Raw genomic sequence first — 144,179 nt, 5'->3', positions numbered from 1 at the left:
GTGAGCCACTGGGCCTGGCCACACAACACTTTTATGTGGTGTATACTTTTATTTCTGTTTCACAGATGAGGAAATAAATCCTTAGGGAAACTACATATCTCTGGTCAATTATCATGCAAACAATAAGAAGTTAAACTCAGGATGGCATTATATATTAAATAGTTCTTTATATTAGATCTCTTTTTCTCAATCTTTCATTATCACTTTTTTAGCCATAAAAGCGGCACTTCTCCCTTATGAGTCTAGGTATAAATATTCAAATGTAACATCACCTTGCGCTTAATGACACCTTCCCATTCTACTATCCTTTTTTTATCCTGGCACAAATCATGCTGAATTGGTGTCTAGATTAGGGTAGAGAATAGAATGGGGCTCACTGAAAATTCAGAACCTCCCCCCACTCCAAAACGTTATTTTATATCACAAGAAAGCTTTTTGCCAAAGTCTGCTATCATTCTCCATTATGAAGCTTTTGAAGTTTGGTTAACTAACTGGAGGTTCCTTTTTATAGGAAATAGAGGTCTCCACACCTGATCTCATACTTAAAACTGTGGATCGTCCAGTGAAGAAGAAAACATCTCAGAGCCAATATTATTAAATAGGATAACAACTCTGGCTCTGTCCCATTGCAGTGATGTTGAATGAGGAGCCACTACAGAATCCAAGATGATAATACCCATGAATCCCATCATAAAGAACAAGCACCCTCCAGCATGCCAGGGACCATATGCCAAAAGCCTGAGAATGTTCTAGAGCATTCAGTCTGGTTCTGCTTGTCCTGGCTAAGCTTTATTTGGTTCATGGTTTGGATCTGGGATTTTACCACTCCAGTTCAATAGCAAAGTCCTTGGGCTCCTTTTCATTTTACATGTTTGGAGTATTCAATTAGTCCACAGTTTCCCCACAAGAAATGACTCCATAATTCCTGAGGCAAAAGGCAAATCTTTATCCATTTTTGTAATGATTTTTCAAATGGAAAACTTCACCTCAAGGTCTTAAAGCTAGCTCAGGACTGTGAACTAAAATAAAATCTTAAGGCTCACCCCCCACAGCTGACTGAATGGACCCCCTCTTGGCCAAGGGAATATCCTAAAACTAAATTGCCTGTCTAGAGGAGGGAGGTCAGACATGCCTCATCATGCCCCCCTCCCTTCTTGGGGACATCCTTTGTAACCCATTAACAGGACTAAGGGTATGCAACACAAACCTGCAGGTCCTCAATTTACACAACAAATATGTGTGTCAGGTGGCTTGTCTCTGATTAAAAGACCTCCTTATCTTAAAACATTCCAAGCCTTTAGACAAAGCTTCATGTCTTTAAGCAATTACAAGGCAAAGAATGTTTAAACCCACCTATAACCTGTAAGCCCCCACTTCGAGATGGCCCACCTTTTCGGGACAAGCCAATGTATGCCTTCCACGTATTGATTTATGACTTCACCTGTAATCCCTATCTCCCTGAAATGTATAAAACCAAACTGTAACCCAACCACAGCAAGTTCACTTGCTCAAGGCTTCTTGGGTGTGGCTCTGTGTCATGGTCCTCAAATTTGGCTCAGAATCAATCTCTTTAAAATTATTTTACAGAGTTTGGCTTTTTTTCCAGTAACAGGATTCATATCAGGAGCCCTCATCCCCTACCACACTAGGTTCTTTACAGGTAGCATCCATAAGCAGTACCAACGACAACAATGCGGGCCAGTAACCATCACCTCAGGAATGAAGGTCTCAGACCAGCAGCCCAACACTTCCAAGATGATGATCTTTGCCAAGGAGACAAACACATCCCAAATGATTATCTCAGCACAATTGGTAGTCTTAGCCTTGGCAATGACACCCTAGAATGTCCTGCAGCCACAATTCCATGCAACACCCTGCCAAATAAAGATTCTCATCTCCTCTGTGCTCCCAAACACAACATATGGCTCTTCCATCCCACCTGTAAACCCACTTGGACCCCCTATAATTTCCCCAACTGTTCATTATTCTCTCTCAACTCCTGTCTTTCCGTGCTCCCCCACCATCTTTCAATATATGCAGGTCTTTGTTCCCTACCTAGCTGATGCCAATGCCACCATAATTACTGTGGGCTGCTTTCATGAAGATTCAATCCATCCTACTTATATATGTCTCTGTGATTTCATATCCTTTCTTACACAATGTTAAGGGTACCTTACTGGGAACTAAATCTTATTGGCAGGCCTTTACCTGCCTAGACCACATCTAAGCCCTGATGAATGACACTATGGAGAGATCTATCATTGCTTATTACCTATTCTGATGCATCAAGGAACTCCTGGCAGGTCATTTAGATTTGGTCTTGACCCACTCCTTTCCATATTCATTCACTGCCCTTTGGATGCAAGTTATTGTCCTATAGATTAGCTGACACTCCTACAAGTGCCACACCACTTACTTTCTCCTCTTCGGTACCCAAAACCTGAATTGGGAACTCCACTTCCACTATTCCTACACAAACGCCTAAAACTCCACCCTCTACTATGAACCTGGCCATGATAACTGTCCCTATAATCACACCCACATCACTTTCTATTATGGTTCCCATAACTGCACTAGCTATGATATTATCTTGTCCAATACCTCTTACTTTGTTCATCACTATTCCCCAGTCACAATCCTTACTTTCTACTTTGTTCAACCTGCTAGACGATATCTACGTAACAACACATCACCTCAGAGTTAAACCAACAATGCTGCACCTCCTACCCAGTGCCCCAGCATGGGCAACCATTTATACAATTAATTCCTACCACCTTGGAGGTGTTTGATATTCCATATTGACTACTCATCATCCTCCCTGTTCACCCTCTGGCCCCTGAATTTCCTCCCAGCATTCCCTTGACCTCATTAATTTTCCCTACATGGACCCCACACCTCTCCTGACTTCGCCACCAATCAATATTATATACAGCCATGTCCTTCCATTGAAACTATTTGGCCCTCACATGTCTGCACTGAGATAAATTTACCCACTAGAAATTTCACCTTCCAATCCTCCCTGGGCTACTGATTCTCCTGTGGCACCGCTCCTGCTCAGCAGAGTCCACATTCTACTCCTCCATCGTACCTCTTTTGCCCCATGCAAACTGACCTTTGTTTTATACATATTTAGTACTCAGGTCACCCTATATCCAATTAGAAAATCCATCTCTGTCTTGGTTCAGGCTATTCTAACAGAATACCATAGACTGGGTGGCTTAAGCAATAAAAATTTATTTCTCACAGTTCTGAGGCTAGAAAGTCTGAGGTCAGGTTTCTAGCATCATCAGGTTCTGGTGAGGGCCCTCTTCCTGGTTTGCAGATAGCTATCTTCTTGCTATGTCCTCACATTGCAAAGAGAAGAGCGAGAAAGCAAACTCTCTCATGTCTCTTCTTATAAAGACATTAATCCCACCATGAAGGCTCCACTCTCATTACCTAATTACCTCCCAAAGGCCTCATCTCCAAATATAATCCTGTTGGGGGTTATGGTTTCAACATATGAATTGGGGGGGGCATAAATATGCAGTCTTACAGTAGCCTCTCTCATTTAGCCTTCCCACAGAAAGAAGCATCAAGCTATCTTTTTACCTATCATATTGGGCCTCATCACAATCTTTGGTATAACAGGCACAAATTTAGGTATTTCCAATTCTGTAACACAGACTCAATTCATGTAGGCCACCCAGACAATGTCACAACTCCTGGTAGACCATATACACTAAGCAGCTCAAGCCTTAGGAGACCTTAATGTGGCACAAAGCTCTCCAGCTACTGTGGTAGCTGACAAAAGATTAGCATTTGACTACCTACTGCCATCTCAAACTAAAGTTTGTGCCTTAAAGGGGACTTCCTGCTGCTTGTAGGTCAATAATACTGGAACAGTTTCCAAAATCTCCAAAATATTTAAACAAATAGAACAAATCAAAATAATCAATAATATTACAAGAGGACTCTAAGAGATTCTCCAGACCCTGGTTTATTTCTTCTCCTGGTTATCTCCTCCTGCTTGCAGTGACTGGCTCTGCACTATCTTTAAGGGAGGTGTAGTAATTGCTGGTCAAATTATTTGGAATTGGCTTTGCAAATTTGGTCTCTCTCAGACCTAGGATAAGTATATTTGCAGGAAAACTGGGAGGTAGCTATGCTAACTCAAACCAAGGAATAACTGTGAAGACCATGGGGGAAAAACTTGTATCCCCACTGATATTTGACTGAATGTGAGCAACCTCTAAGCCACATTCCTACCATGTCTGTTGCCTCCTTTAGGATCCTGATAAGGGTCCCTCCCCCTACACACATACCCCACAAGCTCATGCACGCTCTTGATTCCTCTTTTAAAATTTATGCTGGCAGCTGCCTCTGGAATTCCATTTTATAAAATGCCTGTGTACTTGCTAGTCTTTTAGTGTGTTTTCTCTCCCTCTCTCTCTCTCTCTCTCTCTCTCTCTCCCCTTTTAGGGTCTCTCCCACAGTCTTATCCTTCTAGATGCTTGCCTTGGAATTTCCCAGCCTGTGTGAGTAATACACCTTTCTTTGGTCATACCAAAGGATTACTGTCATGAATTTCTATATTTGAACCTAATACATGCAGTGAAGGAGCTTTTCAATGTCCCAGTAGAGTTGCTATTAATATAACAATTCACCCTTCATGACAACCAAAGCAATTTGGATAGGCCATTCTTCCTTCAACTGATCTGAATGTGCCTAGGTGAGCGGGTACATATGTTCAGCTGAATCCTGCTTCTACCTACTGTTTTCAGGATCCCTTCTATGCCATTCAATGTGACAATTCCAAAAACAGAGTCCACCACAATTCCATGTGCACACCCATTTAAACAATAGGGGCAGAAGATGAAGAAAGGAAGATAGGAACCCTGACACATAATGACTAAATATATATAATCTGGAAAATCTGTCTTTTTGGAGGGGAAAACCAAATAAGGGGAAAAATCTGTCTTTTTTGAGAGAAAAGCCAAAACTGTGGAAAGCCTTTCTTCTTATTTAAGCAAATTCATTCAATACATATGTACTAAATACCTACTAGATTCCAGGAGTTGTACTAGATGTTGGAGATAGAAAGATGAATAAGAGGGCACAGTCCCTGCCCTCTGGGAGCTCACAAACTGATGATGTAGGCAAACAAATAATCAGGCTCACAGCACATGTAAAAAGCATGATGATGAGGGTATTCCAGGATAAAAGGAGTTATCCCAGATGGGTAACTAGCTAAATACAGGGGTTACAGTGAGGCTTCACAAAGAAGTTACTTCCAAACTGGGTGTTTAAGGATGACAAAGACGGAGCCAGCTTGAGGGTATTATAGACATAATATTTCAGAATTCAAAAGAGACCAACACATGTGATGTCAGAAAGACATGGGAAAATATAATCTATTCAAAGGTCAGCAAGTGATTGGATATAGCTGAAACATAGGGCACACATAGGCAAGAAGCTAAAGAAGGGAATGTCAGGGGTCAAATCATGAAGGAACTTCCTTGGGTGGTATTCTAAGGGGTATGAGTCTTATTCTTTGGTCAATGGGAAGCAACTGAAGAGTTTTGTATTGGAGATAGATAATTTTGGCAGCAGTGCTGAGGGCAATTTAAGTAGGAGAGGGGAAAGGAAAGTTAAGAGAATTTAGCAGTAATCTATAACTTTACCGATAGAACAATAGCTAAAATTAGGGAACTGACAATAGGAATAGAAGGGAGAGAACAAATTCAAGTGATAATTAGGAGGTAGGACTTGGCAGCTGAGTGGATGAAGGGGAATGATAAGAAGTAATAAAAAATTACTCCCAAATTTGTGAATTGGCCCCTGTGGCTGGTATTAATATTTGTTAAGATAGAAAACACAAAAGGAAAAAGGGAAACATATTTGGGGGACGGAAAGAAAAGGAGAAAGGGAAAGACTTTTGTTTTGTATGCACAGAGTTTGATGTGCCTGCAGAATGTCTTAGAGGCAACGGAGTGTGTGGGTCTACAGCTCAGGAGCAAGATAATGGGATTTAGATCTGTGAATCATCAGTGTATAGGTGATTGTTAAAGCTAAGGACCTGGATGAGCTCATATGGTGAGTGTCTATAAAGTGACATGAGAATAAGCCAAAAACAAAGTCCATCACAAGAAAGGCTAATAATCAGGGGGCAGTTAGAGAAGAAGAAACCTGTAAAGGAGGTTGGGAATCACTAGCCACATTGGAAGAGAATTACAAGAATATAGTGTCACAGATTCAAGGGTAGTAAGCATCAATTGATGAGTTCAAATAATATAAAGACTGGGAAGTATCCGCTAGAGTTAGCCATGGTAAGAGCCATTTTACTGGAGGGATGGGGGCTGTAGTCTGCGGTAGGTTGAAGAAGGAATTGGAGGTGAAAAAAATGCAGGTAACTACAAGAAACAATTCTTAAAAAAAAATTTGATCTTGAAAGTAATGATCAAAGAGTCTCCATCTTGTTTATTGACTGCAGTTAAAAATCCAGTAGATAGTTAAATGTCAAAGATCCAGGAAGGAGAGGGGATAATTTATATCCTATGACTTCAGCAAGGGCCTGAAGTCATAGGAGGGGAGAGGAGTTCCAAAGAGGAGATTACAGTGGAGTTTTCCACCAGTGGACAGGGTTCAGAGGAAGGAAATTACTTTGGGTATAAAAATATGAAGGACTGGAAGAACTAACATCATTGGCAGAGATGACAGATGTGGAGGATTTAGTTTTGAAAGGGAAGGTCTCCCATTCCACTGAACTTGTAGGGAAGATTGTAGGAATAAATGCAGATACAAATATGGTTGTGAGGGTGGGAGAAGAAAGTTCAGGGAATCCCATGTTCTGGTCTCTGTTTTCTCTGTAAAGTAGGAGATGGGGTTATTTGACAAAAGCAGAGGACTCAAGGACAGTGGTGAATGTCTAAAGTAACTACTGGGATAAAGAGGAGAAAGGGGAGAAAGAGCCATAGAAGCATTATATCATTATTACATAGCAATCTAATTGCAAAGTACTAATATTATCCCCACTTTTTTCACATGTGGAAACTGAGAGGTCAGCTTGCCCAAGGCTACACAGCCAAGTGGAACTATTAAATGGTAGAACCAGAAATCCCTTGTAGGTATCCAGGTTGCAGCTCCAAAATCACTGTGTCTCTTTTTAACTGCCTTTAATGGGAACTGCAAAAACACAGCAGCATAACATAGTGCAACGTAGTGTTACAGCGTAGCGTAACATAGTGTTCTTAGTGTCCTTCCTACTTATAACTTTTTGTTAAGAAGAATATTAACAAAAACATACAATTTTAGTGCTAAAATAGATGTCAAAATCTTTTTGTCACTTATAAGACAAGGAAAGTGAGGTTACTAGAAGAAAAATGACTAGCTCAGTAACATATAGCTCATTAGTGGCAGAACTGAGAATCTAATCCATGTCTTTATGACTGCAAAATCTCACTACCACCCACAGAGTATTTCCTTCATTGGCCTACCACAGTGTTCACAAGTCCACCAATAGTAACGTTTTTTTTTTGAAATGAGGTTTTGTGTTAAGCTGTCTTCATCACTCATTTGCACAATGAAAAGTTCTGTTATAAAATTTATTAGCTAAGCCGTTAGTTGGTGGGACACAGGACAAGTAATTTTTGATGAGAAGGAAGAAGGAAGGAAAGATTTATAACTGGAGAAAGGCAGACCAGGGCAGACACCAGAGTGTGTACTTCAAAAGTAAGGGGACAGAAGGACAGTGAACAATTGGAGAAATGAAGTCTAAAGAGGTACTAGAGGGGTGCTAATAAAGGGAAGTAGTGGTGAGTGAGGAAAACAAACCTCACCCACCTTTAGTATTTGAAAGCAATTTGAAAAGCAATTTGAAAGCACTATTTCAAAGTGTTTTCTGTAAAACACTTACTACAAATCCTGCTGCCAGTAGGCATTTAATAAAAGGTAGATCTGTTTGTATTTCTTTTTCTTCTATCTTTCTATTCTTGAAAATACTGTGAGATGTATATTGGGTCAGGTGGTGGTGTTAGTTTTAACAGCAGGCTCTGTGGTGTGGCATAAAGAGCATGTACTTTGGAGCCAACTGGACAGGACTTGAGTCTTATCTTGATCATTTATTAGTTGGCATGAGAAGGTGAAAACAGGATTCCATCCCAAGAAAAATATTTGAGGTTTTTTTCCTGAGTTTCATGTTTTCCCTGCAAATATTCTAGGGAAGAGGTTGGGGTGTTCCTGAGAGCTCCCAACATGCTATTTACAAATTCTGATCAAGTCTTTATAGGAAAGAGGGGTGAAGGAGTGCAGGAAATTTCACCCCAAAATAAGACTCCTTGGCATAAAGAGGACTTTAAATTAAAGGCCCTTAGAAATCAACAGGCACTGGAAGGAGCTTTCTCCCCATCTCCATAAAGACCTGGGGGAGACATCAAGAAGAACGATTGTCTCTTTCCCCTCCTTGTTATCTCATTCAAAATAATGGCCTGTCTCTCAGGTTAATTTAATTTCCAAAGAAAATCATTTACAAATCAATCTCTGTTCCCTTGCATCCATTCATTTTCCCAAGTATCATTTCGTCCTCCCTAGTAATCATTTATTGCCCCTCGACAGAATTACCTATATTCCCCATCTCCACCCTGCCCTCTGAAATGAGGGTATGTAAGTATTCTGGTCTCATTGAGATATTGAGAAATCACTCTATGATTCTCCCCATGGGCACAGTAACAGTAAACTTTGTATATATTTTCTTTTATTAATCTTTATCATGAGTTGATTTGTCAGCGAACCTTCTGAGGACAAAGGAGAAGTTTTTCTTTCACCCCAATAGGGGCCAGGCTTTCTGGGGTACAGATTTGTATTTTCATCTTCTCAGTGCCCTCTTGAAAGTGCTTTCTTTTAGCTCCTTATACAACATTCTCTCAAAGAAATGAATCTTCTCATATCAACTTACATATTTGGCCAGAAATGCAGGTTCACAGGCCAATATAAACACGCGATGCAACAGAGGAAAATGAAAGAGAAGCCATGAGTGCTGCATTTTACAATTCAAAACTGATGATGGCTGATGCCTCATATTTTTTAACCAAAAAAGCACCACTGTTTTACATTATACCTAGAAAATGAAAAGGTCTCCTATGGGATTGGTAAGGGGAGAAGAAACCTTTCCAAGCCCTTAAAATCAAGCAGGACCTCTCTTTAAGGAAATCAAAAGCAGAAGATGCCACCCAAATGCCAGATAAACTGCAAATTTTAAAAGGACATAGGATGGTTTGCTATTTTCTCTAGTACCACATCTGGTTGCCTGGTGTAGCTGTTTAGAGGACTGTGGTGAACAGGCTCATTGGTAAAGAGAATCGTGTTCAATTACTGATGCTACTCTGGGTATAGGAAGGAAGAGTGGCAACATGTGTGCCATATATTTGTTGTCTCTGGGGTAGACACTTACAAGTGACTATCTGGGACTCTTGATCATCACCTATATGTAATCATCCATCATCCTCTGGTATAATCTGAGACCTCTTCAAACTGTGGAGGTAAGAGAAGACTTCAGAATTTTTGCATCTATATTCATAAGGATGAAGCTGAAGCCCATTCTTCTAAGTGAAGTATCACAAGAATGGAAAAACAAACAACACATGTACTCACCATTAAATTGGTACTAATCGATCAACACATAGGCACATACGGAAGTAACATTCATTCTGGTGCAGGGCAGGCAGGAACGGGGAAGAGAGGATGGGTAAATTCACACCTAAGGGGTGCGTTGTGCACTGTCTGAGGGATGGGCACACTTGTAGCTGTGACTCTGGTGGTACAAAGGCAATTTATGTAACCAAAGCGTTTGTACCCTGGTAATATTCTGAAATTAAAAAAAAAGAGAGAAGACTTCAGGAACAATGCTCGGGATGCATAGCATGGAAAAGTTTGTATCAACAAGTGCTGCTTCTGCAGGCACTTCTAACATAATTTCACAACATTGAGGAGTCATACATTTTGTCTATTATAATTGATTTAGTGCAGATGCGTCTTTGAGCATATCTGAGCATCATCATGATATCAAGCACTCATTTTAATTGTAGGAATGTCCTCAAAGAATTTGGAGAGCAGAGGATATGTAATAACATTTTGAATAACAAAATGGTCCTTCCTAGCTAAGATACAGGGTATGTGAAGAATAAAAAAAGAGATAAAGCTGACATACCAGGGTGAGGAGTCTTCATGTAACCCACTATGTAGCAGGGAAATATGGAATGTCTGAGTGATATGATCAGCATCATGGTTTAAAAAATAAATTGTTATAATAATAATAGTTGACTTGATTAAACATACTTTGTACTACTTTATATGAGTGTGGGGGGGCTGTTTATTTAGGGTGGCGAGCTCACAGAAACCCTAAGAGGTAACTGTTACTAACATCTCATTTTTTTTATAGGTGAGAAAATGGAAGCACAGAGAGGTTAAGTATTTTGTTCACTGTCACATGAGGAGTAAGTAACAGAGCCAAGATTCAAGTCTATAGGCAGTACAGCTCAATAGCCTGTGTTCTTAATTCTGGCTGATTCTCAATTCTGAGTACATATTAAAGTTACCTGGAGAGCTTTTAAAATATATTCTTATGTGAGCTCTACCAAAGTTAATTAAAACAAAATCTCTTGTAGTTTTAAAAGCATCTGTCAAGTTCTGATGCAAGAGGTTTGAGAATCACCTAATTACACTCTGTTGAAAATGAACAAAATGAATTAGCATTTTTTTTTGTCATTGTTTAAAGGAGAATAAAGTAGAATCTCCAGAATGTGCAGAGACCCAGGAATGACCACAGTTAGACTTTTGGTAAACATTCTATACATATATAGAGAGATGAGAGTTAAAATATTTAATAACTGGGACAAGGCAGACAGCAAACAATCAGAACAGACACTCTCATCATAAACAATGAGTATAGTGTTCTCTTTCCAGTGTGTACTGATTGAATTTTTAAAATTACACACACACACATATATACACACACAGAGTAGATAGTTTTCCATGTCGACAAAGAAATCTACATTATCCTTTTTAATAGTTGCATCATTTTTCATTGTATGGAGTTAGCATTCTTTATTTAACCAGTTTCCTGGTTATATACAATTTTTATTTTGTTTTTCTTTTTGGTTTTTTTTCTTTCTTATTTTTTTAAGACACGGGGGGTTGGAGAGGGGTGCTCAGTTGCCTTGTTTGTTTTTGTTGAGACAGAGTAAGCCCTGGGTAGAGTGCAGTGGCATCATTGTAGCTCACTGCAACCTCCAACTCCTAGGTTCTAAGTGAATCTTCTACCTTGGCATCCCAGGTAGCTGGAACTACAGGCATGGGCTGCAACAACTGGCTGGGTTTTTTTCCCCTTTCTTTTTGGTAGAGACAGGGTCTGGTCTCAGCAGCTCAGGCTGGTCTCGACCTGCTGACCTCAAGCAATCATCTGCCTCGGCCTTCCAGAGTGCTGGGATTACAGGTGTGAGCCACTGCGTTCGGCCCAATTTTTTAATTAGAATTGGACTCAGCAGCTCTCTAGATTTGCTGTACACATTGTTTGATGGGACCAATCTACCTAAGTTACCAAAAAGTAACAGGGGAGTAGACATTAGTTCCAACACAACAGAAATATTTTCACTTTGTAGAGGGAAATCAGGATCTTTCTTCACATTCTTTCTAGCTGCTGTAGGCCAGCCCTGAAACTGACATTCATCTTGCAGAAAATATGTGAATCCTCTGGCTGAGGCAGCTTGCTTCAGGACAGGTCTCCTTAGGAAGGGAATAATATATTTGCTGTTTGGCTCACCCTACCTACTTTGGCTTCTATAGACTTCCTAACTACACTTGAACTTCTGACTACACCCTTTTTCTTGTCTTTCCGTATTTCCGTCTCTCTTGAATTTCTACAGCTTCTATACCCATGCTTGTCTCCAGCGTCAATGGAAAAGAAGCCAAACTCCGTAAAATAATTTTAAAGAGATTTATTCTGAGCCAAATTTGAGTATTATGACCCAGAGCCACACTCAAGAAGCCTTGAGAAAGTGGACTCGGTGTCGCTGGGTTATAATTTGGTTTTATACATTTCAGGGAGACAGGGATTACAGGTGAAGTCATAAATCGATATGTGGAATGCATACATTGGTTTGGCCCGAAAAGGTGAGCCATCTTGAAGCGGGGGTGGGGGGGGGCTTACAGGTTATAGGTGGGTTTAAAGATTCTTTGACTTGTAATTGGTTAAAGACATAAAGCTTTCTCTAAAGGCTTGGAATGTTTTAAGATAAGGAGGTCTCTTTATCAGAGACAAACCACTGGACATATATTTGTTGTGTAAATTGAGGACCTGCAAGTTTGTGTTGCATACCCTTAGGCCTGTTAATGGGTTACAAAGGATGTCTCCAAGAAGGGAGGGGGGCATGATGAGGCATGCCTTACCTCCAACCTCATGGCAGGCAATTTAGTTTTAGGCTATCCCCTTGGCCAAGAGGGGGTCTATTCACTCAGCTGGTGCAGGGGAGCCTTAAGATTTTAGTTTAGTTCACACCAGATTTTCCCTATTGCATACATCTAACAGCCCTATGTCTCCTTCTCGCAGGCATGGTTTCTGATTTGAGCTTTGTCTTTGAGGGAGCTCAGGAAATTACACCCCAAAATATGACTCCTTGGTATAAAGAGTACTTTGAATTAAAGGCCTTTACAGATCAATAGGCATTGGAAGGGGTTTTCCCCTCTATCTATATAAACCAGACAGACCTATCAAAAGAACACTCTGACTTCCCTTCCCTTCCCTCTTATCTCAATGTATTAATATTATAGGAAAGAATATTAAGAATGCAACCAGACTTGGCCCAAATCATTTTAAATACAATACCTGTTTCTCAGGTTACTTGAAATTTACAAAAAGAACCATTCGCAAGTCAATCTGTTTTTCCCCATCCATTCATTCTCCCAAGTATATATTGATTCTCTCTAGTAACCATTTATTGCCCCTAAACAGAATTTCCTATATTCCTTGTGAACTAAAATAAAATTTTAAGGTTCACCCCCTGCCCCCACCGGCTGACTGAATGGATCCCCTGCTGGCCAAAGGAATATCCCAAAACTAAATTGCCTGCCAGGAGGACAGAGGTCAGACATGCCTCATCATGCCCCTCCCCTTCTTCGGGACATCCTTTGTAACTCATTAACAGGCCTAAGGGTATACAAGACAAACCTACAGGTCCTCAATACACACAACAAATCTATGTCCAGTGGCTTACCTCTGATAAACAGCTCCTCTGTTAAAACATTCCAAGCCTTTAGACAAAGATTCTTGTCTTTAGCCAATTAATTACAAGCCAAAGAATCTTTAAACTCACCTGTAACCTGTAAGCCCCCGCTTTAAGATGGCCCACCTTTTCGGGCCAAACCAAGGTATGCCTCCCACATATTGATTTATGACTTCACCTGTAACCTCTGTCTCCCTGAAATGTATAAAACCAAACTGTAACCCAACCACAGCGAGTCCATTTGCTCAAGGCTTCTTGGGCGTGGCTCTGGGTCATGGTCTTCAAATTTGGCTCAGAGTAAATCTCTTTAAAATTATTTCAGAGTTTGGCTTTTTTTTCCATTGACAAGATTGGAGCCCAGATGTGGGGCTCAGAGAAGATTCAGGACTGCCGAAGGAGTAGCCCGAACTCAGCACCAGGTACCAGTATGGCTCTTTTGGGCCCTCCAACTCCGAGCTTCTCCTTGGGTGGAACTGGTAAGTCCTCCTGAGCTCTGGACCTCCCATTTTTGGTTGATGGTCTTGGTTTACTCTGAGCTGGTTCTTTTCCTAGGCATTGCTGTTTGGGATCCTAACTTAGATTTGGAGGTGCATTCTAAAGGGTCTTCTCCATTGTCTTTTTATCCTAAAATTAATCTCAATTGGATTTTCTGTGCATTTTTGAAAGAGGAAACTGAACCATCTTGTTTGTAGATAAATGAGAGACTGAGTTCCTCAGCTCCGAAGAGAAGGGCATCTTACTCCTCCCAGCCTTGGCAGCCCTGGGTGACTGGGGTCCTGAGTGGGAGTTGCCTGGGGTGATTCCTTGAGGCATGAGAGGCCCTATAGGGAACCCCCCAACCAATTATTAAAAGAAGGCTCATCCAGGAAACACATATAAGAGCTGATCACTCAGCATTTTGAGCCCTCTGGGAGATACCAGACCCCCAAGAGTGAAACTGAGACACAAGAGGGTGGGATCGACTCAGTAGTGAAACACTGAGGAGCCCCACCCACGATCAGCAAACTCTGATTCACAACACCAAACCCTATATTACAGTTAGGTTGCTTCTTTTAAAGAAAAATGGGGAAAACTTTAAAAATGAGGAAAGACAAGGAGAATGACCCCCATTGGGTACCCCAGTTGGTTTGTGGCACCTCTACTTGCAAGTATTTTTGTAAATGAAAAGATTCAAAGGCATGCCACATTTTTCTAGGGCTCCAGCTGGTTATAGCTAATTCTTGTGCACAAGTTTTTATGAAAGGGCCAATTACATCAAGGAAAATTCAGAGCTCAAATGGTCAACCTACCACTATAGAGTTAAAATGTCTCAAGCTATTTTCTCTTCTTTTCTGGCTACTCTAAAACCTGCTAACTCTTTCTATTGATGTTAAAAATAACTCATTGTTTATGGTATTTACAATTGAAAGGCTACCTGGGGATATTGCAGCCAGTTCTAGCAAAAATGCAAACACTGAAAACTCATTTTGACCTGAAGGAAAAAAAAAGGATAAAGGATTTAAAAAAAAAAAAAAAAAAAAAAAACTCAAACTGCCATGGAAACTGCTTTACCCAAAACTTTGATCCACAGGCCTAATTAGGTTACCTATCAGGACAACCAAAGTTTTCCATGTGAACAAGTTCCAGTTTCTTCAGAGGAAATTTGGATCCAGCTGTCTTTTACAGACTAGTGAGTTTGTGTTACCATCTCATGGCTAGAGTTCTACGGTAAAATCTATTAGAACTTTGTGTGCATGCATGTGTGTGAGAGAGCGTATATGTTTAGGTATGTTCTGTGTCTGCCCATGTATTACATGTTTGTGTTTACATGGTTCCAGACTGGCTTAAAAATAAGGGAGCACTCATAAATTAAACCCAAATGGTTCACATCAATTTAGTAATCTTTGGTAAATAGGCTGGGTTATTGTTAAAAAATAAAAGGGTATTATTAGTAAAGTAATAGTAAAGATGTTTTCAAATTGTCAGCATACATTTGTTTTTGCCTGGGTTTTACTAGACATTTTTATGTTATTGAGGTATCAAGATTTGACATAAAGGTTGTAAGGTTTTTTTGGATTGGCCGGTGCCAGAGAAAGAAAGTCGAGCAGAGTTGAAAGGGATAAGTAAAGAGGCTTTATTGGAGTATTCCTGAGTGAGGATAATGGATCCCGATAGTGGGGCCCAGGCAAGATTTTCGGGTCCTGGAAGAGAGAGAGAGACTGAAAAAGTCACCCCGCCCAGAAGTCTGAGTGGGTTTATATATGGTTTTGGGGCTGGGGGATGGGGGTTTCTTCGGAGGGAAGATTTCAGTGCAAAGAGTGAGGAATTCCTTTGTTGCAGTTTTAGGGCAGATATTGAGGAATAGGAGGGACTTCTTATTTTTTTCATTAAGGAAGGGAGGGGTGCCTGCCACCAGCTTTACAAAGGTAATAAAAATATAAACTCAGCCAAAGACAAAATAATGTGTGATATTTGATAAGTGAAGTAAATTTAATATTTGGTCTAATGATAATCACTAAATCTGAGTTACTATCAAAAATACCTATGTGTTTAAGGTAAAAATGCAAATGTGCCTAAGTGTCAGCCAATTAGAATAAATAAAACACCAAGTAGAGCACAAAAAACCAAACTTATGGTCAAAGATTTATGAAAATATTTTGGCTTTGGCCTTTTAACCCTAACTGCAGATATAGATTACTTCCACTGATTCAATGTCTGTAGAGAGGTACACAAAAGGTGTTTCTAACTCACTATCATCTAATATTAACAGTACTGTTAGGGATTCAAAGTTGTCCTAGAAGTTGTAGTTAGAAGACCTTAAATTGGAAGCTTCAGTTTTCCCTTGATCTTGTCCATTTCTGGCCCACTCTTTACAAGGTAGCTGGTTATGTGTACATTATGTTGTTATAACAAAGTTTGTGCCTAGGGAAAAAGTTTCTAAATTATTAATTTTTGTGTAGTAATTTATTTTAAGATAAAAAGTAAATGATGAGTTAAAACCCAAAGAGAATCTCAAAACAGTCTCTTTATAAAGATTGCATGTACTCAAGTTTATACTCCCTCCAAAAAAATTTTGTTTTGGGACTATTTAGATTGTTTTTTAAAACAGCTTAATCTTGATCCTCATGTAAAAAGCATGTCACCACTTTGTATCATTGTTTGAGGTGCTAAGGGTTGGTGTTGAAGCTTTTTTTTTTTCCTCAGTCTACAGTCAGGTGGTCTTATTTGATGGGATTCAGAAAACTAACTTAAAATGAAGGCTTCAGAAGCAAAAATTTTCTGACCTTGCCTTTTCTGCCTGCCTCTTGTACCAATTCTTTTCTGAAAGCTAGCCATAAAACCTAAAATTATTCTATGTAAAATGGCCATAAAGTAATTATCTGACCCACTTTGTTTTACTGTAACCCCATACCAGAAAGGGCTTTACCCTGCACCCATAAGGGAGCAATGCATACTCAGAGAGGCCAAGCGGAATCTAAAAATAAAAGCCTTGCTGGTTCTGCTACTCAGCCTGTTAGAATTAGCTCACACCCTTTTGTCCAATCATATTTCCACTGGACTGTCCATACTTTAAACATAAAATGGACAATTTCCCCTGCATCTTTGAGTGTTAATTCTGAAGGCAGCCGTGTATAAGTTTTAATTCTTTCTCCTATTAATCTTCATGTCAGTAAATTTTCAGCAGGTTTTTATGGGAGCAATGGCCTTTGCTCCCAAACTTTGGGGGCCAGAGACACTTTGATCCCTATGATGTCAATAAATTTTGTTTTGGGATGTGATATTTTGGAAGGATCTAATTAACTAATACCTTTAAACAGGATATTCTAAAATGTCTACTATGTTTATAAAATTTAAAAGTGATGTTATATTTCTTTAAAATAATAAGTCTTATTGAAATACTTATTTGCTTTTCTTGATAAGATTTATGAGTTTAAAAGTATAAAACCGATAGCTAAAGCTATATTTTAATCCCTGTTCTGTGTTACATTTCTAATTTATAGGGTATAAAAGGTTAACAGAAAAGTAACTTAAACTAATAGCTGGAATCTAAGTGAACTGCTAAGACAAATAAATAAATAAGATAAATTAGATAAACAAATGAAATAAATGCAAATGAAATTTTCATATAATTTAAAATCTTAAAGTCATTATGTTAAGTTAAAAAAATCAGAAAATGGAATCAAAGATGGTGGAGTGGTGGTGACGGCCTGAATCTGCGCTCCCGGGGAGGAAGGCATCGATCCGGACCTGCCACAACGCTAGAAGACCGCTCCCACACAGGAACAGCGGTGTGAATCCACGGAGAATCAGCGTGGGACAAACAGAGCGAGTGAGGTCTGAGGTGAATGAAAATTAGGAACGCGGGACAGACACTAGCCAGCAGAGTGCGGGTCAGATACACCCGCCCCCAGCCGGGGTGGGTGCAGCCTCTCGGGAAAGCGGCTTGCCCTCCGCTCCCAATTGAATAGAGCCCTGACCCAGGCCAGCGCAGAATCACTGAGGGATACGTGGCGCATTGCAGACAAGAGGCTTTTTTGCGAAATTACCTTAGAACCTGGGGGATCTCAGCTGAGACAGCGCTTGTTGAGGAGGGACGGATCTGCACCAGGGCGGAAAAACACAAAAGATTCCCGGACAGCAAATAGCGTTGTACCCCGTGCTGCCTTTTTCGGCAGTTCTCCAGCCGGTCACCCCCGGTGCGTGTCCTTGCTTGCCAGCCCCTGGGCAGTGGCGGTCTCTGCCTGCCGGGGAGCTGGTCCCCTCCAGCCCCGGAGCTCGGCAGGCGCCATCTTGAAAGCGAAGGCAAAACCGCTCGGGAGCCAAAAAGTGCCCAGCGGCTCTTTCTGCCCGTGCTGCCTTTTTCGGCGGTTCTCCAGCTGGTCACCCCCGGTGCGTGTCCTTGCTTGCCAGCCCCTGGGCAGTGGCGCACTCTGCCTGCCGGGGAGCCGGTCTCCTCCAGCCCCGGAGCTCTGCAGGCTCCATCTTGAAAGCGAGGGCGAAACCGCTCGGGAGCCATAAAGTGCCGAGCGGCTCTCTCTGCCCGGCGCCCTCCGCTGGTCTCTGAACCAATGCCAGGAGTGCGGGATATGCCGGGGCCGCGCTCGGGGTGAAGGGGCAGAACTGCGCTAAAGCATAAAAAAAAAAAAACAAGAAGAATAGGCTCGCCAAACTGTATATTTTATTCTTGGTAAATTTCTTCTGGGTTTTGTTTGTTTGTGTTTGTGTTTGTGTTTGTTTTTGTTTTTTTTGGTTTTGTTGTTTTTTTTTTTTTTCTTTTCTTTTCTTTTCTTTTTCTTTTTTTTTTCCTGCGGCTCACGAGCCGGACAGCCTTGGCGGGCACCTTTGCCCTCTGGGCCTCTGGCTGCCGCGCCTTTTTGAGCGCGGAAGTTGGATCCCCACAACCCTCGGAGCTGTGCGGGCACGCAGACGCCATCTTGAAATCCACTGCGAAACCGCCCGGGACCCAGCCGGGCGGGCGTGAAGGGGCGGAGCTGTGCTAAGGCATAAAACAAACAAACAAACAAAAAAACATTGAGTCCCTGAATTATATACTTCAGATTTGTGTATCTTTCTGCCTTGGGGTGTGGTGAGGTGCTATGTAGTTTGTTTTTGTTCATTTTTGTTGGCGTTTTTGGTGTTTTTTGGTTTGGCTTTTTGCGTTTCTTTTCTTTTTTTTTTTCTTTCTTTTTCTTCTTTTTTTTTTCTTTTCTCTTTCGTTTTCTCCTCTTTCTTTTCTTTCTTTCCTTTTTTCTTTTTTTTTTTCTTTCTCCTCTCTTTTCGCCTTCTAACTGGGGACCCACGGTGAGCTTCGGAACAGGCCAGGTCCCTGGCTCTGGTACATACCGGATCCTGAGCAGTCACCCCCAGGGCCGGCGATCTGCGGGCACGCAATCGCCATTCTAGGGCCCACAGCCAAGTCACTGCGGAGCAATAGGGTACCAAGAGGCTCCCTGGACGGCCCTCTCCCCTGGTCCACGGACCTTATATAGGGTCCCCGCCCAAGTGTAAACACTGAATATTTCTCCAGAAGCGAGAGTGTGGAACCTGATCCCTGGGGACATTGGGCCAAGACAGACTTTTGCCTGTGGGAGCTACAGCAACTGGGGCGCTGAGCAAGCGAGGTCACCGTCCTCTACCCATAGCTAGTATCTTGCCTGCAGATAGAGTCAGAAACCTCCCCTATAGAGGAAGAACCAAAGGGAAACAAACAAACAAACAAACAAACAGAATTTCGGTCTACTATTAGTGTGGACCCTGCCTGCCTTCTGAAAGACCAAAACACAGTGTCCTAACTCACCAAAGCGGTCTTGGATCACTCCAATCCTCTAGGATTGGACCCATCAGAAGCAGTCCCCCAACGGAAACAGAAAAATCTCTAAACAATACACAACAGTCTCCCCCTCTTGCCAAAAGAAGCAACATACCTAGACTGTTTCACAGCCTAAGAATAGAGCACAAAGAGTCCTGTTAACCAGACTAAATCTATAAGTAAAGATCCAGCGATAAATCTAGATGGGAAGGGCCCAGCGAAAAAACACGGAGAGCACAAAGAATCAAATGGAAAGCTCATCCCCAAAGAGAAATACCAGCTCCCAACCATTTGACACAAACCAGACTCAAAACACCAACACGTCACAGGAAGAATTCCAATTATGGATTATAATCAAGTTGAATAATATACAAGAATCAATGGATAAACAACACAAGGAAAACACAAAAAAAATACAGGATTTGGAGGAAAAATTCACTAAAGAAATTGAAATATTGAAGAAAAACCAAACTGAACTCCTAGAAGTGAAGAATTCACTCAGAGAGCTACAAAACACTGTGGAAAGTCTCAAGAGCAGGGTAGATCAAACAGAGGAAAGAATCTTAGAAATTGAAGATAACTTCTTCCAACTAAATAAATCAGTCACAGAGATAGATCGAAAAAGTAACAGAAATGATCTGAGTCTTCAAGAAATGTGGGATTATGTGAAGAAACCTAACTTGAGAGTTATTGGCATTCCTGAGGGTGAAGAAGATAATAAGCAAGGGTTGGACAAGCTATTTGAAGACATAATCGAGGAAAATTTTCCAGGCCTTGCCAATACTCTAGACATACAGATTCAAGAAGCTCAAAGGACCCCTGGGAGATTCATAGCAAATAGGAAAACACCATGCCACGTAGTCATGAGGCTGACCAAAATATCCACTAAGGAGTCACTTCTCCGAGCTGTAAGGAGAAAGAAACAAGTAACTTACAAAGGAAAACCCATCAGAATTACGCCAGATTTCTCAGCTGAAACCTTACAAGCAAGAAGAGGTTGGGGCCCCATTTTCACGCTTCTGAAACAGAATAATGCCCAGCCTAGAATCTTGTACCCAGCTAAGCTAAGTTTTCTATACGAAGGAGAAATCAAGACATTCTCAGATAAACAAAGGTTGAGGGAATTCACCAAGACAAGACCAGCCCTCCAAGAAGTACTCAAAAGAGAATTACACACGGATTAGCACAAGAAAGATCCACGAATGTAAAACTACTCAAGAGCTAAAGATCAAATTCCAGATACCACAATGGCCCAGGAGAGAAAACATCACAATGAAGTTCTACCCAACAAGCTGAACAAAAAACTGTCTCACTTATCAGTTTTCTCAATAAATGTGAATGGCTTGAACTCCCCGCTCAAGAGACATAGACTGGCCCAATGGATAAAAAAAATACAATCCAAGTATCTGCTGTCTTCAAGAAACTCACCTAACCTGCAAAGATGCATTTAGACTGAAAATAAAAGGATGGAAATCGATATTTCAAGCAAATGGTAACCAAAAGAAAGCTGGTGTGGCAATCTTAATTTCCAATAACTTAGCTTTCAAACCAACAAAAATAATAAAAGACAAAGATGGCTACTACATACTGATTAAAGGCACAACTCATCAAGAAGCCATGACTATACTCAATATATATGCACCCAACCTAGGTGCACCTAGATTCATAAAGCAAACCCTACTAGATCTCAACCAAATGATAGATAACAATACTGTAATAGCTGGAGACTTTAACACCCCACTGACAGTACAGGACAGATCCTCTAAACAGAAAATAAACAAAGACATAATGGACCTAAATAGAATGCTAGAACAAATGGGCATGGCTGACATCTATAGGACATTCTACCCAAAGTCCACAGAATATACATTCTTCTCATCAGCTCACGGGACATTCTCTAAGATTGACCATGTCCTAGGACACAAATCATGTCTTAAAAAATTCAAAAAAATAGAAATTATACCATGCATCTTCTCAGATCACAGCGGAATAAAAGTAACAATGATCACAAACAGAAACCCTCACTCTTACTCAAAGTCATGGAAGCTAAATAACCTTCTCCTGAATAATTATTCTATAAAAGAAGAAATCAAGATGGAAATCAAAAATTTCTTTGAATTAAATGACAATGGAGATACAACTTATCAAAATCTATGGGACACAGCTAAAGCAGTCCTGAGAGGAAAATTCATATCCATAAATGCCTATATCAAAAAGACAGAAATCATGCAAATAGACAACCTAACGAATAGACTCAAAGAGCTGGAGAAAGAAGAACAGAACGATCCCAAACCCAGCAGAAGGCGAGAAATTACTAAGATCAAATCAGAACTAAATGAAAAGGACAACAAAGAAACTATAAGGGAAATTAATAAAACAAAAAGTTGGTTCTTCGAAAAGATAAACAAAATAGACACACCCCTGGCTAGACTAACCAAGAACACAAAAGTAAAATCTCTAATAACCTCCATTAGGAACATGAAAGGAGAAATCACAACCGATGCTACAGAGATACAAGATATCATCTATGAATTCTAGAAAAAACTTTATGCACACAAACTGGAGAACGTGGAGGAAATGGACAAATTTTTAGAAACACATAGCCTTCCCAGGCTCAACCAGGAAGAAATAGAGTACCTGAACAGACCAATATCAAGAACTGAAATCGAAACAGCAATAAAAAACCTTCCCAAAAAGAAAAGCCCTGGTCCAGATGGGTTCACACCTGAATTTTACCATACATACAAAGAAGAACTGGTGCCCATCCTACATAAACTATTCTCCAATATTGAGAAGGATGGAATTCTCCCCAACACGTTCTACCAAGCCAATATAACATTGATACCAAAACCTGGAAAGGACACAACAAAAATAGAGAACTACAGACCAATTTCCCTCATGAATATAGATGCAAAAATTTTCAATAAAATACTAGCAAATCGAATCCAAGTACTTATCAAAAAATAATCCACCACGACCAAGTGGGCTTCATCCCCGAGATGCAGGGGTGGTTCAACATACGTAAATCTATAAATGTAATTCACCACATAAATAGAAGCAAAAACAAAAACCATATGATACTCTCATTAGATGCAGAAAAAGCATTTGACAAAATTCAACACCCTTTTATGATAAAAACGCTTAACAAAATAGGCATTGATGGAACCTACCTAAAAATGATACAAGCCATATATGACAAACCCACAGCCAACATCATACTGAATGGGGAAAAACTGAAAGCACTCCCACTTAGAACTGGAACCAGACAGGGCTGCCCATTGTCTCCATTACTTTTCAACATAGTATTGGAAGTCCTTGCGAGAGCTATCAGGTAAGAGAGCAGAATCAAGGGAGTCCAAATAGGGAAGGAAGAGATCAAACTCTCACTTTTTGCTGATGATATGATGTTATATCTGGAAAACCCCCAGGATTCAACCATGAGACTCCTGGAATTGATTAACGAATACAGCAAAGTCTCAGGCTACAAAATTAATATACACAAATCAGAGGCATTTATATATGCCAATAACAGTCAATCGGAAAACCAAATTAAAGACTCAATACCCTTCAAAATAGCAACAAAGAAAATAAAATATCTAGGTATATATCTAACTAAAGAGGTAAAGGACCTCTATAAGGAAAACTATGAAACACTGAGAAAAGAAATAGCAGAACTTGAAAATAGATGGAAAAATATACCATGCTCGTGGATCGGAAGAATCAACATTGTTAAAATGTCTATACTACCCAAAGTGATCTACAGATTCAATGCAATCCCTATTAAATTACCAACATCATTCTTTACAGACATAGAGAAAATAATTATACACTTTGTATGGAATCAAAGAAGACCCCGTATAGCAAAAGCAATTTTAAGCAACAAAAACAAAATGGGAGGTATTAATTTGCCAGACCTCAAACAATATTACAAGGCCGTGGTTCTTAAAACAGCCTGGTATTGGCACAAGTTCATGGACACAGACCAGTGGAACACAACAGAAAATCCAAATATAGAACCATCCTCATATAGTCACCTAATTTTTGACAAAGCGGGAAAGAATATACTCTGGGGACAAGAATCCCTATTCAATAAATGGTGCTGGGAGAATTGGTTAGCCACTTGTAGAAGACTGAAACAGGACCCACAGCTTTCACCTCTCACAAAAATCAAATCACGGTGAATAACAGACTTAAACCTTAGGCGTGATACAATCAGAATTCTAGAAGAAAATGTAGGAAAGACTCTTACAGACATTGGCCTAGGCAAAGAATTTATGAAGAAGACCCCCAAGGCAATCACAGCAGCAACAAAAATAAATGAATGGGACCTGATTAAATTAAAAAGCTTCTGCACAGCCAAAGAAACAGTCACGAGAATAAACAGACCATCTACAGAATGGGAAAAAATTTTTGCATACTACACATCAGATAAAGGACTGATAACAAGAATCTATTTAGAACTCAGGAAAATCAGCAAGAAAAAATCAAGCAACCCTATCAAAAAGTGGGCAAAGGACATGAATAGAAATTTTTCAAAAGAAGATATAAAAATGGCTAACAATCATATGAAAAAGTGTTCAACATCTCTAATCATCAGAGAAATGCAAATCAAAACCACAATGAGATATCACTTAACCCCAGTGAGAATGGCCTTTATCAAAAAAACCCAAAACAACACATGTTGGCGTGGATGTGGAGAGACAGAAACACTCATACACTGCTGGTGGGACTGCAAACTAGTGCAACCCCTGTGGAAAGCATTATGGAGGTATCTTAAACAGATTCAAGTAGACCTGACATTTGACCCAGCAATCCCATTACTGGGCATGTACCCAAAGGAAAAAAGGTCATTCTGTAACAAAGACACATGTACCCGAATGTTTATAGCAGCACAATTCACAATTGCAAAGATGTGGAAACAACCCAAATGCCCATCAATACATGATTGGATTAGTAAACTGTGGTATATGTATACCATGGAATATTACTCAGCTATAAGGAATGATGAAGATACGACATCTCTATGGTTCTCCTGGAGAGAGTTGGAACCCATTATATTAAGTGAAGTATCCCAAGAATGGAAAAACAAGCATCACATGTACTCACCAGAAAATTGGTTTCCCTGATCATCACCTAAATACAAATCTGGGAACGACACCAATTGGACATCAGACTGAGGTGGGGGGTGGGGGAGGGGATGGGGGTATGTCTACACAATGAGTGCATTGCGCACCGTTTGGGGAGTGGTAACACTTGAAGGTGCTGACTCGAGAAAGGGGGAGTGGGGAAAAAAATATGAAACTGTTGTTTTTAACTTGCACTGTTCACTTAATAATTTATCATGAATATTTCCCATATTATTTCATATCATTGTACAAGAAATAATGTATACATTATGAGGACATACTGTATCTAACAAGATATACTGTTAGACTCTTTGATTCTGTAAAATTAAATTGTTATTAATGATAAAAAAATAATAAAAAAATAAATTGGCTCTTCAAAAAAAAAAAACATTCTATCAGACCTAAAAAAAAAAAAAATCAGAAAATGTGTGGGTCATTTATAAGGTGAAATACTAGAACATTAGTTCTTAAACATAAGTTTAAGCTTATACCTTAATATCTTATTTTTATATTTAGGAATGCTAATAAAATTGGTAACTAACAGTTCAGAGTTATTTTAACTTCCTAGGTTTTTCTAAAAGTTGACATTATGATTAGTATATGTAATTGAAACTTCTGGATGAAAGGGAAATAATTCTATATAAAAATTTTTAATAAAAATGTTATAAGACATAAGTATTAATTTTATTAAAAGATAATTTTGTCTAACTTATTGGTTTTTAAAACTACTTTAAAATTCAATATGTAAATGATCATTAAAAATTAAATGGATATAAAAGTTAAAGGTTATAAAAGGCTTATGAAAGTCTTACTGTGAAATTGGTTAAAATTAGATGCATTTGTTTATAAGATTTTATTAAAATTAACTTTATCATTAATACACTAATACAATGAAATTTGGTTTTCTCTTTTGAACTAGATTTTCATATGACATTAATAGAAATAAATAACAAAAGATTTTTATTCTCCTTTTAATAAACTGCAAAAAGGAAGGGAAGGAAAGAAAGACACAGATTCAGCCTCCTTATTAACTTCTACTTCAGTCTGTCTATTAGGTCTTATGCTTGTTTGAAAAACTGAGTCTCCTCTCTCAAAAAATAAGATTTTTGTGTTTTCTTAAAAAAAATTGAAATATCAGTTTGGCTATAATTTTATAATAACCTGCAATCTTGCTTCATGATGACAAGTGTCTTATGATGAACAATTCATGACTTCCTGCTTTTTAAACTTTCACTAAAATTTAAAGTTACTAAAAATAAGAATTCTAGTCAAGGCATGTGATTCTACATATATGGTGTACCAAAGAATAAGATGTTTTTAATAAGAAATTATAAAAGAAATAGAATATATTCTTATTAAAATATATATAACTTTGTCTAATTTAGAGGTTATTTAAAGGTTGAATCAAAATAATTTTAGAAAGAAAATAAAAACAAAATTCTACTTGTGAGTAAGAGAAAGATGTAAAAAGGCAATGAATAGAAATATATTTTTGGTAAGAAAGGTTAAACAGAAAGAATAATGTAAAGAAAGAATCTTTCATGGAATTTTTTGTCCCAAAATGACTCGTTATTTAGGAAAAGAGAATGTTAGGACAAAACAGTTTTTAGACATGTTTTGTAGATAAGTGTATGGTACATGCAGGTTGGGATGAAGTTTATAAAGGGCAACTTTATTAAAGAGTTTTATATGTGGTCCAGTTGGCTATAAAAAAATTTTTTTGGCTAAAACAAAGATTTCTGTTAATATTTACTTTTAACGAAATGACAGGATATACTCATTTTGATTCCATAACATGTTTCCTTTTTAATTTAAAAAATATCACACTACAGAAGATTTTTCTTTAATTTTGGTAACTAACTTAAAAGAAACAAAGATTTTATGATTTATCAGATAATCCCTGCTCCCTCTTTATTAGGTTTTGACTGACTAGAAAAACTAACTTTAAAAGGGTTAAGATTTGTACCCATATAACTTTATCACCTTTAGAATCTTTCGATGACTATCTCTCTTGGTCAAATAAATGACCTTTATTTTATAGTGGTTTGTGATTGTATATGAACAAAAGTTTTAAGCCTTTGGTATTTGATAACTTTTCCAAAACTTAAATTCTAAATCCAGCCTTTTGACCTTAAACTAGCTTTTTATGTATTAGGGCCACTGAAAGTCTAAAACAGACATTAAATTTATTTAGTATGTCAAAACCATACAGGGAACATGGTCAAATATGAAATGGCATTTAACTTTCTTTGGAGTATACTTGTATAAGTATGTTATTAATATATGTTCCAGTATTGTAAAACATTGACATGTCTTGGTGTGTGTTAGTAATAATTATGGTTATTATGTAAATTTCTGTGTGCCACAAAAATAACCAATTTGGTTTATTAATTGTCTCTAACTATGGCTAGTCCAAGTTCTATCATCTTTAGAAAATTATTATTTTAATTTAATTCATCTCAGAAAGTGGTTCTTTCTGGCTAAGTCCAAAGTTGGCTTCTTCAAGTAAAGTCATAAAAAGGACTCACAAATCCACTTGAATGCTGGTTTTTTAGTTAGAAAACTGATAGACCATGGATATAGCTAACTCAACCTCATGAGACCTAACTAAATTTTCACAAAAAAACTCTTTATTTAAACATTACTAATTTTGTTTTATTTTCCAGAGTCCTGACAAATTTTAAGTAAATAGCAAGTTTACCTGATCTCTGGGACCTAGAACCTTGAAATCTGCCAAAGCCCTGTTCAAATATCATGGAAGAGGGGGCATGTGAGATTGTAAGGGCCCATTCAGAGGGATGGAATTAGTTTAGACCCTCCAGATCAAGGAGGGCACACAGAAGCCTAAAGCAATACTAACTAAAATACTTTGTCTTTTCAGACCACATGCTACAAAGATCCATCCCAATCATAAATGTTTTTCTTCCTTCCTACAGACTTAGAACTTCCTGAGTATAAGTTTTCTCAGTTATGGATTTATACAAAAGGAAATATAATGAGTAAGTTATCAGCCACCTTAGTATAAATTACTAAAAAGACTAAAATATTATGAAACAATAAAAGTCTCTAAATTCCCTTAGCTTAAATATTAATGATGCTTAATATTTGCTATAAGTCTACCACTAAGCCCAAGAATATAGTAGCTCAACATTTATAGGTAGATTAGTTTTGTAGCCTTGCATTTGACATTTTAGATTTTACTCTTATGTCTCCTAGAAGATTTTCAAATATTCATGAATGCCTGTCTACCTCCAGTCCTGTTTGACCTAAAATATTTAATTGGCTGTAAGCCCCCTTTCAGCTCTTCAGTTCTCTTGGCCACAAGGGTACCACCCTGGCAATGGATGGGACAAAATGAAAGTTTGGTCATAGATGCTGCCTCTGACATATCTTGGCCAAAAGGGGGGAAATGTGAACTACAATAAAATTTTAAGGCTCACCCCCCCCACACACACTGGCTGACTGAATGGACCCCCTCGTGGCCAAAGGAATATCCCAAAACTAAATTGCCTGCCAGGAGGAGGGAGGTCAGACATGCCTCATTATGCCCCTCCCCTTCTTGGAGACATCCTTTGTAACCCATCAACAGGCCTAAGGGTATGCAAGACAAACATACAGGTCCTCAATTTACACGACAAATCTATGTCCAGTGGCTTGTCTCTGATTAACAGACCTCCTGATCTTAAAACATTCCAAGCCTTTAGACAAAGCTTAATGTCTTTAACCAATTACAAGTCAAAGAATGTTTAAGCCGACCTATAACCTGTAAGCCCCTGCTTCCAGATGGCCCACCTTTTCAGGCCAAACCAATGTATGCCTCCCATGTATTGATTCACCTGTAACCCCTGTTTCCCTGAAATGTATAAAACCAAACTAATCCAACCACAGCGAGTCCACTTACTGAAGGCTTCTTGGGCGTGGCTCCAGATCATGGTCCTCAAATTAGGCTCAGAGTAAATATCTTTAAAATTATTTCACAGAGGCTGGGCATGGTGGCTCACACCTGTAATCCTAGCACTCTGGGAGGCTGAGCAGGGAGGATCGCTCGAGGTCAGGAGTTTGATACCAGCCTGAGCAAGAGTGAGACCCAGTCTCTACTAAAAAATAGAAATTATCTGGACAGCTAAAAATATATATAGAAAAAATTAGCCGGGCATGGTGGCACATGCCTGTAGTCCCAGCTACTTGGGAGGCTGAGGCAGGAGGATTGCTTGAGTCTAGGAGTCTGAGGTTGCTGTGAGCTGGGCTGACGCCATGGCACTCTAGCCCAGGCAACAGAGTGAGACTCTGTCTCAAAAAAAAAAAAATTATTTCACAGAGTTTGGCTTTTTTTCCATTGACATCCTTCTCCTCCTCCTCCTCTCCCCTCTAAAATGAAGGTATATAAATTTCTGGATCCCATCGGAATATTGGGCAATCACTCTGTGATTCTCCTCATGCATAGATAAACCTCTTTCTTTTATTAATCTGTCTTATTGTGACTTGCTCTTTCAGTGAATCTTCCAGGGAGGCAAAGGGGAAGTTTCCCCTCACCCTTACACCCTGACCTTTGATTTGGGGGGTGATTTCAGCTTCCCAGCTGTTTTATAGCCTAGATAGTGAAAGGGACAGCCTTGAAAAAATAACAGGAAAATATCTAATCCCACCATTTCCCCAGTAAGGGTTAAAGATCAATCCTATGTGTTCTCTCACTAGCAGGCACCCTGCAGGAGTTCTGTTTTGCACAACTTCTGAAAAGACCTGAATGGATGGAAAAGAGATGTAAATCTTTCTCTTCATAATTGTTTTTTGAGAATCTGCATTTACAGAGTTTCTGAGTAAACATCAGAAGAAGGAACTACAGCCTCAACCATATCTGGAGGACAGTTATATCTCCTGTGATAATCCCTTCTCCAAGGGAAGGCAGCAAACCAAATCTTGGACTTTGGCATCCTTGCAGTTTTTGTTATCTACCTGCTGCCCCTTTGGTTATCAACTGACAGCCATCACTATTTTTTTTCTCTTCCGTCCCCCTTAAAAGCAGCAAGTCATTTGGCCTTGCTGCTGGCACCCCCTTCTCTTTCTTTGGGATGCCACACCAGCTCCCTGCTCTCTTCTCCTCCCCTTTCACTCTCTCACTCTCTTCTAAGAAGTGTCAACAGAAAAAAGCCAAACTCTGTAAAATAATTTTAAAGAGATTTATTCTGAGCCAAATTTGAGTATGATGACCCAGAGCCATACCCAAGAAGCCTTGAGCAAGTTGACTCACTGTGGCTGAGTTACAGTTTGGTTTTATACATTTCAGGGAGACAGGGGTTACAGGCAAAGTCATAAATCAATACGTGGAAGGCATACATTGGTTTGGCCTGAAAAGGTGGGCCATCTGGAAGCAGGGGCTTACAGGTTATAGGTGGGTTTAAAGATTCTTTGGCTTATAATTGGTTAAAGGCAGGAAGCTTTGTCTAAAGGCTTAGAATGTTTTAAGATCAGGAGGTCTATTAATCAGAGACAAACCACTGGACATAGATTTGTTGTGTAAATTGAGGACCTGCAGGTTTGTCTTGCATACCCTTAGGCCTGCTAATGGGTTACAAAGGATGTCTCCAAGAAGGGAGCGGGGCATGATGAGGCATGTCTGACCTCCTTCCTCCTGGCAGGCAATTTAGTTTTGGGATAGTCCTTTGGCCATGAGGGGGTCCATTTAGTCAGCCAGTGTGGGCGTGAACCTTAAAATTTCATTTTAGTTCACAGAAGGATAAAATAAACTTTTATACTTTTATGTCTTAATCTCTGTGTGAGAAATCTTTTTCCACCTGTGCCATGAGCACGTACAGTGGCTTTCCACTCTAACAGCATATTCCATGGCCCGAACTCTTAACATCTAACCCATTCTTTACCCTGTCTCAAACCTATATATCTGTAGTATTGCCGAAATAAAGATCCTACCAACACAAAGAGAGCATTCTCCATAAAATGTAGAAAAAACAGTATTGTATTATTGAATGTGCATATATGCAGTCTGAATGAGACTACAAAGTCAGAGCAATTCCATACACATGTATATAGACAAGTTTGTAGCCAGCACATAGTGCATGTCCTTTAGGTTTTATGGTATCTTTGTTTCCCCCTTAAGAGGACTTAACAGTACAATTTGTGTATAATTTTTTTTCATATAACTCATCTTAAATACATTTGCAAATTGAGATAGAAATAGCTATTTGTTTTAGTTAATTGTCTTCAGGTTAAGGAATAATAAAACCTCTCATATCTTCTTTAATCAAATGCTTACAGCCTGAGACAGACTCTTGGATTAAGCTTCCAAGGTGCCAGGGAGGACAGCCCTGTGTGTTTACATTTCAAAAGGGATGAAATCCAGGCCCTTGAAGAGAGTTATTTACATTCCAAAAGGTTAAAGTAAGGATTCTTAGTTAATTGGGTTTCCCTAAGAAAACCTCTTAGAGGGGGAGGGGAAATAGTCTATTTGCTTTATATAAACAGACACTCATTACTGTAGCTCCGGTTATGTCATTGACAACAGTGGGGTTTTAGACCCCCGAAGCGGTTATGGGAACTGCCTAAAATGCAGCAGCAAAATTACCCACAGAGCCAAAAAGACTCAGGAAACCTTATTCATCTTCCTGGACTGATCTTAGTTCACTGAGCACTAGTAAACTATAGGATTGCTCCTAAGTTCTCTACCAGCATCTTGGGGCCCCCCAAAACTTAGAAGCTGTCTATTTTCCACCAGTATCGGAGAATCAGTTCATGCTCCTAAGGCATAAAGGCTGGTGGCCAAACATTTGAAACTGGTTAATGTTTAAGGAAGAGGAAAGCAGTAAATTTACTCATTACGGTGCTGTTCAGCCTTCTGTCAACTTGGATCATTTCTTTGTTTCAGACAAGTCACTTCAGTGAGTTTTTCCTTTCCTAAGTACATTTGTATCAAGACCATTTGTCAGAAGAGGTCCATGTATCAGTGGACCATGCAGAATGTTATGGTTGGAATTCCAGACATATTCTTCCCATCTGTTAGCCTTCATTTTAAGTTAAATACAACATTTCCTTGTTACTTAAGTGCTGGATGTAAGGCTGGTGGCAGGTACCCCTCCCTTCCCTAATGAAAAAAGAAGTCCCTTCTATCCCTCAATACCCACTCCAAAGCTGAAACAAAGAAATTCCTCGCTCCTCAAACGGACATCTCCTGGCTGAAGAAGCTCCCATCCCCCAGTCCTAAGAACCTATATAAACTCACTCAGACTTCTAGGCGGGGTGGCTTCTCTAGTTCCACTCGTGGGACTGTGAGGCTCGCCCGGGTCCCTCTCTCAGACCCCTTACCCCCACCCGGGAGCACTCCAATAAAGCCTCTTTACTTATCCTTTCAACTCTGCTCGTCTTTCTTTCTCTGGCACCGGCTACTTCAAAGAAACCTTACACCGGATCTCACAGATCACTAGCATTTATGATTTCTGATCTCTAATCTTACTATCTTCAAATCTCAAAGTTCTTAATGAACTTTCTGCCTGCTTGATGTATTTGAAGAATACTGCACACTTAGAACATTAATACAGATCTTGCTCAAATTTCTTGTGAGAGACGTGTAGTTTTAAGCTCTGGAAGTTAATCAATTTTTAAAAAGGCAATTACCAAGGTTTCCAAAATAACCTAGCTGAGTGGTTGTTATTTATAGATTAACAAACACACTTTATGAAGATCATACCAAACAGGTTCCAACTTTGAGAAGAGAGGGCTCATTCCTCTAGTTTGCTCATTAGAACTAGAGTAAGGGCTGAAGTCTCTTCTGATGCACAGGTATGATTTAAGGGCCCAGGCAAGTGATAAGTTGGAGCCTCTCCAGGAGCTTCAAAACTAATAGAAGGAAAACAGGAAGGTAGGACACAAGGCTCAAAGGAAGGAGGAAGGAGCCAGAGAATGAGAAAGAAGGCAGGAGAAAGGGAAATGTTGGTTTTTCACCTTTGAGGAATTAGCAAATATCTCCAATATGGAATGCATGGGTGGAGGCTGGAGACAAAGAGAAAAAAAACCCATAAATGGTCTTAACACATAGAAGCCAAACTAAAACCACTTACCATGTATATATTTACATGTACACATATTGATAAGGAAGACCCTCATCAACCTAATGCTAACCTATTACCTGGTTTCTGCAATCATGCTTACCTACTGCATCGGCCACCTGAGACCACCCCCCCTCAGACTACCTCAACCTAATAAAAGTTGAAGAAAAACAGTAGCTGGGGCTCAGAATTTGGTGGCAAGTCCCCTCTGAGCCCCCCGGTGAATAAATCTTTATTCTCCAACCCTCTGTGTGCCATTTGGTTTGTCCTCGGAACCACCTGCTGTAACACCTGCTGTAACAATATAAAGGAGTTCAGAAATCAAACTGATGCTAATTTAATTAAGATTTAGGATGAACTAGAAAAGTTGGCATATTAATGAGGATAAATCAAAATAAGAAGAAAGGCAACTGATGACATCATAGATTATCACTGATTGAAGGAACCAATAATAATTTAGTTCAATTCTCTCTTATAAATGAGGAAACTGAGGTCTCAAATGAAGATATTTGACAAAACTCAGACAAATCTGGCCTTTTAAACTCTTAGAATGTGCATGCCTTTTTTTTTAAGACTAGTCAAGTGCAGTAGTGAGAAGGGGGGAAAGTAATAGAACAAGAAGTTCAATCTGTAATTGAGTGTGAACAATTAAGTGAGATAACTCACTACTTTTGGACCAGCCTGTGCATGCCTTTTACTATTTTTTTTTTTTTTTTTGGAGACAGAGTCTCACTGTGCTGCCTGGGCTAGAGTGCCAGGGCGTCAGCTTAGCTCACAGCAACCTCAAACTCCCAGGCTCAAGTGATCCTGCCTCAGCCTCCCGATTAGCTGGGACTAAAGGCACACACCATCACTCCCGACTAATTTTTTCTATTTTTAGTAGAGGTGAGCGTCTTGCTCTTGCTCAGTCTGGTCTTGAACTCCTGACCTCACGCAATCCTCCCTTCTCAGCCTACCAGAGTGCTAGGATTACAGGTGTGAGCCATGGCGCCCGGCCAGGCCATGCCCTTTAAAGGTTGTCAAATTTTTTTCTGCTCATTTTTTACATGTGACTATTTTTTTTTTGAGACAGGGTTTTGCTTTGTTGCCCTGGCTAGAGTGCAGTGGCATCATCATAGCTCACTGCAACCTCAAACTACTGGGCTCAAGCGGTCCTCCTGGCTCAGCCTCCTGAATAGTTAGGACTACAGGCCCATGCCACTACACCTGGCTAATTATTCTATTTTTTGTAGACACTGGGTCTTGCTTTTGCTTAGGCTTTCTCATCTCAATCTCCTGGCCTCAACCAATCCTCCCCGCTCTGCCTCCCAAAGTGCTAGGATTACAGGCATGAGCCACCATGCCTGACCTGATTTTAATAAAAATATCTATTTGATGGTTTATAAAGACTAGAAGTTCATGTGATAAAGAAGACCCCCATCTATTACCTGGCACATCAGCCACCTGAGACCCCACCCCTCGGAAGACCCTCATCAACATAATACTAACCTATTACCTGGCACATCAACTAACCTATTACCTGGTGCATCAGCCACCTGAGGCCCCACCCCTCGGACCACCCCAACCTAATAAAAGTGGGAAAAATCGGGTAGACGGAGCTCAGAATTTGGTTGCAAGATTCCTCTGAGTCCTCCAGTGAATAAACCCTGATTCTTGGACTCTGTGTGCCACTTGGTTTGTCCTGGGAACCACCGCTGTAACACTTGCTGTAACACATGGTTATGAATCTAGAAGAATTAAAGCAGAGATTAATGATCTTTAATATCGAAGGAAATGCCCACTTTGTAGCTCAGACTGAGGGACTTAGTCATGCTGTCATTAATTAATGACGTATTTAAAGTGAAGGAACATGAACTAAAGCTAACATATCAATTTCTTAGCCATAGAAGCTGTAAGAGAAACAAGAAAAGAATTGAAAAACCACTAAATGTTTGTTCTATTTAATTTGTTTTTTGATTTTGGAAGAAAAAAGGAAGTCTGGCCTCTTTTTGAAAAGTAATGAGAGCAGGTTGTAAAATGAATATCCAGGGCCAAGAGTGGAGAGGAAGGGCTGGCTGCATTGCAGATGTAAGACATGTTGTCCCAGGGGCTCTGTAAAGGTATGGGTAAGGACAGAGCTGCAGAGATTCTTCTCTGTAGCTCCTATAGTGCCTCCCACATGAGAAATGTCCAATAAGTATTTTTTGGAATGTGTAACCTTTGATTCTATAAAAAATGTTCTTATACAGGCAGATATAAAAAGAGGAAGCTCTGAGTAAAAGACCAAAGTTGGCCAGGGTTAGAAAAGTTGAGAGCCATCCCTCCTAGGTAGGAAAGGCAAAGCAGTCGTAACCCAAAGTAAAGTATATAATGCCAAGAAGAAAATAGAACATTTATCTTAAAAAATAGGGAAATGAGAATGGAAAAGGCCAAAAGAGTGGAGACAGGAAAAAGAACATGAGAGGAGCCTAAGAATTTACATTTCCTACAGTGAACATGTATTATCTTTTAACTGAAGAAAAAAAAAATCACCATTTGAAATTTTATTTTGAAGAAATAATCCATGTATGTAGTTAAAACAAATCAAATAGCACAAAGGACATATAGGGAAAAGCAATTCCCTATCCGAACTCTGAAACCCAAGTCAACGGAAAAGATCTCAAACTCTGTAAAATAATTTAAAGAGGTTTATTCTGAGCTGAACATGTGTGTGCAACCATGGCCCAGAGAGCCACCGTCAAGAAGTCTTGAGCAAGTGGTCCCACCGTGGTCAGGTTACAGTTTGGTTTTATACATTTAGAGAGACAGTAATTACAGGTAAAATCATAAATCAGTACATGGAAGGTGTGAACTAGAATAAAATACTAAGGCTCCCCCGCCTACCGTCTGACTGAATGGACCCCCTCTTGGCCAAGGGGATAGCCTAAAACTAAATTGCCTGCCATGAGGTTGGAGGTCAGGCATGCCTCATCATGTCCCCCTCCCTTCTTGGAGGCATCCTTTGTAACCCATTAACAGGCCTAAGGGTATGCAACACAAACCTGCAGGTCCTCAATTTACACAACAAATACATGTCCAGTGGCTTGTCTATGATAAATAGACCTCCTGATCTTAAAACATTCCAAGCCTTTAGACAAAGCTTCATGTCTTTAACCAATTACAAGTCAAAGAATCTTTAAACCCACCTATAAGCTCCCCACCCCGTCTTCCAGATGGCCCAACCTTTTCTGGCCAAACCAATGTATGCCTTCCACGTATTGATTTATGATTTTACCTGTAACCCCTGTCTCCCTGACATGTGTAAAACCAAATTGTAACCCAGCCACAGCGAGTCCACTTGCTCAAGTCTTCTTGGGCATGGATCCGGGTCATGGTCCTCAAATTTGGCTCAGAATAATCTCTTTAAAATTATTTTACAGAGTTTGGCTTCTTTCCCATTGACAAAGGTATACATTGGTTTGGCCTGAAAAGGCAGGACATCTTGAGGGGGGAGGTTTACAGTTTGTAGGTGGGTTTAAAGATTCTTTGATTTGTAATTGGTTAAAGAAATAGAGCTTTGTCTAAAGGCTTGGAATGTTTTAAGTTAAGGATGTCTGTTAATCAGAGACGAGCCATGGGATACTTACTGAAACTCAAGTGATATGTTAAGTAAATTGATGGCCTGCAGGTGTGATTTAAGCTTTGTCTTGCATGGCCTTAGGCCTGTTAATTATTTAGTATCTTATTTTTACAAAGAATGACTCCAAAAGGGAGGAGGCATAACTAGACGTGTCTGACTTCCCTTTTCCTCATGACCAGCAACTCAGCTTTAAGGTTTTTCTCAGGTCCCGTGGGCCAAGTGAGTGTATATTCAATCAGCCAGGGGAGGGTCAAGATTTTATTTTGACTCACACCCAGTTCTCCCAGTTTACCTCCCCATAGGTAACCACTGTAATAAAAATGTCTAGGGAACTTCACCCCAAAATATGGCTCCCTGGTATAATGAATATTTTGAATTAAAGACCCTTAGAGATCAACAGATGCTGGAAGAAACTTTTCCCTTATTTGCATGAAGACTGGACCCACCAAAGAGAACAATTGTTTTCCTTCCTCTCATTGTTGTCTCATTACATTGCAGAAAAGACAACCAAGGAATGTAACCACATCTGAATGAACCCTTTCACAAGATATCTATATCTCAAGTTCATTCAATTTCCAAAAAGGACTATTTACAAGTTAATTTCTGTCCCCCACATCACACATTTATTCTCCCTAGAAATCATTTATTGCCCCTGGACAGAATTCCTATATTCCCTATCTCCCTCCTCCCCTTTTTTATATATGAAGAAAGCTATATAAGTATCTGGACCCCATTAGGTTATTCATGTAATCACTCTGTGATTCTCCCCAGAATGTTAATAAATTTGTATGCGTTTTTCTCCTATTAATCTGCCTTTTCAGTGAACCTTCAGAGGGTAAAAGGGGGAGTTTTCTTTCTTAGCTCTGTAGGAGCCAAGAGATTCCACTTGGCCCTCTGAAGTTTTGCTGAAAAATCAACTCTCAAAAGGCAGATTAATTGAAGAAAAGGCATACAAATTTTTTTAACATGTATACATGGAAGGTTTTGGAATGGACCCAACTCTCCAATGGAGTACCTTGCTTATGTACCATCTTGAGGTTACAGAAAGAATGGTGGCTTGGATCCTGGCAAAACAGGTTATAGGAGGGGGGAGAAGAGGAAGTCTGTTGAGGGGCAGTAAGTGATTACTAAGGAGAATTCAATGGGCTCAAAGAACGTACAATGGTCTTGAGCAAATTCTTTTGGGCCCATAGGGTAGAAAATAGTTTGTGACAAAAATTTGTCCGGGTTTGTTGACAGACTTTAGTCTTCCTTCCTGTGTTATGAGTTCAGTTAGTGAAAACTCAGGGAAGGGACAAGAGGTAATTGTTTTCTTCTTTGGTAGGTCCAGACTTTAGGCAAATGAGGACCTTTAGTGAATCCTAAATGCTTTGGGAGAAGCCGAATTGGGGTAGGGGTTAGAGAGTACTTGAAGCTCCTTTTTTAGTTCAACAAGTACTAGGTACCATATTTTTGGGTATTGGTTTCTGAGCCCCAACACCTCCTACAGTAATCAGCTTCTATGGGTACTTTCAGAAGCATTATCCTATGAATATGCAAGTATATATATGAATATGTATATAAAACTTTTAATATTCATAAATGATAATACACTTAACATGATTTGGTCCCTTGCTTCTTTTCATCTAAGTTATAAAACTTATTCAATATCTATACATAAAGATCTACATCATTTTTTTTAAGGCTGGTCAAGTGAAGCAGTGGGAGTGGAGAAGAAACAAAAGAATCCATAACCGGTTGTGATCAGTTGTAAACACCACTGCACTTGGACCAACCTACATCATTATTTTATAGTATATAGCATTTTGTTAAATATTAATAGTTCCCTTTTGATAGTTATTTAGGTTTTATTTAGTATTTGTTATTACAACAAAGCTACATGAATATTCTTGTACATATAACATTGTATGCATGTGCAAGTATATCTGCAGGATAAAAATAAGTTTTTGGCCAAAAAAGGTCTAGAACAACCTGTGGGTGACACAGAAAAATAACAAAGTGGATATAATGAAATAATGAGAGTAGTACATTATATATCCTTACAGATGTATTTTGTTGTGACCTTTGCCTTAACCTACACATGGGATGCAGAAGTTGTTAGGTTTATTTAGAAGTATATTTTTATATGACACTGTGAAAATAAGTAATCCAAAATCTTTCCACAAAGGGTTGTGTTCAAAAAACAAAAAAGAAAAAACCAAAATCTAAGCTGTTAGAACTTGAAAATATTCTGAGCCTTAAAGGAATGTGATTATGGGACCTGAGTGACCTGACAGGCAGCTGTAAACTAGGCAGCTGTAATGTAGGCAGATGTAACCCTTGTTTCTATGATCCTAGGTTAGCCTTCTTCTTTATCTATATCATTTTGTAAAATGTTGTAAATCACCAAAGGATGCCAATAAAGATCCATTCCCTCTTAACTGTTGATCTTCATTATACCTTAACTTCCCTGCTTCCTTTCTCACACAAAGACTTCATGACTATCACATTGTCTAAGATGGAATGATAAATATACTCTTTTAAATTGTAAAGGAAATAAAAACAAGCTGAGGAAAAAGAAAACAAACTATAGGTAATTAAATTGTTGTAACTCATAAACCAACCTTGTATAGAAAATGTTGTAATCCTTTTAAATTTCTTTGTTTTCTGCCTATATAAGGAAAACCTTAACTTTTAACTTTGGAGCACTGACTCCATTTCTCTGGAGTCCATGTTTCCCAGATGGTCATTCCCAGCTTTTCATTTGAATCAACTCCTTAAAACTGGATTCTGATCCTTTCAATTATTTCAGGTTGACAACAGAAAAAATATTTGTATGCTAAATATAGAAGTGTGTGCATTGTCAGTTATATAAGAATGATTAGTTGGCCTTATCCTAAGTAAGCCTTATATGTGGAGCTAGACTACTGATCTCACCGTTGTGGTAAGAAAAAAAAAAAGAAGAAAAAATTTTTATCTGAGGAATGTAAGCTCCTCAGGTCCATAGAGGCATTGGAATGAAACAGCAATCATACTACTCCACCTCGAGCTAAATAATTATCTCTTAAAGCCACTTGCTACATGGGCTCTAGACTAACTAACACCAAGTAGCCATAAAATGCTTTGCACTAGACACCATAATTAATAACTTATAGTTCAACAATGTATAGCCAATCACTAATCAATGTTATTTTGTAAACCAGTGGTATTCCTGTCAAAAAACTTTGTATCAGCCCACTCCTTGTTCACTTTGCCTTTTGAAACCTTCTTATAACAAAGGCTGACAGAGCATTTCCCAAGGCAACTTGGTAATGTGTCTCAGGCAGCTGTCCTCACTTTGGCTCAAGCAAACCTTTAAATCATATTTTGTGCCTCAGCCTTTTCCTTTTAGGTTGACACCACAACCAGTCAATACCTACCTATTAATGATGTTAACTAATTTAATATTGTGAAATCTACATATGCCAAATCTACATCTTCATAGGACCAGTGGTAACTTCGTGATAATCAAACAAATTTCTTTGCTATATCCAGTTACAATATCTGAAATTCTCAGCATTATTTTAACCCATAAAGGGCCTAGTGGAGGAAGAAAACTAAAGTTTGTTCTGTGTCTACTATATGCTACTAACTTTACCTTCATTATCTTGTTTAATTCTCATAACAATACTATCTAGTAGATATCGTAATTCCCATTTTACAGATGATAAAATTGAGTAACTTTGCTGAACTCAAATATCTAATAAATGGTGGAGTCAGGACTGCAGCTTGGGTCTTTTTTGAACAAAATCCCGTACTACTACTCCAATGGTTAAAGGATGCTTATTTTGGCAATGAACTAGTATGGATGAGATTGTTAGTTGTAAAATCCATCCTTGTCTTGCTCCTGGAAAAGATGGCTACAAAGACCCAGGTAGTAGGGCTATCCATACCTTTGAGTTGTCTTTCACCCCTAAGAAGAATTTGTCCTTCAGTGTCGTTTCTGATAGTGTGCACATGCCTGGTCAAATGAGTATAGTTTTTTGGCTGCCTTTTCCTCCAGTCTTCACTGACATTGAAGAAGTTGATGTAGGATACTGTTGGACCCTCTCTTTCTTCAATCTTGCCTAGGGCCTGGTGCTCAAATCTGGAGCAGAATTAGAAGAAAAAAAAGAGTAAATCAAGTTTCAGGGATTAAGTGGCTCTCTCAAATTTCAGGAAGCAGTCTCAGAGTGAATGACGTAACCATACCCTATTACAAAGACTTACCACTAGCCTCTCATCCCCCCAAAGGAGAACTATAACATAATAGACAATTTAAAAGATAATTCCACTTTACTTATTTTAACAATCAAATCAAATCTGTACCATTAAATCAATTGTTCTAGAATCAGCTCCTGATAAAGGGTGGCTTGGTCACGATCACATATAACACCTTTGGGCCGTCGCTTGTTTAGCGTCGCCGCGCGCACCGGTTTTCCGGGACCTTGCCATGCCGAAGGGCTGCAGAGGTGCAGGTGCCGGATTCCCTGGGCCATCGTCCTGGGCTTAGAAACTATTTTCTGGTCAAAGAGGAATGAGGATTTTATATCAATAGTTTCCAACCTGGGAATAACTCGGGGAGTTTAAAAAAATCTCGATGCCCGGGTCGCATCCCAGATCAATTAAATCAGAACCTATCCAGGCGTTAGTCGTTTTTAAAGCTCCCCAGGTGGTTCCAAAGAGCATCCAAGTTTGAGATGACTGGTTTAGACCGAATTGAAGGTAAGTAAATACTGTTCTAAACATTCTCGTGGTCCAAGCCAAGCCTCGAGCCTTCTTCCTTGCCCTGCTCCCACAACCAGCAAAAAAATGACTGTTTCCCCGCGTTCCGAACGGGATGAAGAAAGCAGAGTGGAGAGGGGAGCACCGACCGAGCCGCTGGGAACTGTTCCCGCGCTGCCACGGGGTGGACATTTGCCCGAAACGGAAAGAGGCAGGACAGAGACACACACACTGACTGGGATTTTAGGAATACTTACTCTAGGTGAGTCTAGGGGAGTGTGCTTGGGTCAATTTACAAGGTCTGCACAGTAATTAAAATAATTTTTGTAAGGTATTCCCTAAGGGATTTTTGGCGTTCATTGCTGTCCCAGCAGCTGCAGCGCCTCGCTCTGCCAGTTTGACCCCGCGGCGCTCGTGGTCCCCCAAGAGCTGCGTGCGCCCCCTGGTGTGGGGTGGAACTGCCTCCCCGAGTGGGGTGGTGGGGGCGCTGGCAGGCTCTTCCCCTCTCCGACCCATCTCCCCAGACTAGGGAGGGTGAGTCTGGGGAAGGGTCTGCAAGAACGAATGGGCACAAATTAGAGCACACCTTATTTCAGTGAGATATAAAGGCTTTTGTGACCCTAGGCTGAGTCCCTGGGGTGGGATGTGGCGGAATCTGGTGGAGTTTACTTCCCTGGAGCACCCCCAGATCAAAAAAAAAAAAAAAAAAAAAAAAAAACATATAACACCTTTGCTTACAATTACACATTTAACTCTTATCTATAAGTAAGGACAAGAGAAACAACAGGATAAACAACTCCCAATGAGAGATGATAAAAAATAACTTCTGATTCCTTTTGGGGGCAACAGTCTCAGAAACATACCCATCAGTCAAAATTTTGGCCCATTCTATATATAACCTTTGACTTTAAATCTTATTTTAACCTTAGGTCCAATGGTCCAGGCCTATATCTAATGAGGAGATTTATGTTTAATGGAGATAATTGAAGGCATATAATCAAAGACTGACTATGTTAGCACATTATTCAGTTTTGTGTTTGTTGGGAAACATATCTTTTGGTTGAAGGTGACTACCAAGAGTAAGTGGATTTTAGTTGCTCATAAGTCTTAACTCTCCAACTATCCACCTTACCATGTGTTAAATTAAAAAAGCAGGAGGCCATTGGCCTGAAACTGTGTCTGTATTTTGAGTTTCTACCTAACAAAGCAAACTAAAACCCAACTTAGCAGTATATTTTGTAACAAACAGCCAAGTTTCAATCAATCACAAGCAGCCAAGTTTCAGCCAGTCACGGACAGCCAACTGATCAGACCATGCCAAAATAAGCCAAATGCCTAGCTGTAGCCAAGCAGGTGATTTCCTTTACTTTGCTTCCATGTTTGGACTATAAAAGCTCACTGCTTACTCTGCTGGGTGAAGTCTCTGAACATCTGGTTCTATATGATACCTGATTCCTGAATTGTACTTTTCTCAAATAAACTCTGTTAAATTCAATTTTTCTGAAGTTTTTTTAAATATATATAATAACTACAGAATACTTGAAGACACAAGCCACTACATAATTAATATCAAGCGAAGACAAGATGGAAACCAAACCATAGGTCTACCAACTTTGCAACTTTACAGATGCCCACAAGTCTAGAAAACTAAAGAAAATAAGCAATAATCCCTTGAAGCTTGATCCTTGTGGTCCTATGTCTGTTCAGGATACTAGGGCCTCACTGACTAGTGTGAATAATCACCTAGACAATGAATGACAGTATGCAGAGGGCTGGTGAAAGCATCTGCAGAGATATAGGTAGTTACTGTTTTTTAACCTCACAGAAAGGCTACATTAAACACAGTGTGAAAAGCAAAGTAAGATTTCATTACCATAGAAGGCATCTTAGTCAAAGACAGCCCCCTACCAAATACACTGAGGTAACAACTAAGCAAGCAACTCACAAATGACAGCAGCACACATCCTTAGGCAACAGAAAGTGACCACTCAACTAACCCATGACCCAGTTACTATTTCTTCTTTCACAGTGATATCTAATGAGGTAAAGAAACTTTCCCAATGTTGTATGGCACTTTGGTGACAAACCCAAGATTAGAACTCACATACTATTCATGTTTCACCACATCACACTGTCCTCACCTGATACTGCTTTTCAGTTTGCTTTTGGATTTACAGTGCACAGGAAATGAGAAAAATCAGAGTAATCATAAAGAAACCAAGGTTAGGAGATATTTCACAATAATACTATTACTTTTGTGGCTTGATTCCAGTACCTAATAAAATTTTAGACTGGAATATAAAACAGATTTGTGACTCTGTGGAAAAAAAAATTGAGCAATTAAAATTTGGAATATATATGAGTTCACTATAAAAATAGTACTTCCAAAAGAATATTTTGTCTAAAAAGTAAATGTTTATTAAAACATAGCAATTTCAAAGTATCTGATGATATCCTGCTTTATAAGATGCTGAAATATTGATGAAATGATAGCTGAGTTGACTCAAGGCCAGATGAATGATAATATTAAAAGCACTTTAAAAGTCTTCCTGTCAACCAGACTGGGGTATAATTTCTCTTGCAGCACTAGTAGGCTATGTTTTTAAGCTACTCTTGTTCAAAATGGTTATTTTTGACTTTGAAGACATAGTGGAACTTATTCTTACAGGTATAATACAGCTATAGTAAGTGCCAGATGAGTTATTAAAGAATCAAGCCTTGTTAGATGTGTATTAAGCAGTGAAAGTAAAAGGGTGAGGTCCATTACAGATGTATTCTGAGCCAGGCTAGGAAAATGCTGCTTAGTAAGAAGTACAGGTTTCCTGCTAAAACCTTGAGAAATAGAAAGGGACCCTTTAGACAGAAATGGTAGGAATGTTGTGCCCATGATGTAGTATACTAGAAGTGTTCTAAAATATAGTTTTGGGTATAAAATGTTAGAGCTGCTTCATTATGGGGTTATTCTCTAACACGTGTCTCTGGAGCAGGCAGAAAGAGGAGAGGGATAGAGGGCATTGATTAACAGTGATAACTAAGTATGATGGTGCTTGCTTCCCTCTGCAGATCATTTCCTCACCCTCATCTTTTCTTCCCTGCTTTGGGGTTATATTCCTAGTCTCGGTTATGACACCCAGAAGGTGTGCGTCCATCATTCTTCCCTTTCTTAACTTATGATATACTCTCATATTTGCTGATGACTTAAAATTTGGCCTAGCAATATGGCATGATCAAAAATCAAAATGACCTTGAATTTGGTATGTTAAACTTAAATCAACCAGACAAGATTAAAGGTGAAGATCTGATTTTACATTTTTTAAAAAAATCACTGCAGTATGGACAAGCTAGGAAAGTTCTAACTAGGCAGCAGCATCTATGAGCAAAATCACCAGCCACATCTGGAGATTTTAATTGACTACATTTGCAATACAACCTTAGATTAGCACAAGGCTTTGCTGAATAAGCTAATGTGCCCAAGAGCTTCAAAGAAGGACAGTGCCCAGACCCAGGAGGAATTGACGGCATTATACCCAGACTGTTATACTCCATTCAGGATACCACAATTTTTAGATGTCATGAGTAAGGATGGTAAGGAACTCTTGGTTAGGTGCATTTATGTTGTGTCATCTTCCCTTCTATTTTCCACTCCCCTTCTTTTCACCTGCCTTCATTTTCCCTATCTCTGTCTTTTTTCTCCCTTCCTGTCTACTCCCATTTTTTGGAAGGTTGTAGATGCTCCTTAGTTAATAGCAATGAAGGAGCTTTATGTGCCTTGAAAAGTGAATTCTCTTTTCCATATGGAATTAATATTGCCCAAGTAGATAGTTACATTGGATGTAAGACTCTTCCTTTTCCCAGGTTGAAACAGAGGGTGGACAGGGACATCCTGAGAGAAAAGGGATGTTGGGGTGAGGGAGATGACAGCCAGGGCTTCAAGGTGAGGCCCTACCTTGGAGCTACAATGTCAGGTGCTCCATGGTCCCTTACATTATAGACAATGGACAAGTGGGCTTCAGGGTATAAAGGTGACCTTTGATATGTAGTAGTGGTTATATTCCTGTGGGCAGGACAGGATCCTTCTCTCAATGCCAGTGACTAGGCTGATGCAGGAGAATTGCTACAGCCACAATAGTAACACTTAACATTTATACAGTCTTAACCAACATGCCAATGATTCCTATGTATTATAATCTAATTTAATCTTTATAATAGTTGAGGGAAGTGGTTTTAATGTTTTCATTATATAGAACAGGAAACAGAATTTCAGAGAGGTTACATGAACTGCCAAAGGTCACACAATTAGCTGATAACAGAAGATGGACTAGAACCTAGGTCTGTCTGGTGACAGAGCTTCTGCTCTTAACCATTACACTAGTCAACCTAATTGTTAATTGGATATAATAGTATAATCCTGAGGTCCCTAAATAAATTTGTACCAATGTAAATTTTCTGAATCAGATAATTTTTCTATAGTTGGGAAAGATGCTAACATTTGGAAAATCTGGGTGAAATATATACAAGAATTCTCTGTATTATTTTTACAATTTTTGTAAGAAATTTATAAAAAGAAAAGTTTAAAAAATCACAATTGAAAATAAAAAATGTTATTACCAGATGACTTTGGAAGCTGAATAGTTTTAGAAAGCATGTAAAAGAATGACATGAGACTTGGGCAAGTCTCTGGGCTTCAATCTCCTCTTAACAATGATGAGATGGATATCATGGAAGGGGTGTGGCCTCTGAAATCAGGTTTAGGTCCAAATCTTTGCTGTAATATCTATCAGCTGATTTTGAGCAAGTTCTCTAAGTTTTTTGAGCTTTCATTTCCTTGTGTGAAACTGGTAATGAAATACCATTTTCATTTTTTATTTAGATTATTTCATTTAGATTAGAGACTATCATTTTTCTAAAATAGATGCTCATTATTAAAATATTCAAGAAAGAAGAAAAGTATAAGGAAGTTTTGTAATCACTCAAAATGTCACCATTCTGAGTTATCATGAGGACTAAATTTTAAAAAATATGTAAAGGAGCCAACATAAATATTTATGTTTATAAATTTCATAAATTTTTATTATTATAAAATGTTATAACATCAATTGTTAATGCATCATTTTCATTTATCTTTAAGAAATAAAAAGATGCTATCAATTATACTATGATGAGCCATGACTGTAAGCTACATCATTATTTTAGAGATGTTAAATTGTGGAATTATGCATTCTGAAATCAATAAAATACTTCATATATGCAATATTTACTCCATTCTACCTTTTTTTTTTTTTGAGACAGAGTCTTGCTTTGTTGCCCTGGCTAGAGTGAGTGCCGTGGCGTCAGCCTAGCCCACAGCAACCTCAAACTCCTGGGCTTAAGCAATGCTCCTGCCTCAGCCTCCCGAGTAGCTGGGACTACAGGCATGTGCCACCATGCCCAGCTAATTTTTTCTATATATATTTTAGTTGGCCAGATAATTTCTTTCTATTTTTAGTAGAGACGGGGTCTCACTCTTGCTCAGGCTGGTCTCGAACTCCTGACCTCGAGCGATCCACCCGCCTCGGCCTCCCAGAGTGCTAGGATTACAGGCGTGAGCCACCTCGCCCGGCCTACTCCATTCTAAAAGGAACTTTTTCACATTTCAATGTCTCAAATATAAGATATATACTATAACTAATATATAAATTTAATATATTTATTCTTCCACTGCCCTCACCGCACCTACAACCCATCTGAATCAAAGAAATATGCTACAGGGATTATATTTACATAAAAATTTGGAAGGACATACAACAAAATGTTAATAGTCATTATCATTAAATGCAAGATACAGAGAATTATTAAAAATTTATTCTTTTATCTCTATTTAAAATTTTTTTACAATAAGCTTTTAAAAAAGCTGAGTAAGACAGCATAATATATACCAAAATTGTCCTACATTGTGCAGAAGCAAGCAGGAATATGCAAACTGAGGTAGCCTCAAAAGCTTTGCTCACTGTCTTTCCAAAGACTGGGAACCTTGGGCAGGGGCCTTCAAAGTGGAGAACACGAAGAGTAGTCCTTAGTAATCTGACCACATCCTAGCTGCTTCATTTAACCCCCTTCTGTTACCGAAAGGTTGACACTTGTCCCGGTGGTTGCATCAGAAGAATGAGGACAAGTGGTTTGAGAAAGAAAGAGGAGTTTATTAATTTGCCAGCAAATGAGGAGGTTGGCATACTCCTGTCTCAAAGTACCAACGTCCTGTTTCGGAACAGAAGTTCAGAGCTTTTAAAGGTTTTGATCAATCCCATCTTCAACTAAGACAGTCTCTCTTGACCTCCAATTAATCCCATCTTCAGCTAGGATGATTTCGTGACCTCTGCCCAGATTAATCCCATATCCTTTGGCACAAAGAACAAAGAACACCCCCTGCTCCTCCTAACCACTGGCCTGAGGCAGGGATGCAGGTCCTACCTCTCTGAGTGGGCGATGTTTTAAAGAGACATAAAACATTTTTGCCATTTTTTCAAGCCGTTTCTTCTGTTACATAATCCCCCCATCATTATTACCCCTCCATATCTATAGGAGGAGGCACAACTACTCATTTCCTCTGTTCGATTTCTAATTCAAAATTTATAGTCAAACTGCAACACCTAAGAAGGATGCAAATAGGCTTTATCTCAAATGCATATTTTGATTGATTGGTAGTGGCTCCTAAACCCCTCCCCTGGGAAAGATTCTGAGGCCAAGTTGGAATTAAGTAAGAAAGATTGGAATTGACTGTTCTCTTACCTTTAGATGTGCTGATTACTTTTTCTACCTACAAAGTTAAAAATCCTAACCAATTCCTGGATTGTTGCTATGTATGCTAAACTAAACTTATTTTAGAAAAGTCATAATTCAAATTTGCAAGTCTAAAATATGATATAGTTTGGTATTATTATGTTTTTAAGTGACAGGGTCTCATTATATTGCCCTGGCTGGATTTGAATTCCTGTGCTTATGATCTTCCTACTTCCCCCATACCACTGCACACCACCTCATCATTTGCATTATCTTTTTTCTTTTTTTAAGAGACAGAGTCTCTAATTTGGTTCTCCGATTGACTGTTATTGGCATATATGAATGCCTCTGATTTGTGTGTATTGATTTTGTAACCTGAGACTTTGCTGTATTCGTTAATCAATTCCAGGAGTCTCTTGGTTGAATCCTTCGGGTTTTCCAGATATAACATCATATCATCAGCAAAGAGTGAGAGTTTGATCTCTTCTTTCCCTATTTGGACTCCCTTGATTCTGCTCTCTTCCCTGATAGCTCTCGCAAGGACTTCCAATACTATGTTGAAAAGTAATGGGGACAGTGGACAGCCTTGTCTGGTTCCAGTTCTAAGTGGGAATGCTTTCAATTTTTCCCCATTCAGTGTGATGTTGGCTGTGGGTTTGTCATATATGGCTTGTATCATTTTTAGGTAGGTTCCATCTATGCCTATTTTGTTAAGCGTTCTTATCATAAAAGGGTGTTGAATTTTGTCAAATGCTTTTTTTGCATCTATTGAGAGGATCATATGGTTTTTATTTTTGCTTCTATTTATGTGGTGAATTACATTTATAGATTTACGTATGTTGAACCACCCCTGCATCTCTGGGATGAAGCCCACTTGGTCGTGGTGGATTATTTTTTTGATAAGCACTTGGATTTGATTTGCTAGGATTTTATTGAGAATTTTTGCATATATATTCATAAGATAAATTGGTCTGTAGTTCTCTTTTTTTGTTGCATCCTTTCCTGGTTTTGGTATCAATGTTATGCTGGCTTGGTAAAACATGTTGGGGAGAATTCCATCCTTCTCGATATTGGAGAATAGTTTATGTAGGATGGGCACCAGTTCTTCTTTGTATGTGTGGTAAAATTCGGGTGTGAACCCATTTGGACCAGGGCTTTTCTTTTTGGGAAGGTTTTTTATTGCTGTTTCGATTTCAGTTCTTGATATTGGTCTATTCAAGAATTCTATTTCTTCCTGGTTGAGCCTGGGAAGGCTATGCATTTCTAAAAATTTGTCCATTTCCTCCACATTTTCCAGTTTGTGTCCATAAAGATTCTTGTAGAATTCATAGATGATATCGTGTATCTCTGTAGCATTGGTTGTGATTTCTCCTTTCATGTTCTTAATGGAAATTATTAGAGATTTTTCTTTTCTGCTCTTGATTAGTCTAGCCAGAGGTGTGTCTCAGTGCCCTTCAAAATAGCAACAAAGAAAATAAAATATCTAGGAATATATTTAACTAAAGAGGTAAAGGACCTCTATAGGGAAAACTATGAAACACTGAGGAAGGAAATAGCAGAACTTGTAAATAGGTGGAAAACCATACCATGCTCGTGGATCGGAAGAATCAACATTGTTAAAATGTCTGTACTACCCAAAGTGATCTACAGATTCAATGCAATCCCTACTAAATTACCAACATCATTTTTCACAGATATAGAAAAAATAATTATATACTTTGTATGGAATCAGAGAAGACCCCATAGAGCAAAAGCAATTTTAAGCAATAAAAACAAAATGGGAGGTATTAATTTGCCAGACTTCAAACTATACTACAAGGCTGTGGTTCTTAAAATTGCCTGGTATTGGCACAAGTGCAGGGACACAGACCAGTGGAACACAACAGAAAATCCAAATATAAAACTATCCTTATATAGACATCTAATCTTTGACAAAGCAGACAAAAACATACTCTGGGGACAAGAATCCCTATTCAATAAATGATGCTGGGAAAATTGGATAGCCACATGTAGAAGACTGAAACAGGACCCACAGCTTTCACCTCTCACAAAAATCAAATCACGGTGAATAACAGACTTAAACCTTAGATGTGAAATGATTAGAATTCTAGAAGAAAATGTAGGAAAGACTCTTACAGACATTGGCCTAGGCAAAGAATTTATGAAGAAGACCCCTAAGGCAAACACAGCAACAACAAAAATAAATGAATGGGACCTGATTAAATTAAAAAGCTTCTGCACAGCCAAAGAAACAGTCACGAGAATAAACAGACTACCTACAGAATGGGAAAAAATTTTCTCATACTGCACATCAGATAAAGGACTGATAACAAGAATCTATTTAGAACTCAGGAAAATCAGCAAGGAAAAAATCAAACAACCCTATCAAGAAGTGGGCAAACGACATGAATAGAAATTTTTCAAAAGAAGATATAAGAATGGCTGACAAACATATGAAAAAATGCTCAACATCCCTAATCATCAGAGAAATGCAAATCAAAACCACAATGAGATATCACTTAACCCCAGTGAGAATGGCCTTTATCAAAAAGTCCCAAAACAACACATGTTGGCATGGATATGGAGAGACAGGAACACTCATACACTGCTTATGGGACTGCAAACTAGTGCAACCCCTGTGGAAAGCATTATGGAGATACCTTAAACAGATTCAAGTAGACCTACCATTCGATCCAGCAATCCCATTATTGGGCATATACCCAAAGGAACAAAAGTCATTCTATGACAAAGACACCTGTACCCGAATGTTTATAGCAGCACAATTCACAATTGCAAAGATGTGGAAACAACCCAAATGCCCATCAGTTCATGATTGGATTAGTAAATTATGGTATATGTATACCATGGAGTATTACTCAGCTATAAGAAATAACAGTGATACGACATCTCTTTGGTTCTCCTGGAGAGAGTTGGAACCCATTATATTAAGTGAAGTATCCCAAGAATGGAAAAACAAGCATCACATGTACTCACCAGAAAATTGGTTTCCCTGATCATCACCTAAATTCACATCTGGGAATGATACCAATTGGATATCAGACTGAGGTGGGGGGTGGGGGGAGGGGATGGGTGTATGCCTACATGATGAGTGCATTGTGCACGGTCTGGGGAATGGTCACGCTTGAAGGTGCTGACTCGGGGAGAGGGGGTGCGAGGAGGGGATGGGTGTATACCTACATGATGAGTGCAATGCGCACTGTCTGGGGAATGAACACGCCTGAAGCTCTGACTTGGGGGGGATAGGTGGTACATGGGCAACGTATGTAACCTGAACTTTTGTACCCCCCATAATAAGCTGAAATAAAAAAAAAAAGAGACAGAGTCTCACTCTGTTGCTCAGGCTAGATTGCAGTGGCATTGTAACCAGCTCTATGAACAAATTTCAGTGACCCTGATATGTTTTTTTATAATCCTCTCCCTTAACTAACTACTTGACCTTTTGAGTTGTTTCCCAGAAACAGAATTTTCTGCAGGACAAAAGAGCTGAGATTCTGAATCCCCTAGGCAGACTTACTGATAGCAAGAATCACCATCCCCCACAACCTGCCCCCCATGCAGGTAGCTCATTTTTACTTACACTACAACCTGCCCCAAGGCATGTGGCCCCTCCTTTAAAAGCTTATGATCTCCATTAGTTGTGGAGATGGGTTTCAGGCAGTTTCTCTTGTTCTCCCAACAAGATGCCTTTTGTATTAAAAAAATTCCTTTCTTCCTTGGCAATCTTTGTTGTATCAATAATTGAATCTTTGTGCAACAAGCAACTGGACCTAGGCCAAAACCCTCTTGTGGTTTCAACAACAATGTCATCATAGCTCACTCAGTGAAACCTCAAACTCTTGGACCCAAGGATCCACTTGCCTTAGCCTCTAGAGTAGTTGGGACTACAGACACATGCCACCATGCCTGGCTAATTTTTCTATTTTTGTAGGATCTCACTATGTTGCTCAGGTTGGTCTCAAACTCTTGGCCTCAAGTGATTCTCCCGTCTCAGCCTCCTAAAATGCTAAGATTACAGGTATGAGGGACTGTCCCACATTATCTTTTAAAGCTGAATTTTTGTACTTGCCCACGTGTGTGCCTGTAGTCTCAGCTATTCGGGAGGCAGAGGCAGGAGGATGGGTTGAGCCCAGGAGTTGAGGTTGCTGTGAGCTATGTAGGCATCATATGGATGGCAGAGTGAAACCTTGTCTCTTAAATAACAACAAATATATTCCCATATTCCACTGACAGGACACGCAAACAAAAATGTCCATAGTAGCTATTCCCAAGGGGATGGAACACAAGACTGTGCTATATATTTTTTTTTTTTTTGAGACAGAGTCTCACTCTGTTGCCCAGGCTAGAGTGAGTGCCGTGGCGTCAGCCTAGCTCACAGCAACCTCAAACTCCTGGGCTTAAGCGATCCTCCTGCCTCAGCCTCCCAAGTAGCTGGGACTACAGGCATGCGCCACCATGCCCAGCTAATTTTTTCTATATATATTTTAGTTGGCCAGATAATTTCTTTCTATTTTTAGTAGAGATGGGGTCTCGCTCTTGCTCAGGCTGGTCTCGAACTCCTGAACTCAAACGATCCACCCGCCTCGGCTTCCCAGAGTGCTAGGATTACAGGCGTGAGCCACCGTGCCCGGCCAAGACTGTGCTATATTCACACACAGTTTATTCATTTTATTAGCTACACAAAATATTAATAATGTGGATGAGTCATAGAAACAAATATAATATTGAGGGACAGAAGCAAGTCACAGAAGACCACAAATTTTTTCCTCAAATAATAAAACTAAATAATATATTGTTAGGGATAGGTACATATGTAATAGAACTGTTTTTAAAAAGTTAAGAGAATATAACACAAAATTCAGGATAGTTGGCATTTCTGGGAAAAAACAGGGAAGTTGCAACATATTGCAATGTTCTAGTTAAGTTGGGCAGTGGATTTGCAGGTGTTCATTTTATAGTCATGCCTTATAATTATATAAATATGTAAATATATTTATGAATACTAAATATGTTCTATTGTGTAGAAATTTATACAATAAATTGTCTTAAGTATCAATTATAACATCCTATTTTTTTAAAAGAAAATTTACTGCTATGCTTTGAATGTTCCCTCCAAAACTCATGTTGAAAATTAAATCCCAATGTGGCAGTATTGAGAGGTAGGGCCTTTAAAAGGTGGTTGGATCATGAGGGCTTTGCATTCCTGAATGGATTAATCCATTCATGGGCTAATGGATTAAAGGGTTAATGAATTAATGGGTTACTATGGGAGTGGGACTGGTGACTTTACAAGAAGAGGAAGAGAGGCCTGAATTAGCACATTAGCACACTCAGCCCCCTTGCCATTTGATGGTCTGTGCAGCCTTGAGACTTTTCAGAGTCCCCACCAGTAAGAAGGCTCTTACCACATGCAGCCCCTCAACCTTGGGCTTGTCAGCCTATATAACTATAAGAAACAAATGTATTTTCTTTACCCAGTTTCAGGTATTCTGTTATAAGCAACAGAAAACAGACTAAGACAGAAAACTGGTATGGAGGAATGGGTGTTGCTGATAACAAATACCTGAAAATGTGGAAGCAAATTTGGAATGGCATAATGGGCAAAGGCTGGAAGAATTTGGAGGAGCAGGCTAGAAAAAGCCTAGATTCTGGTGAGGGCTTAGAAGAAAAGAAGACTAGGGAAAGTTTGGAACTCCTTAGAGATTGGTTAAATGGTTGAGACTAGAATGCTTAAAGAAATACGGACCATAAAGGCCCTTATGAGGAGGTTTTAGGTGGAACTGAGGAAGAAAGTATTGGAAACTGGAGTAAAGCCATTATTTTTATAAATTGGCAAAGAACTTGGTGAAATATGTCCATGCCCAAGGATTTTGTGGAGGGCAGAATTTGAGTGATGCAATAGCATATCTGGCAGAAGAAATTTCTAAGCAGGAAAGTGCTCAGGATGCTTTGTGGTTACTTCCAGTGAACTGCTAGGGAAAAGGGAAACACGGAGAAAAAATTTGGAAAAGTTCCAGCTTGGCCACGTGGTAGAGAATGAAAGGGTACTTTCAGGAGATAAATCCAAGGGTGTTGCCAAGCCACTGCTACCTAAGAGATTAGCATGGCTAAAAGGGAGCTAATAATCAAGACAATTGGGAAAAGTCCCCAAAGGCATTTCAGAAATCTTCCAGTCTGCCCTTCTCATCACAGGCCCAGAGGCCTAGGAGGACAGAATGGTCTTCAGGGACAGGCCCAGGGCACCACTGCCCTGTTGCACCTCTGGATGCTGCTCCCTGCCCATTGCTCTGCCAGGGGCTCAAATGGTCCCAGGTGCAGTTCATAACACAGCTTCAGAAGGTATAAGTCATAAATCTTGGTGATGTCCACATGGTGCTAATTCTGCAGGCTTGCAGAAAGCAGGAAGTATGGAGGCTTAGTTGCCTCCATCCAAATTTCAAAGGATTTTGTAGAAAGCCTGGGGGCTCAGGCTTGCACATTGACATAATGTGAGATACTCATATCTTAAACATATTATTGCAGTGGTCTCCAACCTTTTTGGTACCAGGGACTGGTTTCATGGAACACAATTTGTCCACAGACTAGTCACCCCCTGCTGTGTGGCCCCACTGGTTCCTTAAGTTTCATAGAAAACTATTTTTCCATGGATGGGGTTGGTGGGGGTTGGGGGGGGAGCTGGTGCAGTGGAGCTCTGTGGCCTTATCCCTAACAGGCCATGGATTGGAACTGGTCCACAGCCTGGGGGTCGGGGACTGCAGTACTATTGAATCAGTTTTGGCAATGGTATTCACTCCTATAACCTACAGCCATATCAAGATAAAAAACATTTCCATAGCCAAGGAAAGTATCCTTATTCTTATTTGCAGTCAATCTACCATCCCCAACCCCAAAAGCAACCAGTGATGTGATTTCTATCAACAAAAGTTAGTTTTAGATACTCTAAAATTTCATATAAGTTGAATCACATAGCATTCTTGTGTGTGGGGGGAGCTATGTTTACTCAGTATAATGCTTTTGAGATATATCCAATGCTGTTGCAATGTCAGTTGCAATATCTCCAGTTAATTCTTTTTAATTTCTGAGTGATATTCCATTATATGAATAGACCATAATTGTTTTATCCATTCTCTTGATGATTGACATCTAGGCTGCTTCCAGCTTTTGGCTATTGTGGATGACTCTGCTATGAACATTCTTGTACAAACATTTTATTGACATATGTTTTCATTTCTCTTGGGTGAATACTTAGGAGTCAATTACCAGACCCTATGTGATAAGCAGATGTAAATTATGGTCTCTCCTGTTAGGCAGAAGCCCAGAGTCCACCCCAGATGCAGAGAAAAGAAAGAAGGCCTCATGATTATTAACTGTGTTGATTATTATCTGCTAGCATAATACAATGGGTGAATAATCAAAGTGACCTAAGGTAGGTCCTAGGTCCAAGGAAAGAGGGAGTCGATTTAACAATACAGCTATATGAAGTTAAATTTTACAATGCTTATTTAGGTTGTAGGAAATTGTACTTTGTTCTCACTGATGCTATCTGCTTCTGTAAACCTGCTTGCTTTTTATTCGATTGTTTAAAATAGATAATCAGATAGGACCGGAGGGTCTTTAGATGATCTCATAACCTTGAAGCTGGAAATTGTTGCCTAAGATGTCCAAAGGTGTATATGTTTAATGTTCCATATGGTGCAGTGGTGAAGGGTATATAAGTTGTCACAAAACCCGTGCTCAGGGCCGCATTCCGAGCTCGGTGGGATTCCCTGCCGGAGAGCATGCCGCTGGCCAGCTAATAAAGACTCACTAAATTTCAATCAGTCTTTCATGGTTGACTTTCTTGCTCTGGTCCATAACACCTAAGGTACATTCATGTTTAACTTTGGAAAGAAATTGATAATTTTACACCATACTAATTAATGCAGTACTCAAAACAAAAACAAAAACATTCATTGTACTTAGAGAGATAAAGAGAAAGGCATAGCTCAAAATAACATGAATTTAAAAGGGCCGGGCATGGAGAGTGACCACAAAAGGACATGGAATTTTTTGGAAGAGTGATGAAAATTTTCTAAAATTAGATGATGGAAATGGTTGTACAACTCTATGAACATACTATATAATCCTAGCTCTACCAGGAGCTGTATGACCTCAGGCAGGTTGCTTAATCTTTGCCAAATTATTCATCTGCAAATTGGGGATACTCATGATTGTACATCATGGGAGTTTGTGAGAATACTTTTGATTATACATATAAAATTCTTAGAATAATCTCTGGCACATAGCACATATGAAAGTTGGCTGAGAAAAAGAATTTGATTTCTCTTTCAATAGCAATTGAAAAATTTTCCATGTTCATGGATTGGAAGATGTAATATTGTTAAGATGGCAATATTACTTAAAGTGATTTACAGATTTATCACAGTCCTTATCAACATCTTAGTTGATGTTTTTTTAAAAATTGACAAAGTAGCTCTAAAATTCACATGGAAATAAAAGGGACCTACATACTAAAGAATGAAGTTGATCCCTCATATATTGCTAGTGGCAATGTAAAATAGTATGGCCATTTTGGAAAATATTTTGGCAGTTTCTTAAAATTCTAAACTTAGAGTTACTTCTAGGATTTAAACTTTGCCTAGGAGGAAGAATCAATAACCCTATTGGGTTGCCTCTTTCAGCATGCTGTTCATAATGCATTTCTTAAATTAAGCAGTATATGTGGTGGCTTTTCTCTGGGCAGGGAGATTCAAGGGAAATACAAGCATATTTGTACAAAAAACTTACACATGAAAGTTTATAATGGCTTTAGTTATAATTGTTCCTAATTAGAATGTCCAATACAATTCAAATGTCCATCAACTGATGAATGGATAAGCCAACTATAGTATGAACATACAATGGAATGTTATTCTCCAATAATAACTTGTTTTTAATAAATACCCACTGCTCTCAGCCCTTCTTAGGCTCCCCTGAAGTCTCCAGAAGCCCTAGCATGTGGGGACTATGGCTTAGATGAATTGTTCCCAAATAAGAAAAATCTTGCCGTGTCAGAATCATCTGGGATCCTTGGCAGTATCATATTCCTGTGAACAACTCTCAGAGAATCAGAATGGGTCTATGAAGGGACCCAGGAATCAGATTTTAATAGGCTCTATGGTATTGAGGACACCTCCAATTCTGCCATGAAGATTCTGTTAAAAAAGTGCAGTGGACTTGCTTTTATCATGAGTATAAGTACTTCCTAATTATGCCTACACAGCACCAAGGATGGAGGATTTTCTCATTTGAATCAAGGGAACAGAGTGATTTTTAGGTATGTCTGCAGTTTACATCAATATTTTGCTATACTACTTATAAAGCCATTTTAGATATACCCTTTGCACAGATGAGAAAAGTAATGCAAGTGATATCCAGCAAGGCAGGAACCTAAGAAGGATTTGAACTCATCACTTGGTTACCTATCCAGGGATGAGCCACCACACTCATTGCTTAATTTAAGTGATGCATTAGGAAGAACTTGATGAAAGGGACAACCCAGGAGGGCTTTTGATTCTTTCTCCCAGGCAAAATGTAAGTCCTGGAAAGAGCATCTGTCTGCCTGGATGATGTCTCCACAGTCAAGATCTCTGCTAGCAGTCTCACCCCTTGAGAAGGCTGAATTCCAGTGCAGAGTCATGGATTCCCTGGGCCTTTTTGAAATAAAACCTGGCTTCTGTGGAAAAGGGAACTATTATTATTGGTTATCTTCCTTTTAGCATTGAAAAAGTCACCTCTAAAAGCATCAAATAGTCATTTTTATAACAGTAAAATGAAAAAGGCTAATAATCTCACCACACAAACACCTGAAAAAGGAAAGCAAATCATGGCACCATAGACATAAGCATAAATACATTCTTTGCACCTTTTTCTGAGGATAAATTCTTAGGTGATTTTTTTTCAGGCAAAGCTTATGCATTTATTTACATTTCAATATTTTTTTGCCAATAAATAACATCAAAATATTTATATTAATTTACATTCCCACTAACAGTGGGGGAGAGGTTTTACTTCTCTTACATTTATAACATCATTTGTAGTTAATAATACAGCTAACATCACACTCAATGGTGACAGACTGAAAGCTTTCCCCATTAGATAGGAGCAAGAAAAAATGAATTTTGAAAAATTCCTATTCAAAATTGTAGTGAAAATTCTAGCCAGAGCAATTATACAAGAAAAAGAAATAAAAATCACCCAAATTGGAAAGGAATAAGTGAAATTACACACAGCTAACATGATCCTATATGTAGAAAATTGCAAAGAATCTAAAAAAAAATACAAAGAATCTATAAAATCTATGGATAATGAATAAATTCAGCAAATTTTCAAGGTATAATATCAATACACAAAAATAAGTAGTATTTCTATACACCAGCAATGAACAATTACTAAAACTTCCTAAGAAAACAATTCAATTTACAATAATATCAAAAAGAATAAAATCCCTAGGAATAAGTTTAGCCAATGAGGTGTAAGACTTGTACACTGAAAACTAGAAAACATTGCTAAATGAAATTAAAGAAGACCTAAATAAATGGAAAGACATCCCAGGTTGATGGATTAGAAACTTATATTGTTAAGATAGAAATACTACCAAAGCAATCTACAGATTCAATGCAATCCCTATGGAAATTCCAACCATCTTTTTTGCAGAAATGGAAGAACAAATCTTCAAGTTCATATGATATTGTCAGGGGTCTCAAATAGCAAAAATAGTGTTGAAAAGTATAAAGTCAAAGGACTCATACTTCCCAATTTCAAAACTTAATACAAAGCTACTGTAATCAAAACAGTGTGGTACAGGGATAAGGATAGACATATAGACCAATGGAATATAACAAATTCTTGAAATAAATCCATAAATTTATGGGCAATTGATTTTCAATAAGGTTGGCAAAAGTATTCAATGAAGAAAGAGTATTCACTTTTACAAATGGTGCTGGAACTACTGGATATCCGTATGCAAAATAATGAAGTTGGACCTTACCTCACATCAAATATAAAAATAACTAAAAATGGATCAATAACCTAAATATAAGAGCTAAAAATATAAAACTCTTCTAAAAAACATATAAATAAATCTTTACAACCTTGGCTTTGGCAGTGGATTCCTATAAATGATACCATAAGTACAAGCAACAAAATAAAATTGTAGTTGAGAGATTGAAAGCTCACTAAATAAGGAAAAATGACTATGAATTGATACTGACATTATTGTTTAAAAGCTTCAATTAAAAATTAACTTATATTTGAGCAAAATCATCATTGAAATCAATATTATTATTAAGACTATTTTTATAAAGCCCTTTGATACATACCTCCAGAGCAGGGACTGCTGACCAGATATCTACATTGTCAGGAACCAAGGAACTCTGAGTGTGTACCTGATCTAGGTTCCCTCAGATACTTCATCACAGTCCTCCAGGATGTAGAAATATCATTTCCATTCTCTAAGAGTCAGAGTTGTGAAGGCCCTTTTCTAAGATCCTACAGTAGGAAACCTGGGGTTGGTACCAAGGCTATCATCCCAAATTCGCATGTTTGTGTCTCCACTCCTTAGTTCCTTAGCTGTCAATTATAAGTCTAAGAGATGGAGAAGAGACGTTGCCCCATTGTTCTATGGTATGGTATCACCAGAATACTAATCTTCAGTTCTAGAGATCTAAGTCCATGTTCCTTTCCTCCCACTAATAAGCTTTGTTTTCATCATATATAAAGATTATGGAGATAGCCTTTGTTGTCAGGTTATTTTACCCATTCACACTTTATGATCTGAGGTATGATACTCATGCCCTCTTATGGGTTCAATTTTGTCCCCTCAAAAATATATGTTGGAGTCCTAATCCCTAATATCTTAGAACATGACCTTTTTTGAAGTAAGGGTCTTTATAGAGGTAATCTAGTTAATATGAGATCATTAGGATGGAGGCTAGTACAATATCACTAGTGTCCTTATGAGAAAGGGAAATTTGGACACAGAGACAAAATGATGTGAAGAGAAATTGGGAGAAGATGGTCATCTATAAACCCAAAAAAGAAGCCTGGAGCAGATCTTTCCCTCACAGCCCTCAGAAAGAACCAACTCTGCTGACACCTTGATTTTGGACTTCTAGCCTTCAGAACTGTAAGACAATAAATTTCTGATGTTTAAGCCACCCAGTTTGTGGTTCTTTGTTATGGAAGCTCTAGGAAATTAATGGACTCTTATATATCTCTGCCTTATCCCTTATATTACTTACATAAGAATATGCAAATACTCGTTTAAAAACATTAAGTTTGGGGCAACAGGTAGAATGGAGGAAAAAAATGGGGACTTGGGACCAATGCATAGGAATCCTCATGGATCCACAACAATCCATGATATAGGTATCAGAAAAGTTAGTTGCATTTTCCAAGGACACACAACCTGGGCAGTGTCTGAACATGGATTCTGACTTACTTCTGACTGCTTCCCAATTCTGTGTTCTCCCATTTTTCTACATGGCTTTGCTTTGGGAAGTTGAAAAATAAGGCTCATATACTGTTTGAAATAAACTAGATTGGTCAGATATTCTTGCCTTCTCATGCATATGTGGGAGGATATTTACAAAGACAACAATGTCTGGAGGTCACGTGAGACATGTCCAGTGATCACAGGGATACATACTGGCAGGTCTTCGCTTTTTTTTTTTTTTTTTTTTTTTTGAGACAGGGTCTCACTCCATTGCCCGGGCTAGAGTGCCATGGCATCAGCCTAGCTCACAGGAACCTCAAACTTCTAGGCTCAAGTGATTCTCCTGCCTCAGCCTCCCAAGTAGCTGGAACTACTGGTTCACCACCATGCCTGGCTATTTTTTTCTATTTTTAGTACAGATGGGGTCTCACTCTTCCTCAGGCTGGTCTCGAACTCTTGAGCTCAAGCGATCTTCCCGCCTAAGCCTCCCATAGTGCTAGGATTACAGGCATGAGCCACTGTGCCCAGCCAGGTGATGGCTTTTATTATGAGCCTATTAAATATTTCTTGAATGAACAAATGACATGACAGTATATGATACCCACTCAAAAGAAGAGCCCATCTCCCAAGGCTGAGATCCAGACCTTGGAGAGGACATAACCATGGCTCATTGACAGTCAGAGAAGTCACTGTGGTGTCACTCAAGCTGAATTTGCTGGAAATCCATCCTCAGGAAATTACTGGAGATCTGCACTCTAGGGTTGCCAAATGAAATACAGGACACTCAGTCAAATTTGAATTTCTAATAATTAATGAATAATTTTGAGTATAATTATGTCCCAAATATTTCATGTAACATGCTAGTAAAAAAATTATTCATTGTTTATCCAAGGTTTGAATTTCACTGGGTGTTCTGAAATTGTATTTGCTAAATCTGGCAAGCCTAATTATATGATGACATAAAATGCAAGTTCATATGAAAAATGTATTTCTCCAAAATAAAGCAGTGAGCACATTAACATTGTTTTATATGTTTGAAAATCTTTTCACTACTTGGCTAAATAGTACACTAGTATAACCTCTGTGGAAAGTAATATGGAGATACCTCAAAGAGCTAAAAGTAGAACTACCATTCGATCCAGCAATCCCATTACTGGGCATCTACCCAAAGGAAAAAAAGACAATCTACAAAAAAGACTTCTGCACTAGAATGTTTATAGCAGCACAATTCACAACTGCAAAGATGTGGAAACAACCCAAGTGCCCATCAATCCATGAGTGGATTAATAAAATATGATATATGTATACCATGGAGTTCTACTCAGCCACAAAAAACAATGGTGATCTAGCACCTCTTGTATTATCCTGGATAGAGCTGGAGCCCATTCTACTAAATGAATCCTTTTGTATTATCCTGGATAGAGCTTGAGCCCATGCTACTAAGTGAAGTATCACAAGAATGGAAAAACAAGTACCACATGTACTCACCATTAAATTGGTACTAATTGACCAACACTTATGTGCACATATGGTAATAACATTCATCGGGCTTCAGGCAGATGGGAGGGGGAGGAGGGGATGGGCATATTCACACCTAATTGGTGTGGTGTGCACCATCTGGGGGATGGACATGCTTGAAGCTCTGACTCAGGCAGAGCAAAGGCAATATATGTAACCTAAACATTTGTAGCTCTGTAATATGCTGAAATAAAAAAAATAAAAAATAAAAATAGATAAATAAATAAAAGAAGTTCATAGCAGCACAATTCACAATTGCAAAGCTGTGGAAACAACCCAAGTGTCCATCAGTTCATGAGTGGATTAATAAATGTGCTATATGTATACCATGGAATACTACTCAGCCACAAAAAAATGATGAACTAATAATACCCTTTGTACTATCCTGGATAGAACTGAAGCCCGTTCTTCGAAGTGAAGTATCACAAGAATGGAAAAACAAGTACAACATGTACTCACCGTTAAACTGGCACCAATTGATCAACGCTTATGTGCACATATGGAAGTGACATTCATAGGATGTCGGGCAGGTGGGAGGGGGGAGAAGGGGATGGGTAAATTCATAGGAATTTTATATTTGCTTTTGTACTCAACCTATTGACATCTTGCAAGTAATGTACTTCTGAAAAATTGCACTGTACGCTTCAGGGAGAGTAAAGGTAAAAAAGTAATAATGATGTTATAAACATCATTTTGAACTTACAGAACTCCTGAAAGGCTTACCTAGAAAAATAACTACCAGAACTAATCTTTTAGTAAAGCAGTAAAATGGAACATTATTGAACACAAATCACTATTTTCCTTTGAATAAATTTCACTACAGATGTATTAAACACAAAATGATAATATTCATCTCATTATAGGAATGACATCTTAAAATCAGAATGCCACAAGTCCAAAAAATAAAGTAAATCAAATTTTACTGGATTAATGTTACACTCAAAATGGTTTTCATGAATGTAAGATTTTACCAAAGGGCTGGCACCTAGGAAGTGTTAAATAAAAAGAAAAAACATTACTGGGGTATAGTTTTTGTTATGTTTACAGTAGCACGATCCACAATTGCAAAGCTGTGGAAACAACCCAAATGCCCATCAATACATGAGTGGATTAATAAAATGTGGTATATGTATACCATGGAGTACTACTCAGCCATAAAAAATGGTGATCTAGTATCTTTTGTAACAACCTGGATGGAAACGGGGACCATTCTTCTAAGTGAAGTATCACAAGAATGGAAAAACAAACACCACAGGTACTCAATACTAAATTGGAACTAATCAATCAACACTCATGTGCACATATGGAAGTAAAACTCCACAGAAATCAAGCAGGTGGGAGAGGGGAGGAGGGGACGGGTAAATTCACACCTAACGGGTACAATTCACACTATCTGGATGAAGGGCACACCTATAACTCTGACTCAAAATGTACAAAAGCAAATTATGTAAACAAAACGTGAGTACCCTTGTAATATTCTGAAATTAAAAAAAAAAAAAACCCTTTCCATTTTGCTACTCAAATCTTTCTGAGAGTGGCTTATTTGCAGCTGGTATACTTGGTGATGACCTTGGTGCCCTCAGATCCAGTGTGATCAGCCACCTTTAGGGACAGCAGCAGGAGAAAAGCTGTTTGGACCTCCCTGGAGTTGATGGTTCAGCACCTTTTGCAACAGGCCAGGTAAGAGGTCTTGTCTGAGATGCATTCAAGGATGTTGTCAAGGAAAGAATTTGTGTTGCTTATGGGCTTTTGATAAAATGCCCACGTCAGTGTGAACCTGATTCAAAACCTTGTAAACATTGGTGGAGTAACTCCTCCGGTGGCAGCATCTCTTTCACTTCTTTTTCCCTACTGGGTTTTAGAGGTGGCTTTCTTGGAATACTTCTTGCTAAACATAGAAAAGTTAATAGAAAGCTCAGACATGATGAGAAAACCTTAGAAAAAAGAGAATGGTCCTTGATGACAAGGTGGGACCCATTTATAGGCCTTTTATTCAAATGAGGTCTTGGGTAAACTCAATGTCTTATCAGACAAAATTCAATGCAGGAAAGCCTGTCAACAAAACACACCATGTTAGATGTTATTGAATAGTCTTCCTATTTGCTATGCACCAATTAGAAAGCAAGAAGACTAGAAGCTTCTGTGGCATCCACCAAAATCACTTTGAAAAGATGTCCCCACAACAGCAACCTTGTAGAGATGTCAACTTCAGCCTCTTGAAAGAGTATGACCTCCATATAACCCAAGTCCATAATGCCAGAAGAATGATGCTGGCTACATTTGGGCCATTTGTCTTCCAATCCAAGAATCCACAGTTGTCTGGGTCCCAGGCTACCTTGGCTTGAGGAGGAACACGCTGACATGGGGAAGCATATTGCTTCTGGAAAACCTGGGACCTGGCTGACCAGCCACTGCCTCTAGTTCTTATCAAAAATCTCACTAAATTGGTAAGGGGAGAAATGGAAAAATCCAGTTACCAAACAGACAACAAAAACAAAAATGGAGATATATATATGTATGTATATATGTATATACAGTCATATATCATTTAACAAGGGAGATACAATCTGAGAAATGTGTTAGGTGATTTTGTCATTGTGAAAACATCATAGAGTGTGCCTACACAAACCTAGGTGGTATAGCCTACTACACACCTAGATATATGGTATAGCCTATTGCTATTATGCTACAAACCTGTACTGCATGTTACTATACTGAATACTGTAGGCAACTGTAACACAATGGTAAGTATTTGTGTATCTAAATATAGTTAAGCATAGAAAAGGCACAGTAAAAATGTGCTATAAAAGATACAAAAAAAGGTACGTCTCTATAGGGTTCTTACCGTGAATGGAACTTAAAGGACTAGAAGTTGTTATGGGTGAGTCAGTGAATGATTGATGAGTGAATGTGAATGCCTAGGACATTACTATACACTAGCATTAACATTTTTATTTTTATTTTTTAGCTTTTTAAACTTTTTTGTTAAAAACCAAGATGTAAACACACATATTAGCTGGGGCCTACACAGGGTCAGGATCATCAATATCACTGTCTTCCTCCTCCACATTTTGTCTCACTGGAATGTCTTCAGGGACAATAACATGCACAGAGCTGTCTTCTCTTAGAATAACAATTCCTTTTTCCAGAATACCTCTTAAAGGACTCGCCTGAGTCTCTTCTTGAGGAGATGTCACTCTTCAGAAATATGTCCCTGGTGGTTTACTTGGTTTGTTTCTTTTTTTCATCATAGATTTGCTTGCAAACAGAAAATACACCATGAAGATTCCTTTTTATTAATGAAAACCTTTTGGCATTGGGGGTCTATGTTTTCAAACTTTTTAAGGCACTTCTTTAGGTCTGCAAAAGCTTCTGTTAAACCCTTCATTCTGAATTTTCTTGAGGGTTCTTCTTTTTCTTCTCCTGGAGTTTCCTTTTCTCTTGACTCTTCTTTAGCTATGCATTCTTGCTCCAGTTTAAAAAACTCATTAGTCAATTCCTCAGGAACCACCTCTAGGAGTTCTTCAATATCATCCTCTTCCACACCCAGGTTAAAGTTGCTTGCCATTGGCTACAACATCACCAGGTGATAGGAAATTTTCAACTCCGTTGTAGTCTCATGGGACCACTGACATATATGTGTTTCCTCATTGACTGAAATGTCATTATGTGGTGCATGATTTTGTGTGTGCCTGTGTGTGTATATATACATACATGCATGCAATACATCCTTAAAGATTTATCAAGTTTAAAATTGCTTTCTTGGCAATGTGTAGATCCTAGAAAAATACCCTAAACTGTGAAGTTGGTGAATGAATGTGAAAGCTGTTGGCAGGAAAAAAAAAATTAAATTACACATCTAAGTAATCTTAGGGAGAAGAAAAGAATAATCTAATAGGAAATCTTTTAAAATTAAAGAGATACCTCTCTAAAACCCATGCAAACACATTAAAAATATTGATAAAATATATAAATTTGTGAAAAAAGTTAACACCTCCCCCCAAACCCTGAAAGACTAAAAAGAATGGAAGAAATTGAGGTAATTAATGAGCTGCCATTACAAATGTCTGGGCTTCCAGGAATGCTTTTTGTCAGACCGTTAAGGAACAGGTATTTCTACTGCTAATGAAATGGTTCTGAATTATGAAGAAAAAAATATCAAATTTTTATTTCAAGAAAATATAAAATGATGATAAAACATATGAAGAGAACATGCTAAAAATTTTTGAGAAGCCATATTTATCAATGAAGACAGAATCCAACATAAAATATTAGCAATAAAATTTTATTTTTCATTAAAAGATGATGAATTTTAAAGGACAAACCAGGACCCATCCAAGAATATAAGGATGGTTCAGTATAGAGTAAAATACAGACATGATGCATGTTATGGCATTAAAATAAAAAAGAAAATGTTGAGATAATCTCAACAGATGTTTCAAATTCGATTGTTAATATGATGAGTTAGAAAATGTTTCATTCTAAAATAATAGTATTATCATCGTTACAGTTGGGAATCATGACAAATAAGACCCCTCATCAGGATATTAGTTTATCATTATTCTGAAATATTAGATAAATCTTTTTTTAAGATAAGGTCTTGCTCTGTTGCCCAGGATAGAGTACAGTGGCATCATCATAGCTCACTGCAACCTCAAACTCCTGGACTTAAGCAATCTTCCTGCCTCAGCCTCCTGAATAGCTGGGACTATGGGTGCATGCCACCACACCCAGCCAATTTTTTTCTTAAATTTTTTTTGTAGAGACAGGGTCTTACTATATTGCTCAGGCTGGTCTTGAACCCCTGGCCTTAAGTGATTCTCCCACTTTGGCCTCCTAAAGTGCTGGTATTATAGGCATGAGCCACCACACCTGGCCCTAGAAAAGTACTATAAAAGAATTTGAAAAAGGATATTGCTGTCCAAGAGGACTGAGAAAAACTGCCTCAAAATCATCTGTAAGTAAAGTCCCCAGGATGATGCTACATGATTAGTTTATGCTTCTGGAACAAATTTTTGGGAAACCAAAAGCTCTTTCTAGGGCTGTGCACATATTCAGAAAAAAATCTGTGGACAAGTTAAAAATAAATAGTTTCACTGAGTCACTTAATTTCTATCGGCTGTTTCAAAATGCTAATACTTGTTAATATGCCATACCAGTGTTTCTCCAATGTTATTTTAGCATACTGATTCAATACATTTCTGTATCATATGAGAAGGCATTCTAACATATTGAATCCATTGTGACAGTTGTGGTGTGTTTTGGCTGTTTTCCATTTGCAAATTCAGAAAGAAAATAGAAGCATTAGTACATTAACTTTAAAAATTCACCATAATTGGACTGTGGAATGAAACCAACAGTGCAAGGGGGTGATTGAGACAGATGAAACCTGGCAAAGAGAAAGGAAAATTGGGGCATGTTATTAAAGACAAGAAAGAGAAATTAATAAATCTGATTGTTAACTCAGTGGGAGAATAAGTAAAGGGATTAAATGAGTATTGGAAGTGGGTGACTGGGAGAATAGGGACTAAATGAGAAATCATGCTTTAATGCTGTGACTTAATGATAAAAAAATGACAAAAAGAAAATGCCTTTACTACAGTAAATAAAACATTATGAATGTCAACCTAAGGAACACAGCATTGGTAAAATAAACTTACCCTAAAAAACCTTTTTCAATAGGACCTAAATTAACATAGTCAATTAAATATATAATGAAAGACCCCAGAACAGTACAGAAACAGCTAAATCAAAGCTTTCAAGAAATTATGTCCTTTAAAGTTCACTGTGCTCTAATATTACCATTCTAATTCATTCATATTTACTTGATTCTAATCATTTCAAGTCTATATTTTTTCATTTTAAACAACTTAAGTCATCGTGACTTGTGATTAGGAGAAATAGTAGAATGATGGTAGCATCCAATGAGAACAGTCCATTTCCCCTTCCCACTGGCTTAGCTAATAAAGGACTCACAGCCCTCAGCCAAATCCATGACTCAGAGTGTGGGAAGGTGATCTAGATTGAACCAATAAGAGTCTTCCTGGAATATTCAGCTATGGAGATCGAGGAGAAATGTGGTGATGCTTTGCTTGGTATTCTCCACTGTTCTCAATTCAAACACATGTGCCTGATTGCTACTGTTTCATATCTGAAATAGGCTGCCTTATAAGGAGGGAAAGATCAAATGTTGAGGGAGGAAAGGAATCCTGCTCTAACTCTGTTATTTTAAAATTTGGTTTTAATGCCTCTGCAGTGATAGAATGGAAAGATTGAGGCCTATGCAATGAAGAAAATTGGAACAGAGATCCCTGTGTTAGTACAGGCACCTTAATGGGATGTACAAAAAAGGAGTAATGATGTTATTTAACCTAGTTTATGCATAATAATGTAACATCCCCACCCCTCCCCAGATACAGTAACTGTAGACCTGTGCTTACTTTGATTGGAAGCTGAAACTAAAACCACAAAATCAGTCTGTGAATACACAAGAAAGGGCTACTGTCTTCTTCCATGGGGGCTTTGGGGATAAAGGTTGATTTGATCTTGTGGAACCTGCCTCTCAATAAATATTTGCACAATCCCAGTGGCCAGAAAAGATGATACTATAAATCTATAGGTTAACACAAACCTTGTGTCCCAAATTTGTCTCTCAAAAATTAAACCATATCTCCCTTGCTTATTTTTTCTACTTCTTTTTTATCTGTCATCTTGAAAAATTCAGTACAAAATCAATTCGGGTGGTTGAGGGACATCACTAAAAATGGTAGAATAAAGAACTCCAGGGCTATTTCCCTTTCCAAAATTAAATAATGATTTGGCAATAACTATCAGAATCAACTTTTGTAAAACTATCAAATCTAGTAAAAATCTTACAACAACCTAGGAAGGATGTGATGAAGAAAGAAGCTGCTTCTTTATGGTAACAGAGCACTGTGGCATTGTAAATTGTCTTCATACCATTTCCCCAAACCCCATATTGGCAGTGGCCATGAGGAGAGCAGCAGCCTACACTCTGGTGCAGGTTGCTAGTGAAAGAGGGAGTAATACTGTCCTTACTATCAAATAATTGTGGTTGTGGATCTCAACCTGTATGGCAGCTCCCTCAAGGACTAACACAAAGGATTTCCTTAGTTTCATCCAACTCAGATCATTCCTCAGGTCAGGGAAGCTTCCAGGCCAACATTTGATGAAAACATTTAAAGGTACATGTATTGGCTGCAGTTTGAGACTGTAATAGCCCAGTCTTAATAATGGATAGAACAAGTAGACAGAAGGTAAATAAGGTAACAGGGAACTTGAACAATACTACAAACAAACTAGAACTAACAGACATATATAGAACACTCCAATCAACAACAGTAGGGGAAGGGACAACACTCAAAAACAAGCAACAAACCGACTAAGAAATCTGAGAAGGAAGAGGTTGTGAGATGAAATGCATGGAGGAAGAGAGCTTTTACTTTGTATTTTATTTTTTTGAGACAGATTCTTTCTCTGTCACCCTGGGTAGAGTGCAGTGGTATCATCATCACTCACTGCAACCTCAAACTCCTGGGCTCAGGTGATCCTCCTGCCTCAGCCTCCTGAGTAGATGAGACTATAGGCATGTGCTATGATGCCCACCTAATTTTTCTATTTTTAGTAGAGATGGGCTCTCACTCTTACTCAGGCTGGTCTTGAATTCCTCAGCTCAAGCAATCTTCCTACGTTGGCCTCCCAAAGTGCTAGGATCACAGGTGTGAGCCACTTACACCCAGCCAGAAGAGAGCTTTTAAAAGTTCTTGTATATACTGGGGAAACAAGAAAACCATATGCATGTCCAGGGAAGGACTCATGGTCAATAAAGGCCTAAGAAGAACCTAGGTTTTCACTTCTGGCTGGCCTTCAAGCACCAAGCAAGCAATAAGTAAAGGCTAAGGTAGAGTTGTAAACATCTTGGTTAAGCATTGAAGGAGTGTTCTAACAGAAAGCCATTAACAGAGCATTTTTAATTTTTTTGACTCCAGCATTTACGAGAACCTCTCCCAAAACACTAGCTGAACCACTAATGGAAGAAAAACTTCAGTGGCCTCACATCACAAGGAACACAGACTTTACAAATATAGTTTAGAAAGATCACTAAACAAACAACAATAACACCACCCAATAAACAGCAACAACAAACATCAGGGGGAGAGGAGAATATGATTTCTAGAGTTGCCATAGTAAAATATTTAAAATGTCTAGCTTTCAGCAAAAATTATGAGGCATGAAAGTATGGCCCATCTGCAAGACAAAAGAAATTGATAAAAACTGTTAATGGGAAAGCCTGGGCATTGGACCTACTAAGCAAAACCTTCAAATCAACTGTCTTAAATATGCTCAGAGTTAAGGAAACAATGGACAAAGAAGTAATCAAAGCAGGAGAATTATGCCTCATCAAATAGAGAATATTAATAAAGAAATAGATATAAATTATACAAAGGAACCAAATACAGATTCTGGAGTTAAAACGTATAATAACTGAAATGAAAAATCTATTAGAGGGGCTCAACAGAAGATTTGGTCAGCCTGAAGAAAGAATCAGTGATCTTGAAGATAGGATATTTGAAGTTATCAAGGGAAAAGAATCAAGCATGTTAATTTAAACATGATGGGAATCTAAGAGGGAGAGGAGAGAAAGGGCACAAAAAATAATTGAGGAAATAATAACTGAAAAATTCTCAAATTTAATGAATTCACACTGCCAACAAGCTCAATTAATTGTAAACACAATAAATCCAACGAGATACACACTATCAAAGACATATTACAGTCAAACTATCAAAATACAAAGAAAAAGAGAGAATACTGAAAACAATGAGAAATGACTCATTACATACAAGGGATACTCAATAAGATTAATGGCAAATTTCTTATCAGAAACCATGTCACCAGAAGTCAGTGGAGTGTCATTTTTAAAGTGTTGAAAGAAAAAATTAAACCAAAAATTCCCTGTCCATCCAAATTGTCCTTAAAAAATCCAGGACAAATTGCCATTACCAAGTAAACAAAGCTGGGAAAGCCCAAAACTAGTAGTCCTCCCCTACAAGAAATGTTGAAGAGAGTATTTCAGGCTGAAGTGAGAGGACACTAAACAGTAACTCAAAGCCATACAATGTAATAATGAACAGTACAAAGTACCTGCACAGGTAAATATAAAAGCCAATAGTAGTACACATGTAATTTGTAACTCTTCTTTTTGTCTTATATGATTTAAAAGAAAAATACATAAAATGATAATTATAAAGCTATGTTAATGGGTACACAATGTATAAAGATGTAATTTGTGAAAATAACATAAAAGTGAATTGAGCTCTAAAGGAGTAAAGTTTTTCATATTGTTGTAACTCAGTTGGTATTAATTCAAATTTGAATGTTACAAAGTTCAGATGTTAATTGTAATCTCTGGTGTAATCACCAAAGAAAATACTAAAAAATAAACAGAAAAAGAAATCAAAAGAGAATAAAAATGGTACACTAAACAAAATCAATTAATCACAAAAGAGAGCAGTTGTGGAGGCATCATAGAACAAAGAAAGTATAAGACCTGTAGAAAATAAATTTTAAAATGTCAAAAATAAGTCCATCCTCATTGGTATTTACTTTAAATGTACATGGAGTAAACTTTCCAATTAAAAGGTAGAAATTGGAAGAATGAATTAAAAAATGATCCAAGTATATGCTATGTACAAGTAACTCACTTTAGATCCAATGACACAAATAAGTTAAAAGTGAAAAGATAGAAAAAGATATTCCATTTTTCTGGAAGATGGCTGACCAGAGACTCCAGCTGCCAGATCATCTCAGAAAGAAGTAAAAGTTTTAGATGAAAAACAAAGAAACAAATAATCATAGATCAGGTGTAATTCCAAGGGAAAAGTGCCAGAACCTACAAGAGATTTCACGGGAAGAAGTTGCAGAGCAGAACAAGAAGGGACAAAATATTGGCAGAGGTCAATCCCTGAGAGGCTTGGATTCCAGCAAAAAGGGTAGGTGGAGCAGTTTGTTTCTCTCTCCCTCATATCTCTGGCAGTCAGCAGGCTCCTGAGTTGCCGAAGAGCCCTTCTACACTCACAAGCCCAAAAGCTGTTGCTGCCAGTGAACTTGGAGCTTCTTGAGGACAAAGAACCAGGCTGCCAGCCCCGTTGGGGTCATTTCCCAACACCACAGAACCAAGTAGAGATGGCAGGTACCATATTTTCTCTACCCACTATGTGCCTTTGTCTTCCAAGGGGGCTTCAGCCCCTCAGTATTTGCCTCACTCATTTCCACAAAAACATTTTCCAACTCCACCCCAGACTGCATGAGCCATGGTGCCTGCTGAGACCCAGGGTATCTGAGTGACCTCAAAGTCTGGACATTCCAGGCAGCTGCCTTCTGGAGAGAGGGACAGGGACGACCAGAGTGCTAGCTTTTATCCATTCAGACTGCTTTCCTCTCCTTCCACTCCCTCACCCACAGCTGCTGAGAGAGATGCTTGATCTGGGCCTCTCAGGAGCTGGTGCTTCCTCTCTTTTGGGGCTTCCACAGAGAGTGCAGCTCAATCCTTTCCTCTTAAAGACCTGCAGAGGACTAAGGGGTGCTCAAACTGGGAGCTCCCTGCTTACTGGCTTTCCACGATGCTGCTTGCCTGGCTGCTCCACCAGAGCAGGGCACACCCTGAAGTGGAGGGACAAAACCTGCTTGAGCATCCCATAGGCAACTTGGGAGCAGCATGCTTATCCATGGTATGGTAAGGGATTGATCTTCAGGGATCCAGGGACAGGCTGGTAGGGCAGATCCCGTACCTCCAAGAGTCAAGCGTGTTGCTTGGGTGCATGGAGGGGAGATTTGTGAACCAATCTCAGGAGGCAAGAAAATATGTGTGGACAGAACTGAAAAGACTGTGCAGCTTGGATCCCAGTCAAACTCATGGAGAACTGCTCCCCGCCACAGGAAGGCTGCATCTTCGGTCCAGGACAGGAACCTGGACAGGGGAACTCCTAGCACACAGTGCCATCACGGGGAAGCTCAGCTATTTTGACCTGCCTGCCAGCAGACACTGGGGGAACATCACAAAACAGAGGAGGAGGGAGAAGAGTGAAACCCACTAATGGCAGCCAGATTGTGGATCTCAGATGACCACCGCGTCCACAAGCAGACTTTGGGGCTGGGTGGGGCCACCTAAGCCCCCCTGGGCTGCACGCCACAGAAGGCTGGGAGTGGACCTTTGACCCCCATCAGAACAGCTACCTTACCAGCTTTTGTGGAGCCTGAAGTCAGGATAACCCAACCCAGCCCCACCCAGCCTCACTCCCCCACCTGCCTCTGCTGTGTGGAGAATAAAGACTCACCTGGAAGTTCCAGGGCCCCAACCAACACCTGAGGCATTGCAGTGCATCTCCTGAGGGACCAGAGCCAGTCACAGGTCCCAATAACAATACTACAGCTTGTTCCTTCAGGCAAGCTCCATCTACTGACAGGGAGGTCAATTTGCACAGCCCTTGACAGCATTCACTGACACAATAATAGGGTGTGGTTGATTCTTACCCACAAGCACTGCTTACTGTCTCAGAGATTAAACTGGGCATGTCAATACAATTGACACTGTTAGGAAGACCACAGGGTTGGCAAAAGAGAAAGGATCTCAAAGACCGCCATCCTCCCTCATCAACAAGGGGCAGGAAATCTGCCCACAAATATAGCTCACCACTGCAACAGCCTACAAACAACTGGCAATGGAGAAAACCACCACACAAAGAATATAAAAAACCAAGCATCCATCCAGAAGCTAGACCCCCATCAAAGCACCCATGAGTAAAGGCAAAGGTTCTTACCCAACATACGCTCCCTTATGAGTGAGGGGGGAAGAAAAATAAAACCCCATCTAAACAAAGAAATCCAAAAATAAGAAGTGATGACAGCCCCAGATGAGAAGGAATCAGTGAAAGAACTCCAAAAGTGTGAAAAATCAAAGTGAAAGTAGACCCCAAAAGGGAACACCAACTCTCTAGGAATGGAAACTAAGCAAAATGAAAATATTGAAATGATCAATAAAGAATTCCAAGTATGGATTGTAAGGAAGCTCAATGAAATCGAAGAGAAAATGGAAAGCCAACTCAAAGAAACCAGAAAAACAATTCAGGAAATGAATGAAAAATTCACTAAAGAGATCAACATATTAAAAAAAAAAAACAAATAGAACTTCTGGAAATCAAAAATTCATTTAAGGAAATACAAAACACAGTGGTAAGTTTTAAAAATAGACTAGACCAGGCAGAAGAAAGAATCTCAGAACTTGAAGACAACTCTTTTGAATTTACTCAGTCAATCATAAATAAAGAACAGAAAAGAGGAATGAAAAAAGACTACAAGAAATATAGGATTATGTAAAACGTACAAATATAAGAATCATAGGCATCCTTGAGGGTGAAGAAGAAAATGAAGAAAATGAACAGGAGGTAGGAAACCTATTTGAGGAAATAATTGAGGAAAACTTACCTGGTCTTGAAGAGATTTAGACATCCACATACAAGAAGCTCAGCAAACACCTCAGAGCTTCATTTCAAAGAGGCAATCACTAAGACACATAGTCATCAGACTGGCCAAAGTCAACATGAAGGAGCAACTCCTGCAGGCTATGGGGCAAAAACATGAGCTAACTTACAAAGGACATTCCAGCAGGCAAAATGCAGATCTCTCAACTGAGAACTTACAAGCCAAAAGGAATTGGGGCCCCATCTTCAGTCTTCTTAAACGGAACAACTTCCAGCCTACAATTTTCTATCCTGAAAAACTAAGCTTCATATATTAAGAAGAAATAAAGACATTTCCAGACAATCAAACATGACAGGAATTTGTCAAGAGCAGACCTGCCCTTCTGGAAATACTCAGAAGTGCATTATACATGGATCAGCATGATAGACACCCACCAGATAAAACCACCCAAAAGCTAAAGCTCAGAACTCATTTAAAGCAATAGCACAAGAGGTAAAACAAAGCAATGAGGTACTACCAAATAGGATGAACAGAACAGCACCTCACATATAAATTCTATCATTCAATATGAGTGCTCTGAATGCCTCAGTGAAGAGACAAAGGCTGGCTGAATAGATGAAAAAATACAACCAAAATATCTGCTGTGTACAGGAAATACATCTAACCCACAAAGTCTCATACAGACTCAAGGTGAAGGGATAGGAAAAAAATATTACATGCAAATGGAAACCAAAAGAAATCAGTTGTAGCCATTCTCATATGAGATAAAATTGATTTTAAATCAACAATGGTAACAAAAGACAAATGTGGCCATTATATAATGGTAAAAAGAGCAATTAAAAAAGAAGACATAACAATCCTAAATATTTATGTGCCTAACACAGGAGTGCCCAGATTCATAAAACAAATTCTACTACATTTAAGCAAAGACATAAACAGCAGCATCGTAATTGCTGGGGACTTCAATATCCTACTGACAGAACTGGACAGATTATCCAGGCAGAAAATAAATAAACACTGGAATTAAATGGGACTCTAGAACAAATGGGCATAACAGACATTTACATAGCATTTTATCCAAAAACTACTCAATATGCATTCTTCTCACCAGCACATGGAACATTCTCCAAGATGGATCATATCTTAGGCCATAAAACATGTCTCAACAAGTTCAAAAAATAAAAATAAAAAAAGAAACCATGCTATGTATTGTCTCAGATCACAGTGGAATAAAACTAGAAATCAACTGCAAGAGAAACACTCAATTCTACACAAAGACATGGAAATTAAACAACCTACTCCTGAACAATAATTGGGTTAATAATAAAATTAAGATGGAAATCAAAAGATCTCTCAAACTGAATGACAAAGCAGAATAAAGCTATCACAGTGTATGGGATTCAGCAAAAGCACTCCTAAGGGGAAAATTCATAGCCATAACTGCCTACATCAAAAAGACAGAAAGGTCACAATTTTACAATCTGATGACATGACTCAAGGAACTAGAAAAGGAAGAACAAGCCAAACTTAATACCTGCAGAAGAAAAAAAAATAACTAATGTCAGAGAAGAACTGAACAAAATGGAAAACAAAAAAAAAATACAAAGAATCAATGAAACAAAAAGTTTATTCTTTGGAAACAAACAAAATTGATAGACCTCTTGTTAGATTAACCATGAATAGAAGAGAAAGGACCCAAATAAGCTCAATCAGAAATGAAAAAGGAGATATTACAACCAATACCACAGAAATTCACAATATCATTTGTGAATGCTATGAAAATCTCTATGCACATAAACTCAAAAACGTAGAGGAAAGGGACAAATTCCCAGAAACACAGGAATATCCCAAGACTCAATCAGAAAAAAATAGAACACCTGAACATACCAATAATGAGCCATAATTTTGAAGTAGTAATAAAGTATATTCCAACAGAAAAAAAGCCCTGGACCAGATGGATTCACAGCAGAATTTTACCAGACGTACAAAGAAGAGTTGGTACCCATACTGCAGAAATTATTCCATAACATGGAGAAGGAGGGAATCCACCTCAACTCATATTACAAAGCCAGTAGCACCTTGACACCAAAGCCACAAAAAGACACAACAAAAATAGAAAACTGTATACCAATATCCCTTATGAATATAGATGCAAAAATCCTCAATAAAATGCTTACAAACTGAATTAAACAGCCCATCAAAAAATAATTCACTATGACCAAGTGAGCTTCATCCCAGGGATGCAAGGATGGTTCTACATATCTAAATCAATAAATGTGATTCACTGCATAAACAGAAGCAAAAACTAAGACCATATGATCATCTCAGTAGATGCAGAAAAGGCATTTGACAAAATTCAGCACACTTTTATGATAAAAACTATCAACAAACTAGGCATAGAAGGAACATATCTCAAGATTATAAAAGCCATATATCACAAACCCACAGCAAACATTGTACTGAATGGGGAAAGTTGAAAGCATTCCCACTAAGAACTGGAACAAGACAAGGGTGCCCACTGTCACCACTTCTATTCAACAGAGTGCTGGAAGTCCTAGCCAGAGCCATCAGGCAATTAAAAGAAATAAAGTGTACCCTAATTGGGAAAGAGGAGGTCAAATTATTGCATTTTGCTGACAATATGATCTTGTATCTAGAAAGCCCCAAGACTCCACCAAGAGACTTCTAAAGTGATAAATGAGTTCAGCAAAGTCTCAGGTTACAAAATCGTGTACACAAATCAGTAGCATTCCTATACACCAATAACAATCAAGCTGAGACTCAAATTAAAGACTCAATACCATTTACAATAGCTACAAAGTAAATAAAATTCACAGGAATATACTTAACCAAGGAGGTGAAAGATCTCTACAAAGAGAACCATAAAGCACTAAGGAAAGAAACCACAGATGACACAAACAAATGGAAAAACATATCATGCTCAGGGATCAGTAGAATCAATATTATTAAAATGTCTATACTATCCAGAGTGATTTACAAATTCAATGCAATCCCCATCAAAATACCAATGTCATATTTCACAGATCTAGAAAAAATAATTCTACACTTTGTTTGGAACCAGAAAAGAGCCTGACTTAGTCAAAGCAATCTTAAATAAAACGAATAAAGCTGGAGGCATCACATTACCAGATTTCAAAGTATAATAAAAAACTATAATAAATAAAACATCATGGTATTGGCAGAGAAATAGACTAACAAAACAGAACAGAGAACCCAGATATAAAACCATCCACATACAGCCAACTGATCTTTGACAAAGCAGACAACAATATGCACTGGGGAAAGGAAGAGCTATTCAGTAAATAGTGCTGGGAGAATTGGATAGGCACATGCAAAAGAATGAAACAGATTGAACATCTCTCACCACTGAAAACAATTAACTCAAGGTGGATGAAAGACTTAAATGTAAAGCATGAAACCATAGAATTCTAGGGAAAAATTTTCTTGATATTGGCCTAGGCAAAGAATTTGTGAAAAAGATCCCAATGGCAATCACAGCAACAGCAAAAATAAATGAGACTTGAGTAAATTAAAAAGCTTCTGCACAGCCAAGGAAATAATCAACAGAGCAAATAGACAGCCTACAGAATGGCAGAAAATATTCACAAGCTATACATCTCATAAAGGGTTAATAGCAAGAATCTACAAAGAACTCAAGCAAATCAGCAAGAAAAATCAAACAACCACATGAAAAAGTGGGCAAAGGAAATGAACAGACACTTTTTAAAAGAAGATAGACAAACAGCCAGTAATCATATGAAAAAAGCTCAATATCAGTAACCAACAGGGACATGCAAATCAAAACCACAATTAGATATCACTTTACCTCAGTTACAATGGCTTGTATTAAAAAGTCCAAAAACAACAGATGCTGGTGTGGATACAGAGAGAAAGGAAGATTTATGCACTGTTGGTGGTACTGCAAATTAGTTCTACCTCTATGGAATACAGTATGGAGATCCTTAAAAGAACTGAAAGTAGTCCTACCATTCAATCCAACAATCCTAATACTGGGTATTTACCCAAAGGAAAATAAGTCATTTTTATCAAAAGGACACCTGTACTCAAATGCTTATTGCAGCATAACTCACAATTGCAAAGAAGTAGCATCAACCCAAGTACCCATCAATTCATGAGTGGATTAACAAAATGTGATATATGTATGCTGTGGAATACTAATCAGCCATGAAGAAAGATGAATTAAGGCCTTTTGAAACAATTTGGATGGAACTGGACTACTATCCTAAGTGAAGTATCTAAAGAATGGGAAAAAAAAAAAACACCACATGTACTCACTATTAAATTGGAGCTAACCAATGAACACATATGTGCACAGAGGGATGTAAAACTCAGTGGAAATCAAGCAGAGGAGTGGGGGAGGAGGGGATGGGTGGAACCCTACCTACCGTCTACAGTGAACACTATCTCTGTGATGGGCACATTTACAAGCCTGACTCAAGCATTACAAAAACGGTACATGTAGCCAAAAACATTTGTCCCCTGTGATATTTTGAAATTAAAAATAAGGTAATTTAAAAAACCATATAATCACCTCAATAGATGCAGAAAAAGCATTTGACAAGATTCAACATCCTTTCATGATAAAAAACTGTGAAAAAATTAGGTTTAGAGGTAATGTATCTCAACACAATAGAGATGATGTAACAGAAGCCCACAGCTAACATCATAGTCAATGCTGAAAAAGTGAAAGCTTTTCCCCTGCAATCAGGAACAAGGCAAGTGTGCCCAATCTCACCATGTCTATTTAACATAGTACTGCATGTCTTAGCAAGAGCAAGTAAACATGAAAAAGAAATGAAAATCATAAAAATCAGAAAGGAAGTAGTAAAATTGTCTCTATTTGCAGATGTCATGATCTTATATATAGAGCACAATAAAGATGTTACCAATAAAATATTATAATTAATAAATGAATTCAGTAATGTTGCAGGATACAAAATCAACATACAAAAAATCAATTGTGTTTCTATATACCAAAAATGAACTATGGGAAAAAGACATTAAGAAACAATTACATTTACAATATCATCAAAATAAATAAAATACTTAGAAATAAATTTTCTAAGGAGATAAAAGACCCATACACTGTACACTGAAAACTGTAAGCCATTGATGAAAGAAAATGAAGACATAAATAAATGGAAAGCTATCCCATGTTCTTGGATTGGATAAATTAATATTGTTAAGGGAGTTTCAAGATGGCTGACTAGACATGCCTGGCACTCACTTCCTCCACAAAGAAGGACCAAAACAGCAAGTAGATAATCACACATTTAACAGGACATCTTAGGGAGAGTGCTGGAATTCAGCAGGTATGTGACAGGGAACTTCTGAGTCAAGGAATGAGAGGGAAGTGAAGGAACTGGCCAGGCCAGGATTGGCTCAGAGACAGGAGAAACTCTCCAATGTAGGGAAAAGGTAAGTGAGAGGTCCCCAGTGGTTCATATTACCACCACAAACTCATGCTATATGAAAGAGTACCTAGGTCCTTGTGGGCCCTCAGACTAGTACAAGGAGCTGCCTGGAGTCCATACAATGGCATTGTTCCAGAGAGGGAGTTTGTACTGGATTTCACACCCCCCCCCAAAGACCTAAGCAGGTACAGAATTCTCCCATTTTGAGAGCTCAGCCCCTAACAAAATATACCCAGCCCTGCATTCCCACATCTCTGAAACCTCACTGACATCCCCCCTTGTCCACCCAGAGGGTTGCAGCATTATCACAACAACTGGATCCAGTGGTGTGGCTGAGCCCCTAGGACTCTAGCCCATGCAGTGTTCTACATCCCAAGGAATGGACAGTGAAACACACCAGGGAGGATCTCCACCGGGACAAAGGGAGCCAGAGTGTGTACTCTCCAGAGCCTGAGGGTTGCCTGCCTGGGAGTGCTGTTACTGACAGCAACCCTGCTATTTCCAAAGGCAGGGGCACCACACACCTGCATGTGCTTTAAGGGGGCCTGAGGACTTGATTGCTCTGGTGCCATCCTGGGGCCTGAGGACAGGCCTGCTCTACCTGCTTCTGCCAACACCCATATGTGACATCTAAGGACAGGTCCTGCCTGCTTCTAGTGCCAGGGTACATTTTCCAGATTCTTGAGGGTTCAACCCTCACTGCCCACCACTGCTAGTGCCCACTGGCACTGTGGAGAGGCCTGACAATAGGGTTGCCTTGCTTGACAGCACCAGCACCCATCTGTACCCTCTGCAGTCCCGAGGAAAGGCATGTTCTACTCATGGCCACTGCTGCCAGCCTCAGTAGTGTCATCAAGGAGCCTGGGGATCAATCTGCCCCACTTGCCAATGCTAATGCCTATGCACATCATTGGGGGCCTGAGGACAGGCCCACCCTGCTTGGCACTACTCCCTCTGGTGCTCATGTGCATTGTTCAGAAGCCTGGGAATCAAGCTGCTCTACCTACTACCTCTGGCACCCATGTGTTCCGTTGATGGGGCCTGAAGATAGGTCTACCCTACCACCACCACCAGCATCTGCTCACAACATTTGGGAGTCTGAGGATTGACCAACCCTGCCCACCAGCACCAGATCCCATGCACGACTTCTAGGGGCTTGAGGATGAGTCTCTTGAGCTTGCTGCCACCACTGCTCCCAGCAGCCACCCACGTGCAGCAACTGGGGGCCTGAGAACTGGCCCAACTAGCCCACTGCCATCATCGTTGGTGCTTGGATGTGCCACTTGGGAACTGAAGGATTGGTACACCATCACTACTGAAATCGCTGATGCCATGCACACCACCCAGGGACCTGGGGACCCGCCCACATACTTGACTCATTGCTGACACTACCAACAACCAAGAAATGTGCTGGAGCCCCAAGGATTGGCCTGCCTGGACCTGCTACCACTGGTGCTTGATATGCTGTCTAGGGGCCCAAGGACAGACACATCTGACCTGCCACCACCACCATTAGTGCCTGGGGCCTAGCCCACTTGGTGTCCTTGTCCTCAGCAAAGCATCACTACAGCCTCCACTAATAACCACAGCCTAAGCCACTGAGGAACTCAGAGACACCAGTGATGCTCATTATAGCCAAAGAAATCTTATGGAGACTGCACTACTGCACCCACCCAGAATCATAGCCAAAGAGCCTTACCCAATCAACACAATAGATAAATGTGTAGAAAGAAGTCTTTCCCTATGAAAGCCAATCCATAAAATTAGAAGAAGTGACTGTTACACCAGGTGCACACATAGCAATGTAAGAACACAAGAAACATGAAAAAGGAAGAAAACATACCTCCAAAGGAACACAATAATTTTCCAGGAACAGATTCCTATGAAAAGAAATCTATGAAATGCTTGAGAGAACTCAAATGATGATATTAAAGAAACTCAGTGAGATACAAGAAAACACAGAGAAACAATAAGAAGAAATTAGGAAAAAAATTTATGATCTGAATGAGAAATTCAACAAGAGGTAGATATCACAAAAGGGGACCAAACAGAAATTCTGGAAAATGAATAATTCAATGAATAAAGTAAAAAACACATGGAGAGTTTCAACAATAGACTAGATAAACAGAAGAATGAATTTCTGAACTTGAAGACAGGTCTTTTGAAATAAGCCAGTCAGATAAAAAATAAGTATAAAAAAGCAAGAGCAAAGGCTATGTAACATATGTAAAACCATAAAGCAACCAAATATTTGAATTCTGGGAATTCCAGAGGAAAAGATGGGCAATGTCGTTGAAAACTTATTCAACAAAATAATAGCTGAAAACTTCCCAAGTCTTACGCAGATGTAGGTATCAAGATATAGGAAGTTTAAATATCCCCAAATAGATCCAACCCCAAAATATCTTCTCCAAGGCACATTATAGTCAAATTTTCAAAAGACAAAAACAATGAGAAAATTCTAAAAATAGCATAAGACAAGAGGCACATCATACATATGGGAATACCTATCAGATTAATAGTGGATTTCTTAATAGAAACCTTAAAGGCCAGGAGAGAATGGGATGATATATTAAAGTTGCAGAAAGAAAAACAAGCTGCTAGTTAAGCATACTATACCCAGCAAAGCTATCCCTCAAAAAGTGAAGGAGAAATAAAGTCTTTCCCAGACAAGCAAAAACTGAGGGAATTCATTACTACTAGACTAGTACTACAAGAAATGCATAAGGGAGTCCTACATTTCAAAATGAAAGGACAATACCTACTATCATGAAAACACACAGGTGTATAAAATTTACTGGCAAAGCAAACACATGAGAAAGAGAAAGCATTCAAATGTTACCACTATAGAAAACCACCAAACCGTAATGTTCAACAATAAGAGAAGAAGAAAGGAATAAAGAATATACAAAAAAAAATCAGAATTAACAAAATGATAGGTATAAGTTCTTACCTATCAATAATAATTTTGAATATGAACATATTAAATTCCCCACTTAAAAGATATAGTCTGGCTAAATAGATTAAAATTACATAATCCAACTTACGGTGCTTACAAGAAACTTGTTTCACCTATAAAGACTCATATAGACTGAAAGTGAAAGGATAGAAAAAAGATATTCTATACAAACAGAAACAGCACATAAAACAGATTTTAAGTCAAAAACTATAAAATAAGACAAATAAGACAAAGAAGGTTATTATGCAATAATAAAAGGGATCAATTCAGCAAGAAGATATAACAATTCTAATTATATATGCAGTCAACACCAGAGTACCCATATACATAAAGCAATTTTGTTGTTTTGTCCCTCTAAGTTTGTGGTAATGTGTTAACAGCAATGAAAATGAATATAGGTTTTGTTTTATTTACTAATATGGAAAAATGTCCAAATATATTGTTAGGGTAAAAAAAAGCAAGTCTCTGAAAATATTATATAGTTCAATTAAAATATGTACATATATATTATGTGTTACTTTAGTAACATATTTTAATGAAGCAAACAAGCTTTTGTGATTGTTTAAGATTTAGGAAAGCCATTAGAATCACCTTTATTTCTAACACCAGAATGGAGATTAATCTTAAACCATTCTTACTGATATTATCAAGAAAAACTGAGTTTTAATAGTATTCAAATATGATACTATTTTTAATAAAATCTTAGTAACCTTAACAAAGGTATGTTTTACATTACTTGTTTGGAAATTTATGCTGCAATAAAACTGTTAAAAATATGACGTTGGCCTGATCTTTTGTTGTATCACCACAACAACCAGTCTTTTTCATACAAAGTCCTGGATATACATGTTTTATATAATTCATATTTTCATTTCATAATGTGTAATATGAATTTATATAAAACTGTATCCCAGCCCTGTTGAATCTATGTCCTGTGTCCTCCCAAATAATGACCTTCCTTCACAATGCTACCTCATGTTGCACTTGTGTGCAAAATTCTATTTTCTTCTGATTTCTTTCATGTTTTCCAATATGACAGTGGCTTGAGACATGCCCACTGTGACAGGATGGTCAGTATTATTACTTTCTTCACTTCTCTCCAGACTTCTTCACATGACTCCTGTTTAGAGAGACTAAATTGGAACTACCTCTCTGGGTATCAGTATGGTGGTACTCATGAAAGGGCTACATAGGTGCATGCCCTTTGCATCAACAATTTCCCTTTTAGAAGTTTATCTTCAGGACATAGTGAAGGATGTGGATAAGGATCTGTTATAAGGACTGCCATCCTAATATTTCCCTTTCTTGACTTCTGGGCCTGAATTTAAGAAGGGAGACCAAATGGGGTGCAAGTCCATGAAGGGGCAGAAGGAGGAGCACACCATGCACACTTTCACACACTCATACACCTACCAGGTTCAGTCATCACAATACTAGAATTCTCCCAAGACAATTTTCTGGGTTTAAAGAGGACACATTCAGCTGACCAGTACAAATAGCCACAGGAACCACATCCTGGCCTGCACCCATTAACATTATACAGACTCTAAAAAGATATCCATATGTAGGTAATAGGGAATATCATAGCACTCCAAATAACAGGGTTGTGAAAACTGATTACAACATCCATAGAATGGAATTCTAGGCATGATACAAAAGCAATTTATTAATATGTAACCAAATCTTTTGTACCCCCATAATATTCTGAAATAAATTTTTAAAAAAAGGTTTTATTCCCTCTAAGTAGGGATTAAAAGTGAGTTATAATGAAAAAAAAATGATTAGAGTTGATTTGTTGCCTATCAGATTAGCAATGATTCACATTATTTCCAATGTGTGGAAAACCAGGCACTTTCATACTGTTAGGAATATAAATTACTAATAGCATCTTGAATGTAAAGAGTTAATATAAAATATAGACTTCATGGTTTTTGAAAGAACACTTTAAGGAATCTATTATACATGTATGCTTACAAAGTGTACCATTGTTTGTAGTAGAAACGATGGTAACAGAACTAAATTCTTATCACTATGGTACTGGTGAAATACAATTTTGAGGTTTCCATACCGTAAAACACTATGTCTATGTAAACAAACAAACAAACAAAAAAAAAACTGAAATTCTGTTGTGAAGTAACTTAAAATATTATCATAGAAATGTATTTACATAGAAAGATAATCATCATAAGAACGAAGGCAGCTTACCAAGGTTGAAAATGACACAGATCTATTTTTGTTTACATAAGTTTATTTATTCAAAGGTCTCAGTAAAAAAAAATCTTTTACTTTGATTCACATAGAGCTTTCCCTTCAGCACAGAACATGACTACACTTTCTGTCGGGAGGCCATCAGTGTCCCGTTAGCTTGAGAGTGCCCCTTTTTCCACTCAGACTTCCAGAGAGCTCTGTCTGGAGGATTTGAGCCACAGCCCCTCCTTCCTACCTTCTTACTCTGTGAGGTTCAAGCTGCAGTTCATGCTTCTGTCATCAGGGGGTACCAACGTACCACTATTATGAAACTTCTCTATAAATAAGTGTAAGCAAGGAGCAAAAAAAATAAATAAATAAATAAATAAAATAAAAATACACGCTACCTCACTTAAAATCCAGTTTATGAACCTATGTATAGAATGATTGTGCCAGAAAAAACTGATATGCTTTAAAAAAAGACCGAAAAAATACAAACCAGAGGCAATCCATAGGATGGAACACCAGGTAGCTCTAGAGTACCTTGGTAGTCACCTGAGGGCAGACATAGGGCAGCACAGAGTAAACGAGGTGACTGAGAGAGAATGGGGGAGCTGGAGCTGGCTCTGGGCAGAAGTGTCCATAGTGTCCTGGAGAGGGATGACCAAGAGGGAATGGGGAGAAGGTCTGGAAAGTCTGTACAGGGGTAGGGTTATGGGGAGTGAACGCCCTTCTACAGTGTGGACACTTCAACTCACATATGTTTTAATATACATATGCATTTCCTAAACAGAATTGGTGTCGTAGTAAATCAGCTGTTCCAAGGCATTTGTTATTCTTTGTAAAATATACCCCTTTTCATTAAAAAGCAAAAGCAAAATAGAGACTGATGCCATCTGGTGGCCAGAATCAGGATTGCAGCTCCGAGAGTCTAAGACCTGGGGCTCAGCAGGGGGAAGGAAGAGAATGAAGGTTGGGATCAGCCACAGTTTTCCGGAATTTTTCATCACCTGGCAGTAACCATTCCGTGTCCATCATTTTCTGGGATATCTAAACTGAGACTGCAAGTCCAGGCCCTTTCTGAAGTGAAGGTATAGCTGCACCTGTGTGTTGAGTATGTGGGGTGATAGAGCTAGAGGAGACCCAGAAACACACACGCACGCACGCACGCACGCACGCAAAACAATTGTTTTTATCTAGATTGTTTGCCCATAAAATCTAACACAATGAATGCCTTGCCAAAATAATAAATATATATGCAAATTAGTTAATCGGTTCACAAGTATTTTCTGTGTTCAAATTTCTATGAAAATATTTTTTCTTGATTACAAAATTTCAAACAATATACAAAAGTATATTTATAAATTGAAGTTAATCTCTGCATCTCTCAATGGCCTGACTCTTACCCCCGGCCCTAAATTGCTATTGTCCATAGAATGGTGCATACTCACCAGATGTATCCCTGTAGGTGAGGTGCACACCACTGTGTTCACCCACACACATATAGTCTTCTAACAAAAGTGCAATCACAGTAAGTATCCCACTTCCATTACAACTGTTATTTTCTAGTTAATATTAATTATCAGGATTTATCTTTGCATCTTATTAGTTCTTGTGATTTGGTATATTTTAATATATTTATTGTTCATGTATATTTTATATGAATTATCTACTGAAATTACTCCCTAACCTCTTTGTTTGCTAGTAAGTGTGCTTCACAAACCATGGATACTACCCCATTATATGAGTTTGCAAATGTTTTGTCCTAGTTTTCACACAATTCTTAGTGGTTTGTTTTCCTTTTAGAACATATTTTAAAATTTCTATAATATTGTGATTTAAAAACTACATAGACTGTAATTTTTGTTGAAAAAGTTGCATAACACCCCAGGAGCATTTAATGGCAGCCCCCAGGGAGCTTAGACCATTCAGAGGCCAAGAGGAGTGAAGATAAAATTGGAAAAACTTTACAATAATTCCAGGGTTAGCTGTTGATCAGGAGACAGTAAAGTTGTTTCCTTAATTTGCTCAAGCTCTACTGAAGTCAGAACTCTTGTCTGAATAATGGGCATAATGATGGGTAACTTGAATAACTGTTAGGATTAAGAGAGATGAAATACGAAGTATATTTGCTTAGAGTAGTTCAGTACATATTACTTTCCTTCCCTCTAACTCACCTGTTCCAAGGACAACACCTGAGCTTCTCTCTGAGCCCACTCATCACTTTAGGGATTATTCAATACATGGGGCCCTACTCCCAGGTCTCTTGGCACAAAGGGCAAAATTTCATTTCCTCTGTTGTCTTCATCACTCAGAGGGATTGTTGAGGGAGGCTCCGTGGGGCCACAATAGCAGGGGAGTGTGATCTGAACATTTCTGAAGCCCTGGAAGCCCATCTTGTAAAAGGGAGGCTGCTCATGGTCATCTAAGGAGAATGTGGGGTGGAACTTTATTCCCTTCCTGCCACTTATCTGAGGAGGTGACTTAGGCTCTGTGAGCCTGAGCTTGGTCATCTGGGAAATGGGACTGACCACACCATCCTTACAGAGGTGTCCTGAGGGGTAACTGAGAAAACCTGCCTAGAGTATATGGCATGGAGTGGGACTTCAGTGGCCCCTGAAATGTAGAGACACAGCAGTAGGAGCTGGCTGAGCCTCAGCGCTAAGGAGGAATTGTTATCCTGCTTAATACCCTGCCTAGCACACACCAGGCCACTCAATATGTGGTTATGAATAAATGAAGATAACTAGTGGACTCAGTCTCTGGGTAAGCACCCACATCCCCGGGCATGGGCCTGCAAGGAAGCAGGGTCCGAGCACCTCTGCCCTATGGTTGCTGGATATTGTCTGCTCCAGAGTCAAAGGGCAGCCTCCTACAGGGGTCTTCAGCCCTTTTTTCCCCTGTAGACCTAGAATCAGGCCCACTAGGGAAGTCCAAACATACCCCTGCCTTTCATTCTGGGCGTTGAACTGAGGTCTCTGTGTTGACAATTATTGGGGAATGGATCTCAGGAATCTGATGTAAATACCCAGAAATTAGAGATCTCACTGGTATCTCATTGTAGGGTGGGAGACATAGCAGGTGAGAATTTTACTTCATCAGCAGAGAGATGTTTTACAATGGGCCTTTGAAAGCCTATCTTTCAGCCATTTTTGCTGAACATCACTGATTTCAGCTGGATGAAATAGTAACCTGATCGTAAACATACACTCATGTGTACAGCATAAACAGCCTTTATTGGTAATGGCAGAGGCACTAAAACCTTGGGATGGTGGGATTATTTCCAGAACATTCCTCCCTGTTGCTAATCTGTGGAGATGATGGGTTACAAAGGAAGCTCTTTGCAACTGTGAGATGGAAGTTGGATAATATGATGTAGTGTAGCTGTGTGTCACTGGAAATGGGCTCTGCTGGACTGTGGTCACTGTCCTACTGTCTTTCCCGACAGGCAGTCAGGCCCTACTCTCTCCCTTATGCTCATGTGTGACTATCTGCGTCCAGAGCCCCATGACCAGAAGAAGAGGTGGTATATCAAGGAGAAACTTCACCCTTGAAGTACAATTAGAAGACCAAATGAAAGAAGTCACCCTTTTAGAGTTAATGCAGGCACAAAGCCAGTCTAGAAATCTCCCACTGCGACCTAGCAAAGCTCTAAATGAGAGTGTGTCTAAAACTCCTCCTTCTAGCCCTTGAGGATCAGCAAGAATCAAAGCACTCCAACTATTGCCTTGTCCTTTACTCTGCATCCAGCTCCTCATGGAGTGAGATCCCATCAGAGAAAGTAGTATATTAGCACTTGTTCAAAAAGAATTGTGAACTCACTATAAGTACCATGTGAAAATTTGGGTTCAGAAATACCGTTTTGTTTATCTTTCTAAATATTATACCTTTTCACTGGGAGGAAAAAAATGTAGAAAATGGAGATTGATGTCACCTGGCAGTCAAAGCCAGAATTGCAGCTTGGGAAGTCTCAGACCAGGAGTCCAGCAAGTGGTGTGGAAGTGAGAGAAGAGTCTGTGCTTGATAACATCAGCAGAGCTTTCTGGAATTTTCCACCCATTGGCAGCAATCCCTCTGAATCCATGACTTTCTGAGATGTTTAAACTCGAGATGTGAAATACAGCCCTGAAGAGAAAGCTACATATGTGGGCATGTTAATATTTGAGGTAAAAGACTTTGAGACATAGAAACATACACATGCAAATACACACACATGTCAAATCCCAGTCAGAGAAACAGAGCTAAATAATCACACATAAATATGTTTTTAGATAAATTTGTTAAATTTGCTTCTTTTCCTGTAAAACTTACTTTCAATGTACTTACAAAGCAATAACATCATGAGTACATCTCTTTTAAAGTATTTTATGTTTTTTGAATTTTTATCTTAATAATTTTCCTAATTACAATATTTCAAGCAATATAGAAGTATATATTGATAAAATGAAATTATCCTGTATCTACCACCTGCCTAATCCCTACCCCTGACCTAAAGTTCTCCGTTATCTATAGATTGGTACATGTTCTCCAGATGTATTTCTTTGTAAATAATATATTAATTTATGTTTACATATAAACTATAAACAAATATGTATTCACATTCACATATTCTTTTTCAATATTGGAATATCATCATTCTTCAGGAAATTTTCATTGAATTTCATCAACTAATATTCTTTGGCATACTTTTAGATATTTATTGGGCATGCATATTGATTATGTGAATGCTCTGTTGTTATCATCTATCCTAATCTCCCTGTTTAATAGTAAGCGTATTTCATAAACTATAACTATTAGCCTTACACTATTTGTAGATATTTTCTCTTGACTTTTCAGCCAACTTTTACTTATTTTGCCAGACTGTTTAAAATTTTTTGACAATGTTTTGATTTCAGAACAATACAGGTCATTGTAATAGAAATTCAGCAATACCTTGGCGGCATCAATTGCCCAGGGAGATTAGAGCGTTCAGAGCCCTGAGGATTCAGAATACAATAGGAAAAGCTTTAGAGTAATTCCAGCTTTAACTATTGCACAGGAGTTTGCGATACTATTTCCCTGATTTACTTAACCACCTCCTAACTCCTATAATCTTATCTGAATAATGAGGATAATCATAGGTGGTATCTTAGGAGATAGTTATTAAGATTAAAGCAAATAAAATATATATGACCTCTTGCTTAAAAATGTCCTGTGACATTTTTTCTCTCCTGTTTTTTTTTTTTCAGGAGAGAACAGCGGACTTGCTTGTGCCTGAGCCCCACACAGACCCTCAGAAACCAGCTAATACCTTAGCCCCACACCTGGGCCTTTTGGCCCAAAGGGAAAGATTTTATCTCCCCTGCCCTCATCATCACCAATAGTGTTTAAAATTAATAATCCTCACTCCAAAAAGCTTATTTGTTAAGCTGTAGCTCCTGAGTATCCTGCAGAGTGGGCAAGAGATAGATACCCATTCCTATTACCCATGGATGTTTGACCCTAGAAAAGTATGACCCTTTCAGAGCTTGAATTTGGTCATATGTAAAATGGAAATGATGTTGCCTTCTTCATAGTAATATTGTGAAGAGAAAATGTTAAAATTTATGAAGTGTGGGTAATACATGATAGGACTTCAAGAAATTCTTGCCCTGTCCCCATGCTGCCTCCTTCTTCTTATGAAAGAGATGGTTTTGACCTAAAACAAGGGGTATAGCTGTCATAGATAACATCTGAAATGTAGTACCAGGAACTCTTTTATATAACAGAGGAGCTTCGGTGTCATTTCTGTGTTTCTGGATGTATCCCTGATTGAGTTGAAGTAATGGAAGAGAATCATCATGCCTTTTCTTTTAAATCCCCACCTGTACTTCTTTCTTTGTTTCTTTACTTTTTTAGGTTGAATGTGAGAAAATCAGATTCCTATAGAACTCTAGATAGAAGAGCCATTCTAGGGGAATAACATCTAATGAAAGGTCTATTGGACAGAATATTGAAGTCAGGAGACTTGAGCTCCAGATGCCAGGCCCATTACTGATTACAAAACCTTGGATCAGTCACTTCTCATGTGCTGTTCTCAATTCTAACACAGAGTCACACTCCATATAACTCCATGGTCAGAGGAGTGGGCTTTGGATTCAAATAAATTGGGATTTTAACCTGCACACCTTAGTTGATGGTTGCATGATATTTAGCAAGATTTCCTTTTGTTCCAAGTCCCCGTCTCTTTATTTCTAAAATAGGCATGGCACTTTCCCCAAATGCCTATAGTAAGATTAAACAAGATAATACTTAGAAAACACTCAGTATGGTGCCTGATAACTTTGTAAGTGATCAGTAAATATTCATTCCTTTTACCAAGATCATTATTATTAGACCTCCCAATTATCAACAAGGAGCAAGATAAGGGTGCATTTACTGTACATATATGTTCAGTGTGTGATGGTGTTTCCCATCAGATATATAGTTCAAAAAATGGGGCTAGATCAACTGTAAATTTATCTCCAAAAAGTAAAGTTAGATCCTTTCCTCATGGTGTATGATCTTATGTTATAAAAGAAAAAAGATATGAAACTTTGTGTGTGTGTGTGTGTGTGTGTGTATAAAATCACAGTCATATGAAGTGCATATATATATAATGTATATACAGTACATTTGTATATAGGCATATATAAAAATAACAGAACTTACAATAAAAAGTCTTCAGTTGTTATCTAATGATGGTAGATTGCTGATTATATTTTCATCTCAGTACTTTGGTCTGTTTTACACATTTATAACAAGGAGCATAGCTTACATTTATGATAAGAAATAAAGCCCCTAAAAGCTTTCATTTCAACTTATTAAATATTCCAAATATGTAAAAATGAACTTCATTTCCAATAGCCAACCTCAGAAATGAACTTTACCTGTATATCTGCACAGGTTTACCTGCAACCTGCACAGGTGTCATTTTGTAACTTGCAATTTTATCCATGCATTTTGTTCTTGAGATTCATCTGCATTTTAATTTTTATAGCTCTAGCTCATCCCCTTTCACTGGTATATTGTAATCCAATGTGAGATTGTACCCTGATTTCTTTATCTAGAATAACCTGTTGATGTTTTCAAATTTGTGCTATTAAAAAGAGTGGTGCAAAGGCCTTATTTATACAGATCTCTTTGTGCACACCTGCCAGAGGTTCTGGGTATATACCTGGGGTCCATTTGAAGTGTCATCTAATAGGTACAGTCTGGGACCAAAATGTTCTGCAAAGTCCATGTGCCAGGTCACAACCCAACCAGTTGTGTATAAGAGGTCCCATTGCTCTACATTGTCCATCTAAAGAGAAGGCTGAGTCTCTGGTTTCAAAAACAGGCTTTGAGTCAAGCATATGGGGATTATCATAGCAGTTCTTTCTCTTAGTAGCTGTGTGGCTCTAGGACATGTACTTAACCTCTCTGAGCCTCATTCTTATCTATAACAAGAAATCCTGGTATCAAGCAGAACATTTAGCACATATAGATTGGCAAATGTTTGTCTCCTTCCCATTCCGTCTTTTACTTTCTTTAGGAGATATTTTATTTTAGCCTCAAGATCATTACTGCATCTTATAGAACAGTTGGGATTATTACAAGAAAGAGGAAAATGAACACATTTATGTACTTTGTATGACAGATTCAGGGCCATTTCTGTGATATAGAATGTTATAAAATGAATTGTCTGATCGAGTTGATATGTGGAAAAGAACTTACTCTTTCCTATTGAATGATTGTGGCTTTTTTGTAGCCTGTTTGGACCCAATAGGTTTAGATATGTATCCTTTCATATATTTGGTTTATAGTGTTCAAGTCTTGATTTCCTCATTGATCATATGCCTAGCTTTTCTATTTATTATGGAAAGTGAGGAATTAAAATCTTGAACTATTATTGTTGAATTGTCTATTTCTTCCCTCATTTTGCCAGTGTTTGTTTCATTGTATGTTTTAGTTTCTTAATGCTACTATAACAAACTACCACACACATTTATCATCTTATAGTTTGGGAGGTCAGATGACTGAAATCAGTTTAACTGGGCTAAAATCAAGGTGTTGGCAGGGATTTTTTCTTTCTGGGGATTCTAGGAGAGAACTTGTTTCTTGCCATTTCAGCTTCTAGCAGCTACCCATATTCCTTGGTGTGTGGCCACATCATTCCAACCTTTGTTTCCATTGTCGAATTTCCTCCTCTGACTCTTCTCTCTTTTTTAAGGACCCTTGCTATTACATTGGACCCATCTGGATAATTCAGAATAATCTTGCCATCCAAGGATCCTTAACTTAATCACATCTACAAAGTCGTTTTTGCCATGTAAAGTAACATAGTCACAGGCTTCGGGGATTAGGATGTGGGCAACTTTAGGGAGCCATTATTCTATCTACAACAATGTATTTGGGGGCTCTGTTGTTAGGTGTACATATGTTTATAATTGTTATATCTTAGAATGACTGTTTTTATCATTGTAAATGTCCCTTTTATCTCTAACACTTTTGCGTGTGTTTTAAACTCTATATTGCCTTATATTTGTATAGGCATAACAACTCTCTTATGGTTGCTATTTGCATGGTATATCTTTTTCCATCCTTTTACATAAATCTACTTGTATTTTTAAATCTGACCTGTGTTTCCTATAGACAGCACATAGTTGATGTTTTATATCCAGTCTGATAATCTCTTCTTTTTTATTGGATTTTAAAATCCATTCACATTTAATGTTATTACTAATATGGTAGGATTTATGTTTGCCAATTTACTTTTTGATTTTTTTATGTCATGTCTTTTATGTTTCAATGTTCATCCTTTCCTGTTTTATTTTGCATTAAGCAATATTTTCTAATGTAACATTTTAATTTCTCTAAAAATTTTGTCACTATTTTTGAGTTATTTTCTTAGTGGTTGATTTAGGACTTACACTGTTCATCTTACCTTATCAAGATCTATTTTAGATTTACACTAACTAATTTTAGCAAGATATAGAAACATTACTCCTATATGGCTCTATTCCTTCTTTACTTTTTTTTTTTTTTTGAGACAGAGTCTCGCACTGTTGCCTGGGCTAGAGTGCCGTGGCATCAGCCTAGCTCACAGCAACCTCAAACTCCTGGGCTCAAGCAATCCTACTGCCTCAGCCTCCCAAGTAGCTGGGACTACAGGCATGTGCTACCATGCCCGGCTAATTTTTCTATATATATTTTTAGCTGTCCATATAATTTCTTTCTATTTTTAGTAGAGACGGGGTCTTGCTCTTGCTCAGGCTGGTCTCAAACTCCTGAGCTCAAACAATCCGCCCACCTCAGTCTCCCAGAGTGCTAGGATTACAGGCGTGAGCCACCGCACCTGGCCTCCTTCTTTACTTTTCATGTTACTGTTATACACGTAAAGTCTATATGTGTTACAAACTCATCAATATATTGTTACAATTATTAATTTATATCATTTTATGTTTTTTCAAGGAGCTGAGAGAAGAAAAGATAGTAAATATATGATGTTCATGAGTTGGTTATATTAGCTTTTTAAATTGCCATTTATGATTCCCCTCATTTCTTCCTGTGGTTTGAATTAGCACACGTGTCTTTCTCTGACTCCAAAGAGTTTTGCTTCCACCTGCTCCCTTTCTGCTGTTATTGTCAAATATGTCATTTCTCCTCTACAAGCCTCCTTGTTACCTAAGGATTTCATGGAGCTTAATGAGATACACTGGCTGCTATATGAGAAAAAAACAAAAGCGGTGACTTCTAAGTAATTACTTTTCACCTTACACTGTAAATATTATCCACGTCTGCATTGGATGAACTCAATAAATATGATGTGTTTTTGTAATTCTTAATTAAATTACAATTTGTACCTGACTGGAGGATTTCTGCCCTCAAGGAATAGTGGGAATTCGCTTTTACTCATTGCCTGCCACATTGCACTTTTTGTGACATGTATTTATCAAAATGTGCCTCAAAATTTCACATATATAGTTAACAGCCAAAATCTGTGAAAAAAAAGAAACTAAGACCCAAAGAGGATGAGAAAAACTTTTATGAGATATTATAATTAAATGGATTTCTTCTAATAATTGGTATGCTGTCCTGTTTTAATTTAACTTAATTTAGTCTTTTGGGTTAGGTCAAAGAAACACTTTAACTGGACGTCTATAATTGTCTTCAAGCTGTTGGGTTGTAAGTTAAAGCAGAACACACAGTGTGATAAAAGAGTCTGCTGGAAAGGACAGTTAGAAGATATTTGTTCCAATGTCTGACCTATCACTATCTCTGAGGACTAGAGTAAGTCACCTCTTCTCTGCATGTCCCATTTGAAAATAGGGGTTACATCATTTTTTAAATTTCAAAATATTAAGGGGATGAAGATGTCTTTTTTACATGGCTTGAGTCAGGGCTATAAACGTGCCCATCACCTGAATAGTGTTCATTGTATTTGCCCCTTCCCTCCTCCCCCCTTCTGCCTGCTTGATTTCCAATGACTTTTACTTCCCTCTGTGCACATGTGTGCCCATCAGTTAGTTCCAAATTACTAGAGTACATATGGTGTTTATGTTTCCGTTCTTGAGATACTTTGCTCAGGATAATGGTCCCCAATTCCTTCCAAATTGTTGCAAAAAGCATTAATGCATCCTTTCTATGGCTAAGTAGTACTCCATGGTATACATATACCATATTTTGTTAATCCACTCAGGAATTGATGGGCACTTGGGTTGATTCCACATCTTTGCAACTGTGAATTGTGGTGCAATAAACATTCAAGTGCAGGTTTCTTTTTGACAAAATGACTTCTTTCCATTTGGGTAGATACCCAGTAGTGAGATTGATGGATTGAATAGTAGATCTACTTTTAGTTCTTTGAGAAATCTCCATACTGTTTTCCACAGGAGTTGTACTAATTTGTAGTCTCACTAACAGCGTATAAGCATTCCTTACTCTCTGCATCTGTGCCAACATCTATTGTTTTTGGACTGCTTAATAAAAGCCATTCTAACAGGAGTAAAGCGATAGCTCATTGTGGTTTTAATTTGCATTTCCCTGGTGATTAGTAATGTTGAGAATTTTTTCATATGTTTGTGGCCATTTGTCTATCTTCGTCTTAAAAATTTCTGTTCATGTCTTTTGCCCACTTTTTAACAGGGTTATGTGGTTTTTTCTTGATAATTTGTTTGAGTTCTTCATAGATTCTGGATATTAGCCCTTTATCAGATGTATAGATTGTGAATATTTTCCCCCATTCTGTAGGTTGCCTATTCACTTTGTTGATTGTTTCCATACCTGCACAGAATATTTTTAATTTAATCAAGTCCATTTATTTTTGTTGTTGCTGCAGTTGCCAATGGGGTCTTAGTCATAATTTTTTTGCCTAAACCAATATCTAGAAGAGTTTTCCCTACATTTTCTTCTATAATGTTTATGGTTTCATGATTTACATTTTAGTCTTTATCCATCTTGAATAAATTTTTGTGAGTGGTAAGAGATAGGAGTCTTGTTTCATGCTTCTACTTGTGGCTCTCCGATTTTCCCAGCATCATTTATTGAATAGGGCTTCTTTTCCCCAGTGTGTATTGTTCTCTGCTTTGTCAAAGATCAGTTGGCTGTAGGTAGATGGTTTTATATCTCAGTTCTCTATTCTTGTTCTATTGGTCTGTGTCTTTTGTACCAATACCATGCTGTTTGGTTATGATAGCCTTGTAGTATAGTTTGAATTCTGATAATGTGATGCCTCCAGCTTTGTTCTTTTTGCTTAGGATTGCTTTGGCTATTTGGGTTCTTTTCTAGTTCCAAATAAAGTGTAGAATTATTTTTTCTAGATATGTGAAATATGACTTTAGTATTTTGATGGGAATTGCATTGAATCTGTAAATCACTTTGGGTAGTACGGACATTTTAACAATGTTAATCCTACTGAACCATGAGCATAATATGTTTTCCATTTGTTTGTGTCATCTGTGATTTCTTTCCTCAGTGTTTCATGCTTATCCTTGTGGAGATCTTTCACCTCCTTGGTTAAGTATATTCCTAGGTATTTTATTTTCTTTTTAGCTATTGTGAATGGTATTGAGACTTTGATTTGACTCTCAGCTTGACTGTTATTGGTATACAGAAATGCTACTGATTTGTGCACACTGATTTTATAACCTGAGACTTTGCTGAATTTATTTATCCATTCCAGGAGTCTCTTGGTGGAGAATTTGGAGTTTTATAGATATAAGATCATATCACCAGTGAAAGGTGATTGTTTTACCTCCTTGTTCCTGCTTTGGAGACCCTTTATTTCTTTTTCTTCCCTGATTGCTGGGCTAGCACTTCCAGCACTATGTTGAATAGAAGTGCTCACAGTGGGCACCATTGTCTTGTTCCAGTTCTTAGTGGGAATGCTTTTGACATTTCCCCATTCAGGATGATGTTGGCTGTGAGTTTTTCAGATATGGCTTCTATAATGTTGAGATGAGTTACTTCTATTCCTACTTTGTTGAGGGTTTTTATCATGAAGGGGTGCTGGATTTTGTTGAATGCTTTTTTTTTTTTTTGCATTTATTGAGATGATCATATGGTCTTTGTTTTTGCTTCTGAATTTTATGTGGTTAATTACATTTATTGATTTACATACCCTCAACCATCCTTGGATCCCTGGGCTGAAGCTCACTTGGTCATGGTAGATTATATTTTTGATGTGCTGTTTAATCCAGTTTGCTATATTTTATTGAGGATTTTTGCATCTATATTCATAAGGGATATTGATCTCTAGTTTTCTTTATTTGTGTGTCCTTTCCTTGCTTTGGTATCAAGGTGACACTGACTTTGTAGAATTAGTTATGGAGGATTCCCTCCTTCTCAATGTTATGAAATAATATCTGCAGTATGGGTACCAACTCTTCTTTGTAGGTCTGGTAGAATTCGACTGTGAATTCATCTGGTCCAGGGCTTTTATTTATTGTTGGAAGACATTTTATTAGTGCTTCAGTCTTGCTGCTCATTATTGGTCTGTTCAGGAGTTCTGTCTCTTCCTGATTGAGTATTGGAAGGTTGTGTGTTTCCAGGAATTTGTCCATTTCCTCTACATTTTTTACTTTATGTGTTTAGAGATTTTCATAGCATTTGCAGATGACATTGTGTATTTCTGTGCTATCATTTGTAATATTTCCTTTCTGATTGAGCTTATTTGGGTCCTTTCTCTTCTATTCCTGCTTAATCTAACAAGAGGGCTATCAATTTTGTTTATCTTTTTACAGAACAAACTTATTGTTTCATTGACATTTTATATTATTTTTTTTGTTTGTTTTCCATTTCATTTAGTTTTGCTCTGACCTTTGTTATTTGTTTTCTTGTGCTGACTTTGACTTTGGTTTGCTCTACCTTTTCTAGTTCCATAAGATGTGATATTAGGTTGTTAATTTGTGATCTTTCTGACTGTTTGAGGTGGTATTGGATCTTAGAGCAATTCTGCTGGCCCTGTGGCAGTGATGGATGCTTAGGAGTGGGATCTTGGCGTCCACTTACAGCACTGGAAAGTTGGGAACAGTGTCCAGGCATGGCGGGAGCTCTGGAGCAATAGGGGTGGAGCCTCGGGCTCCAGTGTGAAACCCTCAGAGCTGGGACTAAGGTGGAGCCAGAAGCAGAGCTTCTGAGAAGGGCCTCAGAGCCAGAAGCAGGGTCTTGCAGACAGTGGGTTTATCCAACCTGGAGGGTGGAGTCAGGGGTCAACAAATGGCAGACTGTTCTGTAGGCCTGGGAACTACTTTGATGCCAGGTCACATGGGAAGAGGTTGGTTCCAGCAGCCAAGGGATTGAGTTTTCCCTGCCGCCTCCTGCCAGGACCCACTGAAGCCATCACCCAAAGCCTCCCAGTTCAGAGCCTGCAGCTCCCCAGTCAGCTCCTGTGCTCAGATACTGTTGCTCTGTAGGGGAAGGGTGCTTGACTTCCAGTCACAGGGTTTGGCTGAGAGGAGCCTCCACTTAGTCTGCTTCTTCCCTAGCACAGTGGGGGTGATGTGAAACCCAACACTGCAATACTAAGTCCTGTGCCAACCTGGTGCCATGCACCTGAGCACACAGGATGACTTCAGCTGCAGAAATCCAGATCGGCTGCTACCCCATCCCCACCATGCCTGTTGTCCAGTGCAATGACACCACAATACTCCAGGCAGGTCTCTAATCCTCTGCCTGGTCCATACAGGCAGAGGCCTGTGGCAGTGGAGTAAGCCCTCTCACAATTCAGCCACAGTGCCTGCTGGGTGAGTGCGGCACCCCAGCACTCTATCCTCCTATTTTTCCCGGCATGTAGACAGATGACTTTGATCTTGTTGGGCTTTTTGCACTATCACTTTCTTTTTTCACACTGAGTGCCCCACGTTGCTTCTCTGTGATTTGACATTGTTCCTTCCTAGAAGAGCTATCTGTAGGTAGGCATGCTCGTGGGCTGCTTCTAGTCCATCATCTGTGGTTACATTATTGATGATGGCAAACAAGGACTGATCTCCATCTCCATAGGAGATATTGGCCATGTCTGGAGACATTTTTGGTTGTCACAGATGGGGGTGGAAGCTGTGCTGTGAAAATCTGTTGGGTAAAGACCAGGGATGCTGATGAACTTCTTACATGGGACAGTCCTCACAATAAAGAATTATATGGCCTAAAATATAAACAGCATTGAGGTTGAGAAACCTTGTTTCAGGAACCCACACTCTCACTAAGAGTTCCCAGAGGTCTATCTCTCTCTCTTTCACACACACACACACACACACACACACACACCCTACATGACAGTAGCACCAACAGAGAACCTCCAGGCTCATGTGCCCACTTCTCAGTTATTTGCTATTAAGTTGCTCATGGGTTTTTATATTAGACTTGTTGTTTTGTGAGTTTTCTTGGGGACAGGAGGGAAAACATAGAGTTTAGTTTGGCTCATTTAGCCTACACACAAAACCATTTCCTTTTTCAATAAAAACTGACTATAAAAATGTTTAACATAGCATAGTTAAAGTCGGGAAATTATTGAAAGAAATTAGCCAGAATAAAAGATTTCTTAAATTAAGTAGGGACTATCTAAAGGAATGATGAAATTATAAGCAACTATTAAAATGAATTATGTTGAGCAATGAGAAATGGTTTTTTGACTTTTAAGACTGACAAAGATTAATAAAAAAATTGGTGATGATCATTTTGTCAAGGGTGTGGAAGAACAGGCACTTTCACACACGTAGTCCTAATTTTTATTCTTCCTAATTTAGGGCTATGGGTTTGTCCCCCCTCACATTTTCCCCTCTGAGAGCTCATCTGAGAACAATCTCCAGGATACATCTTCTTATACCCCTCCCGAGATGCCCCAACACACACTAACTTAGAATCATCAAAGCTGGGAGATAAGGTGACAGGAAAGAATCAGGGAGTAAGAAAGATAGAGACAGCCTTTGGTCCAGGAGTCAGTCACTTCCACCTCCATTATATGGGGCTGGGGAAAGGGAAGGATATGGTCTTTTCATTTCTGTGTGACCTAAGTACTATGTAGTGGAGTTTGGGGCAGCTGAATAAATTCATCACCTAGTTATTTTCATTTCCTATGGTCTTTTATCCCTTTAATTAACCGTCCAGATTCATATCACAGAAGCACATTTTCTTTAATGCCAGGAGATACAAAGCAATTAAAGGAAAACAACTTAATACTGGCTCTGCTGAACAGGACACTGGAATAAATGTCCAAACTTTGAGATCCCACAGTTTAGCTGAATAGATGACTTGATCCACTCTACAGATGTTACATTAAATACCTAAAATAGAATAAACCTTTATCTTAATGGTTAAGAACATAATCTTTGGGGTCATATCACTCTGGATTACCCAAGGCTTGGGTCCACTAGATTTGAGATTACATGTCATCTCAAATCAGTGGGAGAATAAATTTTTACTTTTATGTATGTGTGCTAATGGTTAACATTATGTTCATCTAAATTTTGTAAAATACAGATGAAAATAATGATTATTTTCCAAATTGATCCAACAATTGTAAAGTATTATAAGTTCATATCATACTTGTTATTTGAAAGGTTTTATATGCACTAAACTTTGTAAGGTTGATGCCCTTATCTAGTATATCCTCTTCTAAAAATTTTGCCCACAGGAGCAAAATTGTGGAGATGCTTATAGCAGCATCATTTGTAAGAACCAATACCAGGAAGCCGCAAGTATGTCCATTATTAGGGAATTTACTCAGTGAGTTACAGTACAGACTTACAGTGAAGTTCTATGCAACAACAGTTAAAAGCGATGAGTTGCATTTTATTGACATGGAAAATTGTCCAAAAATATAAATATCCTTTTCTTAATAAACATCCTTATTTTTAAAATAGCATCTTCAATTGGTATTGCAAACTAGAAATTTTTTCTTAGTAATGAAAAAGAAAGGGAATATTATCTTTTTCTCATTTACACTTAATGTTCATCTATCCATTTACCATGACTGTGACCTCTCCCAGAAAAATGCACAATAGTCCTAAAGCTGTGTATTCAAGTGTTTATATGTGCATAAGGTGCTTCCTCCATGAGGCAGTATGCAGTATTATTTAACAATTTTTACCACTTCATATTTGAGGGCACTGAGCACCATAGGTTTCTGCTAAAAGGAATAGAAATGTGTCATGTTGGTATCTCAATCGGCAGATTAGGAAATATTTAAGGCAAAAATTGTAGGGAGAAAGATTGAGAAACAGAAGGTTTGCTAGAACATATTTATAATTATATTATTAGGAAGATAAAAACGGACTTCCCAAGAGGGATAAACAATATATTACATTCCTCAGAATGTTTTGTGTTATGTTAATAGATTTTTTCTTCTTAACATTTTTTCCATTAATATCTTGACTTTTGGCTTAAGGTTTTGTTTTTGTTTGTTTTATTGTAAGAGTTTAAGGGGGAAAAATCAGATAATAAAGCAGTGAGTATTAATGCTAACTGAAAAATTCAAGTTTAAGAGTAGTATACCAGGTCGGGCACAGTGGCTCACACCTGTAATCCTAGCACTTTGGGAGGCTTAGGCAGGAGGATGGTTGGAGGCCGGGAGTTTGAGACCAACCTGAGCAAGAGAAATACCCCATCTCTAGAAAAAAATAGAAAAATTAGCTGGGTGTGGTGGCATGTGCTTGTAGTCCCAGCTACTCGGGAGGCTGGAGAAGAAGGATCACTTGAGCATATAAGGTTGAGGTTGCAGTGAGCTATGATGATGTTACTGCACTCTAGCCTGGGCAACAGAGTGAGACCCTGTCTCCAAAAATAAACAAAACAAACAAACAAACAAACCAAACAAAAAGAATAGTGTATCTATTATGATGCATTTAAAAAATATAATTACTGCATAAATTATATTAAAATATACCTAGACAAATTTAAAGGATATACATAGAACTGTTAACAGTGGTGATTTCTGGAAGTGAAGATTTAAAAAGGCATTCACACTCTCTTCCAAATATTTCGTTTTTTCATGTAGTATAATCAGAAAGAAAAAATAACAAATATGGGCTGAGACTAGAGATAAGGCTAAAAAACATCCCTTTGCTAATGATGTCGTTGGTGATCTTGTTGAAAGTGATTTTGGTGGAGCCACGGGGCAGATACCGTGGTTTGGGGAGTGAGTGGAGGGTGAAAAAGTTAGAGACAGTGACTGTAGGTCACTTTTTGGAGAAGTTTGGTTGCTAAGAGGGAAAAGGCAGGAGGCATCAACTGGAGAAGAATAAAGAAGTGAGGAAAAGTGTGTGTGTGTGTGTGTGTGTGTGAGTGTGTGTTTGAAGGGGAAAGATTAAATTATCACGATGAAAATTTGAATTTTTTTTTACATCCTGATAAGGAGAAGTTAGTGGAGGAAATAGGGCAATCTGCAAATTCTCTCTTAAGTATGTTTTATTGGGAGAGGGTTTCTCCTTAAAATAAGTTGTCATAAAGCCCCTAATAATACACACATGTACACACACACAGAGAAACACACAGACAAATAAATATAGAAAAATATAAACCAAACTATTAACATGAATATCTCTATATGTGTCTTTTTAAAAATTTGTTCGGTAACCTGAATTTATTATATGTAATAAAATGACTGAAACACATTTTAAATACAGGATGTATAAAACTTTTTAAAAAGTTATTCATAAAAATTTTGTAGAAATACACTTATTATTGTACAGTAGATTTTGCCCATTTTTGTCTACCTACAATTCTCAACATCTACAACCTAAAATGTGCTCTCTTTCTCTCTTCCTCTTCCCCTCTCTCTCTTCCCTTCTCTCTCTCTCTCTCTCTCACACACACACACACACACACACACGCACACAAATACAAACATACACACATCTCTCCTTCCCATATTACTACCCAGAAACAGGGGCAGTATTTCTTGTCATGAGGCTCAGAGGTCCTGGTGGCAGTGGTCACAGAGTGTCCTGTGTGACATTTTATATCCACAAAAAGCTATCTGAGGGGTTGGAGGAGACCACCCCCAACCCCCATCCCATTTATTTAGCATTCTCATCTGGGAAGGTCAGGATATATTTCTGTTTCTGGTCACCAGATGGTGGTTACTTCTATTTTAAAAACTTTTCTTCAATGAAAAGACGTATTAGTAAGGAGAGAAAAAATGAAATAAACACTTTTCGCACGATGAAGATTTTGAAAAAATATGTACAAAATGAGCTCACGTTTTCTTGAAATAAATACAAATGTGGAAGGTCATCCTTTCCTCACATTGATTTAATGGATTCACTTTACTAACTAACATTGAAAATATGGGAAAAATCAAGCTGCAAGAAAAGAAGGCATACAAATGACCAGCAGGTATATGAAAAGATGCCCAATGTCACTAATCATTAGGGAAATGCAAATCAAAAGCATAGTGAGATATCACCTCACACCTCACACCTGTTGGCATGGCTATTATCATAAAGTCAAAGGATAAAAAGTGTTGCAAGACGTGGGGAAAAGGAAACCCTTGCACACTTGATGGGAATGTAGATTAGTTCAGCCATTATAGAAAACAACATGGAGAGTCCTCAAAAAGTTAAAAATAGAACGACATTATACTCTAGCAATCCCACTTCTGGGTTTATACCCAAAGGAAATAAAATCAGTATCTTGAAGAGATATCTGCACTCATATGTTCACTTCAACATTATTCATAATATTCAAGATATAGAATCAACCTAAGTGTGCATCAACAGATGAATGGATAAAGAAAATATGTGTATATATATATATATGTATGTGTATATACATATACACATTATGTATATGTGTATATATACATATGTACAATTATCTATGTTTGTTTATGTGTGTGTATATATAATCCACTCTTAAAAAGGAAGAAAATCCTGCCATTTATGACAATATGGAGGAATCTGGAGGACATCATGCTAAGTGAAATAAGCTAGACACAGAAAGACAATATTGCATAATCTCACTTATATGTGGAATCTAAAATGTCAAATTCATAGAAAAACATAGTAGAATGGTGGTTATCAGGGGCTAGGGGGAGGATGATATGGGGAGATGTTGGTCAAGAGGTACAAAGTTTCAGTTACACATGATAAATAATTTCTGGAGATCTAATGTATAGCAACGTGATTATAGTTAACAATATTGTATACCTGAAATTTGTTAAGAAGTGTTCTTACCACAAAATGGTGGCTATGTGAGGTAATGGATATGTTAATTAGCTTGATTGTGGTGAATATTTCAAAACATATAAATATATCAAAATGTATAAATATATCAAAACATCAAGTTGTATGACTTAAATATATATATAATTTTTTTTATTTCAGCTCATTATGGGGGTACAAAAGTTCAGGTTATATATATTGCCCATGCCCCCCCATCCTCCCGAGTCTGAGCTCCAAGCATGTCCATTCCCTAGACATTGCACATCGCACTCATCATGTAGGTGTGCACCCATCCCCTCCCCCCACCCCCATCCCCCCCAGTCAAAACTTCAAGCGTGTCCATTCCCCAGGCAGTGTGCATTGCACTCATCAAGTAGGTATATTGTGAAATATACCTCAGTAACTTGGGGGCAAAAAAGCATTCACAATATTATCTTGAGTAGAAAAATCAGTTGCACAATTATAACAAAATATTAAAAGTTAATATTTCCTATTGGTAAAATTATAGGACATTTATATATTCTTTACAGTTTTAAAATCTCTAGATGTAGTTCAACATGCAGGCATTATCTTTTCAAAGAGAATAAAAAGCCAAAAACTTCACTTATTTAAAAAAGCACACCATGAAACAGACTGCAGAATGTGACCCCAATTCTGTCTGAAAATGCTTTCAGTTGCATTTGGTGATGATTCCCAAATGTGTATTTTCTTCCTTTATTTTTTCCTTTATGCTTTCCTTCCTTCTTTCTGCCTTTTCCTCTCTTTTAGTCCTCCATTTTAACAATTATTTATTGATTGAATGTTGTGTGTCAGGCAGAGCCAACCAAAACCCACCTCTAAGATCTCTCTTCTGACTTTCAGCGCCAGAGCCATCTGCCAACCCGGACACATCCACATGGATCAAGATAATAACGACACATACCAACATATGTGATTACATACATACCCTGACTCTACTTACCCAGAAATTCCTGAAACTTGGAAGAACACCATGTAAGAATAAGATGTGATAGAGAGGCTTTTTCTACTCACATTCACATTTTTATTAATATTACACTTCTGAATACCTGTATAAATGAGTAAATGGCTGAACCACATTCCAAGCCACTATCTTAAATATTTTAAATAGGGATGAGATTTGGTTCTGATGAGAAAAAGAAATATATATATATAAGTATATGCATACCCATAAACACTCTTTTTTTTTTTTTTTTTTTTTTTTTGAGACAGAGTCTCACTTTGTTGCCCAGGCTAGAGTGAGTGCCGTGGCGTCAGCTCACAGCAACCTCAAACTCCTGAGCTCAAGGGATCCTCCTGTCTCAGCCTCCCGAGTAGCTGGGACTACAGGCATGCACCACCATGCCCGGCTAATTTTTTCTATATATATTTTTAGCTGTCCATATAATTTCTTTCTATTTCATAAACACTCTTAAGAGGTTAAATAGTATCATGCTCACCTGCCTAACTATAGTCCAAAATGTTGTTTGTCAATGTTATTGAATTTTAACTGACATATTATTCCATTTCAATGCCACATTATTAATCCCATAGTGAAAAAAAATGTTTGTAAAACATGAAATTTTTTCTTGCAAGAAAACATGAAACAGGTATAAAACTAGAATGGGTTGAAATTTTAATGATTTCTAATATTTCTACTTTATGGCATTGTGTTGCATTTTCCAATATTTAAGTACCAAATACACCTTCAAAAACAACTGGTATGACTAGCCAAGCTGTATGTCAAATTATAAAAGATTTATTCCCATAAAAACACCAAAATGTGTTAGGAAATTAAGCAGTGATAGCATATATAAATGTTTATCACATCCCATTACTCTATATAAAACTAACAATGCCAGCACACCCTGGTTTATTGGCTTCTGTTTTGGAACATGCTTGCCCTAAAGTTTTATTATTTTAATTAGCCTATGGCTCTCAATTTATTTTCTATTTTTTCCCCAAGAATAACAATAAATTAAGACCAGAAAAGACAGTTTTAAGAGACCAGATAGAATTTCTGTGCTGCCTCTTAAGAACAGGTTGACCTTAGAAAATGCACCTAACCTCTTTGAGTCTAATTGAACTCATATAAACAAAGGGATGCTACAAACAGCAGAAGGATGTGGTGAGGAGTGAGGGAGAAATCCTCTATAAAGTGGCCAAAATAGCATCAGGCACAGTGAGGGCAGCACTCAGCATATGCTAATTTCCTTTTTACTCCCTAGATTTCTGTCCATAAAAGAAATGCCAGTGACACATGCTAAATAGCATAGCTATCATTGGAAATGTCACTATAAGTAGGAAAATGTACAACTCACTATTGCATACGAGCTTTAGCTGTGTGCTTGAAGGAGTCATATGGTAAGATGGTGGAAAGACAGAAGTTCTTTGCACTGTTTCCATGTAAGTGAGTGGAGCATGGCTTGGGTAGACTCATCATCCCTCTTTCACTTTTTCATGTATTAATACCTCCTTGACTCATGCCTCTCATTTTAATATCATAGGTTAAATTTTGAGGAAAAATATGTACTTTGATCACCAGCAAGACAAAGTTTTCAGAAGAAGAAGGCATTAGAGCCTTGGCGTGTTAGTGACCTGGGTCTATGTGCCTGATATCTCAGTAAATGCAGGATCTTGGATTGGTCACTTCACAGCTATATTCATTTGTGGTACAGAGTGGAAGAAAATGCTACTCTGGAATACTATGGAGTGATGTGAAGGATTGAGGGAATGAGCTTGCTACCATTCCATCTATGTTAGCAATCACAATGCAGACATTAAAGACTTTGCCATGTTTTCTTTATTTTCAGCATTATTGTGGTATAATTTACACATCAATTATATATAAAGCGTACAATGTTATGACTTGATATATACATTGTGAAATGATTACCACAAAAACTTAGCATTCATCAACTCACATGGTTATTTTTTGTTTGTTTGTTTTTCTTTTTCTATTTGGTGAGAATGCTTAAGACCTACTCTCTTAGCAAATTTCAAGTATACAATATAGTATTAACCATAGTCATATAGCTGCTGGACATATGATGCTGTGCATTAGATCCTCAGAAGTTATTCATCTTATATTAATAACAGAAACTTTATACTGTTTGATCAACACCTCCCAATTTCCCTTACCCCTCAGTCCCATTCTTCTCTCTGGTTCTATGAGTTGAAATTTCTTGTTTTTATTTTTTATTTTTTAGATTTCATATATAAGTGAAGTTGTGTGTTACCAGGAATTTGTCCATTTCCTCTGTTTTCTAGTTTATATGCATAGTGGTTTTCATAGTATTTACAGATGATATTTTGTATTTCTGTGGTATTAGTTGTAATATCTAATTTCTCATGGAGCTTATTTGGGTCTTTTTTTTTTTCCTGGTTAATCTAGCAAGAGGTCTATCAATTTTGTTAATCTTTTTAAAGAACCAACTTTTTGTTTCATTGATTCTTTGTATTATTTTTTCCTTTTCCATTTCTTTTAGCTCTGTTCTGACCTTGATTATTTGTTTTCCTCTGCTGGCTTTGGGTTTGGCTTGCTCTTCCTTTTCTAGTTCCTTGACACATGTCATTAGATTGTTAATTTGTATTATTTCTATCTTTTTAATCTAGACCTTTAAGGCTATGAATGTTCCCCTTAGGAATGATTTTGCTGAATCCCATACATTTTGATAGTTTGTGTCTCCTTTGGTGTTCAGTTATAGGAATCTTTTTATTTCCATCTTAATTTCATTCTTGACCCAATAATTGTTCAGCAGAAGGTGGTTTAATTTTTATGACTTTTTAGAATTGAGTGTTTCTCTTGGAATTGATTTCTAGTTTTATTACACTGTGATCTGAGAAGATACATGGTATGATTTTTATTTTTTGAATTTGTTGAGATATATTTCATGGCCTACGATATGATCAATCTTGGAGAATGTTCCATGTGCTGATGAGAAAGAAGAATGTGTATTCAGTAGTTTTGGGGTAAAAATGTTCTGTAAATGTTTGTTAGGCCTATGTGCTCTGTACTCTCACTTAAGTCCAATATTTATTTATTTTCTGCTTGGATGATCTGTACAGTTCTGTCAGTGTGATTTATGTCTTTATTTAGATCTAGTAGAATTTGCTTTATGAATCTGGGTGCTCTTGTGTTAGGTACATAAATATTTAGGATTGTTATGTCTTCTTGAATTGCTCCTTTCACCATTATATTATATAATGACCATCATTGTCTTTCTTTACCATTGTTAATTTAAAGTCAATTTTATCTGATTGAGAATGTCTACACCTGTTTTCTTTTGGTTTCCATATGCATGGAATATTTTTTCCATCTCTTCACCTTGAGTCTGTATGAGTTCGTGTGGGTTAGTTGTGTTTCTTGGCGACAGAAGATACTTGGACTATATTTTGCCATCCATTCAGCCAGCTTATATCACTTAAATGGGGCATTTGGATGGTTCACGTTAATTGATAGGGTTGATATGTGGGATGTTGTTCTGTTCATCATGTTGGGTAGTATCTTATTGCTTTGATTCACTTCTTGTTTTATTACTTTATTTGAGCTCTTAGGTTTAGCTTTTGGGTCTTTTTACAGTGGAAGATGACCATTGTGCTGCTCCATGTATAATGCAGTTCTGAGTATTTTTTGCAGGGCAGGTTTGGTCTTGACAAATTCCCTTGGTGTTTGCTTGTCTGGAAGTCTTTATATCTTCTTCATATATGAAACTTAGTTTTCCAGGATACAAAATTTTGAGTGGAAGTTGTTTTGTTTAAGAAGACTGAAGACCTTCTGCCTTGTAAGGTCTACATTCATAAGTCTACAATTAATTTGATGGGTTTTCCTTTGTAAGTTACTTGATGTTTTCACCTCACAGCTCACAGGAATTCTTCCTTCTTGTTGAATTTGGTCATTCTAATGACTACTGTGTCTTGGGAATTGCCTCTTTGCAATGAATCTCTTAGGTGTTTGTTGAGCTTCCTGTACATGGCCATCTAAATCTCTAGCAAAACCAGGGAAGTTTTCCTCAATTATTCCCTCAAATAGGTTTTCCAGCCCTTGTGCTTTTTCTTCTTTACCCTCAGGGATGCCTATGATTCTTATATTAGGAAGTTTTACATAATCCCATAATCCCATATTTTTTGTAGGCTTTGTTCATACCTCTTGATTCTTTGTTCTTTATTTTTGACTGACTGAGTTAATTTGAAAGTGTTGTCCCAAAGCTCTGAATTTTTTTCTTCTTCCTGGTCTAGTTTTTTCTTTCCAATGTGTTTTGTACTTCCTTAAATTAATTTTTCATTTCCAGAAGTTCTGTTTGTTTTTTATTAATATGGCTGTCTCTTCAGCAAATTGTTAGTTTATTTCCTGAATTGTTTTTCTGGTTTCTTTGAGTTGCCATTCCATTTTCTCTTGGATTTCATTGAGCTTCTGTATTTGAATTTCTTTATCTGTCATTTCAGTATTTTCATTGTGGTTGGTATCTGTTGCTAGAGAACTGGTGTGCCCCCTTTGGAGTATCTTTTCACTCTCATTTTTCATACTTCAGGAGTTCTTGTGCTGATTCATTTTCATCTGGGGCAGCTGTCACTTCTTGGTTTTGGATTTTATTTTTGTTTAGATGGGGATTCCCCCCCCCCCCACTCATAAGGTTGTGTTTGTATCATATGTTCAGTAAGAATTTTTGGCTTTGATTGTGGGTGCTTTGATGGTGGTTTAGGTTCTGGATGGATGGCTTGGTTATAGCTATCCTTAGTGTGGTAGTTTTCTCAGTTGCTAACTGTAAGATGTAGCAGTGGTGAGCTATGTGTGTGGGCAGTTTCCCTGTCTCTTGCTGATGAGGGATGATGGAGGTCTTTGACATCTTTTCTCTTTCCCTAGCCCTGTGGTCTTCTTTACGGTGTGAATTATACTGGTATGCCCAGATTAATGTTTGCGATAGTAGGTGGTGCTTGTGGATAAGAATCAGCCACACCCTGTATGACTGAGTCAGTGATGTTTTAAAGCGTTCTACATATTGGCCTCCCTGCCAGTAGGTGGTGCTTGCTGGAAGAAACCAGCTGCAGTGTTGTTTTCGGAACCTGTGATTGGCTGTAGCCACTTAGGAGAAGAACTCAAATGCCCCAGGGGGTTGGTGAGGTGTTAGAACTTCTCAATGAGTCCTTATTCTCCATCACAGCAGAGGCAGGTGGAGGAGTAAGGCTGGGTGGGACTCTGTTGGGTGAGCTTGCCCTCAGGCTCCACAAAAGCTGGTAAGGTAGCTGTCTTGGCAGGGGTCATAGGTCCCTCCCAGGCTACTGGGAATAGACATGAAGGAGGGACTGAAGTGTCCCCACCAAGGCAGAAAGTCTGCTTGTGTGGGTGGGGTAGTTGGCAATTCATAATCTGGCTGTCAGGAGTAGGTTTTCCTCTTCTTCTCCCTCCCCTGCTCTGTGGTCTCCCTCTGTTATCTGCCAGCAGCAGCCAAGCTCCCCAGCAATGGTACTGTGGGCTGGAAGCTACCCTGTCCAGGATCCCGCCCTGGGCCTAGAGTGTGGCCTTCCTGTGGGGAAATGGTGCTCCACGAGTGCCCTACAGCTCAGATCCACACTGTACTCCTCTCTAAGTTCTGCCCAGGTGGACTCCCTCTCCTCCAGAGATTAGTTCACAAATATCATCTCCATGGCCCCAAGCAACATAATCAAGTTCTTGGTGTATGGAACCTGGCCTGTAGGCTTGTCCCTGGGTCCCCCAATTTTAATTTCTGACCATGCCAGGGAAAAGTGTGCTGGTCCTGAGTTGCCTATGGGTGCTCAAGCAGTTTTGATGTCCCTCTGCTTCAGGGTGTGACCTGCTCTGATGGAGCAGCCAGGCAAGCAGCACCAGGGAAGGTCGGTGAGCATGGAGCTCACAGTCTGAGCACTCCTTACTCCTCTGTAGGTCTTCAAGAGGAAAGGTTTGAGCCCGACTTTCTGTGGAAGCCTTGGTGTGTTGGGCGCACCAACAGAGGGGAAGAAGCCACTTCTGAGAGCCCCAGCAGGCAGAGGAGGATAAGGGAAGGAAAAGAGTCTTAATCGGGGACAGCTAGCACTCAGGTCATCTCTGTCCCTCTCTCTGGAAGGCAGCCTGCCAGGAATATCCAAGCTCTGGGATCACACAAATCCCCCAGAGCCCACTGTTCCCTGTAGCTCCCACAGTCTGGGCTGGAGTTGGGAAATGTTTGTGTAGGACCAAGTGAGATGAAAACTGAGGGGCTGGAAGTCCTTGGGGAGGACAAAGGCACACAGTGAGTGGAGAAACAATATGGCACCTGCCATCTTGGCTCAGGTCTGTGGCAACGGGAAGCAATCCCAAGGGGGCTGGCAGCTTGGTGCTTTGTCCTCAAAAAGCTCCCAGTTCACTGACGGCAGCCACTTTTGGGCTCATGAGGGTAGCAAGGCTCTCCAGCAGCTCAGGAGTCTGCTGACTGCTAGACATGTGAGTGAGGGAGAAATAACACCCCCCCTCACACACACCTAACGTTTTCACTAGGCTCCAAGCCTCTCGTGGTTTGATCTCTGCTGATATCTTGCTCTTCCTTGTTCTGCTCTACAACTACTTCCCATGGAATCTCTGGTAAGTTCTGGCACTTTTACCTCAGAATTACAGCCAAACTATGTTTTTTTTTTTTTCTTTTTCATCTAAAACTTTTCCTTATTTCTGAGACAATCTTGCAGCTGATGTCTCTGGTCAGCCATCTTGTCTCTGTCTCCTGAATCATATTCATTTAGAGAGTCCCCCTCTCTATTATTTAATGTGACACCAACAAAGGATTTGTTTCCTAGAATATATAAGAAACTCTCAAAACTAAACAGTAAAAAAATCCAATTAGAGAATTGACAATAGACATGAAGAGGATATACAGATGGTTAATAAGCCAATGAAAACATGTTCAAGATCATTAATAACTAAGGAAATGCAAATTAAAACCACAATGAGATATCACTACACCCCTAATCTGAATGGCTAACATTAAAAAATAATAGCAACAGGAAATGCTTGTGAGGATATGAAGAAACTGGAACTCTGATACATTGCTGGTGGGAATGTAAAATAGTAAAGCCACTTTGGAAAACAACTTGGTAGTTTATTAAAAGCTAAATATGCAACTACCATATGATCTGGCAATTGACCTCTTGGTATTTATCCCTGAGAAATGAAAATTTATGTTCGCTCAAACATTTGGACACCTATTTCACTTTTATTCAAAATCCAAATGCTAGAAACAACCTAGGTGTCACTTAACAGGAGACTTGATAAATTGTGGTGCATCTATATTATGGAATATTACTCAGCAATAAAAAGAAACAAATTATTGATACATGTGGTAACTTGGATGAACCTCACAGAAATCACACTGAGTGAAAAATTCACTCTCGAAAGGATATATACTGCATCATTCCATTTAATACCATTCTTTGCTGGTATTTTGTTTTGAATGTTTGTGTTTGTGTTCATGAAAGGTATTGATCTGTAATGTTCCTTTCTCATAAATTCCTTTCTAAGTTTTGGTATCAAGAACATGCTGGACTCACAAAACAAGTTGAGAAACATTTTCTTTTTTCTGTTATCTTAAAGAATTTATGTATGATTTATATCCTTTCTTCTCAAAATGTTTGGAAGAATTCACTAGTGAAGCCATCTGGTTCTGGAGATTTATTTTTGGATACATTTTTATTAAAGATTTATTATCTTTAATAAATGTGAGACTATTCAGATTTTCTATTTCTTCTTGGATCCATTTGGATAGTTTCATTTTTCAAGAATATTTATCATTTTGTATAAATTGCCAAATTTATTGGCAATCTGATTTTTAGCTTTACCCACTATTGTTTTTGTATCATCAGTTCAAATATCAACACAGTGAAAAAGACACCTGAGCATGAATCAAGGCTGTGGTACAGAACTTAACTAGCATTTATTACATTCCTTACTTGAACATAATTACAGTAAGAAAAAGAAAGAAACCAAAAAAAAAAAAAAACTCCACTTAAAAATATTCTTTATGAAGCAGTTAAAATTAATTTTATTAGTGCTCAACCCTTGATAACATGTACTTTTAATATTCTCTGTGATAAAACAGAAAGTATACATAAAGTGTTTTGCTATATATTAAAGTGGGATGATCATCTTGAGGACAAGCACTTATGTAACTGTTTTAGTTGTATGCAATTGATGAAACAGTATAGTAGAGGAAGCGCAGTTTTGGCTTGGGTGTCAGTCAAACATGAGTTAGAATTCCTAGTATGCCTCTTATTAATTTTGTTGCCTTAACAAAATGCCCTTAATGTGTCTGTACCTATTTCCTCATTTGTAAAATGTGAGCAATGGTTCTTATATTAGTGAATTATTATTGTAAGTAGCTAAAGAAACTACCTATTTAAAGTGTTCAATACAGCATTTGTCACATAGACTATTCAACTGATATCATTGCTCCCCTCACTTCACACCCTGCTTCTAACATTGGGACTAGGTAGATGATTAGTACACACTGATGTTTATTGTATCCAGATAATCAAATGCTTGTGGCTAATGCTGGAGCCATATATGAGAGCTTAGAGTCAGACTTAAATTTCATCAAACATGTGGTGAAGAAGGCTTCTTCTCTGTTATCACCAGGAATTTTTACCTACCTTGTAGATGGCAAAAGCTTCTTAGTAGCCATGTCCTTCATTTCCTTTATGATTGTAAGAAATCTAATGATCTTAGAGCTTATCTGATCTACCAACTTCAGTTTATAGGTAATGAATTTGCAAAAGCAGTCCTAAGGGGAAAATTCATAGCCTTAAATTCCCAAAACAAAAAGACAGAAAGATCACAAATTAACAATCTAATGACACATCTCAATGAATTAAGAAGGGAAGAGCAAACCAAGCCCAAATCTAGCAGAAGAAAAGAAATAACTAATGTAAGAGCAGAATTAAATGAAATTCAAAACAAGAAAATTATACAGAAGATTGATGAAATAAAAAGTTGGCTCTTTAAAAGATAAACAAAAATTGACAGACCTCTGGCTAGATTAAGGAGAAATAGAAGAGAAAGGACTCAAATAAGCTCAACTAGAAATGAAAAAGGAGATATTACAACTGATACCATAGAAATGCAAAATGTCCTCTGTGAATACTATGAAAATCTCTATGCACATAAACTCAAAAACATAGGGGAAAGGGACAAATTTCTGGAAACACACAATGTCCCAAGACTCAACCAGGAAGAAATAGAACCAATAACAAGTAATGAGATTGAAGTATCAATAAAAAACCTTCCAATAGTAAAAGGCCTTGGTCAGATGGATTCACAGCAGAATTTTACCAGACCTACAAAGAAGAATTGATATCCACTCTGCAGAAATTATTGCATAGCTTAGAGAAAGAGGGAATTTTTTCCAATATTTTCTATGAAGCCAGTATCACCTTAATACCAAAGACAGGAAAAGACCCAACAAAAAAAGGAAAACTACAGACCAATATCCCTTATGAATATAGATGCAAAAAATCCTCAACAAAATACTAGCAAATAGAATTCAACAGATTATCAAAAAATAATCCACCATGACCAAGTGTGCTTCACTCCAGGGATGCAAGGATGGTTCAATGTATGTGATTCACCACATTAACAAAAGCAAAAACAAAGAACATATGATCACCTCAATAGATGTAGAAAAAGCATTTGACAAAATTTAGCACATTTTTATGATAAAAACTGTCAACAAACTAGGCATAGAAGGAACATATCCCAAGATTATAAAAGCCATATATCACAAACCCACAGCCAGCATCATACTGAATGCAGAAAAGTTGAAAACATTCCCACTAAGAACTGGAACAAGACAAGGATGCCTACTGTCACCACTTCTATTCAAAATAGTACTGGAAGTCCTAGTTAGAGCAATCAGCCAAGAGAAATATTAAGGGTATCCAAAGTAGGAAAGAGGAGGTGAAACTATCTCTTTTTGCAGACAATATGACCTTATACCTAAAAGACCCCAAATATTCCACCAAGAGAATCCTTGAATTGATAAATAAATTCAGCAAAGTCTCAGGTTACAAAATCAATATACACAAATCAGTAGCATTCCCATACACCAATAATAGTCAGGCTGAGGGTCAAATCAAAGACTCAATACCATTCACAATTGCTACAAAGAAAATAAAATACCTAGGAATATACTTAACTAAGGAGGTGAAAGACCTCTACAAAGAGAACTATGAAACACTGAGGAAAGAAATCATAGATGATACAAACAAGTGGAAAAACATATGCTCATGGATCTGTAGAATCAACATTGTTAAAATGTCCATACTACCCAAAGTGATTTACAGATTCAATGCAATTCCCATCAAAATGCCAACATTGTATTTCACAGATCTAGAAAAAATAATTCTACACTTCTTTTGGAACCAGAAAAGAACCCAAATAGCCAAAGGAATTTTAAGCAAAAGGAACAAAGCAGGAGACATCAGACTACCAGACTTCATACTATAAGACGAAGCTATAGTAACCAAAACAGCATGGTATTAGCACAAAAATAGAGACATAGACCAATGGAACAGAACAGAGAACTCAGATATATTAATAAAACCATCTACCTACAGCCAACTGATTTTTGACAAGGCAGACAACAATATACACTGGGGAAACGAAGCCCTATTTAATAAATGGTGCTGGTAAAATTGGATAGCTGCATACAGAAGCATGAAACAGGACCCCTATCTCTTACCACTCACAAAAATTAATTCAAGATGTATAAAAGACTTAAATGTAAGGCATGAAACCATAAGAATTCCAGGAGAAAATGTAGGGAAAACTTGTAGATATTGGCCTAGGCAAAGAATTTATGACTAAGACCCCAATGGCAATTACAGCAACAACAAAAATAAATAAATGGGACTTAATTAAATTAAAAAACTTATGCAAAGATAAGGAAATAATCAACAGAGCAAATAGACAACCTACAGAATAGGAGAAAATATTTGCAAACTATACATGCAATAAAGGACTAATATCCAGAATCTACAAAGAACTCATGGAAATCAGCAAAAAAAACAAAACAAAACAAAACAAAAAAACACCAAACAACCCAATTAAACAGTGGACAAAAGACATAAACAGAAGCTTTTCAAAGATAGACAAATGACCAATAAACATTTGAAAAAATGCTCAGCGTCACTAATAATCAGAGAAATGCAAATTAAAACAACAATGAGATATCGTCTTACCCCTATTAGAATGGCTTTTATTAAAAAGTCCAAAAACAATAGATGCTTGCGTGTATGCAGAGAGAAAGGAACACTTATATACTGCTGGTAAAACTGCAAATTAGTACAACCTCTATGGAAAATAGTATGGAGAGTCCTCAAAGAACTAAAATGAGACCTACCATTCAATCTAGCAATCCCACTGCTGGGTATCTACCCAAAGGAACTGAAGTCATTTTACCAAAAAGACCCCTGCATTGGAATGTTTATTGCAGTACCATTCACAATTACAAAGATGTGGAATCAACCTAAGTGCCCATCAATTCATGAGTGGATTAACAAAATATAGTATATGTATACCATGGAGTACTACCAGCCATATAAAAGGAAGAATTAATGTGTTTTGCAACAATTTGGATGGAACTGGAGACAATTATCCTAAGTGAAATATCTAAAGGGAAGTATCTAAACAAACACCACATGTACTTGGTATTAAATTGGAACTAACCAATGAGCATGCATGTACACAGAGGAAAGTAAAACTCCATGGAAATTATGCAGGGGGTATGGGGAAGGAGGGGATGGGTGAAAAACTACCTAAGGGGTAAAATGAACACTATTTGGATGATGGACACACTTACAGCCACAACTCAAGCATTGCAAAAGCAATCCACGTAACCAAAAACATTTGTATCCCCTTAATAATAATAACAATAATAATAAATAATTTGCCCAAGACAGTTTTCTGAGGCTAAAGGGAGCACGTTCAGCTCAATAGCACAAATATCCAATGTGAAATGTACTCTGAGCTATGCCCTAAACTTTAGCAGTGCACAGAAACTGAAAAGATGCCATCCACACAGTGTTGATAATAGGGAATATCAGAACACTGTAAATAACATGGGCTTGTGAATATTGATTATGTCATATCCATAGGATGGAATTCTAGGCAGGCAGCAAAAATAAATTATAATGATATCAATGAAGAGGGATGATTTGTTGTCTAACAGATTAACAATGATTCACATTATTTCCAATTTGTGGAAAAACAAGCACTTTCATATTGCATTGTTAGGAATATAAATTAGTAATAAAATTTTGATAGCAATGTGTTAATATAGAAGTTTATAGATTGCAAAGTTTTGAAAGAACACTTTCAGGAACTCAATATAAAAATGCTTACAAAGACATCTGCATATACATATGCAAAACTGTTATGAATACTATTGTTCAGAACATAAAATAAGGTAAAGGAATTAAATTTTCATTACTAGAGTACTGGTGAAATACATTTCAGGATATACATATAATGAGATGCCCTGTTGATATGAAAACAAATTAAATTTCTGTTGTAAAGTAACATAAAACGTTGTCATAGAAATATATTTATATGGAAAATAGTCATAATTAGAGCAAAGGCAGGTTACCAAGATCATTAATGGCACAGATCTTTTGTTGCTTATGTAGGTCTCTAGATATTTATCCAGAGGTTTCAAAGGATAAAAATAAAAATGATATTTTTTGGTTTTCTCACATACAGCTTTCTCCTCAGCATAGGAAGAGACCACTGCACTCTAGCCTGGGTGACAGAGCAAGACCCCATCTCTTAAAAAACACATACAAAAAGATAGCAAGACCTCGTGTTTACAAAAAAAAAAAAAAAAAATTAAAAATTAGCCCAGCGCTGTGGTGAGTGCCTGTAGTCCTAGCTACTTGGGAGGCTGAGGCAGGAGGATCGCTTAATCCCAGGAGTTCAAAGTAACAGTGACCTATGATCGTGCTACTGCACTCCAGCCTGGGTGACAGAGTGAGACTTTGTCCCTAAAATAAAAAGTAAAAAGAAAGAGGCTGAACTTGGACTTTCTTTCTAGTGGCCATCAGCATCCCTGTTCCCTGGGAATATGCCCTTTTCAATACAGACTTCCAGAATGCTCTGTAGGATGGGCTTAGACCACAGCCCCTCCCTCTCACCTTCCTGCTCAGCGATGTTCACGTTGCAGTTCAGGCTGCTGTCACGAGGTGGCACCAAGTACCAACATTTGTATGCAGAGCAAAAAATTACCTGTCCTTAAAACCCAGCTTATAAACCTATGTACAGAATTATTCTAATTCTGTCTGAAAAAAAAAAAACTGATAGGTGTAAAAGAAGACTGTAAAAGCATATACACAAGAGCATCTATTTGATGAAAGACCAGGCAGCTCTAGTGCACTTCAGCGAAAAACAGCAGGCAGAGGGCAGGGCAGGGCAGGTGGTGGGTGACTGAGACAGGATGCGGATGCCAGAATGGGGCAGCTGTGTCTAGAGTGTCCTGAAGACTGAGAAGGGATGACTGAGAGGGGATGTGAAGTCTGGGATGCCTGTACAAGGGTTGGGTAATGGAGGGTGGGCATCATGCTCTCTGGGAAGGATCTGTTAACAATGTGGACACTTCAACCTACAATGAATGCGATGTAGATTTGGGGTTAACAGCAAATGGAGTTAATATACATGTTAATTTTCCAAACAAAATTGCTGTCTTAGTAAACAACCCATTTCATGACATTTGTTACTCTGAAAAATGTGTTCACTTGTATTAAAAAAAAAGAGGAGATAATGCCACCTGGTGGCCAGAGTCATGATAGCAGCTCTGTGTGTCAGACCAGAGGACTGTGAAAGGGAGGGAGAAGGATGGAGGTTGGGATCTTAGCTTAATGGTATTAGTCAGAATTTTCTGAAAATTTTCACCCGCTGTGAGCAATATCTTTATGTCTGTCATTTTCTGAGATATATAAACCTGATATTGGAAGCTCAATCCTGTCTGAACTGAAGATAAAGTGGTATTTGTGAGTGTGTGAGTATTGAGGTGATAAGATTTGAGGAGACATAGAAACACAAGACCATAAGGCTGCTCGTTACAAGTATTTTCTGTGTTCAAATTTTTATAAATTCTTTTTTCCTCAACACAAAATTTCAAATGATAATAAATTGAAATCATCATCCATCTCTCACTAACCAGACTCCCATCCCCTGACCACAAGGAGTCTACTGTTAATAGAATGGTGGATACTCTCCAGACATGTCCCTGTAGGTGAGATGCATGTGAATATGTGCACCTACACACATACATGGTCTGTTCCAAAAGAGGAATCACAGTAATCATATTCTGTTGTAACTATTCTTTTCCACATAATATTGATTCTCAAGATTTATCTTTGCATCTTATTAGTTCTTGTGTTTTTGGCATATTGTAGTATTTATTGTTTGTGTATATTTTATGTGAATTACCTGTTGAAATTACTTCCTAACTTCTTTGTTTGTTAGTAAATGTGTTTCACAAGCCATAGATACTAACTCACTGTATAAGATGAGTTTGCAAATGTTCTCTCCCTGCTTTTCACACAATCTGTAGTGGATTTTTTCTTTTGAAATGTGTTTTTTAAATTGCAATAATATTGTGACTTAACTATACAGAACTTATTTAAAAAAAAAAAAAAGCTTAATGACACCCTGGGAGCATTTATTGGCAGCCCCCAGGGAGATAAGACCATTCTAAGCCCAGGAGGAGTGAAGACAAAATTGGAAAAACTTTACAATAGTTCCGGGTTAGCTATTGATCAGGAGACAACAAAGTTGTTTCTCTGATTTACTTAAAATCTCACAAAATCAGCACCCTGATCTGAATAATGGTCATAATGATGGGTAACCTGAAGAGCTGTTGGGATTAAAGGAGATGAAATATAAAGAGCATTGGTCTAAAGTAGCTCAGTACATATTACTTTTCTTCCCTCCAACTCACCTGTCCCAAGGGCAACACCTGAGCTTCTGCTTGAGCCCACTCATCACTTCAGGGATCAGCCAACTCGTGGGGCCCTACACCCAGGTCTCTTGGCACAAAGGGAGAAATTTCATCTCCTCTGTGGTCTTCATCACCCAGAGGGGTTGTTGAGTGAGGCCCTGTGGGCCCACAATGGCAGGGGAGTGTGATCTGACCATTTCTCAAGCCCTGGAAGCCCATCTTCTAAAAGAGGGGCTGCTCAGGATCCTCTAGGCAGGGCGAGGGCTAAAACCTCATTCCAATCCTGCCACTTATCTAGGGAGGTGACATAGGCTCTGTGAGCTGGATCTTGGCCATCTGTGAAATGGGACTGACCTTACAGAGCTGTCCCAAGGGATAACTGAGAAAACCTGCCAGAGTGGTACTTCAGTGGCCCTTGAAATGTAGAGACATGGCAGCAGGGGCTGGCTGAGCCCCAGGGTTGAGGCAGGCATTGGTAAAATCATTTCTCATTGTTCCTCCTGAGAACACAGGCATCTATATAAGGAAAGCAAATCTCTCTCTGATACACCTTGAGTTCGAAGTTTTACAGACAGTAGGTTTTCTACATTCTTGGGTGTTTCAGAAGCTCATAAGAGCTGTTCAACAACATGCCTCTGAGCAAACCGCAATCTAGTTTCCCATGCTGAGAAGACAGGGTTTGTCTATGAACTCACCTGGTGAGCTCAGGGATAGATTGCACCAGGGAAGCAAGGAGTGATATTTGCCCAATGGATGCTCCTGGACTACTCAGTATGTTAATACAATTAGAGGAAAATTCTCAACCCTTCCCACAATCACCAATGTAAGGGTACTCATATCATGCATTATCCAGCCACAGCACACCAGGATTTCAGCCACCAGATGCCTCACTGAGAGACAAAAATCCAAGAGTTACTAGCATTTTTGGACACACAATTTTCCATTCTTACATTCACCAATAACTAAATATGTATTTCCTTTGAGGTGTCTCATTAACTCTGAAGTGGAAATAAGAAATTAAGAAGGAAAATGAATATATGGACAACTTCAAGGGTTAAATCTGAGATGAGTTGGCTCCTTCACATTAACTTTTAAATTTGTTCAAGTTTCAAGTAATTGAATATTTTCAAAAATTCTTCCTTGGACCCCTCATCACCCATTCAGCCACAAAGTCCCTCCCTCTCTCACTCTCTCTCTCTCTCCCCTTCAAATTCAAATTACCTAAAAGAGTTTCCTATATACTCTGTTAACATTCTTCACTTCACACTGACTTTTTATTCCACTGCACTATGGCTTCTGTTCCCAGGATTGCAATGGACATACTCTTACCAAGGTCACAAATCACCTCTTTGTCACTAGAAATAGCTATTTGGATAAAATATGTTAATGTGCTATTACTTTTAATAACCTCCTAAAATATGTGTGCTTTTGAAGATTTCTTTTTTCCCATAACAAATCTTTGCCATTTTTCCAGGCTCTCGAGCATGATGTACTGGGTAAAAAATTCAAAGTATAATATTTACTAACTGAAGTCCTGGGAAAAGTACTTATTTTCTTCATTCCTCAGGTTTTAAAAAAATGAATAGACTTTTAGAGCAGTTTTAGCTTTATAGAAAAACGAGGAGAAAGTACAGATTTTCCATTTACTGCTGCACTCTCCCCCAGTTTCCCCTATTATTAACATCTTGCAAATTAGTGAGGTACTTTTGTTACAACTGATGAGCCAATTTTGATACATTTATTAGCTAAAGTCAATTGCCTACATTAAGTTTCACTCTAGGTATTGTACACTCTAGGGATTTGACAAATGTATAATGACATGTATCCACCATAACAGTATTATACAGGATAGTTTCACTGTCCTAAAAATGCCCTGTGATCCATTTACTCATCCCTTCCCTCTTTCTCTCCTTTCCATTCCCTGGCAATGACTGTTCTTTTTACTGTCTCCATGGTTTTGACTTTTGAATAATGGAATATAGTTGGAATCACATAGTATGAGGCCTTTTCAGATTGGCTTCTTTCACTTAGCAATATGCTTTTAAGTTTCTTGCATGTCTTTATAACTCATTCATTTTAGTTGCTGAATAATATTCCCTTTCATAAATGTACCACAGTTTGTTTATTTATTAATCTAATGATAGACATCTTCATTGCTTCCACATCTTGGTAATTGCAAATAAAGCTACTACAAACATTTATGGGCAGGTTTTTGTGTAGGCATAAGTTTTCAATATATTTGGGTGAATACCAAGGAATGCAATTGATGGATCATATGGTAAGAGTATGTTTAGTTTTGTAAGAAACTGCCAAAATATTCTCCAAAATCATAACATTTTATATTCCCACAAGCAATGAATGAGAGGTCCTGCTGTTCCACATCTTCTTCAGCATTTGATGTTGTCAGTGTTTTGGATTTTTGGCCATTCTGATAGATGTATAGTGGTATCTCGTTGTTTTAAATTGCAAATCCTTAATGACATATGATGTGGAGCATCTTTTCATATGTTTATTTACTATTTGTATATCTTCTTTGGAAAGGTATCTGTTCAGATCTGTTGTCCACTTTTTAATTGGGTTGTTTATTTTCTTATTATTGAGTTTTAAATGTTCATGTATCTTGTGGCTATAACTCCTTTATCAGATATATGTTTTTCAAATATTTTCTTCTGGTCTTTGGCTTGTCTTTTTGTTTTCTTAACAGTGTGTTTCACAGAGAAATTTTTAATTTTAATGAAGTCCAACATCAGTTTTTTCTTTCCTGGATTGTGCTTTTAATGTTGTACGTAAAAATTCATCATCATACCCAAGCTCATCTAAATTTTCTCCTATGATATCTTCTAGAAGTCTTATAGTTTGTGTATAACTAAATATATAGTTCTCTGATACATTTTGAGTTAATGTTTGTGAAAGGTATAAGGTCTATGTCTAGATTCTTCCTCCTCCTCCCCTCCTCCAACTCTTCCCCCTCCTTCTTCTCCTTCTCCTCCTCCTCCTCCTCCTCCTCCTCTTCTTTTTCTTCTTCTTCTTCTTCTCCTCGTCCTCCTTCTTTTCTTTTCTTATTCTTCTTGTTCTTTCCAGATACTCCAGTATCAATTGTTGAATGGCCCTTAGTTTTTCATCTATAAGATGGGAATTAACTACAGTATCTACCTCAAACAGTACTGTAAACATTAAGTGAGTAATGCATAGAAATCCCTTGACCCATAATACATTTTAGCCATTTTAATGTTTTATATATCTTTATTGGTATTAGTATCCCTGCAGCCATGAAAAAATAGAATATAGACCTCTGTTCATTCACAATCCATGACTTTGAAGTATGTTGTTAGTGAGTATATTAGTTTCCTAGGACTTCCATAAAAAATTACCATGATCTTTGTGGTTTAAAACAATAGGAATTCATTCTCTTATAGTTCTAAATACCAGAAGTCTGAAATAAAGCTGTCTACAGGGCCACACTCCCTCTGATGACTCTGAAAACACAAAGGAAGAATTCTTCCTTTCCTCTTCCAGCATCTTGTGGCTTCTGCTTTCCTTGGTTTGTGGCAGCATAACTCCAATCTCTGCCTCCATCTTCACATGGCCTTTTTCCCTGTGTGTGTCAAATCGTCCTCTCCTTTTTCTTATAAGGACACGAGTTATTGGATTTAGATTCCACCCTAAATCCAGAATGTTCTCATCCTGAGATCCTTAATTACATTTGTAAAGATCCAATTTCCAATAAGTTCACATTCACAAATATGAGGGTTTAGGACTTGGGTATAATTTTGAGGGACACAATTCAATCCAATACAGAGAGACAAGCAGGTTACAAAATGAAGTATGAATGTAAGACCATATCTTATCTTTTGTAGGTAATATATAAATGCATGCACATAAGCATAAATATATAAATACCTGCATAGGAAAACTTTTAGAAGAATATAATGCAGATGAAAACATTAGCAGGACTTATCTTTGGGTGATATGTTTTGGGGTAATGCAATTTTACTTCATTTTGTGTATCAAATATTTTACCTATAATAAACACTTATTACTCTTGCAATTATACAAAAAATATAAAACAATAAAATGCCATGGAAACATAAGAATCTTCATCCGCACCAATAGGACAGCCACTCAGCTTTAGAACAGGGAAATCCTTGAGGCACAGGAACAGAGAAAAGATGTTAGGGAATCCCATTCTATAGTTTATCAGGGATCACTTCTCCCAACTTCCAAACCACAATGATCATTATCAATATTTTAAATCTGTGCTTATTTCACTGGCAAAAAAAAGCCATGGTACCTGTAATGGTTAATTTTATGTGTCAACCTGGCCAGGCCATGTTACCCAGATATTTGGTCAAACACAAGTCAAAATATTGCTATGATGGTATGAGATAAGATTAGTATTTAAATCACTACAGTCTGAGTAAGCAGGTTACCCTCCATAATGTGGATGGGCCTCATTCAATCAATAAAGGTCTTAAGTGAAAAAAGACCGAGGTCTTTCGAAGGAGAGGGAATTCTGCCTCCAGACTGCCTTCGGGCTTAAGCAGGCACTAAAGGCAGAGAAGTAAGCTACATTAAAAGGTGGCCCAAATCCTCATAGTTTTCACTCCTGTTACACTCACTGCCTTCTTTCATCCAGCCTGCAACTACAGTCTGATGGGAGTTCCCTATGATTAGTTGACAGAGGAAGAAAAGATTCAGGCCTGGTTTATAAATAGTCTACATAATATTCAGTCACCATATGGAAGTGGACAACTTGGACAGCTTCAGCACTACAGCCCCTTTCTGGAACATCTTTGAAGGACAATGGTGAAGAGAAATCCTCCCAGAATTTTCCAGGGCAGAACTTTTAGCAATGTACTTGGTTATTCATTTTGCTTGGAAAAAGAAATGACCAAATGTGGAATTATATACCAATGTATGGGCTGTGCCCAATGGTTTGGCTAGATGATCAGGGACTTGGAAGGAACATAATTGGAAAATTGGTGAAAAGTAAACTAGGGGAAGAGATATATGGATAAACCTCTCTGAATGGGCACATGTGAAGATATTTCCGTCCTATGTGAATACTCGCTGAAGGATGATCTCAATAGAAGAGCATTTTAATAATTAAGTGAACAGGATGACCTATTCTATGGACACAATTCAGCCTCTTTCCTCAGCCACCCCTGCCATTGCCCAATGAGCTCATGAAAAAGTTGTCCATAATGGCAGGCCTAGAGAATATGCAGTGGCTTAGTAGCATGGACTTCCATTCACCAAAGCTGACCTGGCTACAGCCACTGCTGAGTGCCCAATCTGCCAGCAGCAGAGACCAACACTAAGTCCTTGATATAGCATCATTCACCAGGGTGATCAGCCAGCTACCTGGTGACAGGTTGATTACATTAGACTACACCCATCCTGGAAAGGGCAGCATTTTGTTCTTACTAGAATAGGCACTTACAGTAGATACGGATTTTTTCTTCCTTACACATAATGCTTCTGCAATGTCTACCATCTGTGGACTTATAGATTGCCTTATCCATCCCCACAGTATTCCACACAGCATTTCTTCTGATCAAGGAACTCACTTCGTTGAAAATCAAGTGCAGCAATGGGCCCATGCTTATAGAATTCACTGGTTTTACCATGTTCCCCATCATCCTGAAGCAGCCAGCTTGATAGAATGTTAAATGGCCTTTTGAATATTCAGTTACAGTGCCAACTAGGTGGCAATACCTTGAAGGGCTGGTGAAAGGTTTTCCAGGAAGCTATATATGCTCTGAATCAACATCCAATATATGGTACTGCTTTTACCATAGCCAGGATTCACAATTCCAGGAATTAAGGAGTGGAAATGGGAGTGGCACCACTCACTATTACCCCTAGCAACCTACTACCAAAATTTTTGCTTCCTGTACCTGTGATTTTATGCTCTGCTAGACTAGGGTCTTAGTTCCAGAGGGAAGTATGATTATAGCAGGAAATACAACAATGATTCCACTTAACTAGAAGTTAAAGTCTGGCCACTTTGGAAACCTCATGCCTCTGAATCAACAGACAAGGAAGGGTATTACTTATTGACTGGAATTATTGGTCATGATTACCAAGGAGAAATTGGACTGCTCCTATATAATGGAAGTAAGAATAAGCACATCCATAGTATAGGAGATTCCTTAAGGCATCTCTTAGTATTACCATGTTCTGTTATTGAAATCAATGGACAACTACAGCAACCCATTCAGCAGAACTACAAATGACCTAGACCCTTCAGAAATGAAGGTTTAGGTCACCCCACCAGGTAAAGAACCATGAGCAGCTGAGGTGCTTATTGTGAGCAAAGGGAGTACTGAATGAGTAGCAGAAGGTAGTTATAAATACCAGCTATAACTACACGACCAGTCACAGAAATGAGGACTATGATTGTCACAAATATTTTTTCTTTGTTTTGTTGTGACTGTGTGTGTGGGTGGGGGGGGTATGTTTACAAAAAAAAATCTTTGTTTTCTTCTCTCACTTACCACCTATCATATAGCATAAGATAAATTGACTTTATATCATAGTATTTAATCATTGTTAATTTTACATCATCGTATTTCAACTACAGAATATAAAGGAGAAGAATGAACATTATACAAGAACTTTGCCTCTTTCTCCAGCCACTCCTGTCATTGCCCATGTCACTCTTCTTCGTCATTGCCCATCTTCTTCTGGGGAAAGTGTCAGTGAGTTTTCATTTGTATATAGTATCATTTTATTATGTTAGGCAGAATTATGACCTTGTTATTGTCTTTATTTCAAGGTTAACTATGGTTTAAGAAGATGTTAGTGAGTGCCAAGTCAACAAGAGGTGAACTTGTGATGGTTAATTTTATGTGTCAACTTAGCTGGGCCATGGTATCCAGATATTTGGCCAAATACCAGTCTAGATGTTGCTGTGAAGCTATTTTTTGATGTGATTGCTATTAATTTATTTTTTATTTATTAAAAATTATTTAAAATTTTATGGACATATAATAGTGGTATATATTTATAGGGTAGATTACTATTTAAGTCAGTAGACTTTGAAAAGCAGATTATGCTCCATAATGTAGGTGAGCCTCATCCAATCAGTTGAGGGGCTTATGAGAAAACAACTAAGGTTCCCCCAAGGAAGAGGAAATTCTGACTTTAGACTGCCTTGGTACTTGAGACTGCAACATCAGTTCTTTGCTGGGATGCCAGCCTGCTTTGCTACTGTATAGATTTTTGACTTCCCATAATCACATGGACCAATTCCTTAGCCAAGCAGTGACGGCCACAGGGGAGGGAAAGGGGGACGGGCTGCATGAAATCACCCAGGGCTCAGAACCACAGCTGCCAGAGGGGGAGAATACTGACACAGTGGGGTGTAGGGAAAAAGTTGAGCCACAGTTTCATTCAGCCCAGGGACCCAGGAGCAATTGACACATGCCAATTAAAACACCTGTGAAGTACATTCCTTGTGCAATTAAAAAGTATATACATGCCCAGCACTCATAATACCAAATCATATCAAGTTCTAAATGGGATGCATCCCTAAACCAACAAAGGGATTTGGGTAGTAGTCTGAGCACATGAAAACTAACTTTCATCAGATTAGGTTACAGACATGCAGGTATAGATGAGTAACGTTGTAAATGGAAGACAGTAAATTAGGCATAGACAAATAGCAAGATAGCACTTGAAAACTCTAAGACTTTGAACATATTGGGGGGAAAAGTAATTGAAAATCATATCTGCAAAGTGTGTTAGTGTTCCTTACAGCACATAAACTAAGAAAATGTGTATGTCCATTTTAGTAGCTCTGTGAGAGAATACAAATGGCAAGGAAGGCTTATATGGCAGGTCACATAGTTGAAATGTGAATGTGTATTTGTTCTCCTTATGTTTCTTTCTTCCTCCTTTTCATCAGGTAGCCAGCACCTATAGGTATAACCATGCACAAAAAATACCATATTTTACTTAGAGATATATACAAATGTAATAAAACTATAATAAAATGTATTAGGAATGAAAAACTCAAATTCTTGATAATGGTTACCTCTGAGGAAAAAGGAGGCTAGTAAAATAACATAACTTTCAACTTGAATTTCAACTGCATACGTTTTATTTCTTAATTTGAGTATATTGAAGTTTTGATATATTATTTTCTATAAATCTGTGCATTTCTGAAATATTTCATAACAAGCACTCTTTCTATGAGTTTTAATTCTGCTTTAAAAATGATCCAAACTAATTTATAAATTGTGGAAAACATACGCAAGTCCAGAGATAAATAAAATAATCTGAAAACTCACTACTCAATAATTTAAAAGAAAAATGTATTCTCATTTGTGAATCTCCTCTAACTATATCCTGTATGTATGTACATATCATGTGTATATACATTACATATGGGTTTCATATATCTAGAGGCTCAACATTTGCTAAAGATCATGAAATCAGTAATTAAATGTACTCAACTTACATTCCATTTTATCTTACATCAAAGTCCATGTTGCTAACCATTGAGATATACAAATTTTTTTCTGCATTGGGGCTGAGGCCAATACAAGGGAAATGACTACCCATGGTTCTACAGGCAAAGATGGATCTGGTATTTGGAACCCAGGTCTCCTCATTTCAGTCTGTCATAGAGCAGACCCTTCTTTATGCTCCATTATTTTATACTTTCTCTTTTCTAGGGTTCAGTAGGAGGATACTATTCCAATGTAAAAATGGAAGGTAAAAGAGGAAGAGAAAAAAGTGCTGAGAAAGTAAAGAGAGGGGTAATGTCAACAAAATGGTGGACTAGGAAGCTCTAGGTCCTTGTTCACCCATAGAAACATTATAAAAAACAACTAGAGGTTGACAAATAACTTTATAGGAGAACTGGAAAATGGTCAAATGTCTACAGCAACCAAGTGAACACACAATCAAGAAAAAAATACATTCAAAACAGTAGGAAAATTTTATGGCATTTTTATTTACCCTTTCCTCACCACCTACCTGGTGCAGTAGAAGTCTTGGTCTGGAGGAGGTGACAGCCCCATTCCTAGTTCCCTACCTCAAGTGGGAGGAAGACGAGTAAACCTTATTTGCAATATTCTAATCTGTGTGGGGGCTTAAAGAACTGGTCTTTATTTTGCCCAACTTGGAGCTCATGTGGGAAAAGTGGCGGACATTGCTCATGAAAACTGCAGGGAAACTACAGGCCGATGGATGGCTGGGACAAGAGATTACAGGTGGAGACATACAATAGACTAACTCCAGCCCCAAAGAGAAGCTGGCGTGAGACTCTTTATATAATAAAGACGTTTAAATGTAGTCAAGTGTAAAGGGAAATTGAAAAAGGCACATGCTGGCCCAAGAAAGATACATGCATAGAAAAGACTAGAGAAAATCTTAAGCTTTCATTTTGGGCTGATTATTATGCTGAGAGCAAGATCAGTTAGTCAGTGAAGAACTACTATGCTAGGGCAAACAGCATTACATGTAACCAAAATGTTTGTACACCCATAATATCCTGAATAAAAAATAAAATAAATAAAAATAAAAAAAGAACTACTATGGCACAAAGCAAGTATGCAAAGATTAGAAGAAATGGCTGTTATTTCGAATATCCAATTTTCAACAAAAAATTACAAGGATAGTTTGCAAATATGATCTGCCACTCTGTAGGTTGTCTCTTCACTTTGTTAATTGTTTCCTTTGGATGTAGAAGGTTTTTTAGCTTGTTGTAATCCCATTTGTCTATTTTTGCTTTTGTTGCCTGTGCTTTTGGGATCTTACCCCAAAAAATCTTTGTCCAGACTGATGTTCTGTAGTGTTTCCCCAATGTGTTCTTCTAGCAGTTTTATACTTTCAGGTCTTCTATTTAAGTCTTTAATCCATTTTGATTTGATTTTTGTATAAGGTGAGAGATAGGGGACAGAGGACTATTTTCATTTTCTGCATATGGATATCCAGTTTTCTAAGTATCATTAATTGAAGAGACTGTACTTTACTCCAGTGTATGTTCTTGGTGTCTTTTCCAAGTGAGTTGGCTGTAAATGTATAGATTTATTTCTGGGTTCTCTATTCTGTTCCATTGGTCCATGTGTCCATTTTTATGCTGGTACCATGCTGTTTTGGTTATTATAGCTTTGCAGAATAATTTGAAGGGAGGTAGCGTGATGCCTCCAGCTTTGTTATTTTTGCTCTGGATTGCCTTAGTTATTCCAAAAAGAGATTCATAACCTGAATATATAAGTAACTCAACTTGATAGCAAAAAACCCAAATAATCTGATCTTAAAAATGACCATAAGACCTGAATAGACATTTCTCAAAAGAAGATATACAAATGGCCAACAGGTATATGGAAAAATGCTCAACATCACCAGTCATTAAAAAAACCACAATGAGATATAATCTCACTGTAGTTAAAATGGCTATCATCAAAAAGACAGAAATAACAAATGCTGTCAAGGATGTAGAGAAAGGGGAATGCTCATACATTGTTAGTGGGAATGTAAATTAGTACAGCCATTATAGAAAACAGTATGGAGGTTCCTCAAAAAAGTAAAAATAGAGCTACCATATGATCCAACTGTATGTATAAACTGCTAGGTATATATCCAAAAGAAGGAAATCAGCATATTGAGGAGACATCTTCAGGCCCATGTTTATTGCAACACTATTCACAATAGCCAAGATATGAAATCAACCTAAGTGTCCATCAATGAATGAAAATATAGTTTATATAAAAATGGAATATTATTCAGCCACAAAAAGAATAAAATCCCATCATTTGTAGCAACATGGATGAAACTGAAAGTCATTATGTTAAGTGAAATAAGCCAGGCACAGAAAGACAAATATCACACATTCTCACTCATATGTGGGAGCCAAAAAAGTGGATCTCATGGAGGCAGAGATTAGAACAGTGGTTACCAGAGGCTGGGAAGGGTAGGTGGGAGGAGGTGATGAATAGAAGTTTGTTAGTGGGTACAAAAATGTAGTTAGATAGAAGAAATAAGTTCTAGTATTCAATAGTACAGTAGAGAGACTATAGTTAACAAAAATTTATTGTATATTTAAAAATAGCTAGAAGACATGAATTGTTATGTTCTCAACACAAAGAAAAGATAAATGTTTGAAGTGATGAATAGTCCAATTACCCTGACTTGATCATTACCCATTGTATACATGTATAAAAATATCACATGTCCCCCAAAATATGTATAACTATTATCTATCAATAAAAATAATTTTTAAATCACAAGAAATACAAAGAAATTAAAAATATGGCCCATTCAAAGGCACAACATAAATCGACAGGAACTATCCCTGAGGAATCCCTGACATTGGACTTATTAGACAAAAAGTTTAAGTCAACTGCTTTACATATACTCAAAGAGCTAAAGGAAAACATAGAGAACTAAAGAAAATCAGCAAAAAGATATTTAAACAAAATGAGAATATCGATAAAGAGATAGAACCAAATGGAAATTTTGGAGCTGAAAAACAGAATAGATGAATTGAAAAATTCTTTAGGGGGGTTAGCAGTAGATTTGAGCAGGCAGAAGGAATTAGCAAACTTTAGGATAGAATATTTGTAATCATTGAGTCTGCAGAGCAGAAAGAAAAAAGAATGAAAAGTGAACAGAGCGTAACGACCTTATGTGACAATATTAAACTGACCAATGTAAGCATCATGGGAATCTAGGAAGGATAAGAGAAAGAGAAGAGGGCAGAGAGATTATATGAAGAATTAATGGCCAAAAATTTCCCAAATTTGATGAACAATGTGAATGTACAAATAAAAGAAGTTCAATAAACTCCAAGTAGGGTAAATACAACTAGATCCACACTGAGACATATTCTAATCAAACTGTCAATAGGAAAAGAAAGAATCTTGAAAGTAGCAACAAAAAGCAATTCATCATGTATAAGGGATTCTCAATAAAATTATCAGCCAATTTGTCAGCAGAAACTTTGGAGGCCAGAAGGTAGTAGGATAATATCTTTAAGGTGCTGAAAGAAAGAATCTGTCAATTGAGCAGTCTACATCTGGCAAAACTGTCCTTCAAAAATGAGAGTGAAATTAAGACATTCCCAGATAAAGAAAACCTGAGGCGCCAGGCGCGGTGGCTCATGCCTGTAATCCTAGCACTCTCAGAGGCCGAGGAGGGAGGATTGCTTGAGCTCAGGAGTTCAAGACCAGCCTCAGCAAGAGCAAGACCCCGGCTCTACTAAAAATAGAAAGAAATTAGCCAGACAACTAAAAATAGAAAAAATTAGCCAGGCATAGTTGTGCACGCCTGTAGTCCCAGCTACTCAGGAGGCTGAGGCAGGAGGATCGCCTGAGCCCAGGAGTCTGAGGTTGCTGTGAGCTAGGCTGATGCCACGGCACTCTAACCCAGGCAAGAGAGTGAGACTCTGTCTCAAAATATAAAAATAAATAAATAAATGTTCTTAAAAAAAAAAAAAAGAAAGAAATCTGAGGAAGTTCATTAGCACTAGACCCGTTCTGCAAGAATGCTAAAGGGAGTCCTTCAAGTTCTTCAAGTTGAAATTAAATGAGTCAATAACTCATAGCCATATGAAGATGTAATCTCTGGTGCAAGTAAACACATGGGCAAATATAAAAACTAGTATTTTTTCAGTTTTGGTTTATAACTCTACTTATTTTGTACAGGTTTTAAAAGACAAATGCATAAAATTATAAATCTATTTTAATGGGTACACAATGTATTATATTAAGATATAATTTTTTGACACTGATAACATAAAGTGAGTGGAAAGAAGACAACACTATGAACCAGTTGTGCCTAACAGGCATATACAGAGCACTGCAACCAACAGCAGCAGAATAAACATTGTTCTCAACTGCACATGGAATATTCTCCAGGATTGGCCGTATTTAAGTCATAAAACTAATCTCAATACATTTAAAAAGATTGATATTATACAAATTAACTTTTCTAATCACAATGGAATGAAACTCGAAACCAATAACAGAAGAAAAACTAGAAAATTCAGAAATATGTGGAAATTTAAAAAACTTACATTGAAACAACCAATGGGGCCAAGAAGAAATCACAAGGGGATTTAGAAAATACCTTTAGACAAATTTAAATGAAATTGCAACATTCCAAACCTTATGGGATGCAGAAAAGCAATGCTGAGTGAAATTTATAACTGTAAATGCTTACACCAAAAAGAACAACCTAACTTAACAATGTAAGGACTAGAAAAGGAAGAACAGATTAAAACTAAAGCTAGCAGAAGGAAGGAGATAAAAATAGAAAACATGACAAAAGTAGAGAAAACCAATAAAATCAAAGATAGTTCTTTGAAAATATCAACAAAATTAACAAATCCATAGCTACATTGACTCAGAAAAAAGAGGACTGAAATTATTAAAATCAGAAATAAAAGTGAGGACATTACTACTGATTTTACATAAATAAAAAGGCTTATAAGAGAGTATAATGGACAATCATACACCAACAAATTGGATAACCTACATGGAATGAGCATATTATTTGAAACACATAGCCTACCAAGACTGAATCATGAATAAGCAGAAAATATGATTAGACTTAAATCTGTTAAGGAGATTGTATCAGTATTTAGAAACCTTCCAAAAAAGAAAAGCCATTGACCAGATGGTGGGTTCAATGGTGAATTCTACCAAAGATTTAAGGAATTAAAACCAATCATGTCACAGAACAGATTCTTTCTTTCTTTCTCTCTTTCCTTTCTTTCTTTCTTCCTTTTCTTTTTCTTTCTTCTCTCTCCTCTCCTCCTCCTCCTCCTCCTCCTTTTTCTTCTCTCTCTCTCTCTCTCTCTCTCTCTCCATCCCTCTCTCCTAACTGGCCAGCAACAGCAAAGAAGCAGTTTTTGATAATTACTAAGAGGATCTGATGTTGTTAATTTGGCCAGCTACAAAATGGCTTGGATCTTGTACACACACACAAACCCCCCACACACATTTTATACAGAGACATGGTAAAAAGAAATTATTTCAATTACAGAATGTATATTAGACAATTGTGAGGCCATATATAATATTTTACAAAAAGCAGAAGACCTTCAACTAGGTCACCAAGCAAATGCCCCTGTAATCCTTTCTTTCTTTTAGATAGGGTCTCAGTCTGTCACCCAGGATGGAGTGCATTGGCGTGATCACAGTTCACAGTTCAATATAATCTCAAATTCCTGGGCTCAAGCAATCCTCCTGCCTTAGTCTCTCAAGTAGCTAGAACTACAGGCATGCGCCTCCACACTTGGCTAATCTTCAAAATTTTTTGTAGAGATGGGGTCTTGCTATGTTGCCCAGGCTGGTCTCAAAGTTCTGGCCTCAAGTGATTCTTCTGCCTTGACCTCCCAAAGTGCTGGGATTATAGTACTGAGCCAATAGGCCCAGTCCTAGAAGTTTCTAATTTTAATGAAGTCCAGCATATGTATCATTTCTTTTATGGATCATGCCATTGGTGTTGTATCTAAAAAGTCATCACCAAACCCAAAGTCATCTAGATTTTCTCCCCTATGTTATCTTTTAGAAGTTTTACAGTTTTATGTTTTAGATTTAGGTCTGTAATTCATTTTGAGTTATTCTTGTGAAGGGTATAGGTTTGTTTCTAGATTCATTTTTTTATGTGACTATCCAGTTGTTCTAGCACGATTTATTAAAAAGACTATTTTTCACCATTACTGTTTGGTCAAACATCAGTTTATAATATTTGTGTGGGTTTATTTCTGGCCCCTCTCTTTTATTCCATTGATTTATTTGTCTATTTTTTTTTTTTGCCAATACCATACTGTCTTGATTACTGTAGATTTATAAAATTAAACATGTCTGCTCTGTGAAAAATACTGTTAAGAGAATGAAAGGACAAGACAAATACTGGAAGAAAATATTTGGAAATGGTATATCCAATACAGGAATGTCATCTCTTAGAACTCATAAAAAGAAAATGAACAACCCAATTAAAAATGGGCAAAAAATCTGAACAGATACCTCACTAAAAAAGATATATAGATGGCAAATAATCATAGGAAAGATGCTTATATCATATGTCTGTAGGGAATTTTAAATTAAAACAATGAGATACTATTAAACAAGTCTTAGAATGCCCCAAATCCAAAATACTGACAAGATCAAATGCTGGCAAGGATGTGGAGCAACAGGAGCTCTAATTCACTGTTGATGGGAATATAAAATGGTACAGTCACTTTCGAGGACAATCAAGCATTTCTTATAAAGCTGAACATACTCTTACCATATGACCCAGCAATTTCACTCCCTGATACTTACCACCAAAGTAGTTGAAAACTTATGTCCACACAAAAACCTGCATGCAAATATTTATAGCAGATACATTTATAATTGTCAAAACTTGTAAGCAACCAACATGTCCTTTAACAGGTGAATGAATAAATAAGTTCTTGTGTATATAGACAATAGAAAATTAAGTGTTAAAAATAAATGAGCTATCAAGACACAAAAAGACATGGACAAATTTTAAATGCATATTACTAAGTGAAAGAAACCAATATGAAAAGGATCCATACTGTATAATTCCAACTATATGACATTTGGGAAAGGTAAAACTATGCAGACAGTAAAAGGAACAGTGGTTGCCAGTGATGAAAAAGGGAAGGGAAGGATAAATAGGCATAGAATAGAGGATTTTGAGGGCAGAGAAATTATTCTGTATGATGTTTTAGTGGTGGATACATGTCAGTATACATTGACTAAAACCCATAGACAGTACAACACAAAGAGTGAACTCTAATGTAACTATACAGTTTTGGTGATAATAACTTGTCAATGTAGGTTTACTGATTGTAACAAATGTGCCACTCTGGTGCAGAATTTTAACATTGAGGGAGGTCCTTATGTGTGTATGGGAGACACAGGACATGTGGTAACTCTCAGGACTTCCTGCTCAATTTTGCTGTGAGCATAAAGTTGCTCTAAAAAATAAAGTCTATTTTTAAAAATCTCTTCACAAAGTCTTCCAAAATACTGAAGAGGAGGCAACACACCCTAACTCATTTTATAAGGCCAGTATTATTCTGGTATCAAAGCCAGACAGAGGCAACAAAAAGTAAAACTGCAGGCCTACATCTCTTATGTATATTGATGCAAAATCCTTAACAAAATACTATCAAGGCAAATTCAGCAGCATATCAAAAGGATTATATACCATAACCAAGTGGGATTTATTCCTGAAATGCAAGGTGGTTCAATATTCAAAATCCAAAAACACTCAACAAACTAGGAATAGAAAAACATATCTCAACATAATAAATTCCATATATGAAAAAGACACAGGTAATATACTCAATAATGAAAGACTGAAAGCTTTTACACTAAGATGAGGAACAAGACAAGGATGCCCACTTTTACCACTTCTGCACAACATAGTATTAGCAGTTCTAGCCAGAGCAATTAGGCAAGTAGAGGAAATAATAGACATCCAAATTGGAAAGGAAGAAGTCAAATTATCTGTGTTTGCACATGACATAATCTGACATATAGAAAACCTTAAGGATTCCACAAAAAACTATTATAACTAATAAATAATTCAGCAAAATTGCAGGATACAGAATCAACCTGCAAAAATCACTTACACTAAAAATGAATAATCTGAAAAGGAATTTAGAAAAACAATTCCATTTACAATAGCATAAAAAAGAATAAAATACTTAGGAATAATCTTAACCAAGGAGGTGAAATACTTATACACTGAAAACTACAAAACTCTTCTGAAAGAAATTAGAGGATATAAATAAATGGAAAGACATCCTGTACTCATGATTGGAAGATTTAATATTGTTAAAACGTCAATCTTACCCAAAGTGATCTACAGATTCAATATAATACCTATCAAAATCCCAATATCATTTTTTACAGAAATAAAAAACCCATCCTAAAATGTATATGGAATTCTAAGGGACCCTGAATAGCTAAAACAATATTGAAAAAGAAGAACATAGTTGGAGGTCTCACACTTGCTGATATCAAACTTATTTCCAAGCTACAATAATCAAGACAACATGCTATTGCCACAAAGACAGGCATATGGAATGAGATGAAAAGCCCAGAAATAAACTTTTGCATATATAGTCAAATGATTTTTGACAATGGTGCCAATATCATTCAATGGGGAAAGAGCATTACTTTCAACAAATAGTACTGGTAAAACTCATATCCACTTGCAAAAATAAGAAGTTGTACACTTACCTTACACCATATATAGAAACTAATGCAAAACGGATCAAAGACCTAAATGTAAGAGCTAAAAGTATAAAACTCTTAGAAGAAAACATAGGGGTAAAGCTTCATGATATTGGATTTGACAATGATTTCTTGGATATGACACAAGAAGCACAGGCAACAGAAGAAAAAATAGATAAATTGGACTTGATCAGTATTAATAACTTGCGCATCAAAGGACACTACCAACAGAGTGAAAAAGGCAACCCACAGAATTGGGGAAAATATTTGCAAATCATATATCTGATTAGTTATTAATATCTAGAATATATAAAGAACTCTTACAATTTAACAATAAAAGCTAAACAATCTGATTTAAAAATGGGCAAAGGACTTTAACAGATATTCCTCCAAAGATATAAAAATGTACAATAACCACATGAAAAGATTCTCATCATCACTAATCATTAGGGAAATGCAAATCCAAACCACAATGAGATATGACTTCATTCCCATTAAGTGGCTATTACATAACAAAAACAAAAACCCAGAAAATAACAAGTATTGATGAGGATGTGGAGAAATTGTTACCCTTGTGTCTTGCTAGTGGGAAGTAAAATGGTTTAGTTGCTATGGAAAACAGGATGGTGGTTCCTCAAAAAATTAAACATGAAATTTCCAGATGAGCTATCAATTCTACTTCTGGGTATATACACAAAAGAATTGAAAGCAGGGACTCAAAGAGATATTTGTACAACAATGTTCATAGAAGCATTATTCAAAATAGTCAAAAAGTGGAAATCCAATGTCCGTTGGGTTTCCAAATGTCCATTGATGGATGAATGAATAAACAAAATGTGGTATATACAGATAATGGATATTATACAGCCTTAAAAAGGAATGAAATTCTAATGCATGCTACAATCTGGATGCTACAACTTCAAAGACATTAGGCTAAGTGAAGTGAGTCAGACACTAAAGGACAGATAATGTATGATTACATTTATATTAAGTGCATGTAATAGTCAAATTCATAGAGACATAAAGTAGAATAATGGTCATCAGGGGCTTGGAGGAGGGAGTAATGGGAAGTTATTGTTTACTGGGCACAGAGTTTCAGTTTGGGATGATGAAAAATTTCTTGAAATGGATAGTGGTGATGGTTGCACAACAATATGAAGGTACTCAATGGCACTGAATTATATACTTAAGTATGGTTAGAATGGTAAATTTTATGTTATATATATTTTACCACAATATAAAATGGAGGAGAGAGAGAGAAGGAGAGAGGCATACATACTTTTTACTGCCTCTGGAAACTGTTGACTCTCTGTGAAGCCTGGCTTTAGGGCAGCCATCTTGAGATCATGAGAACTAAACAAGTCAACACACTAAAGATGGAAAGAACCTGAGTCCTTTATTACACTGTTGGGAACAGCTAAATTAATCAACCCTGGAACTGTCTTTGACAGATTTCTTGTTAAATGAGGTAATAAATCCCTTATTGTTTAAAAATTTATTGAAAGAATGATTTCTTCCTTTTCCTCACTATCCTCAGGTATCTCATTCTACAAGGAAATGGCACCAAAGCTTTTCTATCATATAAATATGTATACACTTCATTTCCTGCTGCTTCAAATCCAATTGATCTCTATGAGATGTTCATGTGCAATTAATCTTTTTTATGAGAGGGAGATCATAGGGGACATCAATACATATATTTGTTGAAGTACTATGTGTTTGGCACTTTTTATAGGTTTGCTCATTTTTTTGTATGATGGCTTTGTGAGTTAAGTTTTAATATATACCCATTTTATAGATGACAAAGGTCAGGTTCACAAAGGGTAACTCATTACTAGAAGGTCACACATATCTAATTAGAGGCAGGATTGCAGTTCTACTCATTTACATGTACATATGAGGTGATACATAGTTTTATATAGTGTTTTGATATCAGAAAATCCATTAATACGATCTATTGTATTAATAGAGCCAAGCAGAGATATAATATGATGATCTCTACAGATGAAGAAAAAAGTGTTTGGCAGTATCCACATCCATTTATGTTTTCAAAAACTCAAGAAAATTGGAATTGGTTAATACCTTTTTAACATGGTAATATATATACAAACCTCACCAAAAAAAAAAAATTAAAAAAGCCAGCATCCTACTTAGTGGGGAAATAGTGATGGCATTCCTGCTAAAGACAAGAACGAACAAAGATGCTGCCCACTTATCTCCTCTAATGTTTTACATTGGGTAGGAGGTATTGTACAAAGCAAGTGAAAAATGAGCAATTAGAAGAAAAACAAAGTGGTAAGTCTCTCTCTATTTGGTGATGATATGATTACACATTCAAAAACCCAAAGAAAAATGGAAAAATTACAAAAAACAAAATGAGAATTTAGTACAGTAGCAAGTTACAATATCAACATCCAAATTCAATAGCTATCACTTATATAATCAAAAATTTAGAAGACATAATGGAAGAGAAGAAAATAATTGGACAAAAACTTTAGAACCAATGTTCAAAATCTATATAGAAAATAAAACTAGATTTGAACAAATGAAAGAAACATTATTTTTCAGTAAGCAGACTCTATCATAAAGATTCTAATTTCCCCAAGTTAATTTATTAATTTAATGTGATTTAAATTAAATATTTTTGACTTTTAATGGATTTAGACATGTAGATTATTAAATTTATTAGACAGAATGACAGCAAGAATAGTCAGATAAACTCTGAAAAAGAAAAGTGATCGAAGGAGGTGTCAGCTGGTCCTATCAGATACTAAAATATATAATAAAGTATGTATAATATAAGAGTGTGGTATTGGCCCATGCATGAATTGACAGAAAGATCAATGAAACAATAGAAAATACTGACATAAGCCCAATTATATTTGGAAATTTTAAATATGACTGAGGCAGCATTTCAAATCAGTGGAGATATGATGGATGATTTATAAAGTGCTATTGTGATAACTAGACAACCATATGATTAAAAAGTTAAAAATGTATCTATTTCCCCATCTTACATCAGGATAAATTCTAAATGGTACAGATTTAAATGTAAAAAATTAATCCACACAAGTATTAGAAGAAAACATGGGTGAATTTCTTTATAATCTGGAAGTGAGGAAACTTTCCCATTACTCAAATCCAGGAGCATTAAGGAAAATGATTGATAAATTTGACTACACAATAATAACATAATTATGTATGGCATAAACATCCTAGTAAATTAAAAAGATGCTGGGAAAATATTTGCAGCAAATATCTCTAACTCACTTATGCAGGCACAAGCCAAGGAACTCCAACAGAAGACTGAAGTGCCAAGGAATGGATTCTCCCCTAGAGCCACCAGAAGGCACGCCATCTTGCTAACACCTTGATTTTGGCCCAGTGAAACTAATTTTAAACTTCTGGCTTCCAAAACAGTGAGAGAATTAATTTCTGTTGTTTATAGATACCAAGTTTGTCGTTATATGTTGCCGTAACTATAGGAAAGTAATTCCACGCTCACCTTACTCAAACCAGGTGCCCCTCCCCACCCTCTGGGGTGGTATCAAAGAAGACCATGTGAGGGACAGGCATTTTCATCCCCATCTTGTAGAAATGAGTAACCCCTGCCCCCCAGTGTCAGTGGAAACCATGCAGGGAGACTGACTCACACCCACACCCAGTGATAATTAGGCACCCCTTCTCTTCCTTTCAGGGTTGGTGTCATGAGAAGTTGAGTGGGAAGGTGGAACTCTCATGAGATGATCTGGTGATAAGGAGGCTTCCTCCTCTCCATGTTGTCAGTGGAAACTACATGGAGAGAAATAAAGAAGTGTCTTCCCCTTCTTGCCAGGGTTGTATCAGTGGAGGCCTGGTGAGGAGTGAAATTCCCTTTGCCAAGCAGTAACAAGGTACCCCTTCCCTTCCATCCCCATGTCAATGGAGGTTGAGTGGGGAAATTGGATTTTAATTCCCACCTAGCATTAATGTGTTCCCCCATGGTGTCAGTGGAGGCCACAGGGGAAACATCAAGGAGGCATGCTCCCCCTCCCAACCAGGGTAGTGTAGATAGAGGCCTAGTGAGGAGCCTGAAGTCCCACCTCTACCAAGTACTAATGAGGTATCACTCCCCTCTCCCTTCTCTAGCCCCTGTGTTAGAAAAGGCTGAGTGATGAACCTGAACTTTCATCCCTACCTGTCAGTGATGACATGGAAAACCTCTTTTCCTGTTATCACAAAAGGCTTGCTGAAATAAACAATTTAAATAAGATCCAGCATCTCATAACATGATACCCCAAATGTCTAGGATATAATAAAAATCCCTCTTCTACCCAAGAATCAGGAAAATCTCAAAATGAGGGAGAAAATACAATCAATGGATATCAACACCAAGATGACATAGATGTTGGAATTATCTGACATGGATTTTAAAAGCAGTCATCATAAAAATGCTTCATTGAGTAAATATGCACATGCTTGAAACAAATGAAAAAATAGAAAGTCTCAGCAAAGAAATAGAAGATGTAAAGAAGAGCCAAATGGAAGTTTTAGAACTGAAACATGCAATAGCTGAAGTAAAAACTCAATGATGGATGCAATGGCAAGATGGAGAGGAATGAAAAAAGAATGAGTGAACATGAAGGTCCAGCAACAGAAATTACGCAATTTGAACAACAGAGAACAAATAGATTAAAGAAGAGAATAAAGCCTCAGAGATCTATGGGACTATAACAAGAGATGTAATATTCATGTCATTTTTTGAGTTGAAAGGAGAGAAAAGGTGCATGGGTGAAAAAGTATTTGAAGAAATAATGGCTGACAAACTTAAAATTTGCTAAAAGACATAAACCTAGAGGTTCAAGAAGCTAAGCAAACTACAGGATTATTCCAAAGAAATTTATGAAAACACACATCACAATCAAACTTCAGGAAACTAAAAATAAAAAAATCTTGAAAGCAGGGAGAGAGAAATGATGCATTACTTATAGGAGAAAAACAATGTGAAGGACAGAAAATTTCTCATCAGAAACCATGGAGTATGGAAGGAAAATATACAACATTTTTCAAGAGGCTGAAAGAAAAGAACTCAATCTTGAATTCTATACTCACCTAAGTTATCTTTCAGGAATGAAGGGTGATATAAAGACATTGTCAAATGAAGGAACAGTAAGGAATTTATCACCAGCAGACATATCTTAAAAATAGCTAAAGGAGGTTCTTAGAAAGGAACTGATAAAAGAAATGCTCTTGGAATGTCAGTAAAGAAGAAAGAAAAACAGAAGAGGAAAAATGTAGGTAAATATTAATATATTAGCTTTTCATTCTTTTCTTGAGATTTCTAAATTCTGTTGGATGGTGAAGCAAAAATATATGATACTATATGATATAGTTCTTAATGTATATGGAGAAAGTACTGAAGACTATTCTACTACTATAATGGCAGATAGTAAAGGGATTTTATTGACCATGCCATTGGAAAGAGCTGGGCATGCAGGCACTCACCACTATTCAAGGCACCTATTACCCATGAATTTATGAGTTGATAAGTGAATGAGAAATATTCTGGGACAGAGTACACTATACATTTTCTCCATATTCTAAATAGACAGGATGTGATCATCACCCTCTTGGAAATTTGGTTACTTTGGCCTCAATGTTCTTTTCTCTTCCCATTCTTTCCAGATGTTCCAAACTGTTCCAACACCACCAGTTACATTTTGTCAGATTCACTCACTGGTTATTAAATGTTTCTGCCTCAAAGTTAAAGGAGTCAGGGCATTCCAGGAATGCATCTTCATTACTCCCTACTTTCAGTAAGTTGGCAGAGAGATGAATTTAGAAAGACGTAAAAGGGGCATTGTGGGACATTGTGGTAAATCACTGAAAGTATCTAAAAATGATTCAGAGTGATAGGGCCAATTGTGTAAACGGAAACATGAAGATAACATGGATGAAATCCTGAAACAAATCATCACATCCCAGGAAAAATTCTGTACAGAGATTCTACAGAACACAGCTGAAAAGGTCAGGTAGTGGGGACAACAAAAAGGTGGATATTTGAGTAAAGTATGGTGAGTCCTTGAGTCTACAATAGCAAAAAGTCACCCAACCATAAGGGAGTGTCTGGTAAACAAATGCAGCTCTGTTGAGGGATGAGATCATACATTTAACTCTGCAGAAATAACTGCAAAAAAGTAATATGTAAAAGGCAGTGAAGGTAAGTGTTAAATTGTGCCTTAACTTCTCAGAGTGATGATGAGTTGTGATAGAACTCACTGAGCTGATGAAAGAAGCTGAGGCAACAAAGCAGGAGAAAAGCCTCCTAGAATATCTTTGGGAGGATACAGAGAGCAAACAAAAATGAAAGCATGGAGAGAGTGCAGCCCCATGGGCAGAGTCAAGAATGTGACTCCAGGAGGAAGGCAGAAACCTGCTGGCACATGAGAGTCCACGGGACCTGGGGT

This window comes from Eulemur rufifrons, chromosome 30, assembly GCF_041146395.1.
Source record: "Eulemur rufifrons isolate Redbay chromosome 30, OSU_ERuf_1, whole genome shotgun sequence".
NCBI classification, from domain to species: domain Eukaryota; kingdom Metazoa; phylum Chordata; class Mammalia; order Primates; family Lemuridae; genus Eulemur; species Eulemur rufifrons.
This window is presented reverse-complemented; position numbering follows the sequence as displayed.